We start from the raw sequence: 144,179 nt of genomic DNA, 5'->3' as shown, positions 1-144,179 counted from the left end.
TTAAATAATACATGAGCCCAAGAGTGTGAGATAAGAACCACACCATCCAAAACTCCCTGACATGCTCCTCCTTGCACATCATCACTACTAAGAGCATAGGCTTGACCAGAGGCTTTTTCCTTTGTTTTCCCTTTTCCTTGACCATACGGCTTATGCTTGCACTAGAGCCTCCTCCGGGATTGAACCCTCTCTAACTTTCAGCAGAAATAGGAGTTTGAAAACTCTGCGAGTACCCCTGGTTGAATCCTGAACCTTGGGGCTAGAACTGATGTTGATATTGGGATTGTTGCCCTGGTGTGGGTGTGAAACCATAAGATGAAGTCTCAGACTGGTTACTCTTAGGTTTTCCTATGAAAGGAGTAGACCTAGCATAACTCCTTATGGGTCCTCCAGGTGATGGTTGGAACCTCTGTTGTTGTGTGGGCAATTTTTTCTTCTTATGACCCTGTTGGCCACAACTGAAACACCCATACGGCCCAATTCGAGTCTTTCCTGAAGATTTGCTACTATTGCTACCCCCACTAAGTTGTTGTCCTTGGGATAACCATCGCCCTTGGTTCTTCTTGTTCATTTTCCTATCATTTCCTCTTTCTCAGTTCGTAAGACTACTGTCACACACTCTTTCAAATTTCCAAAGGTCATAGGGTAAGTGGACCCAGCATTGAAGGGAGTGAGGGACGGAGGAACTGCTCAATTAAAAGAGGTTGATCGACCGTACCAGCATAAACATAAGAAGATAACTCTACAAACTTCATGTAGAATTCATTCATTCATATCCATCATTATCTAGTCATTCTGTGATCTCATCAACCTATCATTGATCTTAAGCAATCAAATGATCCAATCAAATCCTCCTATGAGATGGGTTAAAATGTTGTTCTTCGAAAACCCATCTCAAAATTTCTTCAAGTCATCCCATCAGTTCCACTCATCCTACTTAAGGCTTCCTACCAATCCGGTGCGCTCCTTTCCGACTTGGGCACATTAATATTAACATGATACTCCTTAGGTGTTCCCATAATGTTTAAACTCTTCTTTATATGCCTCGACCATCTTTTAGCAACCATGGAATCCTTTCCACCTTTAGACTTAAGTATTTGAATCCGATGGAAAATCTAGAAGTGATTGCTCTGTCGGGCAGCTGGATCCATCTGTTGGGCAAGAATGCCTCTTAAAGCCTCAAGAATGGCGTTCACAGGGAATGCAACTGGCGAAGAAGGAACTTCAGCCACAAGGACATCATTTGCAGGCCTTCTCCTTGTTGTCCTTCATTTCGGAGGCATTTTCTTAGGTCAGTAAATCAAAAGCTAACTAGTTAGTGAGGAATTGATGCTATCTATATACATACACCTTTTATAGATCAAGATACTTTATTTTAAAATAAATTTAATCTATTTGGTGACACACTCCGAGATATTTGAACCCGGTGCTCTGATACCATTTTTCTGTCACGACCCGAGCCCTAGGCCGTGGCAGATTTGTAATATCCATAACTTGGGTGGTCAAAGGTCAAACTTTGACCCTCGTTGAAAAATAGTCCTTATAAATGATCATTTAATTTATATTAAATCGTACTATAATTATAAGTTAAAATAATGAAATAACTCTTATAATTATATATAAAAATATTAGTAATAAAAGTATGATCACTTATCATTATACATAAAACAATAATATTCCCACAGTTATGTAATCACCAAATAGTTAAATTTAATAAGTCATAAACACCCAAAATAATACTTAGCATCCACCATTTCTCATCCCTAACTATTTCATAGCTTATTCAGATATACTGATCATTAGATTCGAAGTCGAATACATATATAATGCTCAAAAGATAAGACAATGACACGAAATAGAAATAGGCTAAACACATTGGCTTCATCGATAATTCATATTTTCCACGTTCGCGTCACTAGGCTCCTGGAATGGGAGAGATAGGGGTGAGCTTATAAAGCCCAGTAGGAAAACAACTAATAACATAGGACCCAAAAGTTTAATACAACCCCTGCATGGTTAGCTTTGAAAACAAAACATACATCACCATGTATAAACCAAAATAGAGAAACCACAAATAATCATAAGAGCATAGCTACAAGTGCACATCACACCGTCCACTAGATCCCTAGTTCCCGTTACCCACCATAGAAAATCCGACATCCTAAACTGGGTAGCCGGACCTGATAACCACCACAAGGGGGAGTCTCAGAACACTTCCTGTATATAGATGTTAGGTCTTTACACCTACAGGTGAGTGGACACCTGATCTACCTATGATGACACAGAGACTAGGTCGTGAAACAACAACGTGCACCAATCATGATCACTATGGCTCTCATCGGTATAACCAAATGCAGGTAAACATGAAAAGAAAGAAACATATTCCCTTTATATTTTAGAAAATTGGACAGCATAACAGCTACATTTGAATAAACCCAAAAAATCATAACCTGCATAAATAAGTGAACAAAAATATTTATTTGGCACTCAGTGCCCTCAGAGCAGATCAGAAAACATGCAGGTTAAGTTTTTAATTTTTCAAACATTTTATAAATATCAAAATTGGAATATGTTGAATGCAATTTAATACGAGTAAAATGAGTCCAATAGTCTAGTTGAGTCCCTACCTTTTTAGAATTTAATCCGAGCCCAAAGCAACGCTTCTAAGCTTATCGATGATCTTAGAATGATTTAGTCCGATTTTAATATCACATTTTTTCTACGTGCACCAAATGAGCAAGCGATTATCATCATAGCTTTCCTTATTCAAAATTGTGTCCAATGACATATAATATGACCATATTTAAAATATCAAGTTCCGAACCTCACTCAAGCGGTGCACAATAGTGGTTGGTGGCGGTATCAAATAGCGGTACTGGAAACGTCGACGAATATATGCATGGCACATATCAAAACGATCCTCTTGATGAGTACATCACGAAAGTACAGCTCCTTCGCCCAAATGACCTCCGGTGTCGCCGAAAAATGCTTCCAAAGGGCGAAGATACCCAAAATCTCGCCGGAGAAAAATAGCAAGTTAACCGGAATGACTTAGTGGGCGACGATCCTCTCACGATGCTGATTCCAACGGTACCACCCACTCGGCGAACGGTGGTCGGAGTTCGCCGGAAACTCACCTCAAAGTTTCGACGGCGAAACTTCGGAGTGATTGCACATGCGCGTCCTTGCTCCGATGGTCACCAAATTTCGGGGTTGTCGTGGTGGCCAGTCAGGGAAGCTGCAGCTCCGACACCTGTTAGAAATGGTGCTCCGGTGGTGGCTGGTCTGAAGCTTGCCGTGGCTGGTTTGGAGAGAAAACAAAGGAAAGAAAAGAAAAAGAAAAAGAGAGAAGAAGAAGAAAGAGAAAGGTTCGGGAGGGAGGGAGAAGAAAAGGAAAAAAGATCAAATATATAATTTAAATTTATTTTTTTTTCAATTCATATTTGACTTTTTCAACCTGAAAAAGCCTCAGGTTTCACAAAAGATATTTGTAAAATTTTATCTGCTTTTCCTTGCACATTTTCCTTTTTGTGGGTTACATGATTTTGGCATGCAATCAGCCATAATTTACGTAACTACATATATTAGTCATGCATGTATAAGTTTTCTAGATTTACGTTAAGCTTGCCGTCAAACCTTACACCAATGAACTTGAAATACAGGTCAGATTAGGATAACAACTGAATCTTAAAAGAAAAACAAAACAACCAGATCAACAACACAAAAAGGAGGCCGTAGAGGGCGATGAGAGCGAGAGAGAGGGAAGAAGTAGAGGGAGAGTAGCCGTACGTGTAGAGAATTATAATTCATATAGTAAAAATGAGCACAAATGTTCACTAATCAAGATCAGCACATTTATAAGCTTAATTATTGGCCATTTAGAGTAAATAATATTCATTCATATAAAGATATATAAATATATATACTTTTCATCACTCTTACACCATAAACTCAGTTAGGTATTTAATTGTAGCCGGCGAAAGACAAACTTCAAAGTCAATACTTCCTTCTTCAGCCCCTGGAAACGGCGTCAACTTGCCGTCAATCTTATTCCCCGTGCCGCTTCGAACTGCCACCGGTCTTCCCCAACCAAAATCATTACCATAAACATTAAACCGAGGAGAACTGCCACTGATCACCGTGTTTGGCGGTAGTTTCTCGAATTCTAATGACATAGGACTCTCAACCCAAAGCTCCCATATCTTTTTTGCATTTGTGGCCGTCATAGAACTAATCTTTCGTTTAATCTGCCCCGCCACCCAGCCCAATCCACGATTTAATAGCTCCCTTGCTTTGCATTGTACGGTCACACCTTGAACCGCGGTTCCTAGGTACCCTTCTGGCAGTGGTGGCTCTAGTCTTGACCTCAGCCCCACTGCTACCATGTACCTGACATCCTCGTCGGCGTTCAGATTCCTGCCACGTGTCACCAATATCCAAAGATGAGCCATGAGCGCTTGAAGGGACGATATCTCGTTATTGGTGAACCCCATCTCGGAGTTGGCTTTTTTCTTGAGCTCAGCAATTCTTTCCTTGGAGAAACGGATCATCATTTGTTGTAGATCAGCTAATGATGATAATGATGAAGAGGTTGGTTGATGATGATCATGGAAGAAGGGGACTCGGATTGGGAGATCAAGGTAGTCAGGGCGATCTCTACTCAAAACGAAGTCGTAGTTGTTATTACCGTTGAATGAGATTTCCGACCAAACGTTGAAGAATTTCCAAAACAACGTGCCGTCACTGACGGCATGGTTTACACTGCACGCGACGAAGAAGCCATCGACGAGTTTAGTTACTTGGACAGCCACCAAAGGTAGATTCGAAATGGCAGCTTCGTAGTTCAAAACTCCGTTAAATAAAAAAAGAGAGTAAACGATGCCGTCTGGGACAATGACTGGGTCGAGAATATCAGCCACCGTGACACCGTCAATGAAGGCGTGGACAAAAAGGACTCCGGCCCCGTCACAGTCAACGTGAAAACAAGCGGTTTGGTCGTCGTTTTTAGTCATGACGAGTCGGCCGGCGAGAGGATAGACAATATCTAACGTACGAGATAGAGTTGCTTGTAACTGGCGTACGAAGTTGGTATCGGGCGGTGGCTTTTGATGAAAAAGAAGACCCTTTTGGATGTGATGAGCATTGAGGAGTTGAAGATCAGAAGGAGTCAACTCGAGTCGTTCATTGATTAACTCACGGTGATTATTATTATTAGGATTATCGTGGAGACTCGCTGGTTGAAGGAGGGTGGTTGAGATGAATTGGGTTTTCATGATTTTAAGAATGATGAATGATGATCAGTTAGATCATATAGACATTATAAGATTATTAATTTTGAACCAAATTTGTGAAGTTGGAAGCTATTTAATGATTTTGTTTCTAGGGTGTAACATTCAGCAAGATTTGAAACGATGGTGTTAGAAGTAATGAGAATTGGCGTGACGTTTTTAAAATGCTTATGTGCCTTATTTCTAGGCTATTACTGTAGTTCTTTTCCTTCACGTGTTTAGCAGTAAAGCAACAGTTCACTACACAATAAAAAAGATTATCCTTATTTTCAAATAAATTAATGAATGTTTTATTTATGACATAAGCCACATTAAATATTAAATATTGAGAAAGAAATATGTATGTACCAACAAGAATAATTCTTACTTAAAAAAAAAAAGCAGAATAATCCCATTAATTGGTGTTAAAGAACAACGTGCATCTATTATTATTTGATGACAGAAAGTTCAAATCAAGATAAGGCATTGAGTACAGGAATTTTAGGAGGGATTGAATACGGAACACATTCATTCCATACATATACAAATCCATTATCTAACCTAGAGCTAACTTACCCAATGAGTCAGCAATGATTGGATATATTATATAATCTTTTGGGAAAAGATATAGGCCAAATGATTTACCTAGGGAAACTTAACCACAATATTAATGAAGAAGTCCGTACGTAAAGAATAACCCCATTAATAGGCACAATTTTTTCTTTTTAGTACATACCGTATGTTTGATCATTCACAAACAGGCACCTGGAAACTACACCCACACAAAGAGGATAACAATTAACAAACATACCCAATCAGGCACAATATACAATATCGCATATATACACATATTTACCAGTAGTATAGAAGCATGGGATATATATATAAATAAATATATATACCAGTAGTCAAATTACATAAACTGCAATTAGAATTTAATTTATATAATAAAAAAAGTGTGATTGATAAAATCCAAATATTAAAATAATTGTATATTTTTTCTTTGTTAGTTATATACATTTTTTACAACATTATAAAATCATTAACAACTAAAATTGAATAAATTATCAAAAAGTTACATGTACGAGTAAAAATGAGTTTTATTATTTCATTTATGTTGGGTCTTTTTGGTAAAATTTTTGTTTTTGAATTTTTTAAACATAAAAATAGAAATATTATTTTATTTTTATTTCTTTATTTTTTTTAAAAAAAATATGTTTGGTAATTATTTTTGTTTTTTGTTTTTAAAAACAAAAAATAATAAACGCGTTTGATAATTTTTATTTTTATTTTTTGTTTAACAATATGAGGTGTTGATTTGAAGAAGTGAAGAAAAAAAAAATTGAAACTGAAAAAATTCTATTTTCAAAATTTAATAAATTTTAATTAAAATTTTAAAAAATAGAAAATACAATTAATATTACCTAACATAATTTTGGATTTTGTTTTCATATTTTTAATTAAATAAATAGAAAATTGTTTTATTAATAGTTGATGAACGCTACCGTTACTTTATCATTTTTTATTTAATTGCATAATTAAACTACTAAGTTACATAATTTATTTAATATTTTTAAATTATAAATTTTATACCAATTATAAATAAAATTTTACATGTATTTAGTTAACAATTTTTAAGTCTAAAATTAAGACAACTAAACAAAATATATAAAATAAATATTAAAAAAATAATTTGTTCACACCATTAATATTTATGAACTCATTTATATATATGTATTTTTTTTATTTTGCAAATTATATATATTTTAGGTTATTTGTATGCACTTAAAAAGTAAATTATTTTAGTGCAAATAAAGGAGAAGTAAATTATTTGAAGTTCTTTATTAGTTTTAAATTTAGCATTTTATAATAATTTAAATTTTGGAATTTTTATGTTTTGATTTATATATTATATATGGTGCATTCTAATTTTAAAAATAAATCACTACAAAAGACAATGTTTTTGCCAGCATGTTTTTGTGCCAACAAAATCCCTTTTGTCTTTGCCAACGCATTTTTGCGTCGGCAAAGGCTGACGGTGAAGGTCTATCGCTAAAATGGCTTTTCTAGGCGCAAAATGAACTACCCTGGCAAAAGTACCTTCTATAGACGCAAAATTGTGTTAGCAAAAGTACCTTTTATTAAGAAAGAATGTTTCCACAAAATAGTGGAAAACACTTTTGCCAACACAATTTTGCGGCGACAAAAGTCATAGCCTTTGTCGACGCAACATCACACTGGCAAAAGTCAACATTTTGGCTGCATAAAATTGCGCTGGCAAAAGTCTACATTTTCTCAATGTTATAGTGCGACGATGATAAGGTCATTTTTGTATTAATATTTGTTAAGTTTTTCTATGTTTTGATGGTATTATGATAGCATTTTTAGTAGTTTTAACTTAATTTCATGACTCTACAACATATTTTCTACATTGCATTTTATGATGATAAATCTGACATTTTGATGGCAAGTGTAGTTTATAAATCATAGGTTGGAAAAAAAAAAAGACTCATTGAGATGAGGTTAAAATGAAGTTTTAGGAGCATTCTAGGCTTTTGGGATTGAAATGTTGAAGTGGCGACAGCGTACAAGCTTTCTAAGGTCAAGAAATGAAGAAATTGAAGATAGGTCGTGACCTATAAAATTCAGGTCGCGACACTTTAATTGGAATTGATGTTTTAGATTTTATGTTCCAGACAAGCCGCTGCTTAGATTTTGTAGGCTGCTGCCTACTGTGAAGAAAAGTGAAGTTGGGCCACTGCCCAGTTTTTTCAGGCTGTTGCCTGCGTGGCCAGTTTTTCCTATATTCTGCTTTAGGCCGCGACATGCATTTTCCAGGCTGCGGCCTGCGACGTTGTTTTTATATTTTTAATTACATTTTAACTAGAATTTAAAGGAGACTATAAAAGATTTATTGAGGTTAATTTGAGATTAAGTTTTATTACGGTTTTTTAGAGAAAAAGACTCAGAAAGGGGTGGAAAGAAGACTATAACACTACAACACTATTGTTTATCAATCTAGTTTCTTTTCTTCCCTTAATCTCTTTAATCTTAATTATAATTATGTTTGTGATTATGATTACTGTTATGGAGTAGGTTCTTTTTAGGTTAAGGGTTAATTCAAAACCCAAGACATGAATTCTTGATTGTTGATAATGAGTATTATTCTTTAATTTCTCTCAATATTAAATTGTTTCTATTTTTCCAATTGAATGTTATGAATTTTGTGATATCTTGTTAGGTGGCCAACTAATTAAGGTTTTACATTATTCAATTGTCATCTTAGAATTACTACTCACCTAATAGTTTAGGATTCTAAGTGTAAGTGATAAATTGCAATTGATAGTGATGTCAAAAGAATTGTTGATTGTGTTGAAAAATAGAACATAGGTTAAATGAATTATATGCTTCATTAATTTATTGCCTAGATTAACTTGTCTCCATAGGACTTAATGCTTTACCTAAGTTAAATAGATTGTATGCTTCATAGATTTATTTCTTGGCTAAAAGAGTTAATGATTAAGCGATTCGCCTTGATTATTTGTAATAGGGATAATTTTCTGCTTCAGCGTTATCTGCGGGGCTAATAGTTTAATTGATAAATTGGAATAATATTTATTATTAGTGATTGGGAATAATTGTTGAGGGTGGAGATTAACCTTTAACTGTTTCTTAATATCATAATATCAATCCTTATTTGCTTTCTAGTTTATGTTATTTAATTTTAAGTTCAAAATCTAAATCCCCTTTTAAGTCTTAGTGCTAATTATTGAATAATAAATTGAACGATAGTCCTCGTGAGTTCGACTTGTACTTGCTATTATACTAAAATAATTTGAAGTATTGGAAGAAAAATAATTGTTTAATTTGTTGTGGTATACGACACACATCAAATTTGTGGCACCGTTGTCGGGGACTATTGTTATTCTCTTTATTATTCAAAGTTATTTGTTTGCGACTAATTAGTGTTTACTGTGGAATTGTCAGGTGTATATGTCTGGTGAGGACGATACACAAGATAGACTACAAAAGATTAAAGATTATCTTGAGGCATCGTTCGCGTCACACTCTTCCAGAACTATCACTGATAATCCACTCTTTCAGCGTCATTATCAACGTGCAGAGTATGTTAAAGAGCCATTACCGTATGACAATGACTTTGATTATGACGATTGAGTTCGATCCTATAGAACAATGGCCCAGCAAAGGACGTTGAAAGGGTTAGCAGTGCCAGATCTTGACCAATAACCGCGTTGCATCCAGTATCCACCTTTGGATGTTAACTTTGAGTTGAATTCGGGCCTCATCCACTTATTGCCTTCTTTCCATGGGTTGCCTGGTGAGGACCTGAATAAACATTTGAAGGAGTTTCATATTGTTTGTTCTAGTATGAAACCTGCTATAGTGACTGAAGAACAAAATAAGCTGCAAGCTTTTCCTTTCTCCCTGAATGATGCAGCTAAAGAGTGGTTGTACTATCTTCCACCTAATATTGTTGAAACCTGGAATGGTATGAAGACTACGTTCCTGGAACGATATTTTCCAGCATCTATAGTTGGAAGCATAAGAAAAGATATCTGCGGTATAAGGCAATATTCGAGGGAGTCATTGTATGAATATTGGGAGAGATTTAAGTGGTTGTGTGCTAGTTGCCCTCATCATCAGATAAGTGAACAACTCCTCATACAGTGATTTTATGAAGGATTACAATCGCTGGATAAGAGTATAATTGATGCAGCCAGTGGGGGTGCACTAGTTGATAAGACTCCTGCTGCAGCCAGGAGCTTGATTTCTAATATGGCTGCTAACTCACAACAATTTGGCATTCGCCAAGATCCTACTCTGCCACTCAAATCAGCTAATGAAGTGAGCACTCTAATGCTAATTAGCTTGGTCAACAATTGGCTCAATTAACTGCAGTGGTACAATAACTTGCTTTAGGCCAACAGGTGCGACCATGTGGAATCTGTCAGGTTGTGGGGCATGCTATTGATACTTGCCCTACTTTATTTGAGGGAGAGAATGAGGGTGTTAATGTTGTAGGTAATTTCCCAGGTCAATTATGTAACGACCCGGATTTTCAAGACTCGATAATGCGGAAATATAAATGTTTTCATTTAACAAAATGTCTCAAAAACCCATAGAAAAAAAACTTTTTAAAAAGTCGTATGGCCATACTTAACATTTAGTAACAAACATGTTTTATAAAGATTAGAGTGAGCCTAGTTTAGGAAAATTACACAATATTTCCAAAAATAAAAAGGCTTCCCAAAAGGTCGGTCCACATGTACATTTGCAAGGAAGACTCCAGCGCTCACTGCTCTGCCCTGCCCTTGCCCTTACCTACAACATGAAACAACTAGGTTAGCGAAAACGCTTAGTAAGATCAACTTTCAAACAAAGCAGATAGAGAAATAGGGATCCGGACCCATCCGGACCCTACACAATCAATTTCAAGAACGCTAAAGCGTCCTGGCAAACTTATGGTCATGCCTGATAACCAAGGATAAATTAATTCATATCTAGATAAAAATCCTGCACTCAGAAAAATCCCAGAACAAGCAGATATATTATATCACAACTATATCTTATCAACAATTATATCCCTGCACTCAGAAAATCCCAGAGCAAGCAGATATATTATATCACAACATAATTCGAGACCAACGCTCGACAATTTCTAACAATTCATGCGTAACGCGCCCTCCAACATAATTGCTAATCTGTAAAAGAGAACCGAGTCTCCACACTAAGATCTAGCCAATAAATATTCTCATCAAGGGTAACTATCGTGTTACCTAGGGCATCGCTACTTATCCAAGAGCGTAATCCAATTTACACAGTTTTACGGAGACTTCTATGTTAATCAGTGGTGCTGGTGAGCAGCTGCCCCTAGGGTGTTCAACCTCACTCTATCTTGGCAACCCCTAGTATCTCTAGGCACTCTCACGGAATGGCCAATATTCACGGCTGCTATCCGGGAATAACTTATCAGAGCACTTGCTCGGATTCTAACCGTCCAATGATTAAGTAAGCATGAGGGCCCCTAGGTCCCATTTATCTTGGAGCCCCTAGGTTTAACCAGCTTATCCTCATCTCATGGCCACTCGTCGCGGTAATGAACCGGACATAAATAAAATCAAGCAGTGTGACGGGGATCAACCGTCTAGGATATGACGGACTTCTACCGTTCATATTTTCTAAATCAGCACTCACTAGACTAACGTCTCTAAGAAACTTTCTATGACAGCCTATATATGTGCATGTATCCCTATACTAACATACAAGACAATAATCATTTCATGTTGCAGCCATACAATATAAGTTGACTTACTTGGAGTCCTTAGCGCTCAGCAAGTTTTCACCCTCCAACGTTCAGTCCAGTTACGCTTAGCCAATACTGTAGTTATCCATACAGTATACTCGGATTAATTATGGCACTAATAATTCGTTATTATTATTTTGGGCAGTTTGGTCATTTTAATAAAAGTCATTTGTAAGGATTTATAATCCTTATTTGGGTTTTAAACCTATTAAGGAAAGTTATACAAAATATTCAAGACTAAACCCTAAGTCTCGGGGAGACCTATCCTAAGGTCTCGATACCTAGGCTCGGGTATCACAATGGTATTTCCCCACAACCCGCTAAAAATCTTACTCTTTCAAGGTATCGCTATTAACCCGCACTTTCGACTAGTCGGTTAAAATATGTAAGATTTTAGCCGGTATTATATCCAGAAAATACAAATAAATTCCTTAATTATTTTTAAAGAAAATAAACTCTTTAAATTTTCCTTTTATTTTTCTTAAGGTTTTAATATCTAAAAACCGTTTTAAGAAAATTGCCTAATTTGTCTTAATTAGGAAAACCGTTATAAATTTCTCATATTGACTAATTAATTTTCTAAAAGAAATTAATCAATTTTACTTACTAGAAAAATCATTCATTTAATTATTTTCTCAAAATATAGGGTTTTAAACCCTCTTTTAATTTATTAACTATTAATAAATTAAATCTCTTATTTTTAGAAAGAATAAAAACTCTTTAATAAAAATAATTCATTTAAACTCAAAGGGTAAATTTTAGTGAAAATATGATTTCAAGACTTACCATTTTATATCTTGAAATAAACAAAATTTTACTTTTTTTTACCTTATGTTCCAAAATATCATTTTTACACTAAGTGTGAAAAACCTATTTTTCACATTTTTAACTACATACTTCGTTAGTTCATATCTTGAAATTTACTTACCCAATTGTTACCAAAATTTCCCAATTCCATTTTTGTTATGCCATTTAGGTCTTTGTAAAATCTTAGGTCAAAATGAGCATTTTTGATTGGTGAAATCATTTTCCAACAATGAGGTAAAAATTACCTTATTTTCAAGTCCTTATTTTTTCCAAACTTTGACAGCTAATAACTTTCAAACCGTTTAATATTTTCTTACCAAATTTTACAGTGGACTAATAGGTTATTCCAGAAATGTGTCCACAAAATTTTAGAAAAAACTGGGTTCATTTGCCCTATACAGTGGCTGTCCAAACTTGGTTCCGAAAATGAGAATACGAAAAAACAGTTTTTTACCTAAACTTTGAAATAGCATAACTTACTCATTTCTAAACATTTTTTAGTGTTTCAAAAGCTCAATTTTATGTACTCAATCTCAACAACATAACAGTACAATTTAATTTTACAAAAACAATATACAGTGGCTGCTTGACCCCTTGGAAGTCACAGCTTAAAACATGTTTTGTTTTAGGGTATCCTACAAAACCCTTGGGGGTTTTGGTTCCCATTTTCAAAAATCAATACACATGCATCATAAAAATTATTAAACAACTACCATAACCTTATTACATCATCAACAAGAAACTCTAAGCATTAGATATACAAAAAAATGCTTAAAACTAAAAACCCTACAACAAACTCATCAAAAGTAAACTTTTTACCTCTTTGGTGTTCTTGCTTAAGGTTTGGACCTTCCTATAAGCTTTGACTCCTTCAAAACCTTTCAAAAACCCTAACAAACTTCCCCCAACAACATAGTCAATTAGCTATTTGAAACTCTATGCTTAAAACTTTACAAAAACCTAGATTAGTGAAAGTTTACCTTAGGGAAAATACTTCCTAGACCAAGACTTAGCCTCAAAGTTTCCTTGGTGTTCTTGGGCTTGAAAAATGGAGAGAACACTTTGAGAGGTCTTCAAAAATCAGATGATTGAATGTGAGAGAGTGGTGTGGTCGGTTGGGGAGGGATGGAAGAGATATATACTATCTAATTTACCCTAAAAACACTCAAGTGTTTTGCCCACTTGCTTTTATCCCTAACCTTTAATTAAATGGGATTTAAATCTTATAAAAGTGGGTTCACACAACTCTAAAAGACCACATGGCCGGCCACCCTTTGCCATATATGATCATTTCATATTTTTTTTTTTTTTTTTTTAAGGGTTAATAAATGTTTCATAAGAAGAAAAGTCCAAATTGACTTTTGACACCTTTTTCACTCTTATTAAGTTTTAATTACCAAACTTAACATTAATTAATTAAATTAAATGTCTCTCACATTTAATTTAATTAATCACATAATAAAATTTAACCTAAGGTCCATTCATGGAATAAAATTCCCCATTTCGGCAAAATTAGGCATTTAGCACAAAATGCCTTAAAATTTCCATTTTCTTTTAGGTTTATTATTTTTGACCAAACTTTAACTTTTATGAATGTATTTTATGCCCAAAATATAATTGCCATGATTTTTCGTTTTATTTTCCGAGATTTTTACCCGATCAGGGTTTTTGTGTCGGTCCAGGAGCGAAAGTCTTATCTTGACTTTTAAAATCACAAAATTCATATTTTGGCTAGCAATAACTCATGGAATACTTACAAACAAAATATAATATTATTTAAAATAATATTCTTAACCCGGGGGAAAAATCCCGACCCGATTCGTTTAAAGGTACCCAAAAACATAGGACGTTACAAATTACGCCAGATGTACTATGAACCTTTTTCACAAACTTATAATCCTGGCTAGCGTGATCATCCAAATCTTCGTTATGGGAATCAACCACAAGTTACTCCACAGTCTACATTTGTGAGACCACTTGGTTTCACTTTTCAACAGTGGTCTCAACAGAAATTTGTACCCTGACCATCGCAAGCACCGCAAGATCCTCCACCACCAAGTGTCAAACCTTCCACTGAAGATTTAATCAATGCAATTGCTACAAATATGCTTCAGTTTCATCAAACTACCCAAGCTTCCATCAAAAGTTTGGAGAATCAAGTGGGACAACTAGCGGCATCATCATAACAGGTTGGAAGCTCATCTTTCTAATAAATTTCCTTCACAACCTGAGAGGAATCCCAAGGAGAATATAAGTGCGCTAACACTGCAAAGTGGTATACAATATGAGCCACCCACACAATCTTCATCGCCAACTCCATTGAAAAATCAAGTAGTAGACAACTCCATCCATGATGAATCATCAATGCAAAAAAAGTCACATAAACCAATTATGCCAACCTATGTCCCTCGTCCGCCTTTTCCAAGCAGATTGAAAAAGTTTAAGAAAGAGGAAGCTGACAAGGAAATTCTGGAGACTTTTCGCAAAGTTGAGGTAAACATTCCATTACTTGATGCTATTAAAAGAGTGCCACGTTATGCCAAATTTTTGAAGGAGTTGTGCATGAATAAGAAGAAATTGAAGGCTGATGACAATATAAGTGTGGGGGAGAACGTCTCTGCTATTCTCCAAAAGAAGTTGCCACCAAAATGCAAGGATCCTGGAACCTTTACAATTCCTTGTATGATTGGGAATAAAAGGATTGAGCAGTGTATGATAGATTTAGGAGCATCGATTAATGTCATGTCATATTCATCATATGCTTCTTTAAATCTTGGGCCACTAAAGGAGACAAAAGTTATTGTTCAGCTGATTGATCGCACTAATGTTTATCCTATAGGGGTAGTTGAAGATGTGTTGGTAAAAGTTGATGGACTTGTCTTTCTAGCAGATTTCTATATACTTGAAATGAGGGATGCATCAATACCCAATCCGACACCATTTTTATTTTGGAGGCCATTAATGATGACAACAGATACAAAGATGGATATTAGAACAGGAATGCGGATAATGTAATTTGATGGTGAAGTTATCAAATTCAATGTGTTTGATTCTCCTGGTAAGATCAAAGGGAAGGAGACTTCATTGATATACCCAACATAAAGATCTTGACAACAACATTCAGTCGAGCTAACGACATTAAACAAAGCGTACTTGAGGGAGTTTTCTTTTCCTTATTTTTTGTTTTATTTTCATTGAGGACAATGTACTGCTTAAGTGTAGGGGAAGGGAACAATTTCATTTTTTTTATTGTTGGGTTTATTTTTTCTGTTTTTGTTTTTTTTTCTTTTGTGTGTTTTTGTAATGACCCAACTACTCTACACTTTTGGACCATTAACGAAAACTATACATAAACACTAATTCTTAATAACACATACAAGTGATAAGATCATAACTTTATTACAACTTTTAAAAAAAAAAAAGGTCAAACTTACATAAAATTTAAGTTAGGATATGGGATCCCATTGTTTTAAAACCAAAACATGACATAATGATAATTTAAATAGAGATTACATAATAAAATGTGGAAAAATACATATAAAAACCATAAGAACAAAAACTACATCCTCGAATCAAAACTCTCAGTTCTTTGAATCCATTCCGCCTCAATACACATTCCCCCAAGCTTCCAAGAACCTTTCCCGCCTCTAGAACTATTTTCCTGCACATATAAACAAAAAGGAGTGAGCCTAATGCCCAGCAAGGAAAATCTAACATATAGCCATATACATAAAAATTCATAATGCAACATAAAAACATACCATAACACTTATGTCACATACATACTATAATGGCCATTATTACTTGGGGTCCCATAAACTAAACAAGTCATATGCCCATTAGATTAGTGGGGTCTTGCTAGCTATGCAAGTCATATGCCCATAATCTATTTGGGGCTTGTTAGTCATATGGGTCATATGCCCAAGTCTACAATCATACTTATCATAACATAATGCATAACATAAAATCATAAGATAACATATAAAAGCATATAACACATAAATCCTATCCTATTTTCCTTACCAAAATAACCGGGATATGGGAACTGATTTGGGACCTTGGAACACTCCTAAAAACCATTTATAATATGGTGAGTATATTTGAAGAAAAGGGATGAAAAGAATGGAAGAACTATACCATTGAGAATATACTTACCAAAAACTTATGTGCTTAAGAACTTGGATTTCCTAACCAAGAATAAGAATAAGGTTCGAATGAGTAGAAGACTTATGAGAACTTAAAGAACATAATACAGAAATGGACTAGAATTTGGAAATACCTTGAAGACTTATATGATCAATCTAAACCTTTCACCGAAATGTGTATAGAACCTTACTTCCCCAAGTGTTTGATAGGCTTATAATGATCAAGCTTATAATTCCCAACCCAAGTGTTTACACTCTCACACTCACCTAGCAACTTGCAGCCTCTGAACTTAGAGTAATAGATGAATAAATGGCTGGGTACTAGGTCCTATTTATAGAGTTTAGGAATGAAAAGATCTTCATTTAACTTGAATAAAAATAATGGCTTTTTAAGTGAAAATAATTTGAATTATTGTTCAGCAGAGGCTGAAGACTCGTTCAGAAAGGTGCTGGACTTATCAAGAGGTTGAAGGTTTGAATGGAGAACGTTTTTGAAAACTTTCAAAATATGTTGAGAGGGGCGATATATCGCCCCCTGTAGGCGATATATCGCCTGGGCCAGTATGCCCGAGGCAATCGTGCAACGTTTCGTGTTTTTCGTATCTTCGTGCTGCGATATATCGCCCCCTATAGCTGCGATATATCGGCATACGCTGATTATTTAAACACGAAATTACACATTTTTAGCTTAATTTAAATTGAGTAAACAGCCTTGACTAAGCCCTCTAACGTTTTCAAAGCTGCTGACTGACCTTTGAGTATTCAAATTTTAACCTTAATAAATTTAATCCTCAAAATACTTAATCATAATAATCCTATACATAACATGTGCTATTATCTTATTGGTTCCTATCTAAACCTTATAGTATAATAAATATTATCCTCAATATCAGTCATATTAATCAAACCTTAGGTTAAAATTAATATTCCTAAACTATAGGTTAAACTTAGAAAATCTACAAGTACTACTATGAGTGTCCAAATAAATCTCGGTCTGAACCAAAAATCCACAGTTATAAAGATAATACTATTATTACTATTATACTGCTATCTAACTTAGCTAAGTAAAGTTCTTGAACTCTACATTTTTCTTGTGTTGGTCTTTTTGAAAGCATTGGTCGATGATGAAACTTTGAATTGTGCTTAAAGTGATGTTAGACAATGAGGATTTTTGTATGATTTGTGTGCTTCACTCCTATGTGAATTGCTATTTTGATTTATGTTATTTTTCACTCTATCCACAATTGAATTCACCACTTAAATGTATTGGAAAAGATTTATGCTTCTTTTAAAAAAAAATATTTGAAGTCCCAACCACTCTAGAAATCATTGATCAATTGTTTGAGGTGAAATCATAAGTACACATGATTTGGAAGATGATTAAGGCAGTTCTTTGGATCGTTTGAGCCATTCAAGCCAACATATTATATGATAATCCTTAGTTTCCCATGTTTGAGCCATGACGACTGTTACTTCTATGAATCAAAAATTTTGACCCTATACTTCATTGAAAAAAATATTTCTTTTTGTAACCCATTGCACCATATGGTTATATATATGATTTTTTATTTTGTGGGATGATTTGAAAAAAAAAAAAATACTTATGCGTTATTTGTTTGGTTTTAATTTGTGTATGATCTCTATTTCTCTCCTTGAAATATTATGAAAAAAAAAAGAAAAGAAAAAAAAGTGATTTGCAATGAAAAAAATTCATATATGAAAATTTTGCAAAAGTATAAGTGTGGGGGAATAGTGAGATCATTAGGGAAAGAAGAGTAAGAAAAAATAGGTATTTCTTGAATTGTATGAGAAAATTTGGGGCAAGTTCATAGAATGGAATTGATGTATGCTATGGTGTGATTTGAGCTTAAATGTATCTTTCTCAACTACCCTTAACCTTAGCCTTACATTACAAGCCTATAAAGACTTTTTTATTTTTGATCATTGTGTGTTTATATTAGTGGAGAATGATTGGTTAATGTCTATGCAGTGGATGCTTTTCATTGAAAAATATTTTGGTATATAGGGACTAATTTAAAAGAAAATGATTTGGAAAGTATGGATTAAATTTGATGCATTTGAGTTGGTATTGTGATAAAGTGCTTAGTAAATTATTTTTGAAAATCAAATGGTGAATTACATATGAAGTTGAAATTCTAAATAGTATGAAAATCTTATTTGTTTTGGCATTACTTATTAGTGTGATTTTTAGAGACATTCAAGCTTTTGATAAGACCTTCGTTTAGTGAGTCTATATTAGTTTGTATTATTTTTAATTTTAGTTTTGTTATTTTAGTGTTTTGCTAAGGGACTAACAAAATTCAAGTGTGGAGGAATTTGATAAGGTCATTTTGTATTAATATTTGTTAAGTTTTTCCATGCTTTGAGTGTTATGATAGCATTTTTAGTAGTTTAACTTAATTTCATGACTTTACAACATATTTTCTACGTTGCATTTTATGATGATAAATCTGACATTTTGATAGCAAGTGTAGTTTATAAATCATAGGTTGAAAAAAAAAGACTCACTGAGATGAGGTTAAAATGAAGTTTTGGGAGCATTCTAGGCTTTCAGAATTGAAATGTTGAAGTGGCAGCAGTGTACAAGCTTTCTAAGGTCGAGAAATGAAGAAATTGAAGATAGGCCGCGGCCTATAAAATTCAAGTCGCAGCACTTTAATTGGAATTGACGTTTCAGATTTCCAGACAGGCCGCTGCCTACTGTGAAGAAAAGTGAAGTTGGGTCGCTAACCAATTTTTTCAAGTCGCTGCTTGCGTGGCCAGTTTTGCCTATATTCTGCTTTAGGCCGCAGCCTGCGATGTTGTTTTTAGATTTTTAATTATATTTTAACTAGAATTTAAAGGAGACTATAAAAGGTTTATTGGGGTTAATTTGAAATAAAGTTTTTATTACGGTTTTTGAGAGAAAAAGACTCAGAAAGGGCTTGAGAGAAGACTACAACACTAAGGTTTATCAATCTAGTTTCATTTCTTCCATTAATCTCTTTAATCTTAATTATAATTATATTTGTGATTATGATTACTATTATGGAGTAGGTTCTTTTTAGGTTAAGGGTTAATTCAAAACACAAGACATGAATTCTTGATTGTTGATAATGAGTATTATTCTTTAATTTCTCTCAATATTAATTGTTTCTATTTTTCCAATTGAATGTTATGAATTTTGTGATTTCTTGTTAGGTGGCCAACTAATTAAGGTTTTACATTATTCAATTGTCATCTTAGAATTACTACTCACCTAATAGTTTAGGACTCTAAGTGTTAGTAATAAATTGCAATTGATAATGATGTAAAAGAATTATTGATTGTGATGAAAAATAGAACATAGGTTAAATGAATTATATGCTTCATTAATTTATTGCCTAGATTAAATTGTCTCCATAGGACTTAATGCTTTACCTAAGTTAAATAGATTGTAGACTTCATTGATTTATTGCTTAGCTAAAAGAGTTAATTATTGAGCGCTTCGCCTTGATTACTTGTAATAGGAAGACTGGGATAATTGTCTGCTTCAACGTTATCTGCGGGGTTAATAGTTTAATTGAAATTGAAATAATATTTATTATTAGTGATTGAGAATAATTGTTGAGAGTGGAGATTAACCTTTAACTGTTTCTCAATATCATAATATCAATCTTTATTTTCTTTCTAGTTTATGTTATTTAATTTTAAGTTCAAAATCTAAATCCCCTTTTAAGTCTTAGTGCTAATTTTTGAATAATAAATTGAACGATAGTCCTCGTGGGTTCGACCTGTGTTTGCTATTATACTAAAATAATTGGAAGTATTGAAAGAAAAATAATTGTTAAATTTGTTGTGGTATACGACACACATCAACTAACAAATGTTGGTTCATTTTACCGACTTGGTGTTTTGCTAGTGCAATTTTGCACTAGGGAAAGTGATATATATACTTTTATTAAAATTAAAACAAGTTATAAATATTAACTTATTTTATATTTAATAATTTTTAAATTAAATATATAATTTATATTAAATTAATTAATTTAATAATTACTTAATTATTTAAAAATAAAAGAAAATTCCATTTTTACTAAATTAGAACTAATAATGTTAACTGTCTTCACTAAACATGAAAAACAAAAGTAAACTACTAAATTAAAACATGCATTGTCTCAAATAATATAAACTAGAAATAAAGAAAAAAAAAGTCTACAAATGGGTACTGGTGTCCTCATCCCCGCCCCCGTTGCTGCACCATCATCATGGTCATTGTCATGATCCTTTTCTGGTAAGTCCACAATAAAATTATGAGCCATAGTGCCTATCTGCTTTAACAAAGCATTGATCAAGGCCTCCTCACGCTGCTGACAACTCTCAAGTCTCTGATTATGCTTGAGTCACTACAAGAAAAAGACTCTACAACTACGACTTTTTTCGTTGCTGTAGATCAAGAAGTCATCGGTGTAGACTGTAGATACGTATATGTAGCAACATACAGTGACGATAAAATGCAGTCGTCATAGTAAAGTTTTACTACAACGACGACATGTCGATCGCAATAGGGACTCCTTTTTTTCAATTAGACTGGGATATTGTGATGACATGACGTCGCTGTAGATGGTTGCGAAATTTGAAAATTTGAATTTTAAAAACTCATACAGCGATGACATGTGGTCGCTATAGGTCTATCGACCACCCCATGTACAGCGACGATATATCATCGCTGGAGAGTGTGTGGGTTATATGCCTTTAGCAAAAACATGTCGTCACCGTAGTGTCACAAAATCTCTGATTTTCATGTTTAGCAAGCACCCTATGGCGACGACATGTTGTTGCTATAGGTATACATTTAAAAAAATAGTTATATCGATTAAAATTTATTTAATTAAATAATATAACCAATTTATTAATTAAATAATAAAAGCAATTTAACAATATCCATAGTCTCCAAAATGTAAAAAACAAAACATAAATTGTATTGTCTCCAAAATTAAAAAAAAACACAAAATATTAATAAGTTCAAAATAATAATATAATAAAACTAAATGTAATCAATTCCAAAGTCATTATCGTTGAGCTGTTGTGGTGGCTGCTATTATGGTGGCTGTGGTGGTTGTGGCTGATGTGGTTGTTATGGTTGAAAGTTTTCCATCATGGACTGTATCATATTCATGTCCAAGTTGACAGGCTGAGATTGTGGAGCTTGGATGTTAGGATTTGTTTCTTGCAAAAATTGTTGCATTTGCAGGAAGTTGTTCTTCTGGGTCATAAAGGCTTGACTGAAGTGTTGAATCATGGACTGGAAAACCTCAGGTGGTATCGTTGGAAGGCTGACTATGGTGGACGAAAATGGTGATGCCTCTGATTGTGAAGAGGATCTGGTGGTGTTTGAGGCAAAGGAACTAGTGCCCTTCAACTTGCGTCCAATACCTTGGTTATGGCCACGACGTTGACCAAGTACCTTTGAGATAACTTGTGACTCATTGACAGTGGCACTTCCTATTGAAGATTCAGAATGAGATTGGGATTGGGATTGAGATTGTGTTTGGACTTCTTGCTGCAAGGTATCCTGAAGTTTATAAACAAGACAATTAATACATAAAATAATTGAATAATACACATATATACAAAACTTAGAAAGTTACTTACATATGCATCCTTAGTGTAACGCCCCAACTCCAGGGACCGCTACAGTGCACATTGCAAACAGTGCTAAACTCGCTAATCGAGTCGTTTGGCCATAAACGTGTAACTAAGCATGATTAGCGGTTTAGGGGTTAAAAACTTTGGTTAAGATATAACGTTTCACTAGAACGTTTACTGTATACATTGGGATCCCAAAAATATAATTTCAGAGTCTATTACAAGAACGTGTTTACAACAGGCCGTTCTAAGCGGCAAAACAGGGTTCAGCCCTAGTTCCACTTTCAAACCTCGCCCAAGTATTGGTCGAGCAGCTGCATATGTACACTTCATCACCTAAGCTCTCCAACTCAAGGATGGTCCAGTTTCCTTTTTCCTTTACCTGCACCACAAAGCACCCGTGAGCCGAAGCCCAACAAGAAAACTCATATGCTTATAAACAGTCATATCTTGATATCAAATCATATCTGGCATGCCTAGCAGTCATAGCTCTACTCAGCATGCAAATGAATTCAAACAAATGCTGGGGTATCCAGGACAAGAAGTCCTGGCCTTCTGATTGGAGGACTATCAAGTCAATCCTAATCAGATGAGTGTCGTAACACTAGAGGTTCCGATAAACCATGCTGAGTAACCAACAAGCAAGTCACTAGGGGCCTCAGTGCCCAAGCCATGCATATGATGATCAAAATGATCATACAGAGCTCATAGCCCTGATCAGACGAGTGAATATCACTTGAGGTTCTAATAAACCATACTGAGTGACTGACAACCAAGTCACTAGGGGCCCAGTGCCCATTTCCCGCAATGGCTCTACATGGCTAGCCCTTGGCTAGATAAATGCTTGTTTATATTCATCGAACTTGAGGTCGGTCCTGCATTAATGCTCTTTGAGTCATTCAATGCAGAGGGTCGATTAGGTCCAATCGACATAGCTTGCACTACACACTAGGGTTGTCATGACTAGTGAGTTAGCACAATGTGACCAGTGCCCAGCACCACTGTCGAACATGACTAGTGAGTCACGGCTTCACAGTTGATACTAACACCTTTTCCAAATCTGACTAATTAGTCAGTGCGTGACCAGTGCCCAGCACCACTGCCGAACCTGACTAGTGAGTCACAGCTTCACAGTTGATACTAACACCTTTGCCAAATATGACTAATCAGTCAGTGCGTGACCAGTACCCAGCACCACTGCCAAACCTGACTAGTGAGTCACGGCTTCACAGTTGATGCTAGCACCTTTGCCAAATCTGACTAATTAGTCAGTACCATGCACAAGTAAGCAATGCTATCAATGTGTATCATATGACAATTATCCAAGAACAGGGCATTCAGCATGCTTACTAAACAGTTTCTAGCATAATTATGAACATGCACAAGCACAGAGACACAAGCTCTGACCAATCCCATATTCATCATTCATGGCATGCCCTAATCACATGTTTCTCGTGCATCACATGCATAACACTTAACCATCCAGCATGCCTCAACAATAATCATATGCAAATGGGCAAGATTGCCAAGCATTCATTATGCTATCCATGTTTACATTTGAACATCCAACATGCATCAATCATAACCATGCATGTCACATATGGGGTGCAGTTCTCTTACCTTGGGTTCGAGCGAGAATTAATAAAAGAAACGACCTTTGAGAATGATCAGCTTTTAGTCCTTTAGCAGTCACCTAGTCATAACCAAACATATAGGATACCATTAATAAAAATGACCAACATAGGTTCCCAAACCAATATCTAGCCTCCGGGACATCAATCCCCACTTAACCGGGTACTAGGATCAACCCCGAGGCCTATGGCAAGCATCCCTAAGTCAAAAACCCCATTTTGGCCAAATCTGCCTTGATGGGCCGCGGCTCACCATAGCCATGCCGCGGCTCATCCCCCTGACAGAGGCATAATTGCCTCAGAAACACACTTAGGTCGCGGCACGCCATAGCCAGGCCGCGGCACATTACCCTGATCAGCCCAAAAACTAGCAACGCACCAGCAAACTCCCCTGCGTTTTTCCCTTGGAACCATCCCTTCAAACCAACTCAAAACATCTCCCAAACACTCATTTAAACCTCCAAACATCACCCATAACTCACCCACATCAAAACCCAAGTTTCCAAACTCAAGAACTCCCATTAATTCACAACTAACACATCAAAATCACAAGCTGAAACTTAAAAGAAAACAGAGTATAACCAAACTTTTATGGCTGAGTTTCCTTACCTCAAGCTCAGTTTTCAAACCCCCTTCAATGGCTGAATCAAGTCCCTAAGCCCAAACCTTGATTTTCCTAGCTTGTTCCTTCAAATTGGCTTCAAAATTCCAAAAGGAGAAAGAAGAGAAATGGTGTACGGGTGAGGAGAGAGAGAAGGTTGATGTCTCTGTTTCGGCTCTGTTTCTACAGCCTTCCAAACCCCAAAGCTGATATAAATCCTTAAGGTCAAAAGACCATAATGCCCCTAGGCCAATTTAAAGCTTCTAAACACTCCCAAGGGTAAATTCGTCATTTCCAACCTATACCGTTAATTATAATTAACACTCTCTAATTCCCGCTATTCTCAATATTCTCAAATGCCAATAAATCATACCCCATTACCCTTTAATTCCCGGTAATGTTCTAATCATCAAAATGACCCCGAGACTCTCCCCGAGCCTCGAACTAAAACCTGTTATGACTAGACCGAAAACTTGCATTCCCATGATCGTCTCATGTCGAATGGCTCGAACCAATCCACATATAATGTGGTAAAATTATAATTCACCCATATGCATAAAATTACACAATCACACCCCCAACGACCAAATTACAAAAATGCCCTTGCATTTAGAATATGAGCCCACATGCATGCATTCACCATCATATAATAATATAATTCACATAAACATGCATATAATCATTAAATACCATAATAAATCAATTATGGCCCTCCCGGCCTCCTAATCAAGGTCCTAAACCTTATTAGGAAATTTGGGGCATTACACTTAGCATTCGTGTTCACCCATCCACATGTCGGATGATTGTGCATGTCATGGAACGTATCGATAATGTTGGGCAGTTCCTTAGTCTGAAGATTCATCTTTAGAAAACAAAATTTAACAAAATGTGAGTTAAATATTGAAATTATTATTAAGATAACTTAAAATATTTCAAATTATCTATATATTTTTATTTACCTTCTTAAATCGAGCAGAAGCATAAGAAGTTGATCCATAGAGACTTGTATACTTCTGTTTTTCTTTGTTGACAGTATTTGCCTTTGAGCGTGCCATGAACTGTGGAGTGGTGAAAAGGTCAACCAACTTCTGCCAACTCTCGTTGTCCATATCCTTCGGTGGATTCTTTCTGGCTGTCTCGATATCATCATACCCTCCATGTTCATCAAAGTGTCTTTTCTTGCGACCTTTTCTATCATTGTAGCGATCCTGAAACTCTCGCTCAATCACAGTCTCTATCAATCGCCACTCGGAGAGAGCTCAGGGAAGAATGAAAAATTCCTTAAAAAAATGGTTAGATTTTTTAAATTATAAAAAAAAAACATTACATGTGAATAAGTTGATAAATTTACCTCAAGCTTTTGCATCAATCCTATCTTGTGCTCATCCAGAACACTCTGTCACGAGTCATAATATAACGGGACATGGTGACCAATAAGGTTACCAATAAGTCTCGTGAACAATGTCCCAAAATCACCAAATTCTTTGTAGGTTCCCTCCTTCAGATCAAATTGTAGAGCTAACAAACCTTTATAGTCGTTGGCGAGCTGCTGCATATTTTTGGATCGAGGTCGATCTCTTTTTTTTTTTGCGGTAGCCACTGCATATGTTCATTAAAAAATAAAATAAAATTGAATAAAATAATAAATATTTTCCATTTATTGATAAAAGATAGAATAATTATAGTATATTACTTGTCTCACAAAAAGTAGGAACTTGCGTGGGATCTGGAGGAGGTTCACCCGCTCCATCACCGCCATGAGAACGAGCAACAGTAGCAGACATATCTTTGCAGTTTAAATAATTATCAACTTAAAATCAGTTATGGTTGGAGGTTAATTACATAACTTAAATAATTTCGGTAATACATTTGAAACTATTGAAAAACAAACATTGTTGAGAAAAGTCATATATTGATTGAAAAGTCTTGAAATTAAAACATACACATTAAACATACAAATATGAATATCCATAAGAAAATATTATTCCTCATCAATGTCGATTCCTAAATCATCATCCGTAATTTCTAAATCATCTTCACTAATTTCGTCATCATTATCGTCATTGATGAAATAATCATCCACGTTTAGAACAGATCGAGACTATACGCCCTAAATATCCACGGGTTATTAGCGAGCTGGAAAAGGGCATAATTCTATCTGCCACGTGGAAGCCTCCTACCCGAAGCTGTTGTTACGAGTCTCCACCTCTTTAGCCCGAGCTAGTCAAAGAGTTAGTAAGAATACTCTAAGGCATCGGGTCAGTAGTGTGGACACCACGAGCTGGAACTACATTGAGCTCGAGGTGCGGCATAGAACTGACACCCCCGACCATTTATGAAGTCAACCACGCAATGTAAATGTGCGCATATCAGACATCACGTGTCTACTCCATTCCTGAATTCTCGAACACGCAACATAAACGTGCGTGTTCAGGCACCCCACAACTGGTTTGGGCCATGCAGCCCATTATCCCCCTTACCTATTGATTAGACAACACTTCATTGTCAGGTTTTAGGAATTAATCATAAGTGTCACAGAGGTGACATGATGGGTAAGAAGGTCACGGGATGACCCCCTTTACCAACACCCAGGTATCATCTCCCTATTAATATGGAGACCCTGGGCGTTGCAAGGGGTTGGCGTCTAGTTTGTAAAGAAACACCCTCTAAGGAATACTAGAGATATACCAATAATATTGACTGGTGGACTAGAGGGATTTTAACCTTCGAACCACCTATAAGGAAAGGAGTTATAACCTTCCCCCTATACTATTTTCGCTAGTTTGGAATATAAATATTTACATATTACGGTTCATTATCTAGCACTAATCCATCTCGTTTATTCGTATAATTATCTGTTGCCGAAGAACCGCGTCAACAGTTTGGTGCTTTCATTGAGAGAATTTAGATTGGTGCTATTGCAGAAACCCAGCCATGGTGGTTACTCGCTCGAGGCATGGTAATGAAGCGGATCAACGTGATGGGCAGGAGGCCCACCATGCCGCCGTATCCGATGAGCGAAACCCCGAGGTTCAGCAGCGACTGGGAAAGCAGCCAATGGGCCAGGGTGACACTGGAAGTTCGGCTCCCCGGCCACCAAATTCGAACCCGGATTTCTACACGGCGATAGAAATGGAAAATGCACAGTTGAGAAGTCAATTATTGAAAGCAAACAAGCAAATCGAAGAGGTCTTGGCTCGATTACCCCCTCTTACAACCGACGCTAACGTCGGAAAGAGGCATAGTGGGACTCATAAGTCCCGCCGGGGTAATCGGTCCAGGCCCAGTCGGTCAGTCAGAACCTCGACTCCGAATTCTACTCCCACGTCATACCACCAGGAAACTGTGTTTGAGGAACTTCCTAGGGCCGATCAGCAATTCAGCTGATCAGTCCGGACCTCAACTCCTAGCTCGATTCCACCCTCTATTGCACCCAGGAGGGCCCAAGGCAGCTTGCGAAGGAGATCCGGGGAGGGCTCGCGACAATAGCCCGCCCCGGCCAACCGTCCTGCACCACCGTCAGACCGCTGAGCGCAGGACGCGAGGGACGGTAGAGCGGAGCAGCCGCGACCTAGCTTAATCCGCCCTGACGGGACTAGGATCGTGTCACCAGTTAGGCATCCCCCGTCACCGATAAGATACCCATCTCATCCCCGTCCAGTCCGAGACATTCTGGCTCATGGGAGCAGCAGGAGAAATCATCCTTCCGTCGGACCTTCCCATCGTAGCCGAGCGCATGGGGAAATCCCAAATCCTCACCCTCAGCGGCGGGCTCCGAGTTTTTCAAACGAGAGTTACTGGACCGGGAGTCATCAAAGTGACATGTCCAGCGAAGACCTGCGCCATCGTTTGAGTTCGGCTCAAAGCCCTCGGGCCACCCCGAGGGTCGACCTTCGAGATTTCCTAAACTCTCAGAGAGGAGATCCAGCTAGAAATGGTAGTTGTGCTCACCAAGGGGAGGGTCTGTTGGAAGTACGTGACAACGAGAATGTCCCACATAACCTAGCTCAAGCTAGGAGGGACGATAACCCGCCTAACGCGTACAATGGAACTGGAGCTGTTGAGCAGCCCCAGAACAACCAAGGAAGTAAGGACCAAACCCTGGAGCGTCTAGCTCAGATGGAGGAGCTGATGAGATAGCTCTTATAGGAAAAAAAAAAAAGATAAGTACAACTCGGGGGACGAAATCGAGCTCTTCGCCCCCAGCATAGCAGCCACGGCGTATCCACCTGGTTTCCGCCCTCTGGTTATTTAGCTCATCTTGACTCGCTTAGGCCGAGCAGCGTTCAGTACGCTCAACATCAGCCTCGGCTCCCTTAGGTTGTATATTTGTAGAGTACCAGAACTTTACTTAGCTAATTAGTAGTAGTAGCAGCAGCAGCAGTAGTAGAAGTAGTAGTAGTAGTAGGAGGTAGTAGTAGCAGTAGTAGTAGCAGTAGCAGTACTAGCAGTAGTAGTAGTAGTAGTAGAAGTAGCAGCAGCAATAGAAGTAGTAGCAGCAGCAGCAGCAGTAGCAGCAGTAGTAGGTGATAGTAGTAGTAGAAGTAGTAGTAGAAGTAGTAGTAGCAGTAGCAGTAGCATTAGTAGTAGTAGTAGTAGCAGCAGCAGTAGTAGCAGTAGCAGTAGCAGTAGCAACATCAGTAGTAGTAGTAGTAGTAGTAGTAGTAGTAGCAGCAGTAACAGCAGCAGCAACAGCAGTAGCAGCAGTAGTAGCAGCAGCAGCAGTAGTAGTAGTAGCAGCACCAGCAGTAGTAGTAGCAGCAGTAGCAGCAGCAGTAGAAGTAGTAGTAGAAGCAGTAGTAGAAGCAGCAGTAGCAGCAGTAGCAATAGTAGTAGTAGTAGTAGTAGTAGAAGCAGCAGTAGCAGCAGTAGCAATAGTAGTAGTAGTAGTAGCAGTAGCAGTAGCAGTAGTAGTAATAGTAGTAATAGTAGTAGTAGAAGAAGTAGCAGCAGGAGCAGTAGCAACAGTAGCAGCAGTAGCAGCAGTAGAAGGTGGTAGTAGTAGCAGTAGAAAAAGCAGAAACAGTAGTAGTAGAAGGAGTAGCAGCAGTAGAAGAAGAAGCAGTAGCAGTAGCAGTAGCAATAGCAGAAGTAGTAGTAGTAGTAGAAGTAGTAGCAGCAGTAGCAGCAGTAGTAGATGGTAGTAGTAGAAGTAGTAGTAGTAGCAGTAGTAGCTGTAGAAGCAGCAACAGTAGTAGTAGTAGCAGCAGCAGCAGTAGCAGCAGTAGTAGTAGAAGAAGCAGCAATAGCAGTAGTAGTAGTGGGTAGTAGTAGTAGTAGTAGTAGCAGCAGCAGAAGTAGCAGCAGTAGCAGTGGAAGTAGCAGCAGGAGTAGCAGCAGCAGCAACAGCAGCAGTAGTAGTAATAATAGAAGAAGTAGCAGCAGTAGCAGCAGTAGTAGGTGGTAGTAGTAGCAGTAGTAGCAGTAGTAGTAGAAGTAGTAGCAGCAGTAGAAGTAGTAGCAGCAGCAGCAGTAGAACCAATAGTAGGTGGTAGTAGTAGTCGTAGTAGCAGTAGCAATAGTAGTGGTAGCAGTAGTACTAGCAATAGTAGCATCAGTAGCAGCAGTAGCAGTATCAGTAGTAATAGCAGTAATAGAAGTAGCAGCAGCAGCAGTAGAAGTAGCAGAAGCAGTAGTAGTAGAAATAGCAGCAGTAGCAGTAGGTGGTAAAAGTAGTAGTAATAGTAGTAGTAGCAGTAGCAGTAGCAGAAGCAGTAGCAGTAGCAGCAGTAGAAGTAGTAGTAGTAGTAGCAGTAGTAGCAGTAGTAGCAGCAGTAGAAGCAAAAGCAGTAGCAGTAGCAGCAGCATTAGCAGTAGCAGTAGCAGTAGTAGAAGTAGCGGCAGCAGCAGTAGTAGAAGTAGCAGCAGCAGTAGTAGTAGAAGTAGCAGCAGTAGAAGTAGTAGTAGGTGGTAGTAGTAGTAGTAGTAGTAGTAGTAGTAGTAGTAGTAGTAGTAGTAGTAGCAGTAGCAGTAGCAGTAGTAGTAGAAGAAGTAGTAGTAGAAGAAGTAGCAACAGCAGCAGTAGCAGCAGCAGTAGTAGTAGTAGTAGTAGTAGTAGTAGTAGTAGTAGTAGGTGGTAGTAGCAGTAGAAGTAGCAGTAGCAGAAGAAGTAGCAGTAGCAGTAGCAGTAGTAGAAGTAGCGGTAGCAGCAGAAGTAGAAGTAGCAGCAGCAGTAGTAGTAGAAGTAGCAGCAGTAGCAGTAGTAGTAGATGGTAGTGGTAGTAGTAGTAGTAGTAGTAGTAGTAGTAGTAGTAATAGTAGTAGTAGTAATAGTAGTAGTAGTAGAAGTAGTATTAGCAGTAGAAGTAGCAGAAGCAGCAGTAGCAGCAATAGCAGCAGTAGCAGTAGAAGTAACAGTAACAGTAGCAGTAGAAGTAGCAGTAGCCGCAACAGTAGCAGAAGCATTAGCAGTTGCAGTAGCAGTAGTAGGAGGTAGTAGTAGTAGTAGAAGTAGTAGCAGCAGCAGAAGTAGCAGCAGCAGCAGTAGCAGCACTAGCAGCAGTAGTAGTAGAAGTATCAGTCACAGTAGCAGTAGTAGTAGCAGTAGCAGTAGAAGTAACGGTAGCAGCAGCAGTAGCATTTGTAGTAGTAGGAGGTAGTAGCGGTAGTAGTAGCAGTAGCAGTAGTAGCAGTAGAAGTAGAAGCAACAGTAGAAGTTTTAGCATCAGCAGCAGTAGCAGCAATAGTAGGTGGTATTATTAGTCGTAGTAGCAGTAGTAGTAGCAGTAGTAGAAGTTGCAGCAACAGCAGCAGTATAAGTAGCAGCAGCAGTAGTAGTAGAAGTAGCAGCAGTAGCAGTAGTAGTTGGTGGTAGTAATAGTAGTAGTAGCAGTAGTAGTAGCAATTGGAGTAGCAGTAGCAGCATTAGCAGCAGTAGTAGCAGCAGCATTAGCAGTAGCAGTAGTAGTAGCAGTAGTAGAAGTAGCAGCAGTAGCAGCAGTAGAAATAGCAGCAGCTGTAGAAGTAGAAGTAGCAGCAGTAGCAGAAGTAGTAGGTGGTAGTAGTTGTAGTAGTAATAGTAGTAGTTGCAGTAGTAGTAACAGTAGCAGTAGTAGTACAAGCAGTAGTAGTAATAGTAGTAGTAGTAGTAGCAGTAGCTATAGCAGTAGCAGCAGAAGCAACTGCAGTAATAGTAGTAATAGTAGCAGTAGTAGTAGCAGAAGCAGTAGAAGTAGCTGTAGCAGTAGCAGTAGATGTAGTAGTAGCAGCAGCAGCAGCACTAGTAGTAGTAGTAGCAGCAGTAGTAGTAGTAGGTGGTAGTAGCAGTATAAGAAGCAGTAGCAGTAACAGTAGCAACAGCAGTAGTAGTAGTAGTCGTTGTAGTAGTAGTAGTAGCAGCAGCAGCAGGAACAGCAGCAGTAGAAGTAGCAGCAGCAGTAGTAGAAGTATCAGAGCAGCAACAGCATTAGCAGTAGCAATAGTAATAGTCGTAGCGGTAGTAGAAGCAGTAGTCGTAGCGGTAGTAGAAGTAGCAGCAGCAGCAGCAGTAGAATTAGCAGCAGTAGTAGTAGTGGAAGTAGCAGCAGTAGCAGTAGTAGTAGGTAGTAGTAATAGTAGTTATAGTAGTAGCAGTAGCAGAAGCAGTAGCAGTAGCAGTAGCAGTACTTGCAGTAGTATTAGTAGAAGTAGTAGCAGCAGTAGAAGTAGTAGCAGCTGCAGCCGCAGCATTAGTAGCAGCAGTAGTATGTGGTAGTAGTAGTAGCAGTAGTAGTAGCTGTAGCAGCAGCAAGAACAGCATCAGCAGTAGTAGTAGAAGTAGTAGTAGTAGATGAAGAAATAGAAGCAGCAGCAGTAGCAGTAGGAGCAGCAGCAGTACTTGTAGAAGTAGTAGCAGTAGTAGTATTAGTAGTAGTAGTAGTAGTAGTAGAAGAAATAGCAGTAGCAGCAGTAGTAGTAGTAGTAGCAGCAGCAACAACAGTAGGAGTTGCCGCAACAGTAGGAGCAGCAGCAGCAGCAGCAGCAGAAGTAGCAATACCAGAAATAGCAGCAACAGCAGAAGCAGTAGAAGTAGTTGAAGTAGTAGAAGTAGCAGTAGCAGGAACAATAGTAGTAGAAGTAGCAGTAGTAGCAGTAGTAGTAGGTGGATGTAGTAGTAGTAGTAGTAGTAGTAGTAGCAGCAGCAGCAGCAGAAGTAGCAGTAGCAGTAGCAGTAGCAGCAGTAGCAGCAGAAGTAGCAGTAGCCGAAGCAGAAGCAGCAACAGTAGCAGCAGTAGAAAGTGGTAGTAGTAGTAGTAGCAGTAACTATAGTAGTAGTAGAAGTAGTAGCAGCAGTAGAAGTAGTAGCAGTAGTAGTAGCAATGGCTGTAGTAGAAGTAGTAGCAGCAGTAGATGTAGTAGAAGCAGCAGCAACAGTAGCAGCAGTAGTAGGTGGTAATAGTAGTAGTAATAGAAGTAGTAGTAGTAGTAGTATTAGTAGTAGCGGTAGTAGCCGCAGAAGCAACAGCAGTAGTAGTAGCAGCAGCAGCAGCAGTAGAAGTAGAAGAAGTAGCAGTAGTAGTAGCAGTAGTAGTAGTAGTAGAAGTAGAAGTAGTAGCAGTAGTAGTAGGTGGTAGTAGTAGTAGTAGTAGGAGCAGCTGCAGAAGCAGCAGCAGTAGCAGTAACAGTAGCAGTAGCAGTAGCAGCAGTAGTAGGAGCAGCTGCAGAAGCAGCAGCAGTAGCAGTAACAGTAGCAGTAGCAGTAGCAGCAGCAGCAGCAGTAGCAGTAGCCGCAGCAGCAGCAGTAGCAGCGGCACCAGTAGCAATAGCCGCAGCAACAGTAGCAGCAATAACAGTAGTAGAAGCAGTAGTTGTAGCAGCAGTAGCAGCCCTAGCAAAAGCAGTAGCAGTAGTAGAAGAAGTAGTAGCAGTAGTAGTAGTAGCAGCAGCAGCAGTGGCAGCAGTAGTAGCAGCAGTAGCAGTAGCAGAAGCAGTAGCAGTTGCAGTCGCAGCAGCAGTAGCAGTTGCAGTAGCAGCAGCAGTAGCAGTAGCAGCAACAGCAGTACTAGCAGTAGCAGTAGCAGCAACTGCAGTAGTAATAGTAACAGCAGCTGCAACAGTAGTAGGTGGTAGCAGTAGCAGTAGGAGTAATAAAAGGAGGAGCAGCAGTAGAAGTAGTTTTAGCAGCAGCAGTAGCAGCAATAGTAGGTGCTAGTAGTAGTAGTAATAGCAGCAATAGCAGTAACAGTAGCAGTTGCAGTAGAAGTAGTTTTAGTAGCAATAGCAGTAGCTGTAGCAGTAGTAGTAGTAGACGAAGCTGCAGCGGCAGCAGTAGCAACTGTAGCAGCAGTAGAAGGTGGTAGTAGTAGCAGTAGCAGTAGCAGTAGCAGTAGATGTACTAGTAGCAGTAGCAGTTGTAATAGTAGTAGTAGAAGTAGTAGCAGCAGTAGAAGTAGTAGCAGTAGTAGCAGCAGTAGTAGGTGGTAGTAGTAGTAGTAGTCGTAGTAGTAGTAGTAGTAGTAGTAGAAGTTGTTGCAGCAATAGCAACAGCAGCAGTAGCAGAAGCAGCTGTAGCAGTAGCAGCAGTAGTAGCAGTAGTAGAAGTAGCAGCGGCATCAGCAGTAGCAGCAGCAGCACCAGTAGTAGCAGCTACAACAGTAGTAGTAGAAGTAGCAGTAGTTGTAGGTGGGAGTAGTAGTAGTATTAGTAATAGTAGTAGTAGTAGTAGTAGTACTAGAAGAAGTAGCAGTAGCAGTAGCAGTAGGAGCAGCAGTAGCAGTAGCAGTTGCAGTAGGAGCAACAGTAGCAGTAGCAGTAGCAGTAGCAGTAGCAGTAGCAGTAGTAGTAGCAGTAGTAATTATAGTTGTAGTAGTATTATTAGTAGTAGAAGAAGTAGCAGTAGTAGTAGAAGTAGCAGTTGCAGTTGCAGTAGGAGCAGCAGTAGCAGTAGCAGCAGTAGTAGTAGTAGTAGTAATTGTAGTAGTAGTAATAGTAGTAGAAGAAGTATCAGTAGCAGTAGAAGTAGCAGTAGCAGTTGCAGTTGCAGCAGCAGTAGCAGTAGCTGTAGAAGTCGTAGTAGCAGTAGTAGTACAGTAGCAGTATCTGTAGTAGGTGGTCGTAGCAACAGTAGTAGTAGTAGGAGGTGGTAGTAGGAGTAGTAGTAGTAGTAGCAGCAGCAGCAGTAGTAGTAGCAGTAGTAGTAGCAGTAGCAGTAGCAGTAGCAATAGTAGTAGTAGTAGTAGTAGAAGTAGCAGCAGCAGCAGTAGCAGTAGTTGTAGTAGTAACAACTGCAGCAGTAGTAGTAGTAGAAGTAGTAGCAGCAGTAGCAGCAGTTGTAGCAGCAGCAGCAGTAGCAGCAGTAGTAGTAGGAGCAGCAGCAGTAGCAGCAGCAGTAGTAGCAGTAGTAGTAGTAGTAGTAGAAGTAGTAGTAGTAGCAGCAGTAGCAGTAGTAGCAGTAGTAGAAGCGGTAGTAGCAGTAGTAGCAGTAATAGTAGTAGTAGTAGTAGTAGTAGTAGTAGAAGTAGTAGCAGCAGTAGAAGTAGTAGCAGCAACTGCAGTAGTAGCAGTAGTAGGTGGTAGAAGTAGTAGTAGTTGTAGTAGTAAAAGTAGTATTAGTAGGAGTAGTAGTAGTAGCAGCAGCAGCAGTAGTAGCAGTAGTAGAAGCGGTAGTAGCAGTAGTAGCAGTAGTAGATGCGGTAGTAGCAGTAGTAGCAGTAATAGTAGTAGTAGTAGTAGTAGTAGTAGTAGAAGTAGTAGCAGCAGTAGAAGTAGTAGCAGCAACTGCAGTAGTAGCAGTAGTAGGTGGTAGAAGTAGTAGTAGTTGTAGTTGTAAAAGTAGTATTAGTAGGAGTAGTAGTAGTAGCAGCAGCAGCAGTTGTAGTAGTAGTAGCAGTAGTAGTAGCAGTAGATGTGGTAGTAGTAGTAGTAGAAGTAGAAGTAGCAGTAGCAGCAGCAGAAGGTGGTAGTAGTAGAAGTAGCTGTAGCAGCAGCAGAAGGTGGTAGTAGTAGAAGTAGAAGTAGCAGTAGCAGTTGCAGTAGAAGTAGATGTAGTAGTAGTAGTAGTAGCTGTAGTAATAGTTGTAGTTGAAGTAGTAGCAGTAGTAGAATTTTTAGCAGCAGCAGCAGCAGTAGCAGCAGTAGTAGGTGGTAGTAGTAGTAGTAGTCGTAGTAGTAGTAGTAGTAGTAGTTGTAGTAGTAGTAGTAGTAGTAGTAGTAATATTACCAGTAGTAGCAGCAGCAGCAGTAGTAGCAGCAGCAGTAGGAGCAGTAGCAGTAGCAGTAACAGTAGCAGTAGCAGTAGTAGTAGCAGTACGAGAAGTAGCAGCGGCAGCAGCAGCAGCATCAACAGCAGTAGTAGCAGCAGCAGTAGAAGTAGAAGTAGCAGCAGTAGCAGTAGTAGTAGGTGGTAGTAGTAGTAGTAGTATTAGTAGTAGTAGTAGAAGAAGTAACATCAGCAGCAACAGTAACAGTAGCAGTAGCAGTAGAATTAGCAGTAGCAGTTGCAGTGGCAGCAGTAGTAGTAGTAGCAGTAGCAGTAGTAGTGGCAGTAGAAGTCGCAGTAGCAGTAGTAGTTGTAGTAGCAGTAGCAGTAGTAGGTGGTCGTAGCAGCAGTAGCAGTAGTAGTAGTAGTAGTAGTTGTAGTAGTAGTAGTAGTTGTAGTAGTAGTAGTAGTAGTAGCAGTAGAAGCAGCAGTAGCAGCAGCAGCAGCTGCAGTAGTAGGTGGTAGTAGCAGTAGCAGCAGCAGCTGCAATTTTAGTAGTAGTCGTAGTAGTCATAGTGGAAGTAGTAGTAGTAGTAGTAGTAGCAGTAGCAGCAGCAGCTGCAATTTTAGTAGTAGTCGTAGTAGTCATAGTAGAAGTAGTAGTAGTAGTAGTAGCAGTAGTAGCAGTAGTAGCAGCAGCAGTAGTAGCAGCTGTAGCAGCAGCAGCAGCAGGAGCAGTAGTAGTAGTAGTAGAAGTAGTAGTAGTAGTAGTAGTAGTAGTAGTAGTAGTAGTAGTAGTAGTAGTAGAAGTAGCAGCAGTTGCAGCAGTAGTAGTAGTAGGTGGTAGTAGCAGTAGTTGTAGCTGTAGCAGGAGCAGTAGCAGTAGCGCAATAGTAGCTGTAGTGGTAGTTGTAGCACAGAAGTAGCAGAAACAGTAGTAGTAGCACAGAAGTTGCAGTAGTAGTAGCACAGAAGTAGTAGTAGCAGCAGTAGCAGTAGCAGTAGCAGTAGCAGCAGCAGCAGCAGTAGCAGCAGCAGCAGTAGCAGCAGCAGCAGTAGCAGTTGCAGTTGGAACAGTAGCAGTAGGAGCAGTAGCTGTAGCAGTAGTAGTTGTAGTAGTAGTAGTAGGAGTAGTAGGAGTAGTAGTATTAGTAGGAGTAGTAGCAGGAGTAGTAGGAGTAGTAGTAGTAGAAGTAGTAGTAGTAGCAGCAGCAGCAGCAGTAGCAGTTGCAGTTGGAACAGTAGCAGTAGGAGCAGTAGCTGTAGCAGTAGTAATAGTAGTAGTAGTAGTAGTAGTAGTAGGAGTAGTAGGAGGTGTAGTAGTAGTAGTAGGAGTAGTAGGAGTAGTAGGAGTAGTAGTATTAGTAGGAGTAGTAGTATTAGTATGAGTAGTAGTAGGAGTAGTAGGAGTAGTAGTAGTAACAGTAGTAGTAGTAGAAGTAGTAGTAGCAGTAGCAGCAGTGGCAGCAGTAGCAGTAGTAGTAGTAGTAGCAGAAGTAGCAGCAGTAGCAGCAGTAGTAGCGCAGTAGTAGCAGTTGTAGCACAGAAGTAGCAGCAACAGTAGTAGTGGCACAGAAGTAGTAGCACAGAAGTAGCAGTAGCAGTAGAAGTTGCAGTAGCAGTAGCAGTAGTAGTAGCAATAGTAGTAGTAGTGGTAGTAGTAGCAGTAGTAGTAGCAATAGTAGTAGTAGTAATAGTAGTAGTAGTAGTAGGAGTAGTAGTAGTAGCAGTAGTAGTAGGAGTAGTAGTAGGAGTAGTAGCAGTAGTAGTAGTAGTAGTAGTAGCAGTAGCAGCAGTAGCAGTTGCAGCAGCAGTAGTAGCAGCAGCAGTAGTAGTAGTATCAGTAGTAGTAGTTGTAGCAGAAGTAGCAGTAGCAGCAGTAGGAGCAGTAGTAGCGCAGTAGTAGCAGTAGTAGCACAGAAGTAGCAGCAACAGTAGTAGTAGCACAGAAGTAGCAGCAACAGTAGTAGTAGCACAGAAGTAGCAGTAGCAGTAGCAGTAGAAGTAGCCGTAGTAGTAGCAGTAGTAGCAGTAGCAGCAGTAGGAGCAGTAGTAGTAGTAGTAGCACAGAAGTAGCAGCAACAGTAGCTATAGCAGTAGCAGTAGTAGTAGCAGTAGTAGTAGTATGATAGTTACTGTGGATTTTGGTTCAAGCCGGGACTTAGTTGAACACAACACTTATAGATTTTATAAGTTTAACCTATATGTTAAGAATATTAATTATAAAATAAGTTTTGATTAATATAGCTGATTATAAAGATGTTTTTTATTATACTATATGGTTTAGATAGAATTAATATGATCATGACACTTGTCGTGTGTATGTTTATTTAAGTATTTAATTATAGTTTAAATAAAAGAAAACTCTAGAATATTCCAAGACCATTAAGAGCATGGCATTTGTCACATTTGTTTATTTGAGGATTTAAGCATTTTAAGTGGATAATTCAAATATAGAAGTTTCTAGATGCTTTAGACTCTTCTAGAAGTTGTTGGAATCTCGTATTACTCAGTCAAACCTGATTAATCAATTTAAATTATGCTGAAAAGTGCAATTACGTGTTTAATATATTCACGTATGCCGATATATCGCAACATAGGAGCCGATGTTTGAATCTCGTATTACTCAGTCAAACCTGATTAATCAATTCAAATTATGCTGAAAAGTGCAATTACGTGTTTAATATATTCACGTATGCCGATATATCGCAGCATAGGAGTCGATGTATCACCACACGGGGAATATGAAAAACACGTCAACTTCGTCCAAACGAAACGTCGAACATTTGGGACATAGGGCTAGGCGATATATCGGCCTTAGGGCCATATTTTCAAACGATGTTGAAACCGAGATTGACTCATTCCCTAACCTCTTGACTAGCCTCTGAACATTTTGATTGAGTCTTCGGCACCTGTTGAACAAATATTCAAATATTTTTCAATACATACTCATTATTTTTATTCAAGCTAAAAGGAGATAGTTCACTCCTTGAACTCTATAAATAGGACCTAGTACCCAATCATTATTCTCATTCTTCAAGCTGTGTTCAGAGCCTTCAAGCTGCTAGGGTTGCTATAGAGTGATAAACACTTGGGTTGGGATAAAAGCTTTATCATCTTAAGCTTTATAAACACTTGGGAAGTGAGAGTTATAGTGTGTTTTCAATATCAAGGTGTAGTTTGGTTCTAGTAAATTTAAAGGTATTCCTAATCTTTAGTTCATTTCTGTATGGTTCTTTAGTTTCCTTTAGTTATCTTTACTCAAATCCTAACTCGTTGTTTCCATTCTTGGTTAGGTATTTAAGTTCTTTGAACTTAAGGGTTCTTTTCGGTAAGTCTCCTCTTGGTGGTTTAGTTCATTTCTTTATCATCTCTTTCTTTAGAAATACTCACATTCTTATTGTTGGTTTTAGGAGTGTTCCAAATCTCGTCCTTGTTCTCATAAATCCTAGTATTGGTAAGGAAAATAGGATAGATCTTGTATGTTTTTATGTTTCGATATGTTTATGCTATATGTATGGTATGTTTCTAGCTATTTTAGTATATGAATTGTTTAGATAACAATCACATAATTTGTTTAGATAACAAATATATAACTTGTTTAGATAACAAGTCCCAATAATATATTTCTTGGGCATATGATTATTTAGATAACGAGCCCCATAAATTTATATGACTTGTTTAGATAACTAAGCCCCGTAAATTTATGGGCATATGATTGCTTAGCTAGCAAGCCCTAAGAAGTATGATGGCCATTATAATGCATGTTTTATAGTGATATGTTTTGTAGTCTTATGTTTATGTTTTATGATATATGTGCTAGTAGATTTTCCTTGCTGGGCATTAGGCTCATTCCTTTATTTTTTTATGTATGGAAGAAAATAGTTATGTCGACGGAAGGATTCTTGACAGCTTGGTTTGTGTATTAAGGATGAAGGGATTCGATGGACTGCATGAACGATTCAAGGACGACGTTATTTTAGTCTCTTTAAATTATGTTTTATATATTTTCCGCATTTATTTTGTAAACAATTTCCTTTAGTTTAAACTTATGTTTTATTTTAAAACAATGGGATCCCATACCCCGCATTTATGTATTTCAATATTTACTTTGGAGTTTTTAATAAAGATGTGAATATTTCTTATGTATGTTTTTTTTTAAATAGTAGCTAAGTCTACTAGTTTTAATGGTCCAAGGTATTAGAATTAGTTGGGTCATTATAGTTGGTATCAGAGCAACGGTTCATTCGCATGAAGTTCTCCTTGATACACACGCTCAAGCTCTGAATCTAACCGCCAATGTAAGTTTTTATGTGATAATTATTATGTTTATGTGTTTAACTAACATTTTAGCCTTAGGTTTTCAGTTAAGAATGAATGGATCATTAACTTATGAGGATATCCGAGCCATTAAGACCTTGAAAAGAATTAGAGATCCAACAAACACCGTAGGAGTGCTAGAAAGAATCACTTGGAGACTACTCTTATTCCACAGGGAGATAGGTCACCTCCAAGAAACTAAGCAAATCATGATGAGAGCTACGAAGCAATATGTTTTAGTGATTAGACTTTTTAAAGATTATCCTACTCTAATTGCAGCCTTAGAAGACATATGGGAGATGATTTATGATGAAGATGAATTACCAGTAGCCATAAGATATTATTTTCTCATACTTAGGTTCACCTCTAAGATGGAGTTCCAATTCACAAATGAGCAAAAACATAGAATTTTTATGAATCTTTCTCGAGGGCATTTTGAGGCTCAAGATAATGATGACTATGAAGAAATAGACGATGATATGTTAGATGAAGGATCAGATGTAGAAGATCCTGATTTTTAGAATAGATTAGTTTATTTATTTATTTTATTTATTATTTGTTTTATTTTATGATTGTATTTAGTGAAAACTGTTTTTCCAAATAAATATCAATGATATTTTGATGACATGTATGAGTTCGATTTTTTTTGCAATCATAATAAATAATAAATTTAATAAATACTGACCAAGTTCGGTGAGGGTGGATACAAATCAATGAACTGGGTTCTATATTGAGAGTTAGGGGGTCATAGTAGTGGGAACGATTTTACTGATCCCAACCCTCCCTCAATATGGTTAACTTTGGAACAACGATGAGTTTCGAGCCTGGAATTAAGTCATATAGGATGATTAGAAACAAACTTAGAAATAAAGATGACTTATTTTTCTAAGTATATAAACACACTCTAATAATAAAAGAAGGCTTATATAATTATTTTCATAAGAAATAATAAATTAATAGGTTTGAGTTATGTTTGCTTAGATTAAGTTTTTTGCCTTAGAGCCTATTAGGGTAAGTTCTAACATGTTTTTCTCAACTGTTAGAACTCCGCTAAAGATGTGGCTTAGAAGGTCTGCTCGCACCAATGCCAATGCCTCCAACGTTGCTCCTAAGAGCAATGAAGCCCCTCCAATTCGTAGAAAGGGAGTGCGTGCTACTGCCTACCGAAGTGCGCCGCCGCCGGTTGAAAACACTGCAGAAATTGCCAGACTACGACAACAAGTTGAGGAATTATTGCAGCAATAGCGACAGCAGGCTTAGCCTTAGACTCAGCCTCCACCGCAACCATAGCCACATCAAATGATTCATGCACCCCAGCAAGTTGGTCCATATGGGGGATGGCCAATGGAGAACGATGCACCATACCCAGCTCAGCACATGGAGCCAACTTATGAGCGGTTTCGTAAGCAACACGCTCTGAACTTTGAAGGGACAACAGACCCCTTCGAGGCGGAAGAATGGCTCAGAAATGTGAAGTCGATCCTAGCGCACATGAATCTCGGCAATACAGACCGCATATCCTGCGTTTTGTCTCTGCTCAAGAAAGATTCTAGAATATGGTGGGTCTTAGTTCAGCAGACTCACGATGTTGCCACAATGACTTGGACCAGATTTGTGGAGCTGTTCCACAAAAAGTACTACAATTCGGCAGTCATCGCTTCAAGGGTCGAGGAGTTCGCTGGTCTGAAGCAAGGGAGTTTATCAGTAGCAGAGTATGCTCGAAAGTTTGACCGATTAGCCAAGTTTGCACTAGAAATGGTTCAAACTGACTTTCGGAGGGTGACTAAGTTCGTTAGAGGACTTCGACCAAAGATTGAGCTAGGGGTTAAGCTAGCAAACCCAGGAAATACTACCTATGCCGATGTTCTAGAAACGGAAATAGAAGTAGAAAGGCTTCAGGCAAACGTTAGTAAAGAGGATGTCAGTAAGCCTGAGCCTAAACAACCAAGTCAACCTCAGAATGGTCGGAACAACCACAACAACAACACCAATCAGTCCAGCAATAATAATGGTTAGAAAAGAAAGCATCCTGACAACAAGTAATCCGACAACGATAAAAGGGCACAAACAAACAATGGAGGTAATAGTCCAGGTTATGTAGAATACCCTCAATGCTTTAAGTGCCAAAAGAAACATCCTGGTGAGTGCCGTGCAGACACCAAGGGATGCTTTAACTGTGGTCAGGAAGGTCACCAAAAGAGGCAGTGTCCCCAGCTCAAGCCAGAGGGAAAAAGGGAAGACCAGATGGGACCTGCCAGGGTATTTGCCTTAACCCAAGGAGAAGCTGACGCTAGCAATAAAGTACTTACAGGTCAGGTTTCTATCCTCAATAATGTATGTTTTGTATTATTTGATTCGGGAGCCACTCACTCGTATATCTCGTTAGGAATGATAGAGAAATTAGACTAACCTTGTGTAAGAGAAATTATATCTCGTATATCTCAACCTCAGACTAGTTAGAATAACAGCCACCACAACAACAGCAATCAGTCCAGCAACAACAATAATGGTCAGAAAAGAAGGCATCCTGACAATAAGCAGTCCAACAACGATAAATGGGCACGGACAAACAATTGAAGTAGTAGATCGGGTTATGTAGAGTACCCGCAGTGTACTAAGTGCTAGAAGAAACATCCTAGCGAATACCAGGCAAACACCAAGGGATGATACAACTGTGGTCAAGAAGGACACCGGAAGAAAGAATGTCCTCTTCTCAAGATAGAAGGGAAAAAGGAAGATAAGATGGTTCCTGCCAGGGTATTTGCCTTAACCCAAGGAGAGGCTCATGCTAGCAATAAGGTGGTCACAGGTCAGGTTTCTATCCTCAATAATATATGTTCTGTATTATTTTATTCGGGAGCCACTCATTCGTATATCTCGTTAGGAATGATAGAAAAACTAGACAAACCTTGTGAAAGATTTAGAACTAGGTTTGTAACCGAGTTGCCTTCGGGCGAAGTAGTTTTATCATCATGGATAGTACAAGGCATACCGATCAAGATTGAGGATGTAGAACTAGAAGGAGACCTGATAGAACTGGAGATCAAGGACTTCAACGCGAAACTAGGCATGGACTGGCTAGCACGGCATGGTGCAACCATCGACTGTAAACGCAAGAAAGTGACATTCGAGACTCCTGACGGCCAGAGACTATGCTTCATGGGGCAAGTTTTAGGACTACGCACACCGCTAATATCATCCCTCAAAGCTCAAAGGATGATAGAAAAAGGATGTCAAGCGTTCTTAGCCAGCATCACAGACATAGTAAAGGAAACACCGCTTAAGGTTGGAGACGTCCGTATTGTAAGGGAATTCACAGAAGTATTTCTCGATGGCTTGCTAGGGTTGCCACCGACTCGAGAAATTGACTTCACGATAGAATTAGTATCGGGCACCGAGTCTATCTCCAAGGCACCATACCGGATGGCACCTACCGAACTTAAGGAGTTAAAGACACAGCTACAAGAACTCCTAGACTTGGGTTTCATTAGACCAAGCCATTCTCCATGGGGAACAAAAAGGACGAAAGCATGCAGATGTGCATAGACTACCGTGAGCTAAATAAGGTAACGATTAAGAATAAGTACCCGCTACCCCGGATTGATGACTTATTTGATCAACTCCGAGGCGCGACTGTATTTTCAAAGATTGATTTATGGTCCGGGTACCATCAACTAAAGGTGTAGGGAGAGGATATTCCTAATACACCTTCTAGAACTTGTTATGGGCATTACAAGTTCTTAGTTATGTCTTTTGGTCTTACCAACACTCCAGACGCGTTTATGGACTTAATGAATAGGGTCTTCAAGGACTACTTGGATAAATTCATCGTAGTATTCATCGACGACATCTTAGTATACTTGAAGGACGAAGTCGAGCATGAGGAATATTTGAGGTTAATCCTATCACGACTAAAGGAGCATCAACTCTACGCCAAGTTCAAGAAATGTGAGTTTTGGCTTTCGCAAATGGCGTTCCTCGAGCACATTATATCCAAGGACGGAGTTGCAGTAGACCCATCAAAGGTAGAGGTTGTGAAGGATTGACCAAGACCAAAGAATGCATCTGAAGTAAGGAGCTTTCTAGGATTAGCAGGTTATTATAGGAGGTTCATAGAGGGCTTTTCCAAGATAGCCACTCCACTCACCAACCTGACCCAGAAACAGCAAAGATTCAACTAGAATGATAGATGTGAAGAAAGCTTCCAGTTACTTGAGGACAAGTTGTGCTCAGCACCACTACTCTGTGTACCGACACCCAATGACAAGTTTGTAGTCTACTGCGATGCGTCAAAGCAAGGGTTGGGTTGCGTGATGATGCAGAATGATAAGGTGATAGCCTACGCCTCATGGCAGCTGAAGGAGTACGAACAACGCTACCCAACTCACGATATGGAGTTGACAATGGTGGTCTTTGCGTTGAAAATCTGGCGCCATTATCTTTACAGAGAACGGTGCAAGATTTATACGGACCACAAAAGTTTAAAGTACTTCTTCATTCAGAAGGAGCTCAACATGAGGCAGCACAGGTGGTTAGAGTTAGTAAAGGATTACGACTGCGAAATCCTATACCACCCGGGAAAGGCAAACGTAGTTGCCGATGCGCTAAGTAGGAAGAATTATGGAAGTTTAGCAGTACTAGCCGAAATAGAAAAGCCGCTGCAGCAGGAGCTGATCAATGCCAAAATAGAAGTAGTTGTCGGCAAGCTGGCTAACTTGTCTATCCAGTCAAATCTGCTAGAAGATATACGGATTGGGCAAGGGCGTGACGACACACTAGTGGCACATATGGATGCAGTCAGAGAAGGCAAGGCCACATATTTCTCAATATCAGGTCAAGGGTTATTGAGATATAAGGATCGGGTATGTGTGCCGAATGATCAAAGGATTAAGATGAGGATTTTAGAGGAAGTACACAGTACCCCGTACTCATCAAGGCAATGTATTGGTGGCCAGGAATGAAGAAGGACATAGAGGAATTTGTGTCTAAGTGTTTAATATGCCAGCAAGTGAAAGCAGAGCATCAGCGGCCTGCAGGCTTATTGTAACCACTTAGTGTACCAGAATGGAAATGGGAAGATATAGCTATGGATTTCATGATAGGTTTTCCACGAACAAGTAGGCAGCATGATTTAGCTTGGGTAGTAATAGATAGATTAACCAAGTCAGCTCATTTCCTGCCTATTAAGACTTCATACACAATGGACCAATACGCATACATCTATGTCCAAGAGATAGTAAGGTTGCATGGAATCCCCAAGAAAATAGTGTCTGATAGAGGATCGGTGTTTACATCGAGATTTTGGGAAAGTTTACAGCAAGCCATGGGTACTAAGTTAAGTCTTAGTACAACTTTTCATTCTCAAACAGACGGTCAGTCCGAGCGTACGATACATATTTTAGAGGATATGCTACGCGCTTGTGTACTTGATTTCAGATGATCATGGAATAAGTACTTGCCGCTGATAGAGTTCTCCTAGAACAATAGGTACTAGTCAACGATCGGGATAGCACCTTATGAGTTACTTTACGGAAAATGGTGTCGATCGCCGCTACACTGGGACGAGGTAGGAGAAAGGCAGCTTCTCGGTCCCGAAGATGTTAGAAAAGCCCAAGAAGCAATAGTGTTGATTAGACAACGTATGCTTGCTGCTCAAAGCCGTCAGAAAAACTATGTGGATACCAAGCGACGCGATGTGGAATTCAAGATCAGAGATCAAGTCTTCCTAAAGATTTCTCCTATGAAAGGTGTGAAGCAGTTTGGGAAGAAAGGCAAGCTTAGTCCCCAATTTTTAGGTCCTTTTGAGATATTGGACAAAGTGGGAGCAGTTGCATATAGATTATCCCTACCGCCAGCCCTAGCAGATAGCCACAATGTGTTCCACATCTCAATGCTACGCAAGTATGTGTCAGACCCATCTCACGTCCTCAATTACGATACGATAGCACTCTAGAAAGACTTGAGTTACGAGGAACGACCGGTTAGCATCCTAGATAGAGGTATGAAGTAGTTACGGTCCAAGAGTATTCTAATAGTCAAAGTCTTATGGAGTAATAATTTTGAACGGGAGGCGACGTGGGAGTTGGAGGAGGACATGATAGCCCGGTATCCAGAATTTTTTGGTAAGCAAATTTCGAGGACGGAATTCTTTTTAGTAGAGGAGAATTGTAGAGTCCAAGAACTTTACTTAGCTGGTTAGATAGTAGTAGTAGTAGTAATAGCTATTAGTAGTTGTAGTATGTTTATTACTGTGGATTTTGGTTCAAGCCGGGACTTAGTTGAACACTCGTAGCAACACTTATAGATTTTATAAGTTTAACCTATAGTTTAAGAATATTAATTATAACATAAGGGTTGATTAATATAGCTGATTATGAAGATGATATTTATTATACAATAACGTTTAGATAGAACCAATAAGATCATGACACTTGTCATGTGCATGTTTATTGATAAATTAAGTATTTTTGAGGAATAGTTTATTAAGAGTAATATTTGAAAATCCCAGAGTCTGCCAGCAGCTTTGAAGTCATTATAGGACTCAGTCAAAGCTGTTTACTCAATTCAAATTAGGCTGAAAAAGTGCAATTACATGTATAATATTTCATCGTATGCCGATATATTGCAGCTCTAGGGGCGATATATCGCCACTCGGGGGATACAAAAACACGTGAACTTCGCACGAACACTTCGATGAGCCTCAGGAATATCAGCTCAGGTGATATATCGCCTATCATGGGCAATATATTAGCTCTAGGGCATGAATTTTGAATAATTTTGAAACCGAGCTCATTTTAATCCTTATCCTCTTGATAAGCCCAGAATCTTTTTGACCGAGTCTTTAGCTTCTGCTAAACGATTATTCAAATTTTTTTCAATTAAAAAGTCATTATTTTTATTCAAGCTAAAAGTATATATTTTCATTCTTGAACTCTATAAATAGGACCAGTACCCAGCCATTTCTTTCATTCTTCAAGCTGTGTTCAGAGCCTTCAAGCTGCTATGTTTACTTTGGAGTGTTAAACACTTGGGTTGGGGTTATAAGTTTTATCATTCTAAGCTTATTAAACACTCGGGAAGTAAGGATAATAGTGTGTATTCTGATATCGAGGTGTAGTTCGGTTATAGTGCATTCAAGGTATTCCTATTTCTAGTTCCTTTCTGTATTGTTTCATAGTTTTTATAGTTTTTCTCTACTCAATTCCTAACTCGCTGTTTTCATTCGTTGTTAGGCATCTAAGTTCTTTGAACTTGAGGTTTCTTGTCAGTACCTTCTCGGTGGTTTAGTTCATTCCTTTTCATCTCTTTCTTTTAGAATACTCACCTTTCTATTAATGGTTTTTAGGAGTGTTCCAAAATACCGTCCTTGTTCTCACATCCCGATATTTGGTAAGGAAAATAGGATAGTATTATATGCTTATATGATTATGCTATAGTATGTTTTTATTTGTTATGATATATGTTTTGGGGGTTATAGTTGCTTAAATAGCAAACCCCAACACTTTTATGTTTTTGGAGCTTATAGTTGCTTAGCTAGCAAACCTCATTGTATTTTGAGGCTTATAGTTGCTTAGTTAGCAAACCCCAATAGCTACCATGTACATGGGTTAGAATTATGATATATGTTTATAAAATATGTTATATGTTTATAGCTTATGTTTATGTATATGTTTCATGCTTGTAGTAGATTTTCCTTGTTGTGCATTAGGCTCATTCTTTTGTTTTATATGTGCAGGAAAATAGTTATGGCGGCGGGAAGATTCTTGGCAGCTTGGGATTGTGTATTGAGGAAGGATGGATTCAGTGGACTGGGTGAATGATTCGAGGACGAAGTTGTTTTTAGTCATTTTATTATGTTTCTGTGTATTTTCCACACTTTGTTTTGTAATGAATTTTAAGATTTAAGTTATGCTTATTTTATTTTCAAACAATGGGATCCCATATCTTACCCCGAATTTTATGTATTTTGACCTTTGTTTTATAGTTTTAATAAAGTTATGACTATTTCATTTGTAAGTTTTCTTAAGAATAATGTTTATATATAAGTAGTTTTAATGGTCCAAGGTCTAGAATTAGTTGGATCATTACAACTATTGATTGCAGGAAGAAGATGGTGACTTTTGAACCTGAGGGAGAAGATCCCTTTGTTTTCGTGGGTGTGGTATATGAACCCCGCATACACATGACATAAGAATTGAGAGCTAGAGACCTATTACAGGGAGGTTGTATAGCTTTCCTGGCTAGTGTGGTGGATACTACCAGAGTTTTGCCAGTAGGGCTGAGAAAGACCAGATTAGTTCGTGAGTTCTTAGACATGTTTCCTAAGGATTTATGAGGGTTTCCGCCGCACAGGGAGATTCATTTTGTCATCGAGTTAGTGTCGGGGATAGAGCCAGTGTCGAGGGCACCATATAGGATGGCTCCGTCGGAACTGAAAGAATTGAAGATAAAATTGCAAGAGCTTCTTGATTTGGGGTTTATCAGGCCTAGCTACTCGCCATGGGGTCCTCTGGTTTTGTTTGTTTAGAAGAAGGACGGGATTCTGAGGATGTGTATAGACTACAGGGAGTTGAACAAGTTGACCATCAAGAATAAATACCCCTTACCAAGGATCGATGACTTGTTTGATCAACTTCAGGGAAAGACGGTGTTCTCGAAGATTGATCTTCAATTTGGTTATCACCAGTTGAGGATCAAGGACGAGGATATACCAAAGATGGCCTTACGAATGAGGTATGGGTATTATGAGTTCCTGGTCATGTCGATGTGTTTGACCAATGCCCTAGCAGCATTTATGGACTTGATGAATAGGGTGTTCAAGGACTTCTTGGATCAATTTGTGATTTTCTTCATTGACGACATCCTAGTGTACTCTAGTTCAGAGACAGAGCATGAACAACATCTCCAACAGGTCTTGCAAATATTGAGAGAGCATCGGTTGTACGCCAAGTTTAAGAAGTGTGAGTATTGGCTACCAGAAGTGACATTCCTTGGACATATTGTTGGTGAGGATGGGATTAAGGTTGATCCATCTAAGGTGAAGGCAGTGAGAGATTGGCTAAAGCCAAGGAATGCCTCAGAGGTTAGGAGCTTCCTCGGGTTAGCAGGATATTACAGGCAGTTTGTGGAAGGGTTCTCGAAGATTGCTGCACCGATGATAGAATTGACATGGAATAATTTGAAGTTCGTCTGGTCAGATAAGTGTGAGAACAACTTTCAGGAATTGAAGCGACGACTTATTACGACACCTGTGTTGAGTCTCCCTTTGGATGGAGGAAAGTTTGTGGTATATTATGATGCAACGAGGTTGGGTTTAGGATGCAGGTTGATGCAGAATGAAAGAGTTATTACTTATGCATCATGACAGCTGAAGGAATATGAACAGCAGTACCCTACGCATGATCTGGAATTGGCAGCAGTGGTATTCGCACTGAAGGTGTGGTGACATTATTTGTATGGAGAGAAGTGTGAGATATACACCGATCACAAGAGTTTGAAGTATTTCTTCACCCAGAAGGATATTAACATGAGGCAGAGGCGTTGGATGTAATTGGTGAAGGACTATGATTGTGATATCCTTTACCACCCAGGGAAAGCCAATGTAGTGGCAGATGCGTTGAGCCGGAGGGACTCGAGGAAGTTATTTAGCTCTGCTCAGATATCGAGAGAGTTGCCAGAGGAGATGTCTAGAGCGAAGATAGAACTAGTTGCGAGCCGATTGGCAAATATTACCTTACATTCGACCTTGTTAGAACATATTAAAAAGGGTTAGATGGTTGATGCACAATTGGAGGAGGTTAGGGGGAATGTCTTAGCGGGAGTGGCTAAGGACTATTCCATTTCCGAGATTGGTTTGCTATGGTACAAGGATCGAATTTGTGTTCCATACTACATCGTACTCACTCCATCCAGGCACCACAAAGATGTATCAGGATCTACAGACATTGTATTGGTGGCCTAAGATGAAGAAGAATGTCGTGGAGTACGTGGCCAAGTGTTTGACCTATCAGCAGGTGAATGCTGAGCATCAATGCACAGCGGGGTTGCTACAGCCTTTGGGTATTCCTGAGTGGAAATGGGAAGACATTATGATGGATTTTGTGGGAGGTTTACCAAGGATAGTGGGGCTGCATGACTCAGTGTGGGTGATAGCGAACAGATACACCAAGTAAGCTCACTTTCTGCCAATGAAGATGACTTATACTATGGATCAGTATGTGGAGCTGTATATGAGGGAGATTGTATGTCTCCATGGGGTTCCCAAGTCTATAGTATCAGACCGAGATCCTATCTTTACCTCCAAGTTTTGGGGTGGATTATAGAAGGCTATGGGGACTCAGTTGAAGTTCGGTACGACTTTTCATCCTCAGACTGACGGATAGTCTGAGAGGACGATTCAGGTAGTGTAGGACATGCTCAGGGCATGTGTGATAAACGTTGAGGGGTCTTGGAGTAAGTATCTCCCGTTGATTGAGTTTTCGTACAACAACAGTTATCAATCAATGATTGGAGTAGCTCCATACAAGATGATATATGGGAGGAGATGTAGATTGCCCATCAATTGGGATGAGATGGGTGAGAGGAAGTATTTAGGACTGGACATGTTCAAAAGACTAATGAGGCTATCGAGAAGATTCGAGCTCAAATGACCGCTTTATAGAGCAGATAGAAAAGCTACGCTAATCCTAAGCGTAGGGACGTGGAGATCCAGATAGGGGACCACATGTTTCTACAAGTCTCACCACTTCGAGGGGTGAGAAGGTTTGGGAAAAAGGGTAAGCTGAGCCCTAGATTTATTGGACCTCTTGAGATCCTGGAGAGGATCGGGTAGGTGGCCTATAGATTGGCATTGCCACCTTCGTTGTCGGGAGTTCATGACGTATTCCACATTTCTATGCTTCGGAAGTACGTCTCAAATACAACTCACGTGTTGAAGTATGAGGACTTAGAACTGCAGATAGATTTGTCTTATGAGGAGCGACCGGTTCAGGTCTTAGACAGAAAAGACAAGGTTCTACGGAACAAGACAATTCCTCTAGTTAAAGTATTGTGGAGGAATAGCAGGGTCGATGAAATGACCTGGGAGCTTGAGTCAGCGATGCGGGAGCAGTATCCTGAGTTATTCAGGTAAATTTTGAGGATGAAATTCTCAGTAGGAAGGGATAGTTGTAACGACCCAAAATCACTAATAAGGCTTAAGGTCCTTGATTAGCGTGCCGAGAGGGCATAACTGGTATATGTGTGATTAAATGATTATATGATTATGTGGCATGCATGTTTGTGAGTATTAGATATGCACGTGGGCCCTTTACAGCTTAAAGGGCATATTTGTAATCTTGGCCCGTGGAGGGCATAAATGTGATTATATGTGATAAATTATTCAGACCACATTATTATGTGGATATATTTGCAGCGTATGGCTCGAGACTGTCCTAGTGAGCAGATTAACAAAATAGTCACAGCAAGGACTAATACCCGGTTCGGGAAGGGCCTAGGGGTATTTTTGGGAATTTAGAGAAAATCTTGGGAATTATTAGATACTGAATAAATAAATGGTAATTAATTGGATGACAAGATTGATTGGTAAATATTAGGAACATTTGAGGAATTAGAGGGAACTGGGAGAAAATGACTATTTTACCCCTAGGGACAACTTAAGGACTAGTAAACTTAGAAGGGAAAATAGGTCTTTTGCTTAAAATTAGAGATATACTCAAGTGTTAGAAGTCAATTGAAGCTTAGGGAAACATCACAAACTCTCCTTTTTCTTTCTCATGTATTCTCTCTCTCATTTTCTCTCTTTGTGCATTGGAAGTTAAGGAAGAAAAAGGGGCAGAACCTAGGCCTTAAGCTGGGAGTTTATGCTGGGAAAACAGAGGAGAATTCAAGGAATTAAGTTGAATTTGTGCAAGAATTCTGCTGGGAAACTGGGCTACAATTGGAGGTAAGAACTTTAGTTTTAAGCTCTGAATTATGCTAAAACTATGTTTAGGATTAAGCTTTCTTAAGGTCTGGATTTGTTAGTTGGTTCTGAGTTGAATTTGGGTGCTAGTGAGAGTCTGAATTGCTACTGAATTGGGGTATTGATTCTAGTATAATTGTTAGGAATTTTATGTTTAAAGTATGTGATTTAATCTTGAACCCATGGTTGGGTTTGGTTCTAATTGGAAGGCTTATTGGATTTGAGTTTTGAGGGAAATTGGCTAGAAAAGAGTGGAGATAACCCAAAATTTCTAGGTTCGAAGAGAGCGCATCATGACCTAGCTCTGGGCGTTGCGGCGCATGTGCCCAGAAGGACCTGGGTTGACCTCTGACTTGGGGGCATGGTGCAACCCTAGGGGGCAAGTCGCGGCCCGCCTCCCCTTTGGCTTGGGTCCTTGCTCTCTGACTTGGGGGTAAGTCACGACCCACTAAGCCAAGTTGAGACCCACCTATGGATTTTAGCCTTAGAATGGTTTCTAGAATTGGTAAGGCTCAGGGGTTCGAACCTAGGCGCTCAGCCCCGTTTGGTAGAAATTGAGGTCCCGAAGGCTAGTTTCTATCTCCTAAGTATTTATTTTGGATTGGAAGTTAACAATTACCCATTGGACATTGTGACTAGGTTTATCACCTAGGCTCGGGGTTAAGGATCGTGCTCAGAACCATTTCATTTTCTTAGTTCAGAATTAAAGGTAAGAAAACTGCACCCTTGAGTGGTTGTAACGGGACTAAGTTTCCCAATACTTGAACATGTTTATTATATGGCTAAATGAATGATTTGGCATATGAAAATGAACGGCCTAAGAGAGCCAGGGGTTGATAATTTGCACAAAGGATGTGACTTGGGCAATGTGAGCCGGGGTCAGCTAGATAAATGCTGGACTCAACCTAAGCGAGCTGGAGTCAGTGGATCAAACAGAGGGTGTGGCCTAAGGGCGTTGACCCTTAGTATTGCTTGTTAATTGAGATGAATTGTTGAATATATATGTTTACTGTTGATAGTTTAATGTTATGGCTTACTAAATATTTGGTTATCTGTCTTGCGATTGGTTAATTATCATCATTGATTATGCTATACTGTTATGGTTTTCTTGCTGGGCCTTGGCTCACGGGTGCTATGTGGTGTAGGTAAAGGCAAGGGTAAGATGGATCAACCATGAGTTGGAGAGCTCTAGGGGCGAGGTGTACATTGTCAGCTGCTCATCCACCACGGCCGAGGAAAAGTATAGGGACAAAAGCCTAAAACTTGTATTTTGCCATTACAGTGGCCATTGATTGTATATAACTTTTGAGAGTTTGTAAATTTTCTTTTAATCCCTGTTTTTGGGATCCCATGTACCAAACATCTATTTTAATGAAAATTAATTGTTTATGATCCAAAATATTTTAACCCTAACCTGACTATGCCTTTAGGATCACATTTTTATTCAAATGACTTGATTAGCAAGTCTTGCACTATTTCAAATACACAGTGTAATGATCTTGGTTATCCAGGGCATTACATTGTTACATGGGATCCCAAAAATAAGATTTACATGGCGGATACAACCCTCAAAAGTTAATACAACAATAGCCAGTCTAAATGGAAAAATACAGGTTTGAGCTCTAGCCCTGTAATACCGTCGGCCGTGGCGGTCGAGCAGCTGTCGATGTACACTTTGCCCCCAAAGCTCTCCAACTCATGGTTGGTCCAGTTTTCCCTTACCTTTACCTGCACCATGTAGCACCCGTGAGCTAAGGCTCAGCAAGAAAACCCTAATCAAGAAGCATAGACAACAACATGTTATACATAACAAACTTTAGATCCATCAGCTCAATTAATCAGCAGAATACAAGTTCTAAACTAGGAAGCGATAATAGTACAATCCAAACATATAAATCAACCTTATATAGTTAAATAGGGGTTGGAATCTTTAGGCTGAGCCCTCTGGTTATTTAGCTGATCCCAGCTCGCTTAAGCCGAGTTGTGTTCAGTACGCACAACATCAGCCTTGACTCTCTTAGGTCGTATTATCACATCACATATAATAGATATACAACTTACAGAACACATATGTTCATTTATAGGGAATCTCAATTCCAATCACAACTTGTGTGCAGTTTTCTTTCCTCGAATCCTGAGCACAGGATGCAGAGCGGTCCCAAGCACGATCCTCAATCCCGAGCCTTAATGGTAACCCTAGTCAAAAGCGACAATGGATAACTATCAAAATCTAATCCAATTAAATGCTTTGGAATAAAATACTAACCTTTAGGACCTCGAATTCTACTAAACCGAGTAGTAGAATTCATCCCGAGCACTTAGGTTAAAATCCCCGAGCCTAAAAACCAACCTAGGCTATGGCTGCCTATGCAGGCCGCGACCTGGCCCTAAGGGTCGCAGTGCACCTCAAGTTAGAGGCACTAGCCTCTTACTCCAAGGGGAAGGCAGGCTGCAACTCGCCCTTTAGGGCCGCGACGCGCCTACAAGTAAGCAAGCCCCCCAGGGCCTCCTGTGGCACGCTGGATGTCACGGGCCGGCTATTTGGGTACTCCAACTAGACGGAACGTGCGGCACTTGCAGACTCTTCAAGCTAGCAAGTCAGCCTAAAACACACACCTACAGGCAAACAAACTCATCGGTTAGCCACATACACATCTCGGACATGCAACGGGCAATAACGAAGTATGAGCAAGCACAAAGCAAGTCATTCCTAGGAACGTCCACACAACAAGGCAAATGGCACGCAGTGGCCCAACGAAGCTAACAAACAAGCAACACATAAGCAACAAGGAGGCACACAGGGGCAAGTATGGATAAATGTTATTTCATTAATATATAGCCTTGATAGGGCAAGGGAGTACACAACTTTGGCCCCTATCTTCTGATGGCCATGGTGCTTCCCTAAGTCACCAGGTCACCTCCCCCTAAGGAGCCTTCTAAGGAAATAAAGTCTTCCCAGGAATATATATGATTTTTGTCTGGGAGACATATGCAATATTTCAAAAATGCCACTACCCTATCCCACGAGGTTGCTTGGTGCAAGACTTGACTAATGATCAATCACCAAGGCATGCTCATTAAAAAATGGCCCCATGTGGGTGTGCCAAAGGGGCAGCACGCCACACTCTCCCCCACTTAATCTTTCGGCGCCCTCGACGAAGTAGCTTGTAGATCTTCAATCTTCTGCGTGAGCTTCTTCAAGTCTTCCACCCTTTCCCAGCTGATCTCGTCATCAGCGAGCCCCTTCCATTTTACCAGATATTCTTTATGCTTTTTACGGTCAGTGGTGACCGTTCTTTCCGCCAGGATTTCTTCAGGTTGACGCTTGCTCCTTGGCTGAACACTGACTCCTCCTCTGGTTGACTGGTTGCACTCTGGATTGGCTGGATCTTCATGATACGGCTTCAAGTTGCTGACGTGAAGGACCGGGTGTATCTTCATCCAAGCGGGTTGGTCGACTTTGTATGAATTTAGGCCAACTTTTGAGATGACTGAGACCGGACCCTCGTACTTGCGAACGAGTCTGATGTCTTTGTCCCCTCGGAATCTCAACTGTTCGGGCCTCAGCTTGATTAACACTAAGTCACCTGCTTTGAACTCCAGTGGTCTGCGCTTCTGATCTGCCCACTTCTTCATTCTTCTTGAGGCTTTTTCTAGATAAGCTCGGGCAATCTCTGTTGTTTTCTTCCAGTCTTTTGTGAAGTGAAAGGCTCGCGGGTTCCGACAGCGATATTCGTCCACTGTGTGGGGTAACAGTGGTTGCTGTCCATTAACAACTTCAAAAGGGCTCTTATTCGACGAAGAACTCTTTTGAGAGTTGAAACAAAATTGAGCTACATCGAGTAGTTGCGGCCAATTCTTCTGATTGGCATTCACAAAGTGGTGCAAGTACTCCTCCAACATCCCATTGAATCTTTCTGTCTGCCCATCTGTCTGCGGATGGTAGCTCGAGGAAATATTCAGTTGTGACCCCAAGAGATTGAATAATTCGGACCAAAACGTCCCCGTGAATCTTCCATCTCGGTCACTGACGATGTTCTGGGGCACTCCCCAATATTTGACAATATGTTTGAAAAATTGTCTGGCTGTCTCTTCTGCCGAACAGTACTTCGACACTGGGATGAATGTTGCATACTTCGAGAATCTATCCACGACCACCAAGATCGCACTTAAATCTCCTGTCTTCGGAAGACTGGTGATAAAGTCAAGCGACATGCTCTCCCACGGTCGGCTTGGGACTCGCAAGGGCTCCAACAACCCAGGTGTCTTGTTCCTATCGACCTTGTCTTGCTGGCAGACCAGACAGGTTTTGGTGTACTCCACTACATTGTCTCGCATTTGTGGCCAGTAATATCCCTGCTTCAAGAGGGCATGGGTTCTCTGCCACCCTGGATGACCTGCCCACAGAGTGTCATGACACTCGCTTAGTAATGTCCTTCGCAAATCTCCAGCTTTTGGAACATACAAGCGCCCCCCTTTGGCCCACAGAAGATCATCCTCCACCCAGAACTGGCGAGTCTTGCCTTCTTTTACGAGCTTCAGGATGGTCCTGACAACTGGGTCTTTCTCCAGGTTTTCTTTAATGCGTTCCTTGAGTGGAGTGTTCACCACGCTAGCCGACAAGCTAGCCATGATCTTTAGAGTCGCCAACTCCGCTTTGCGACTCAAGGCGTCAGCTGCCTGGTTTAAGCGTCCTGCCCTGTGCTCAAAATGGAAGTCGAATTCTGCCACAAACTCCTGCCATCAAGCCTGCTTAGGGGTCAGTTTCGGCTGAGTAAGGAAATGACTCACAGCTGCATTATCCGTCTTCACTACGAACTTTGACCCCAGCAAGTAATGCCTCCACACTCGCAAGCAATGTATAACTGCGAGGAGCTCCTTCTCCTGGGCAGTATACCTCCTCTCAGCTTTAGAAAACTTGCGACTTTCGTATGCGACTGGGTGGTCCTCTTGTACTAGTACCCCTCCCAGAGCATAATCTGATGCATCTGTCTGTACTTCGAAGGGCTTGCTAATAGTTGGCAAGGCAAGAACAGGATCCTTCATCATGGCTTCTTTCAAACTCCTGAACGCTTCAGCACACTTGTCAGTCCACGCCCAAGTCACACCCTTTTTCAGAAGCTCAGTCAAGGGTGTCGCCCTTCTTGAGTAGCCGTCCACAAATCGCTTGTAGTAGTTGGCTAGGCCCAAAAAGGAGCGGAGTTCTTTCACATTTGTGGGGGCTTTCCATTCCTGGAGTGCCCTCACCTTCTCCAGATCCATATGAATACGGCCACGTTGCACCACGTGGCCTAAGAACTTGATGCTCTCCTGTGCAAACGAGCATTTCTCTCGCTTCACATATAGCTGGTTCTCTCTCAACTTCTGAAACACTTGAGCCAAGTGTTCTTGATGCTCTTCGATCGTGGCGCTATAAACCACGATATCATCCAAGTACACCACCACGAACTTATCTAGATACTCGTGGAATACTTGGTTCATTAGTGTACAGAAGGTAGCAGGTGCATTTGTCAACCCAAACGGCATTACTCAAAACTCAAATGCTCCTTATCGAGTAACACATGTAGTCTTTGGTTCATCCCCATCTGCAATCCTCACCTGATAGTAGCCCGATCTCAAGTCCAACTTTGTGAAGTATTTGGCTCCACTTAGCTGGTCGAACAAATCAGCGATCAGAGGGATGGGGTAGGTGTTGCGAACTGTCTCCTTATTGAGAGCCCTATAGTCGATGCACAGTCTCAAGCTCCCATCGTGCTTCTTCTGGAATAGCACCGGTGCGCCATATGGTGCCTTCGACAGTCTGATGAAGCTTGCCTCCAATAGCTCTTTTAATTGCTTCCTCAATTCTTCTAGCTCAGGGGGTGCCATTCTGTATGGCGCTTTTGTTGGAGGTTTCGCTCCGGGCACCAGCTCTATCTGGTGATCAATCCCCCTCTTTGGTGGCAAGGCTTTGGGGAGTTTATCTGGCATCACATCCCCATACACCTTTAAGACCCTCGTAATTTATAGTGGAACAATTTCTTCCACTACTTCTTCGAACACGGTGGGTACAACTACATAAGTGGGCTCCTGCTTCCTCACACCCTTCTTGAACTATAAAGTTGAGAGAAGCTTCACACCAGGGGGTGGTTTCACCTTTGCAGGTACCATTGAAGGAGTCTCTCCCATTATGAGTAAGCTTCCAGTGGCAGGAATTGGAATGGCACCTTTCTCGGTTAGAAAGTCCATTCCCAAAACCACATCGAAGTCGTCCATGTGGACGACCACCAAGTCAGTCTGCCCCTCCCACGTGTCGATTTTCACTTTTACCCCTTTAGCCACGCCAGTTGTGGCCAAGGCTTTGGAGTTGACCGCTTTCATGCGGCCTGCATCTTTCTCCAGCTTTAGTCCCAGTCGCTTTGCTTCGACTTCAGAGATGAAGTTGTGGGTGGCGCCAGTATCAATCATCACGCTTTTGGCAGGCTTGCCATTGATAGCGGCATCCACGAACATTAGCCCTTTCCCCAGGGTCTTCTTCCCTTTCTCGCCATGCTTCTTGAGAGCGTTCAACAGGCGGACAGCGCCCATGTGCGCGTACTCTTCTTCTTCCTCTTCTCCTTCACCTTGCTGTTCTTGGCAGATGAGGGCATTCAGCTTGCCCCGAAATTGGAAAACTGCCGACTTGTGTGGGCCTTTGAAAATCCAACAACCTAGCGGCTTCTTCCCTGCAACAGCATCTGTCCCACTGGATGAATTGGACTCAGCTGTCCTCTTCTCTCCCCCACTCTTACCCTGCCAGGACTTCCCAGACTTCTTACTCCCGGCGCTACTCGAGCTGGCTGGAGGAGTAGCCCTTTTCGGCAGGCTGCTCTCCGAAGTGTAGTATGTTAAGCGTTCGGCAGCAGCTTGAGCGGTGGCCAGGTCAGACACCCGCTGTCTTTGAAGTTCTTGCTTGGCCCACGGTTTCAATCCCTCGAGGAAGCAGAAGAGCCTGTCCACTTCAGACATGTCTTTAATATCGAGCATCAGTCCTGAAAATCTCTTTACATATTCTCGGACTCTCCCGACTTGTTTAAGCTCTTGTAACTGGTGACGAGCTATGTAAGCTACATTTTCTGGCAGAAATTGCGTCTTTAATTCCCTCTTCAGGTCCGCCCAAGATGTGATGGTACACCTGCCATTCTCTATGTCATCATACTTGGTCCTCCACCACACCTTGGCATCTCCCGACAAATACATGGTAGCCATGGCAACCTTTCCGTCTTTTGAATTGGCCCGCACGACTCTAAAGTAATGTTCCATGTCAAAGAGGAAATTCTCCAAATCCTTTGCATCTCTGGCCCCATTATAGGGTCTCGGCTCGGGTACTTTGGCTCGGCCATATTCCATACCTATCGGCCCTGTTGCAGGGGCATTCCCAACCGCTCGCATGGTCAGGTTTACCTTGGCAGATAGCTCAACCATTTCTTCTCTGAGCACACCGACTGCCTCCCTGCAATCTTCCGTCGTGTCATTTATTGAAACTTCTTGTTCCTTTAGCATGCGCTCCACCACCGCGATGCGTTCCTCCCACCGAGGGGAAACAGAAGTACTTGTTGGAGTGTTTCTTTTCTCCAACGCGATAATTCTGGATAGAAGAACATCATTCTCCTTCTCCAACGCAGCTATGCGATTGTTTGCATCAGACGATCCCGAGTCCTGACTTGCAGAGGAAAGATCCCTGACCCTCTCGTCCAGGCCATCTAGTTCCCCTACTCGCTTCTCAAGAGCTTCGATCCTCAGAGTGTTGCTCACCATAGTGTGTCTTTTGCCAAGCGCTTTCTAACTTGGCTCTGATACCAACTGTCACGGGCCGGCTATTTGGGTACTCCAACTAGACGGAACGTGCGGCACTTGCAGACTCTTCAAGCTAGCAAGTAAGCCTACAACACACACCTACAGGCAAACAAACTCATCGGTTAGCCACATACACATCTCGGACATGCAACGGGCAATAACGAAGTATGAGCAAGCACAAAGCAAGTCATTCCTAGGAACGTCCACACAACACAAAGCACACAACAAGGCAAATGGCACGCAGTGGCCCAACGAAGCTAACAAACAAGCAACACATAAGCAACAAGGAGGCACATAGGGGCAAGTATGGATAAATGTTATTTCATTAATATATAGCCTTGATAGGGCAAGGGAGTACACAGCTTTGGCCCCTATCTGCTGATGGCCATGGTGCTTCCCTAAGTCACCAGGTCACCTCCCCCTAAGGAGCCTTCTAAGGAAATAAAGTCTTCCCAGGAACATATATGATTTTTGTCTGGGAGACATATGCAATATTACAAAACTGCCACTACCCTATCCCATGAGGTTGCTTGGTGCAAGACTTGACTAATGATCAAGCACCAAGGCATGCTCATTACAAAATGGCCCCATGTGGGTGTGCCAAAGGGGCAGCACGCCACACTAGACGCAGCGCCCATGAACTAGGTCACGGCGCACCCCCGTGAACCCAGAAATCCCTGGGTTTTTTGCATATTTCTCCAACTCATTGTCATAGAATTCGACCCCAAGCATGTACTCAATTCAAACTAGGTCCAGAAATCCCAATATTACCTCATAAACAATACACAAACAACCTATAACACTAGTTCAATTCTCCCTTAAACCCCAAATTCATAAACCAACCCAAGCAGCCCTAAACAAGTTCAAACCCAACCAGAATTCAGTAATTAGAATCTAAATTCTTACCTCAGTTGATAGCTTAACTCCTCAGCAATTCCTTGACTGTTCCTAGCTTAGTTTTCCCTATATTTCCAGCTCAATTCTTTAATCCCTAAGCTTCAATTCCCAGACTTTTCCCATGTTAAACCAAGCTTTCCCTTCAACACTTCAAAACCTTCAAGCCTAAGAGAGGGAGAGAGAGAGAGAGAGAGAATGTGTAAGAGAGAGGGAGAGAGTGTTTGAGAATAATCCTAATGGTTCTAGTTATTTCCTAAAGTATCAGCTGAGTTTACCCTTTTAACCAAAAGACCAAAATACCCTTCAAGACAACTCAGCCCTCTAATTGCTCTTAAGGGTAAAACGGTCCTTTTCCCCATTTCACGCTAATTCTTGAATCATCCTACATATTCCCAATTAATCCTGTTATGCCCAACTAACTACAAAATACTTACCCATCACTCAATAAATTCCAAATATACATTAATCTTCCCGAAATACCCCTAAGCTCACCCTGAGCCGGGTATTAAACCCCTCTGTGACTATGCCGCTAATCCGCTCACTAGGATCGCCTCGAGCCGTATACTATAAATATGTCCACTTAATAATGTGGTCTAAATCATTTAACCCATATAATCACATTTATGCCCGCAACAGACCAACATTACAAATATGCCCTTATAAATAAGAACGGGCCCACATGTATATTTAATGGTCATAAACATGCATATAAATATATTCATATTATTATATAAATCATGCATGGCACATAGTCACGCATTTAATCAATAAATCACACATATATCCAATTATGCTCTCCTGGAATGCTAATCAAGGCACTAACCCTATTAGCATTTTTGGGACGTTACATGTAAGGGAAGAGGGTAGTTGGAACAGCCATGAGTTAAAGAGATTTAGGGGCGGCGTGTACATTTGCAGCTGCTCGATTGCCACGGCCAAGGATTCAAGAGGGACTAGAGTCAAACCCTAATTTTTCTGCTTAGGCCGACTTATGTTGTAATTACCCTTGGAGTTGTAAATGACTTGTAAATATTTATTTTGGGATCTCATGTACAGACTTAAACTTTTAATTGAAAGTAACTGTTCCTATGATAAAAAAAATTAAACCCTAATTTGTTAATTACTTTTAGTTACATGTTTATATCCAAATGACTTGATTAGCAAGTCCAACACTATTTAAAATACACAGTGTAATGGTCTTAGCTATCCTGGGTGTTACATTATGCCAATGGTATTTTGTTGCTCTTGGATATATAATATGATATGCTATGAAATTAGAAGTTAGATTCAATTTAATCTATATCAATTAATTTTTGCTTTTAACATATATATCTTCCAGATGCAATTAATGGTGTGGAATTGCAATCGTGTTTTGAATTAATATTAATGTTAGAATAGAGTTTATAGTACTGCTTCTCTACCTTGTTGTAATATTTGGACACACACAATTTTAATTTAATTATTTATTGTTATAATTACAATATTGGTTATTTTTTTATTTTTTATTTATTTATTTTACTTACTTATACTTGGAATTAATGTGATAAATTTGTGCCATGTGTGTCTATGGTAATACCCTTGGGCGTGTAAGAGAGGAGAAGGAAAGAATGAATGGTCATGTTTTGCTATTTATGGAAAAGATTTTAAGAGATGATGTTGAATAAATGAGGTTGATTTATTGCTTTCTTGATAAGTTGGACAATAATAAAAGGGTATCTTATCACTATCATGGATACAGTTTTGAAAATATAAAGGGTAAGTATTTTTGAAATCTTGTGGTGCATATAGTAAGGGTGAATCATGATAACAAGACGACTAAGAGGTGACTAGATAATGAGTGTGAAATTATCTAGTAATTACCTATGATTTTTTAAAATTGGTGTGCAACTATCCATTAGGGATTTAGATGATTTATTCATGGAAATAAGATAATGTAGATTTGATCTAGTGAGTAGATGATTGAGAGAATTGAGGAACAAGGATGTGTAAATTTTGAAATTAAATGGAAGCTAAGGCCTTTCACACATGAGTGACTTGGTTGGATTATTTTATTAGGAAATTAGGAATTAGTTAGGTTATTTGATGGAAGATTTGAATCAATCAAAATTTATTGAGAGGATTTGATGAAAGTGTAAATTGGTGGCCTTGGGGCCTATAAATAGAGACATGAATCTCTCATTTTCACACAACACAAGAAAGAAAGAAAGAGAGGTGGGCATGAGGAGAAGAGAGAAAGAAAGAGAGGTGAGTGTGAGAGAAAGAAAGAGAAGAGAGAGTGGGAGCCGAGAGTAGGAGCTCAAGGATCTAGAGCTCGAGTTTTGACGCATGGTTTAAGGTAAAATATTAATTTTATGGTTTAGTCTTCAAGTTCATTCTCTTCTTGCTCTTTTGATGGTTATTGGAGAGACATGGTGCTTCATAGTGGTTCGGCCTACACATCAACTTAAAGTATTTTTTGTTATTTTTGAAGATTGTTTAGTGTTGGTATTATGTTAAGTTTGATTTATGGAAATGGTATACTATTGATTTATGGAATAAATCCACGTGTTGCATACCCCATGCAAAGAGGTTTGGGTGTGTGGCTTAGATGTTTGGGTATGATGTTGTCTTTACAATAAGGTTCTTATTTTATGATTATGTTTTGTTCATTAAAGCATGATCTTTTCCTTGTCAAGACTTCACACCCATGCCAAGGTAAGGAGGTTAAACATGTTTGCTTGATTGGTAATATTTATGGAATTCATGTTGTAAGCTAAATGTTTCAGGGCATGTACTTGGGAAGGGAAAAGGTGGACAAAGGTTGCCACAGTTTTGACCATTGTGGTCGCAGAGAGTACCCAATGCTTCCTCGTAGTTATCTCTCCCATTTATGTGTGTAGTGCACACATAGGTTTCTATATGATGATTCTATGTTTTGTTATGATATGATCTTATGGTTTGCTAAATAACGTTTGCTTGCATGTTGCTTGTTTGGTTTAATTCTCCTTAGTGGGCTGTTAGCTCACCCCCTTACCTTTCCCCTACATGAAATTAGTGAATGTCTTATATGTTGTGTGGTGAGTTGAGATCGATCCAGAACAGAAGTGTGTATCCTGTGGGGAGCCAGATGAACGAACAAAGAACGAGAACACCATAGAGTTATAAGCTATTTTTATCATGATTGTAATTTTGTAATGAAAGACCAGTGGATGTCATTTACTTTAAAGTTCACAAACTAAATTTTTGTTTTAAACTCGGATTCGACCTTGTGCATGTTTTGATTAAAAGATCCACTCAATATTTTTATCATATTATTGTAAATTTGTCAGCTTTATCTAAATATTTTTCATATTTAAAAGTTTGTCGATTTAGGGCATTACACTTGCCATATATGTTCTTTATTTGATCAATTTCTTAAATCGTTCATTTCAATTTCACAAAATTCATCTATTCAATTTACTCTATTTTTATCTTTAACTTTACTATTCTAATGTTTAGTTGTGTTTTGCCTCTTTGTGGATACGACAAAGCCTGTCTACTACTACAACCGCAAGGTGAATTATTGGACAATATTAGGTCATTTAAAAAAAATCATAGACTAAATTTGAGTTTGGAGTACTATTTTATACTGGTTTTGTAAATACAGGATACCTAATGATAATTATTGGGAATAGATGGTACAAAAACTATACTTTGCAAAAATATAGGGTACCAAATGGGTTCCTACCCTATTTTTAATAACAATAAATTACACCATTGTATGTATCTATCTCTTCTATATAAAAATTATGTATTTAACATTTTTTTTCTTTTGTTAACTTTAACGAATTATAATTTTAAAACCAATTATAAAATACGACAGAATAAATTTTAGTAATTATATTAATATAAATTCAAATATTATTATTATAATAATATATAATACATAATTCTATTTTTTTAATAAAATTTTAGTAAAATAAATATTTAGTAATTAGATAAATATAAATTCAAATATTATAAATATGGTTATTATAACAATTGTTGACTGCCTTTTTTTCTATCAACTAATTAACATAATTGAAAGAAACTGCGATAAGAAGACAGATATTTTACATGGCTCAGGTTATTAGGATGTGAGGAAGCTTGGAGGTTTCAAGCTTTTATGGAGTTCAGGCAACTCTTGGCAATGCTCTGAAATACAAAAGTTGTGGATCCTTTACAATGGGTGCCCTAGCCCTATTTATAGAGGTTTTAAACAATTAATTCCCTTAATGGGGGGTTATTACAAATATTCCCAATTAACTGGGATATAAATGCTAATTAATACATGTTCTCGTAATTGAAGAGGTGGTGGGCTTGTGCTTATCACGAGACCCATTTACGAGGTTACAACCCATAACTTTTTGGGTAACACGTCCCTAACAATGTCAGAGGGTAGTTGCACGATTTCCCATGTCAAGCGGCGCATTGGGACATGATGTTTGTCGCTTATACGCTCTCGACACCACAACTTAAGGGAACAGTAACATGTCAAACGACTGCTTGTGGTCCAGGGTCATTGTGCTTGACACTTGGCACTATGCTCCAGGTTCGAGGAATGCTTCTCGCAGACTTGGATGGAGAAGACGGAGGATATCATAACTGTGGTCCTCTAGGCGTATCTCACGTGATGACAACCTTCTCTGGGAGAGGTGAACGAAGATGGGAAATGACTATAATGATCCAATTTTTTTTAATTTTATTTATTTAATTGTTATGTTTTAGTTTAATTTTTTTATTTTTGGAAAATATTTGAATTATTGTTTTGTATGAATTAGGATTTATTGATTTATTGTGTAATGTTGTTTAATTATTAGTGTTACATATTATTAGGTGTGAAAAATTATATGATTAGGATTTGTTACATTTTTTATTAAATGTGTGTGTGTGGATATTTGTTTTATTTTTTTAATTAAGAAATTAAAAAGGGAAAAGAATGTTAGTTGTCATCTTTTGGGAAAAGATGACAAGACTTATCTATTGGATTATGTTCACATTTGGGTAGGGTTTAAGTGAGGTTTAAAGAGAGGAAATGGTGGAATTATGCTTATTTGGTGGGATAGGATTGGAGCTTTCACACTTGGTTTCTTTTCTTAGGGTTAGGTCACTATGGGTTATAAATAGAACAGAATGTTACCCTTGGAGATCCATTTTGTTGGATGTCGAGACTTGGAGAGAAAGAGAGGGAGAAGGGCATGAAAAATAGAAAGAAAAAGAGAGAAAGAAAGAGGGGAAGGAGAATGAGGAGGCTAGGTTTTCGAACTCCGAGGTATGCTTTAATCTTTGTGGTTTTTTATTCTCTAAGAATAGCTCTTTCCCTCCATTCTAAATGTTCTTCTCTTGTCTTGTCTTGTTGGGTTCGAAAATCATAGGTGCCCAAAGGCGTGCTCTTCCTTTTGTGTTTTTTATCGTAGAAAAGGAGGTAATAAGAATCCTATCTTTGTTATCATGATGATGATCTATTGTTGTTGTGGTTATGGTTCTAATTATTAGTTGTTGTTTGGATAGCTTGCCTCTATGCATTTTGCTTAATTCTCCATGATTCTATTTTGTTAACATTCATCGAAACATGCTAAGGGTCATTGTCTTTGGATTTTGAAATGATGATAATTGTTTTTAAGCCTATAAATTTCGGCCAAGCCTTGGTTGCATGATCTAATGATATTATTTTTGTCATTTTTTTCATGTTTCTATTATGAATACATGTGTTGTTTTGGTATTTGGAAAATTATTTTGGAAAAATGACATATTGTTTCAGCCTAGGGTATTTTAAAAGGGTTATGCGTTGTGTTTTGTTTCTTTATTTGTATTTAAAACATTGAGTAATGAGCACGTTGATAGTAAGCCTAGTATGGATGCTCAAAGGAGGCTCAATCCTTCAATGAAAGAAGTGTTATAAGGAAAGAAATCCTTAAATGGTTGGATGCAGGGGTAATTTACCCAATATCTGATAGTGCTTGGGTTAGTCCTGTTCAGGTAGTTCCAAAGAAAGGTGGCATGATGGTGGTTAAAAATAATAATAATGAACTTATTCCAACTCGTACAGTGACGGGGTGGAGAATTTGTATTGATTATTATAAGCTGAATAAGGCCACCAGGAAAGACCATTTTCCTTTATCTTTTGTAGATCAGATGCTAGATAGATTGGCAGACCATCCTTATTACTATTTTTTGGATGGATATTCGAGATATCATCAAATTCCTATAGTACCGGAGGATCAAGAAAAGACTACCTTCAAATGCCCTTATGGAACATTTTCCTTTTGGAGTATGCCATTTGGGTTATGCAATGCTCCTACCACCTTTCAAAGATGTATGATGTCAATCTTTTTAGATATGGTGGAAAAATGTATTGAAATTTTTATGGATGACGTTTTAGTCTTTGGACCCTCTTTTGATGAATGTTTAGCTAATTTGGAAAGGGTTCTAAAAATATGTGAGGAGTCAAATTTAATATTAAACTGGGAGAAATGTCCTTTTTATGGTGACAAAAGGAATAGTCTTGGGCCACAAGATTTTATGCCATGCAATTGAAGTAGACAGGTGCAAGATTTCAACAATAGAAAATTTACCTCCTCCAGTATCTGTTAAAGGGGTTCGAAGTTTTCTGGGCCATGCTGGATTTTATACGAGGTTCATAAAGGACTTTTCAAAAATTTTGAAGCCCTTATCTACTTTGCTTATGATTGGTGTGGTATTCAACATTGATTCTAATTGTTTAAGGGCGTTTAACACACCGAAGGAGAAATTGGTATCTGCGCCGATTGTTGTATCACCAAATTGGAAAATTCATTTTGAATTAATGTGTGATGCTAGTGATTATGCAGTAGGAGCAGTTCTTGGACAGCGAGTTGACAAGGTATTCAAAACGATTTATTATGCTAGTCAAACCTTGAATGATGCTCAATTAAATTATGCAACTACTGAGAAGGAATTACTTGCAATAGTCTTTGCATTTGACAAGTTTAGGCCATATTTAATTGGTAATAAAGTGATTGTTTACATATATCATTCAGCAATTAAGTACCTTATGAATAAAAAGGATGCTAAACCTCGCTTGATTCAATGAGTTTTATTATTACAAGTGTTTGATATGGAAATTTGTGATAAGAATGGGACAGAAAATCAAGTTGCTGATCATTTATTTAGATTGGAAAAAGAAAATGATCATAATGTTAAAGAGGAGTCAATTGATGAAAATTTTCCGGATGAACAATTATTTTCGATTGAATGCGAAGAGAAGATACCATGGTTTGCAGAATATGTCAACTATTTGGTAGCTAAAGTTGTGCCTCTAGACATGTCAAGGCAGCAACTAAAAAAGTTCTATTCGGAAATGAAGCATTATTATTGGGATGAACCCATTATTTTTCATCATTGTGCTGATCAAGTGATTAGAAGATGTGTCCCAGAAGAGGAAATGATTTCCATACATACTCACTGCCATACTTTACATTGTTGTGGTCACTTTGGAGGAACAAGGACAACAACAAAAGTTTTGCAATGTGGGTTTTATTGGCCTACATTATTAAAAGATGCTAATGCCTTTGTTAAGAGTTTTGATTGTTGCCAAAGGACTGGTAATATATCCAGAAGATATCAAATGCCAATGACTAGAATTCTGGAGGTTGAGTTATTTGATGTGTGGGGAATAGATTTTATGGGACCTTTTCCATCATCCTATAATAATAAGTACATTTTGCTGGCAGTAGATTATGTTTCTAAATGGGTGGAAGCTACATCAAATCCTACTCGTGATGGAAAGGAGGTACTGAAATTTCTGCTTAAGAATATTGTTACTCGATTTGGTACTCCAAGAGCTATTATTGGTGATAGATGTAGTCATTTTTGCAATAAATCATTCACAACTCTATGTGCTCATTATGAAGTTCATCACAGAAAGGCCCTATTTTATCATCCACGTGCTAATGGTCAAGCTGAAGTCTCAAACCGAGAAATTAAAAGTATTTTAGAGAAAACTGTAAACACATCAAGGAAGGATTGGTCGAAAAAGCTTGATGATTCACTATGGGCTTATCGCACATCTTTTAAGACTCCGATTGGTAAGTCACCATATCGGTTGGTATTCGGGAATCCATGTCATTTACCAGTTGAACTTGAGCATCGAGCTTATTGGGAAGTGAAAAAGTTGAATGTTGATTTATTTATGGGGGGGGGGGGGGGGGGGGGGGGCAGAATAGGCTTCTAGAGTTGAATGAGCTTGATGAATATAGAAACGAAGCTTATGAAAACGTAAAGATTTATAAAGAACTGTCTAAGGATTTTCATGATAAAAGGATCATTAGAAATGATTTCCAACCGGGAGATAAAATTCTGTTATTTAATTCTAGATGAAGCTGTTTCCAGGAAAACTAAAGTCTAGATGGTCGGGACCTTTCACAGTTGTGGTCTCATTACCTTATGGAGCGGTACAGATTCATAGCGAGAAAACATGACATTTTAAAGTAAATTGTCAGAGGTTAAACATTATTTAAAAAGGACCAGTGGAAAAGTGCAAAACATTGATGGTTTTGGAACCCCTTCAAATGGGGTAGTCAGCGTCCGACTAAATGATGTTAACGATAGCGCTATAGAAGGCATTCCTATATTTAATTTTAGTTTTAGTTTCTATTTTTTATTAGTGGATACTTTTATTTAGGATTTATAAATTTTATTTATTTTTAGTAAAAGTTGTCTTAAAAATTCGTGCAAATCGTGAAAAAAGTTGTTTTTCAATTAGTCTTTGGGCCAAGTCGCGGCTTGAACTAGAAAGTCGCGACATTAAACAAGTCAGAGAGCAATTAAAATTTGAAGGAGGGGCGGGTCACGAATTGGGCTTATAAGTCGTGACCCTTGGCCAAACAGAGAGCAAGGAACTTTTAAAATTAGAGGCGGGCCGCGACTTGGAGAAGCTGAGTTACAGCGCCTGGGCAAGAGCAATCTGGGTATTTTTTATGCGGGCCACGACTTGCCATAACTTGGTCGCGGGGCGCCTATGTCAGATAGAGGAGATGTGGTTTTAAACTCATTTATTTTAGCATATCTCTCATTTTTTTCATTTACTTTCAATCCCAAATTAGTTTTTCTTAAGAAAAATCTCTCAATTTTTTCCTTTTATCCTTCTATATCAAATACCCTTCAACCATCTTCTTAAATTCTAATCCCTAATTCATAATAATTTCTTTCTTCTTTCTTTTGCCCTAACCCTAATTTTTGTTTCTATTGGTGCTAATTGAAGATTGAAGGAGAATTCAAGAGTGGGCAGTTTTTCAGATTTTAAGGCTTGTAAGTTTTCTCTTTTTACAGTTTTCATTGAAGTGATTTTTACTAAGGGATTGTATTGGATTGTTGAACTGCTTGTTAGTATATTTGGTGGTTTTGAGTGAAATTTTTGGAAGTATTCAGTGAGGAAATTTTAGAAATTTAGGGAAGTGCTGCCAAAAATTTTGTGTGACATTTTTTAGCAATTGTGTAAGTATGGGTCCAAGGAAACAACCTACTAGGGCTGCATCTTCTAAGAACACTAATCGACCCTCAACATTCCGAACCCAACCACCCCAAACTCAGCCAATCCCGCCAACACCTCAACCAATTTTAGAATTCGATTTGACGCTTTTATAACACTATTTGGAATGAGATTCTACACCAAGGTTGGCAACTTTTTGTGGATGATAAGATGTCGAAGGCCAATTTTTCACTGGTTTATGAGTTTTACACCAACTTTCCTAGGGGCCGTTAATAAAAATGTGATGGTTAGAGGGGTTTCGGTTGAGTGTGCCATTGATAATATTGATGCCCTATATAGATTACCAATGTTATCTCAAGAAAAAGATGAATACTATCCATTGGCGTATCATAGTGAAGTTGATTGGATTGAGGTGGCAGAAACTTTGGGATTTCCTAGTGCTTCTTTAGTTATGCAGAATGGGGAGCCGAAACATTTTATGAAGATATCAAATGAATTGTGTGGCCAAAGCCTAGACACTTTTGTGAGTGTGATTGACCCAAAACGGGTATGTTTTAAATATTAATATGGCAAGCGCATGAATCGTTCATATAGAATAGTGATCGTGTAAGCAAGGATGTCGAACCCAAAGGAGTTGTCTAAAATAAAAAAGAAAACTCTTTTAAACCAAAATTAATATATTATAACCTAGCTCCAAAGATTGATGAGATTTAATGTCATGAACATAAAATAAAAGACTTAAAATAAAGCTATTTTAAAGAATAAAAGTAAATCAATTATGATTTGAAACTAAGTGGTAAAAAGAAATATTATTAAGATACTAGAATCCACAAAATGTAAGTTTTATAATATTTATTAGTATATTGATTCCCAAGTTTGAGTGATAGTTAAAATAATTCAAACTATCATTTTCCAAATAGATTTATAATTTTAAGCACAAATTACTTCTAAAAATATAGGATTTTTCTTCACTTTTCAAAAAGTATAATTTCAAAGTATTTAATGTGAATCAATCTAATGAAACAACAAAAAATCAAATAATATTATTTATAAGGCAAAACATAATATTTTTGTTCTAAGCATTGAATGTGGACAATTTAATGACACATTTTACACAAAGAATATTATATTTTGCAAAGTGAAGAACAAAGTGCATATTATCTAACAATCCAAAATATGGGATATTGAAGATGAAAGACAAATATGAAGAAGAAAAATCCATAAACTTTGTTGCATTACAAGAGAAATCAACATACAACATAAATAATATCTAGTTACAAGTTGCTTCATCATGATCTTAATAATCTTATGAAAAAGATTAGAATCACATAACTAGAATAGAAATTACAAAATAAATGAAATACATACTTGAAAATGCTCTTGAAAAACCCAAAATGGAAGAGAGAAAATGGTAGAGAGAAGATGGTAGATAGAAGATGGTAACCAAAAATTAAGCACCCCAAATGGTCTTGAAATTCCATATTTATAGCCAAAATGAGATTATTAAAATAATCAATTTAAATTAAATAAATTGATTAGATTAATTAAATAAAATAAATATGGTATGTAGAGGTAAATTATAGGTGTAATGATGATGTTGTGGTGAAAATGTGTAGAAAAATGGGTAAAAAGTTGGCATTTTGGACATAGGGGACAAAGGGTACACTTAGGCAATTTATGGGCTCAAGAGAGAAAATTGTTGGTGGCTTGGTGGGTGTGGCAGTCGACTGGCCAGGTGGGCTGGTTGGGCTGACGGCTTGGCAGGAGATGTTGGCATTGGGCCTGGTTGGGCAGAACTGGGATGAGGCCCGTGTTGGTTGGAGGTGCACGTGAAGAGCTGGGTAGGAGGAGGCATCTGGGAAGGTGAGGTGAGCCAGGCGGAGCTACTAGGAGCTGGCCGGATTGGGCCGGTTTGGAGGCTGGTCCACGGTTTGGAGGTAGGGCTGTGAGGAGAGTAGCTACTGAAGGTCACGTGGGGACTGTAGGTGCAACTGGGCTGAGGCAGCTGGGAGGATTCTTGGGCCACGGTTGGCTGGTTGGAGAGATTGCTGGGAAATGGCCAGGCGGGCCTAGGTGCAGCTGGGAAGTGACCAGGCGGGCCTGGACTGGGACAAGGTAGGTGAGTTTTTCATAAATTCCATATTTCTTTTTCCAAAACTACACCTTTCTCTCTTCAAGCATACAAAAAAAAAAATGCAAAGTTCATCCTACAAAATAAGTAAACATTAAATTATAAGCAAATATTTTCAATTAAAAAATAAGCCATATTAAATCTATGAAAACATTAATTAAAATTTAATTTACTTTGGCAATTAAGTTCAATAAAATTACATTTTTTTAACTTTTAATTTAAAAATACTAATTTCAAATAATTAAACTACAACATATTATAATTAAATAACTATAAAAGTACACAAAAATATATAAAAATCATGATAAGACTAATAAGTTCAAAATTACTTAAAAACTTAATAAATTAATTAAGAACTCAAGAACTAAGCAACAATTAGCAAATAAAATATGGTAAAATAACTCTATTTTGTAGATTATCACACCCCCAAACTTAAAGTTTTGCTAGTCCTTAAGCAAAAGAAAAATTAAAACACACATTTTTATTTATCGGTGATATAAAAAGGATTTTCTCAAAAATTGCACAATGAAAATAATTCTAAAAAATTATTATGAATAAAAGTTAAGCTTATGGAAGTAATAAAATTGTCAATTTTTCTTTAAAAAGAGGTTTTCATTAAAATTATTTTTCACTTAAACTTATAGGAAATAAGAGTGTTCTTGTTATGAAAAAATGTAATATTTGTTATAAGCAAAATTGACCCTGTAATTAAAAACAAAGCTTAAAAATTATTCATATTTTTAAGAGAACTAAACTCAAACTCAATCAAGATTTTTATCATTGAAAATGAAAAATATCACCAATTTTTTTTTTTTTTTGAATTTTTAGGAAAATGAACAATTTAAAATTTATATTTTTTATTTTTTAACAAGACAACAAAATAAATAAATATCTATAAATATCCTTTTTTTTCAACAAACACAAAAATTAATAAAGTTTTTTTTTTCAAACAAACATAAATAAAAATAAAAATTAACACAAAACATAAACAACGCAAAACATAAACACAATACATCATACTCTCCTTAATGATAATAACCATATAAACTCGATACCCCCAAAGTTAATTTAAGCATTGTCCTCAATGTATCAAAATATAAATAGAAATTAAAATTGACAAGAGTTTAGAGTTTAGAATGGTCGTACCTCGATATGGTGCATCGCTAAGAGAGTAAAAGATACAACAAACAAAAATTAAATCACACATAAAACAAACAAAGCAAATAAAACACCAGTTATCAGGATCAAATAGGAATCAAAGAGCATGGTAAACAGGGTCCTCAAGGAGGATCTCATCCACTTCATCAGTTTTCAATTCTAAAAATGGTTTTAATTTTTGTCCATTCACTTTAAATATATCACCATTTTTAGGATTTTCAACTTCAATAGCTCCATGTGGAAAAACAATACGAATAATGTAAGGGCCAGACCACCTAGAGCGTAACTTTCCCAGGAATAAATACAAACGAGAGTTGTATAAAATGACTTTTTGACCTGGAGAAAAATATTTTCTCAAAATATTTTTGTCATGGTAAAATTTCATGCGATCCTTATACTTTTTTGAATAGTCATATGCATCATTCCTAATTTCGTCTAGCTCATTTAGTTGAAGCTTTCGCTTCTCACCTGCCTTGTCTAAAGAAAAGTTTAACTACTTAATTGCCCAAAAGGCTTTATGTTCTAACTCAATAGGTAAATGGCATGTCTTCCCACACACAAGTCTGTAGGGTGACATGCCAATGGGTGTTTTGTACGCAATACGATACGCCCATAATGCATCAGTGAGTCTTAAGGACCAATCTTTCCTAGTTGGATTCATAGTTTTTTCTAAAATTTGCTTAACTTCCCTATTAGACACTTCAACTTGACCACTAGTTTGTGGGTGATATGGTGTTGAGACTTTATGCGTAATGCCATATTGTTTCATCAAATGTTCAAATGGCTTATTACAAAAGTGTGTACCGTTATCACTAATGATAGCACGTGGTGAACCAAAACAAGAAAATATATCTTCTTTCAAAAACTGAAGCACAACTTTGTGGTCATTAGTGTGGCATGCAATAGCTTCAACCCATTTAGATACATAATCAACTCCAATAAGAATATAAATATTACCAAAAGAGTTAGGAAACGGTCCCATAAAATCAATGCCCCAAACATCAAATATGTAAATAATAAGAATAGGATTTAAAGGCATCATGTTTCTTTTAGTTAAACTTCCTAACTTTTGGCAACGTTCACAAGCTTTACAATAAACATATGTATCATGAAAGATAGTAGGCCAATAAAAACCACATTGTAAAACTTTAGCAGCTGTTTTCTTACCACTAAAATGTCCTCCACATGCATGATCGTGACAAAAATATATGATTTTAGATTGGTCACAATTTGGAATGCATCTTCTAATTATTTGATCAGGGCAGTATTTAAACAAGTAAGGATCATCCCAAATAAAACTTTCACCTCATAATAAAATATAGATTTATCATGCTTAGACCAATGAGATGGTATTTCTTTAGTGACCAAATAATTAACAATATCAGCATACCAATGCAAGGAAGAAACATGCATCAATTGTTCATCAGGAAAAGTTTCGGTGATCGAAGTGGAGTCATGTATAGTTTCAACAACTAGTCTAGATAAATGATCAGTAACAACATTTTCAGATCCTTTTTTATTACGTATTTCTAAAATCAGGATTCAACGGATCAAACGATACTTAGCATCTTTTTTCGATAAGATATATTTTAATGCATCATGATCAGAATAAACAATAATTTTAGTCCCTAATAAATAAGATCTAAATTTCTCCAATGCAAAAACAACAACAAGCAATTCTCTTTTGGTTGTGGAATAATTTAATTGAGCATCATTTAAAGTTTTGCTAGCATAGTAAATTACATGAGGTATTTTTGCAAGTCTTTGTCCTAAGACAACACCTATAGCATAATCAGAAGCATCACACATTATTTCAAAAAGTATTTTCCAATCAGAGGTCGAATAATGGGTGCAGTAGTCAACAAATTTTTCAATTTTTCAAATGCAACATGGCAATTATTATCAAAGACGAAAGCATTTTCTTTTCCAAGTAAATGGCATAAAGGCCGAGAAATTTTGCTAAAGTCTTTTATAAATCTTCTATAGAATCCGGCATGGCCTAGGAATGATCTAATTTCTTTCACAGTTTTAGGTTGGGGAAGTTTTGAAATAAGATCAATTTTAGCTTTATCAACTTCTATTCCCTCATATGAGATTACATGACCTAAAACAATTCCTTTTTTAACCATAAAATGACATTTTTCCCAGTTGAGCACAAGGTTTTTCTCTTTGCAACGAATTAAAACAAGTGACAGATGGTGCAAACATTCATCAAAGAAAGAACCAAACACAGAAAATCATCCATAAACACTTCAAGAAATCTTTCAACCATGTCCGAAAAAATCGAAATCATACACCTTTGAAAAGTCGCAGGTGCGTTGCCTAATCCAAAAGGCATGCGACGATAGGCAAAAGTCCCAAAAGGGCATGTAAATGTAGTCTTTTCTTGATCTTATGGGGCAATGGGGATTTGGTTATATCCCGAATACCCATCAAGAAAGCAATAATATGCATGGCTAGCTAAGCGTTCAAGCATTTGATCAATAAAGGGCAATGGAAAATGGTCTTTTCTAGCAACATTATTTAGCTTTCTATAGTCTATGCACACTCTCCACCCCATTTGTACTCTAGTAGGGATTAATTCATTTTTTTTGTTTTCAACAACTGTGATCCCAGACTTCTTAGGTACAACTTGAACTGGACTAACTCATTGACTATCAGAAATAGGGTAAATGATACCTACGTCTAATAATTTTATGACCTCTTCTCTAACCACTTCTTTCATATTTGGATTTAACCTTCTTTGACATTCCCGAGAGGTTTTAGCATTCTCTTCTAGATGGATTCTATGCATACATCCAACGTATGGCTTCTTTATGTTTTCTAAGGACATCTAACAATTTATCTTCTTGTTCTTTATCTAAGGCAGATGCACAGGCAAGGTTTCAGACTCTCCTAGAAAAGCATATTTTAAATTTTCTGGCAAAGGTTTAAGGTCTAACTTTGGAGACTCGAAAATTGATTGAACATGATCTAAGGGTGAAAAAAGTTTAACTTTGGTCTCATCTAAGTTTATAGACTCTAGCAAAGAATTCTCATCATCATTAGAATCGTTAACATGCAAGTTCATACCAAAGTATTTTTCACAAAAGTCAACTAAGTCATTTCCATCATTTTCACAGATACTATCTATCATGTTAACTTCATGCACTTCTCACACTCAACAGATTTAACAACATTCAATACATTCAATTCAACAGTCATATTTCCAAAAGATAATTTCAAAACACCATTACAACAATTTATGATTGCATTAGATGTAGCTAAGAATGGTCTACCTAAAATGATAGGAATTTGAGCATGCATATTTTCCACAGGTTGAGTATCAAGAACAATGAAGTCAACAGGAAAATAAAATTTATCAACTTTTATCAAAACATCCTCTATAATGCCTCTAGGAATTTTCACAGAACGATCGGCTTATTGACGAGTTATAGAGGTAGGTTTTAGTTCACCAAGACCAAGTTGCTTATAAATAGAATAAGGCAATAAATTCACACTAGCACCCAAATCAACTAAAGCCTTGTTAATAAAATGATCACCAATAATGCATGAAATTATGGGACACCCAGGATCTTTATATTTAACAAGACTCTTATTTGAATGATGGAACTAACTTGTTCAGTTAGAAACGCCTTTTTAGGAACATTATTGTTTCTTTTAACAGTACAAAGATCCATTAAAAATTTAGAGTAGGCAGGAATTTGTTTAATAGCATCTAAGAAAGGGATATTGATACTAACTTGTTTAAAACTTCTAAGATGTCATTATATTGGCCACCTTTTTTAATTGGAAGTAATCTTTGTGGGAATGGGGCTTTTGGAATGAAAGGATGGATTGGAGTTTCCTTGTTTGAAGAGTCATTGGCATTGGAACTAGAAGGCTGACTCTTTTCTTTTTCTTTTTCTTTTTCAACCTCGGGTATGTAATCGGGTTCGACAATGTTCTTTCCGGACCTAAGAGTTGAAATTGATTTGACTTCTCCATTATGACTAGACTTTCCTATCTCATATTGACCTTTTGGATTAGGGATAGGTTGACTAGGGAATGTTCCTTTTTCTCTATCAGCTAAAGCAGTGGCGAGTTGTCCTTCTTGTGTCTCAAGTTTGGTAATTGATTGAGATTGATTTTGTAGGATTTGTTGAGTGGATTGCATAAATTGTTGTAAAGTATCTTCTAAGGAAGGTTTCCCTTGTTGAGGATATGATTGATTTTGTGGGGCATGAGTTTGGTTTTGTGTGTTGTATTGGTGCCCTTGATTCATTTAAGGTTGGTTTTGTCTCCATGAAAAGTTCGGATGGTTTCTCCAATTTGATTTGCAGGTGGATGAAAATGGGCTATCATTTGGTTTCCCATAAGAATGAAGAGCATTGGCATCCTCAGAAAAGGCTTCCTGGTAGGAAGGACATGATTGGGCATTATGGCAAGGACTAGAACATATAGAACAAACATTTTTTCTTGGTTGTATTGGAGAATTTATAGTTTGGCTTATGGCTAAAGCTTCTACTTTTCTCGCTAATTTGTCTAAGGATGTTCTTAAGTCTAATTCATCTTTTACTTCATACCTTCCTCCTCTTTTTGGTGAATTAGTTGACCTAGACCTAGGATCAAAATAATTCCATTGTTGTGAATTGATAGACAAATCTTCAAGGGCGTCCCAAGCCTCTTCTCCTTGAAATTTAAAAAAACAAAATCGGTATGCATAGATTGAATCATTTGATGATTAGAGGGAGTCAAACCATCATAAAAATATTTTACAAGTCCCATTTTTCAAAACCATGATGAGGACATTTTAATAATAAATCTTTAAACCTTTCCCAACATTCATAAAACTCTTCATTATCTTTTTGCAAAAACTCAGAGATTTTTCTCCTTAGACTATTAGTTTTAGACGTAGGAAAAAATTTCAGCAAGAATTTATTATAAAGTTGATCCCATGTAGTTATAGACCCCATGGGAAGGGAATTTAACCAAGCTTTTGATTTTTCTTTTAATGAAAAAGGAAATCATAAAAAATTTGAAATTTAAATGTTGAGCAAATTTCTAAGAAATCTTTGACATACATGTAAGGATCCTCTCTATCTAACCCATAAAAAGATGGTAACAATTGAATGATTGCTGGTTTAAGTTCAAAATGAGTAGCAGAAGTTGTAGGAAAAACAATGCATGAAGGAGCATTAGATGAAATAGGTGCAAAATATTCAAGCAATATTTTTTTAGGCACAACATTTTCATCAACAGGATTAGCAATTGGTTCCATGATGCTCAAATTCTTACTAACACTTTCAATTTCAAACAAAGATAGACGTCTTTTTACTAATCGATTTTTAGAGTTACGTTCCCAATGATGCATACAATTTTCACAAAGCAACAAAGATAATCTCAAACAAACAATTTTCTGATGTGGAAGATCAGTTAAAACCGCAAACACATAGCAAACATAGGATTTTTAGAGATTTCACAACAATATAATTCTTATGGTTGACTTGTCCCCATGCCTATTTGATTCCACTTACTCGCGCACTACTAACAACTCCCCGAGGTTAATTAGTAGAGGCGGATTGGGAATTTTGTTCAAAATTCCTTTAAGAAAAAATTGCTTATGGTGAAAGGACAAGATTTAGGTTTCTCTTTTTTTTTTTCAATTATTTTTCACAATTACACTAAAACATGATAAAAGACAAAGAAAAATAAGTTAAAATTAAATGAGACTATAAAAATTAGGCAAGAGTAGGGAGGCATAGCATGCCATCAACCATAACAAAAATAAGGTAAAAATTAAGAGGCACAAGTGCCATCAACTAAAACATAAGATAAAAGACTAGGAGGCAAAATTGCCATCAACTAGCTAGGAGGCAAAATTGCCATCAACTAGTAACTTGCAAAAATAAAATGAAATAAAAACTACACAAGATAAATAAAGAAAATTACAACAAAAGTTAGGAGGCACAAGTGCTGTCAACTAACAAATAAATACAAGGAATACAAACTATAACAAAATTACAACAAAATTAGGAGGCACAAGTGCCATCAACTATAAAAATTAAAAAGAAAATTAGGAGGCACACGTGCCGTCAACTAGAAAAACAATAAATATAAAAATATAAGTTTTTTTATGGGTGGTAGAATCGTCCAAAATTTTCTTTTTATCCTTTTTTTTAGTTTTTTTTATAGATATATCCTTTTTTATATTTTTGTATATATAGTTTTTTTCTTTTTTTTTAAGTGCAAAAATTAAAATAACTAGTAGAAGAATTTATTAACATTGAGATAAATTTCGTGTCTTTTCTCTTGCAACTCCACGGCAATAGCGCCAAAAACTTGATTGACCCAAAATGGGTATGTTTTAAATATTAATATCGCAAGCACACGAATCGTTCATATAGAATAGTAATTGTGTAAGCAAGGATGTCGAACCCAAAGGAGTTGGCTAAAATAAAAAAGAAAACTCTTTTAAACCAAAATTAATAAATTCGAACCCAGCTCCAAAGATTGAAGAGATTTAATGTCATGAACATAAAATAAAAAGACTTAAAATAAAGCTATTTTAAAGAATAAAAGTAAATCAATCACGATTTGTGTAGTGCACCAAAATTTTTCTTTTTTAGTTATTAAAATTTTTGGTGTTTTATTTTATTTAAGTGTTAAGTGTGGTGAATTGTTTTACTTAAATGTTGTTTATTTTATTTAGTTGTTGTTTGTTTTATTTAATTGTTTGTTATTTTATTTAATTGTTAGAATTGTTTGTGGAATATTTTTGTGAAATTATTTGTTTAGTGATAGTTATTTATTTTTATTTTAAAAATGTGATTATGTGAGATTTGATTGAATGCACTAAGGTGCATGGTAGATAGTGATGTACCCTAGTGATTTAGTGTGTGCTAGTGCATGGTAGCATGATGCACATGTGTAGAATTTCCTACACATTATATAGTTTCCATATATTAGATTTAATTGTTTTATTTACAAAAAAATAAATAAATGAAAAGGGAATGGGAAACCATGTGTTGGACGTGTGGGTGTAATGGGAAAGGAAGTCAAATTTTTCCATTTATTTTCTAAGGCAAATAAAGTCAAAATTTGAAGAAGATAGCCATTTTGGGAAAGGAATGTGATCACCCTTTTATCTTCAATCAATTGTGATAAAAGAAAATAATAAGAAATTAAGAGAAAATAAAAGGCGAAAGGAAACTTACCATTTTATTTGATTAGGCTTTATTGAGAGAATTAAGATAAAGGGGGAAGGAAAATTTGGGAAGGGTCATTTTGCTCTTGGTCGTGTGTTGAAGAGAGGAAGAGAGAGAGAGGGTGGCGAGCTAGAGAGAGAAAGGGGAAGGGGCTGCCATTTTCTAGAGAGAAGGTGGAGGAGAAAGGAAGAAGAATAAGAAGAAGATCCTAGGTATGGTTTTCTTATGGTTCCTTGTTATTTATTTATTTTTATTAAGGTTTATCTTCCCCATCATCTTAAGACTTTTCCTCTTCATGGGTTTCAAAAACCCTAGGGTATTCAAAGGTGATTATCACTTGGGTGTTGATCAAGTTGTGTTCTTGATTTACAATCAAGAGAGGTATTGAATTTTCCCCCTCAATCTTTTGGTTATTGGTATTTGATGATTGATGTTTTTGAGAGACTATGGCTGAAAGTGGGTTTGTTTGTAATAGGATAATATGTTGTGTTGATGGAATGTTTTTCTTATATTTTGATGCATGGGAAAATAGACCTAGGCGTGGGCATGGGTTTATGTTGTTTGGGTTTGATTTTTATGGGTGTGTATTAAAAATATGTGTAGTGAGATGATTATTGAAATATGGTGATTATGATATGTTGTTCAAAGCTTTTCTATGGTTAAATGATAGGTACGTTTTGGCTTAAAGAATTTATGTGAAATTGTACAAGGGTTTAAATTTGTGATCTATGAAAAGTGAAGATGAATATTTAAAATACATGAAAAGAATAAGTTATTTTTTATTAAATGTGTTTCGTCCTAGGGTAATGCTCAAGTATGATGGTTTTTTTTTTTTTTTTGTGTTTAATGTCAATTTAATCTTAGAATTCATGATAGGTTGTGATCTTGTATGAGGTTATGATGGTTGTGATCTTTGGAATAATTGCATGGTAATAATATATTGAGAGTATATTTAACACGAGATCAAGGGTGGTTATTTGTTCATGACTTGTAAATAAGTTCTAAAATGATTGATGAATTATTGTATACTCATGGTGTGATTAAAATGGTTAAAGAGGTTAGAAGCATGCTAGGGTTTATGATGAAATATTGTGCATAAATAAGCATGAATTTTGTGAATATAATGAAAAGAATGAATTTTATGATTTAATGTGCTTGCTGATTTTTGTGCAAAAATGATGTTGTTTATGATGAGAATAATGTTTTGAATGCTTAAATGAAGTTTGCAAATGTTTTGATGTTTTAAAAAATTTAATGGGAAATTTAATTATGCTTTGAGATGATATTTTGAGTAAATAAATACCTACAGATTTTTTTTTTATATTTTGATGAAAATATGAGTTTTGTAAAAAAATGGAAATGGTGATTTTAGTGATAATTTGATTGCTAGAATTTTTGTAAAAAAAAAAATGTGATGTGTGTTTTAATAAGAGGAATTTTATTAGTATTTGAAATAAATTAAAAATCCTAAACTATGGTAATATTACAAATGGTATTTTTAATATGGTATGAGTGTTTATTTTAATAGTTATGATTTTCTTTATTTTGATTAAGAAAAATATTGAATTTAATTTATTTGTGATTTTTAAAGAAATTAAATGGTGGCTAAAAATTTAGTTTAAAAAGTTTAAAATAATTATTTAATTGTCACTTATGAATTTATGTTAATTAAAATTAAGCCTTAAAATAATTCAAGTAAAAATATATTTTTCCACACTTAGAATTATTATTTTTATGACATCAAATTATGAAATTCTATTAACTTAAATTAAATTATTATTTTCTAAAGGGACATGACAATCATAGGTATTTTCTTTTCTTTTATAATAATTTCCAATGCCCTTGCTTTTCTTTGTAATTTAAAAAAATAATAAATGGGTCTTTTATATATTCTTAATGGCTAAATAAAAATGTTTTTATGAAATAAAAAGAATGTCTTGGGAGATTTAATCAATCTATTAATTTTAAGAAGAATGGTAAACAAAACATGCTACATGTCTGTTATTTTAAAACGATAGAAGTAAGACGCATGGAATTATCGTTTTAAATGCCACATTTATGCAATATTCACATGTATGCATGTTACATGCGAATTCACTTTTACGTCCAAAATAATGTCTATTATGCAACCATGTAGTTTTTATAGAAAGATCATGCATGCAATATAGGTAGAATGAGCATTATTCTTTTTATGACCTTATGTGTAATTAAGCATATGTGTACGTTGTGTGTAACTCCTACCATGTGTGCATGGCCCATGCACATATGAGTTATATGAGAGGGAAAAATAGTAATTATATGAAGCTAGGAAATGTCGTTTTGATTATGGTATAGGATCGTTGAGAAGTTGTGGTTTTACTTAGCTTGGACCTGAGGTAAGGAAGTTAGATAGCAGAATTTATGAATGGTAAGACTGTTGTGTGAATGAAATGTTATGAATTATGAATGTCATAATGTGATGATATGTTGGCTTGTATGAATATTGTATTATATGAATGGATGTTAGCGTGATGAACGCGACACATCAAAATGGGTTGCTAAGGATAAAGAAGACGTAACTCGAGTTACTAAGGATATGAAGACGTAACTCCATGGGCAGACGCGCCGAGGTTATTCAAGGACCAGAGACTCTTGTTTACCTCAAAGGGTGGCATGGACAAGTTAGCGGGCCATGTTCACAAGGATTTGTTCATGATCATGTTATGATGTTTGGTGATGCTTCTGATTATGTTATGATGTTTGGTGATGTTTATGATTTTGTTATGATATTATGATGTTTATGATACGATGGTGGTGTTATGTTTATGTTTATGATATTGATGCGAATTTTATGATGATGCTATGATGTATAAAGATGAATGATGGTGTTTGTAAATTGTTGTATCTTACTTGCTTGTTGTTTGTACTTCCTTACTGGGCTTTTAGCTCACCCCCTTACTTTCCATTCCAGGTAGCAAATAGGTTTCTCTATGGCACGCGTGGTGATGTGGGGAGTTCTGTCGTCCTGGTGTGTATGGTGTGGGGCATCCTATGGACGAAAAACGATCAATTCTAAACGCCATTTTCTTTTAATGATGTTACTTTTAATGAGACTTTTCAAACTTGTCAGTGGGACTTAAACTTTTTGTTTGTTTTAGAACTTTGCATAAAACTGATATTTTCTTTTAAAACTTTTGGGTCCAATTTGCATGTTTTAAGCGAGACCCCACTGAAACCTTTATAATAAGTGGCTTTCTATTATAAACCATTGAAAATGTGAATGTTTTATTAAGTACTAGTTAAGGGTGTTTTTTTTACAATTTGAAACTAAGTGGTAAAAGGAAAGATTATTAAGATACTAGAATCCACAAAATGTAAGTTGAATAATATTTATTAGTATATTGATTCCCAAGTTTTAGTGATAGTTAAAATAATTCAAACGATCGTTTTCCAAATAAATTTATGATTTTAAGCACAAATTACTTCTAAAAATATAGGATTTTTCTTCACTTTTCAAAAAGTATAATTTCAAAGTATTTAATGTGAATCAATCTAATGAAACAACAAAAAATCAAATAACATTATTTATAAGGCAAAACATAATATTTTTGTTCTAAGCATTGAATGTGAACAATTTAATGACACATTTTACACAAAGAATATTATGTTTTACAAAGTGAAGAACAAAGTGCATATTATCTAACAATCCAAAATGCGGGATATTGAAGATGAAAGACAAATATGAAGAAGAAAAATCCATAAACTTTGTTGCATTACAAGGGAAATCAACATACAACATAAATATTATCTAGTTACAAGTTGCTTCATCATGATCTTAATAATCTTATGAAAAAGATTAGAAGCACATAACTAGAATAGAAATTACAAAATAAATGAAATACATACTTGAAAATGCTCTTGAAAAACCCAAAATGGAAGAGAGAAGATGGTAACAAAAAATTAAGCACCCCAAATGGTCTTGAAATTCAATATTTATAGCCAAAATGATATTATTAAAATAATCAATTTAAATTAATTAAATTGATTAGATTAATTAAATAAAATAAATATGATATGTAGAGGTAAATTATAGGGTGTAATGATGATGTTGTGGTGAAAATGTGTAGAAAAATAGGTAAAAAGTTGGCATTTTGGACATAGGGGACAAAGGGTACACTTAGGCAATTTATGGGCTCAAGAAGGAAAATTGTTGGTGGCTTGGTGGGTGTGGCAGTCGGCTAGCCAGGTGGGCTGGTTAGGCTGAAGGCTTGGCAGGAGATGTTGGCATTGGGCCTGGCTGGGCCGAACTAGGATGAGGCCCGTGTTGCCTGGAGGTGCACGTGAAGAGCTGGGCAGGAGGAGGCATTTGGGAAGGTGAGGTGAGACAGGCGGAGCTGCTGGGAGCTGGCCGGATTGGGCCGGTTTTGAGGCTGGGCCACGGTTTGGAGGCAGGGCTGTGAGGAGAGCAGCTGCTGAAGGTCACGGGGGGACTGTAGGTGTAACTGGGCTGAAGCAGCTGGGAGGATTCTTGGGTCACGGATGGCTGGTTGGAGATATTGCTGTGAAATGGCCAGGCGGGCCTGGGTGCAGCTGGGAAGTGGCCAGGCGGGCTTGGGCTGGGACAAGGCAGGTGAGTTTTTCATAAATGCCATATTTCTTTTGTTATTTTCTTTTTCCAAAACTACACCTTTCTCTCTTCAAGCATACAAAAAAAATGCAAAGTTCATCCTACAAAATAAGTAAACATTAAATTATAATCAAATATTTTCAATTAAAAATTAAGCCATATTAAATCCATGAAGATATTAATTAAAATTTAATTTACTTTGGCAATTAAGTTCAATAAAATTACATTTTTTTTTAACTTTTAATCTAAAAATACTAACTTCAAATAATTAAACTACAACATATTATAATAAAATAACTATAAAAATACACAAAAGTATATAAAATCATGATAAGACTAATAAATTCAAAATTACTTAAAAACTTAATAAATTAATTAAAAACTCAAGAATGAAGCAACAATTAACAAATAAAATATGGTAAAATAACTCTATTTTGTAGAGTTATCAGAGTGCGCGACTTATGCCAAACACTCATTTGTCTGAGGTGGGGACTGATAGGTTTCTTCTGGTGTATGCAATTATGAAGGGACTCTCAATTGATATTGGTCAAGTTATTCGCCAAAGCATCATGGATTTATGTAGATTCACTGCTACTGCCGGGTTGGGACACGGTTCCATGATTACTGATTTGTGTGAAGTCTGGGAGGTACCTATGTAACGACCCAAAATCACTAATATGGCTTAAGGGCCTTGAGTAGTGTGCTGGGAGGGCATGATTGGTTTATGTGCGAAAGTTATTAAATTAACATGTGCCTATTTGATAAACATGTTTGTATGGCGATATGAATATAAATGTGGTTGTATGTTATATTTGTGAGAACCACATTATCATGTGGGTAAATCTGCAGCGTGCAACTCGAGGCGTTCCTAGGGAGCTAGTTAGCGGGAAGTCACAACGGGGCTTGATATTTTACTTGGAGCAAGTCAAGGGGTATTTCAAGTATTAGGTGATTATTTGGGTTATCGAGTTGTGGAAATAAATATATGGAGATATATTTGAGGTTAGGAAGCTGAGGCGGGAATACTGGGGAATCTTACCATTTTGCCCTCGGGGACGTTTTCCGTACCCCGAGCCTCGGGATTGATTTAATTAATTAAGATTATACTAAGTAAAATAGAAGTAAATGGAACAAAAGACACAAATTGACCCTTTAGCATTTCTTCTCCTCCTTCTTTTCTCTCTCTTTTCTCTCTTAAGAAAACTACAGAAATCTAAGGAAAACTCAACTGGAAATTCTGAGTTTGAGCTGAATTTGTGAAGGATTAGCCTAGCTTTGACTAATGGACACTCAACCAGGATCAAGGTAAGAATTGAATCTCATTTTTGAGAACTAGAATTCTGAGTTTTGGATGAATATTAAAAGTGTTTATGGTTTTGATGTTAAGGATTCAATTAAAGCTAAGAAGCTTGGATTTTAGCTCAGGAATCTGTTAAGGAAGTGGTTCATCAAAGGAGGTAAGATTCAATTCGTAGTTTAGAACTTAAATTCTAAGTTTGCATGACTGGTTTTTGAGTTCTTTAGTTGCTGGGTTTTAGAAATCAAAATGGGATTTTGATGAGTTTTTAAGCTGGATTTCTGTTGGATTATGTTGTTAGAATCATATTAAAAGTCTTGTGATTAATGGGTTTTGGAACTAGGGAGCTTTGGGGTGGTTTTGAATAAGGTTAGGATGTTAGAAATGGTAGATTTTCTGGGCACGAAGGGTTGGGCCGTGGCTCTGTTCTAGAGCGTTGCGACCCTGCAAAGCAAGGAAGAGCCAAAGGGCTCTGCAGTGGGGAAGCACCGCGGCGCCTCAGGGCAGGGCCGCGGCACGTGTCTGTCTTCAAAGAGGCTTGGCCTCTGTTTCAGGGGCGGGCCGTGGCTAGGTTTCAAGGGCCGCAACCCTTAAGAGCATTTTTTATCTTTTGGGAGTTTTAAGAGCAGGAACCTAACCTAGGGTGCTCGGGATCAATTCCACCACCGTGATTGGTGGAATTCGATGTCCCGGAAGCTAGAACTCCACCCGGAAATATTAACATGATTATTAATGGTGCTCCCTATCTTGGTTGTGACTAGGTGTTAAGCTAGAGCTCGGGAAACGGATCGTGCTTGAGAGGCGTCACTCGTAATCAGTGAACTTGGAAATTAAAGGTAAGAAAATTGAACCCAGTTGTGGTATTATAATGGGACTAAGGGTTCCCTATTTTGTATGCTTTGTCAAGGATGGTATTATGCCATGTAAATAATAAACTAACTGCCTAAGAGTGCCAAAGTTTACACTAGCGCATAGGGCGCGGCTCGGCCACTGGTCGGCGAGGATAGCTTATTATGCACTGACCTCAGTTTAAGCGAGTCAGAGTCAGTGGGGGTAAATAGAGGGTACGACCTTAAGTATCGACCCTGATTATAATATGATTTGTTTGTTATTATTGTTTGGTGGGTTGTTATGCCGAATAGTTGGGTGACGATTAGCTGACTCGTTGGTTAAATATCCATGCTTTGTGAATATTGTGGTATGTTAAGTGTATGAACGTGCTTAAAGGGATATCCAAATATTGTTTTTGCTTGACATGTAATATGGTATGTTTTCTTGCTGGCCGTGGCTCACGGGTGCTACGTGGTGTAGGTAAAGGCAAGGGCAAGCTTGATCAGCCCTGATTTGGAGAACTCTGGGAGCCGAATGTACATGAACAGCTGCTCAGTCACCACGGTTGAGAGTGAGACGGGAACAGGAGAGCCAAAAATGTCTGTTTTGCCTTAGAGTGGCTAAGGATTATTTAAACTTTGGAAATTTTGTAAACTGACTTTGAACATTGTTCCTTTTTGGGATCCCATTTGTAAAAATGCTTAAATTCTATGAAATGTACCTTTTCGAGACCAAACTCTCTTAGCCCTAGCGCATTAATGGTTTTAGTGACACGTTTTAACTAAATGACTTGATTAGAAAGTCCTCCACCTTTATAAGCACACAGTGTAGCGGTCTTGGCTATCCAGGGCGTTACAACTTGGTATCAGAGCATCCTAGGTTTAAGGGTTCCTGAAGACCGGCTGGACATGTACATTCGCTGCTAGAGACAAGCTCGATTCAGGGTTTGGTAATGTTTATGTATGCTTATATGCTTGTATGCTTGCAATGAATTATGAATGTTGTTATTTATTGGATTAATAGGAAGCATGAGATACTGATAGGGCCTGGGCCTTGACCGCTGTATGAAAATATTAAGTCATGCTTATTAGCATTGTTGTGCATGTAAATGAATATTTGGATGATTAACTGCATATTGTGTATGGGTGAATGCTTTTACCTTAGCTGTTGTGTGGTAATGTTGGGGCATGCTTATCAGCAGCCGGTGCATGTGGGTAAATGCCTATATTTTGATTGTTTGTGATTGGTTATATTCCTTTGGTGGATTTTGGAGAAGCTTTTACCCTGTCATCATGGTCTGATTGTTGAGTCGTTGATTGCATATTGACTTGGATAACTATGTGTCCAAGAAAATCTACACGACTAGCCGGCACTAGGTCTGAGATCGAGGGTGATGACCAGGGCTAGATTCCTCCACCAGTTCCTGAGAACTGGCAGCAACTTATGGCAGATATGCAAGCGCGATTGCAGAGTCAAGATGAGCATATTCGCTTGTTGCGACAGCAGGCTCCATCAGGGAGTGCTGCCCCTATTGTACCACTTGCAGTGGTACCAGTTGTACAGTCTAGGGAGGTTGGGAACAGGTGGGAGCCGTTATATGAGCGGTTCAGGAAGCAGCAACCCCCAATCTTTGAGGGAGGACCTGACCCACTGAAGGCCGAGCAATGGCTGACTATGATTACTACTATCCTGGATTTCATGAGGATAGAGGGACATGACAGAGTGGCCTGTGCCACGTATATGTTGAGAGAGGATGCCCGCATCTGGTGGGAAGTGGCCTCACATGCCAGGGATGTTACCGCATTGAGCTGGGAAGGATTTAAAGATTTGTTTGGTCAAAAGTACTATAATGTTGCCATCAGGGCAGCAAAGATTAATGAGTTCGTTGGGTTGGTTCAGGGCAGCATGACAGTTACAAAATATGCCCTGAAGTTTGATAGACTCGAGAAGTTTGCACCAGATCTTGTGCCTACGGATGCAACTAGGCAAGAAAGGTTCATTAGGGGGCTTAATGCTATGATAGCCAGGGATGTTAGAATTACAACAGTACCTAGAGGGACAACTTATGCCCAGACTGTTGAGAAGGATCTTACCGCTGAGGAAGCGGAGAAAAAAATTTGGAAGGAAAGTGCAGTGAGGTGCGAGGGCCGCAGAGTGGTGCCTCCTTATTCTGTATCAGGTAGGGGCAGAGGCCTCGGTGATTTCGAAAGAAAGACCTCTGACACCTCAACCGCTGCTGGTCCTGATAAGAGGGGTCGGGGTGGTCAAAGCGGTCGTCAGGGCGGCAGTGAACCATGGAGGAGTTATCCAGAGTGCCTGAGGTGTAGAAGATGCCATCAGGGAAAATGTCGGGCCAAGGCTTGCTATGTATGTGGCACGGTGGGGCACCTCAAGAAGGATTTCCCAACAGTGAAGAAAGGGGAAGCAGGAAAGGTGGACAGCTTGACTCCAGCTCAAGTGTTCACCTTGACGCAGGCAGAGGCCGAGGCTAGTCCCTCGGTAGTGATAGGTCAGCTTTCTAGTGCTGGCTTTCCTTTTTCTGTATTGATTGATTCTGGTGCTACACATTCTTTTGTTTCCAGTAAAGTGATTGATAGACTGTGTAGACCTAGTGAGTATCGGACTGCGGGGTTTGGGACTTTATTGCCTACTGGGGAACTGGTAGTCTCTAGGAGATGGATTAGGGCACTGCCAGTGATGGTTGATAGTAGGGAGCATTCAGTTGACTTGATTGAGCTAGATATGGAAGATTTCGATATGATCCTAGGGATGGATTGGTTGGTCAGATATGGGGCTACTATCGATTGCAGGAAGAAGATGGTGACCTTTGAGCCTGAGGGCGAGGATCCTTTTGCCTTTGTGGGTGCGGTGTGTGGTATAAAAATTTTGAGAATTCTAGAATGAATTCTGGTGAATTCTGAGAATTATGATAAAAATTCTAGAATGAATAAACCTTTGAGTAGTTTTCTGAGAATTATATGATTAACATTCATGATTTTGAGGCATAATTGTTGTTGTTGGTATAATTCATGTTGTTAGAGTCTAGGTATGTTTGAGTCCTTTGTTCGAGGGCGAACAAAGAGTAAGTTTGGGGGAGTTTGATAACTTCATTTTAATGTCATTTTAGAATGTGTTTTTGTGGTAATCTTGAGTCTTTTATGTGTGTTGTATGCAAGATTACGCTTTTGTTTGTCTTTGTTGTAGGTTGGTGCGATGAATCACGAGAAAAATGCAAAAAGAAGTGAAAATGGTGCAAAAACAATGCTTTTGGCAGTTGTTGACTTAAAATGACGCTAAGGGTGATTAAAAGTTAGTTTTGGATGAAGAGACGAGTTGAAAGAAGTAATGTGAGAAAAAAATGGAATTAGAGCCGCGACTTGGGCTTATAAGTCGCGACTCAAGGCAAAGTCAGAGACGCATGGTTGCAGAAGGCAATTAGTGTCGCGACTTGGACTTACAAGTCGCGACTCAAGAGGAAATCAGAGGCTCATTAAAGGGGAAAAATAGACACGGGCCGCGACTTGATGATGCTTGAGTCGTGACGCCTGAGGACTTATACGGAAGCAAAATGGCTCAAAAATAGACACGGGCCACGACCCAAAGAAGGCCAAGTCGCGGCCTGCATGTGAAAAATACAGCTGTTATAGTCTTTGTGGGAACGATACTCTACTTATCATATATATTACTTGAATCGATTATGTGCACTTGCGCATATATATTTTTGCGATCAGCAACCTTATTTTAGGTTGTGGTCTGGGGGACAAAACGCAGTGGCCACGACCGTTAAAAACCTCAGGCCGCAGCCCGATAAATGCACCAAATCGACTCATGTGGCCGAGGCCACCAAGAAAAACTGGCAGCAACCGGTGATTAAAATTTTCTTTAGAATAAGTTTGGATTGCAAATTTTAGAGTCTAGAGCGCCAGAGGAGAAAAAAATACATTGTCGTCTTTATTCTTCAATCTGTTGGGAAAACTTATATAGGATATTTATTTATTTTCTAAAATTAATATGAGATAAACTAGAACGTGTTTCTAAAATTGAATTCAAAGAGAAATAATGATAATAATACTTACAGTATACGCAGCGGAATGAGTGAGTCATTCCTTTAGTTTCTCTAACCCTTGTATCCTCTCTATCGCAGAGTATTATCAAGAAACTGAACTGTTCTTCTATAATCTTCATAATCTTCCAAAGTATCCTTAGAATCACCTAGACTAGAGTAGGCGATTCTCAACACATGAGATGGATACAGAGAGAAGAATATAAAATAACAAAGAGGCTTAGAAAATGACTTGTGTTTAGAGAGAATCTAAAAACTATAAGAAAATCTTACTTGTGACTTGTGAACTTCTCAGAACTTGTGTTTTGACTTCTCTCTAAGCACTCCTTTTATAGACTTAATTAGGCCATTTGATTTAATTAAAAAATCAATAAAATAATAGCCAATTTGAAGCACAAGGTCGAAATTATAAGCCTATTGGACTTAAAATCAAGGCCTGTATTATTGTCTATTGATTTAATTATTTAAATATGTTATCAAATTAATTATTTATAATTTGAACTTTGAGTTAAACTTATTTATTAATTTAGATACCAATTTATCTTAATTAATAAATCTGCCATAATTTCTCTTTTTTTTCTTTAAATTACATAACTCTGTGAAACTATCCAAAATTAACCTGGTCAACTTTGATAATTCTAATTGATAATTAAATCAATTAATTGAGACTATATAGATGATTTTATCCAATGTACAATGGGGACCATGGGCCTATGAAATCAAGCTCCAATAAGTTATCATAAATCTAACAAATAAATTTGCTAACTTATTAATTCCTTGTGACTCCACTATAAACTCGGAATTGCACTCTTGAATTCATAGAACACTCTATAAAAAATATAGATACGCTATTAATTATCCATTGTTACAACCATAATTGTCAATCAATCCTCTATAGACGGTCTACAATGAGACATGACTAAAATACTGTTTTACCCATCTTTGTATTTTATCCTTAAAACACTTAGTTCCTTGTAAATGATATTTTAGTAAACTAATTTAATTACTGAAATGAGATCTCTATTATTTAACACCTTGAACCAAACTAAAAGGAAACCATCGTTTCACTTCTTCATCAGAAGCTATAGATGTTCATATCTATGATTAACACTCTCACTCAATTATACTACCGAGTTTCCAAGATGTAAGTACGGGCTAGTTTGTAGGGTAAGCTCGTAATGAACAAGTTAAAGAACTCAAATAATACAATTAGTTAGAATACTAACCACTCAGAATTTAGATTGAATTGACCTATGGTCAACTATATGAAATGACTAGAATAGATAATAACGGTATGTTTACTTATCTTATCAACTGTCAATATTAGTCTTGTCCGATGTAACAAATGCATCTAATCTTATCTACTTTGCTAATGTTCTGGAAAGAACATAACACTGTGATGTGTAGATCATATCATAGATTAGCAAGTCAATGTAAATTATGTGCACTGACTAATCTTAGGACTAACTTATTTTTGAACATATAATCATATTTATACTCCACTGTGATTACGTCACTATAAATACGATCAACTATATGCTCGGGATTTAATAAAAGTTTATATTAAACAAATAATTATGAAAATAAAATATGTGAGCAAAGTGATTGACCGAGTCAAAAAATGATTCCTATTCTTTTATTGATAATTAATGAGATTACAAAGAAATTAGTTTTTAATTAGGGCATAAAACCCCAACAAACTCCCACTTGCACTAATTGAAACTAATGCCTTAATTCTACTAATCCCATTTCCTTGATATTCTTATCAAATGTAGCTTCTGGTAGTGTCTTTGTAAATGGATGTGCAATTGTCTTCAGTTTCAATCTTCATAAGCTTCACATCTCCCCTGGCCACATATTCTTGAATAATGTGATACTTCCTTTCTATATGTTTACTCCTCTTATGACTTCGAGGTTCTTTCGAGTTGGCTATCGCTCCAGTATTGTCACAAAACAACACAAGTGGTTTATCCATGTCTGGAATAACACCAAGATTTTAATAGAACTTCTTTAACTAGACTATTTCCTTAGCTGCTTCTAACGCGGCTATGTACTCAGCCTCCATGGTTGAATCTGAGATTGCATACTGCTCTACGCTTCTCCAAATCACAACTCCACCCCCAAGAGTAAACACCATTCCAGAAGTAGACTTCCTGTCATCGACATCAGTTTGAAAATCTGAATCGGTGTAGCCTACAGGGTTCAGAACACCACCCTTGTAGACTAACATATAATCCCTAGTCCGTCTCAAATACTTTAGGATATGCTTAACTGCTATCCCATGTTCCGGTCCTGAGTTTGATTGATACCTGCTCACTACTCCCACTACATAGCAGATATCTAGTCTAGTACACAACATGGCATACATCAGACCTCCAACTGCAAATGCGTAAGGAACTTTTCTCATTGCATCTTCATCTTCAAGAGTCTGGGGAGACTGCTTCTTTGAAAGATGAATTCCATGGCGGGATGAGAGACGCCCTTTCTAGGAATTTGTCATTGAGAAACGTTCAAGCACTTTAGCAATGTAAGCTCCTTGAGATATAGCTAAGAGTTTGTTCTTTCTATCCCTGATGATCTGGATACCTAGAACATAACCTGCTTCACCCAAATCCTTCATCTAGAATTAAGTGCTCAGCCAATTCTTCACATCTGATAATTTCTTAACATTGTTTCCAATGAGTAAGATATCATCTACATATAGAACCAGGAATACCACTATTTGATTTGCCTTCAGTTGGTAAACACAAGGCTCATCGATATTTTGTTCAAAGCCATAGGTTTTTATTATTTCATCAAACCTAAGATTCCAGGAACGAGAAGCTTGCTTAAGTCCATAGATGGACCTATTAAACTTGCAAAACTTTTCCTTCTTGTCCATCTACTTTAAATCCTTTTGGATGATCCATACAAATGACTTCGTCAAGCTTTCCATTAAGAAAAGATGTCTTGACGTCCATTTTCTAGATCTCGTAGTCGAGAGCGGTTGCTATGGATAGGAGGATGCGAATGGACTTGAGCATGGCTACCGGACTAAAAGTTTCCTCATAGTCCACGCCTTCTCTTTGGGTATAACCCTTTGCCACTAATCGAGCTTTATAAGTCTTGATATTTCCATCAACACCTCGTTTCTTCTTGTAGATCCACTTGCACCCAATGGCCCTAAAGTCACTAGGTGCTTCCACAAGATCCCAGACAGAATTTGAGTACATGGACTCCATTTCCTGTTTCATGGCTTCGAGCCATAGTTCTGTAATGACCCAACTATTTTTAAGACCTTGGACCATTAAAACTACTAGACATAGCTACTACTTTGAATAGAACATACATAAGAAATATTCATAACTTTATTAAAAACTTCCAATTAAATATTTGAAATACATAAATGTGCGGTATGGGATCCCATTGTTTTAAAATAAAACATAACTTTAAATTAAATGAAATCGTTTACAAAGCTAAATGCAGAAAAATACATAAAAACATAATTAAAAGAAACTAAAAATAATGTCATCCGCGAATTGACACGCAGCCCATCCAATCCATCCATCCTCAATACACAAACCAAGCTACCAAGAATCCTTCCGCCGGCATAACTATTTTCCTGCATACATAAAAATAAAGGAATGAGCCTAATGCCCAGCAAGGAAAAATCTACTAGCACATACAACATAAACATAAACATAAGACTATATCAAAATCATATACTAATAAACATATGACTATAAAACATCTATTACAGCTCTAACCCATGATCATGGTAAACATTTGGGGTTTGATAGCTAACAACTATAAGCCTCAAAATACATTGAGGTTTGCTAGCTAAGCAACTATAAGCCCCTAAGCAACATAAAGACATTTGGGGTTTGCTAGCTAACAACTATAAGCCTCAAAATACATTGAGGTTTGCTAGCTAAGCAGCAATGAGCCTCAAGGACTACAAGACATAATCATATATTATAACATATAACATATTATAACATAAGCATATCATAACATATAAGCATATAAACACTATCCTATTTTCCTTACCAACACCAGGATATTTCAGAACAAAGACGGGACTTGGAACACTCCTAAAACAAACAATAAGAATGGTGAGTATTTTTAAAGAAAAGAGATAAAAAGAATATAACTAAACCACCAAGAAGAAACTTACCAAAAAGACACCTTAAGTTCAAAGAACTTAAATACCTAACCAATAATTGAAACAACGAGTTAGGATCTGAATGAAAACTATAGAAAACTAAAGAATCATATAGAAATGAACTTAAGAATAAGAATACCTTTGAATGTACTAGAACCGATCTACACCTCGATATTGAAAACACACTATATCTCACTTCCCCAAGTGTTTATAAAGCTTAAGATGATAAAGTTTTTATCCCAAACCCAAGTGTATCTCTCTATACTAACACTAGCACCTTGGAGGCTCTGATCAAGTACTTGAAGAATGAAGAAAATGGCTGAGCACTAGGTCCTATTTATAGAGTTTGAGGAGTGAAATTATCCTATTAAAAAAAATACTTAAATCCTTAAATAAACATGATTATGACAAGTGTCATGCTCTTAGTGGTTCTGGAAGATTCTAGAGTTTCTAGAACTTTCTTTTATAATTAAATCCTTAAATAAACATGATTATGACAAGTGTCATGCTCTTTATGGTTCTTGGAAGGTTCTAGAGTTTCTAGATCTTTCTTTTATTAAAAAAGATACTTAATTTCATTCTAACTATAATCCAAATTTAAATTTAAATAAAATAGAATCTTAACTTCTAACTCCCTAAATCTCGTAATTCTATACTCATCTGTAGTAAAATAAACATAACTAAGCTGTAGGATTCTGATTTAGACCATCTTGATACTGTTAGAAAGCTAATTCAATTATCTACAACTTTCTAGAAATACTATTTTTCCAAATTCATAATATAACTGGGTCAAAAATAGGTCAGAAGTTACAATACCCTAAAGTTACGGAAAATCTATTTACTTATCTAAATAACAACCTAATCCACAAATATCGTAACTGACCATAAAATAACAAACTCTAATTCCCTAGGCTGATTTTGAATTTACTAAGCCCAAAATATTATTGGGCTTTTGGGCTTTATTTTAGGCTTGATCCATAACACTTTTTACTGCTGCTGCTGCTGACTCTACAAGTTCCTTTTTAGGGCTAGTCATTGCCTGTTTGAAAGACAATGGATCATCATCACTAGTGTCACCAACAACCATATTGGTTTCACCATCCAAACCATAACGAACTGGGTTCCTAGAAACCCTCCCACTACGACGAGCCTCTGTGACTGTTTGCTCAAGAACAGTGTTACTTTATTCATTTAAATCGACTTGCGTCAGTTGGACATGAAGAGTGGGAATTTCATCATCAACTCGCATTGATGATGATGGAACATTGGTTGGAGTCAATTGTTTAACCATCTCCTCTAAAACTACTTTGATGCGAGGTTTGAAGTTTTGGACATAGTCATTTTCCAGAAAAGTAGCATTCGTAGAAGTAAACACTTTCTTTTCTGAATGACTATAGAAAATTACACCCCGAGTACCTTTAGGATAGCCAACAAACATGCAAACTTCAGTTCACGGTTCTAGCTTTCCCTCCTTTTCCCTCAAGACGTGGGCAGGACACCCCCAGATTCTATAATGGTGTAAACTAGGTTCACGACCATTCCAGATTCTATAATAGTTTCAATTGCATGTCCCCAGAATGAAGTTTTGGTAGAGTTGAGTAACTAAGCATGCATCTAACCATTTCCAATAAATTTCTGTTCCAGAGTTCTGCTACACCATTTTGTTGCGAAGTACCTGGGGCAGTAAGTTGTGATAAAATCCCAAGTTCAGTTAAATGATCTCAGAACTGCATATCCAAATATTCTCCGCCCCTATCAGAACGTAAGATCTTTAACGTTTTACCTAATTGGTTTTGAGCCATTACTAGAAATTCCTGAAACTTTGAAAATGTTTCTAATTTCCTATGCATTAGGTAAAGACATGAGTATCTAGAGTAATCATCAATGAAAGTGACGAAATACTCAAAACCACCTCTGGCTTGTACATTCAAAGGTCCACAAACATCTGAATGGACAAGATCAAGTGGTTCTTTGGCCCTATCACCCTTTGTAGAGAATGGACGCTTGGTCAATTTGCCTTCTAGACAAGATTCACAGACAGGTAATTCACCTAAGGTGAGTTCCCTCAAAGGTCCATCCTTTGTAAGTCTTTGAATCCTATCATAGCCAATGTGACCTAGTCTCAAGTGCCATAAATACATCATATTATCGTTATTGGTCTTTTGACATTTATTGGTCCTAGGTTTAGCTACTTTGAATAAATCATTGTTAAGAGGGAGGGGTTCGTTAGGTCACAGAATATAAAGCCCGTTTTCCAAACATGCAATACACAATTGGGATCCATTGAAAGAAATAGATATATTAGAACTTGTGAAAGTCATAATAAATCATTCTAATTGCAACATGGAAACAGAAATTAAATTTCTACTAAAATCCAGAATAAAAAATACATCATTTAAAATTAAAAATTTATTTTCGAACATCAGACGAGCTCTTCCTCTAGCTTGGACCGCAATGAACGACCCGTTCCCAACTCTAAGCTTTAAGCCGCCTTCATCCACTTCCTCCCACGATTCAAGAAGCTGTAAAGAGTTGCAAACATGGTTGGTAGATCCAGAATCAATAATCCAAACTGATCAAGAATCAATAATCCAAACTGATTTATCATTCTCTAAAACACACGTTTCTAAGATAAATGAACTATAATCATTACCTTTGTTTTTAGCTGCTAGAAACTTGGGGAAATCCTGTTTCCAATGCCCCTTCTCTTTGTAGTGAAAACACTTACCTTTACCTTTCTTGTTTTTCTTGTTCTTCCCCTTAGGCTTCTGTGCACTTGGTTGTGCACTCGTCTTTGCAGGCTTGGGGTTGTTGTTTTTTCTACCTTTCCTCTTGTTTCCAGCTTTCGAAGACGAAGCTTGGTTTGCTTCAGCCTTAGCTGGATCAGCAGCAGTAGTAGTAGTTTTCTTCTTTTCTCCTCCCTTACTTGGTCCACCCATGATAGACTCAAAAGTCTGAAGCTCGTTCATGAGTTGCGTCAGACCATAATTGAGTTTATTCAACACATAGTTGGTGGTGAATGGTAAGAAAGCTGGAGAGAGACTGTTGATAATTAAGCCAACTTGAGTTTCCTCATCTATTATGGATCCATGCAGTTCAGCTTCTTGAAAGTAGTTTGTCATCTTGATCAGGTGATCGCGAACATGTTAAGAAGGAGCCATCTGAGCATTGGCATATTTCTTAGTGGCCTCAAAACGAGTCTGCGCTGACTTGGCACCAAACATGTCTTGGAGCTGATCCATGATTTCGTAGGCTGTCTCAACATTCTCCATCTTAGTCTTGAGAGTGTCAACCATACTAGTCAACATGTAATATCGCGCCTTGTTATTAGCCGTCTGCCAACACTCATACTTGTCCCTTACAGACTTGGTAGCTCCTTTAGCTAGAACTTCTAGGGATTCCTCGATCATGACGAACTTGGAGTTGTCACCAATCAACACAATGTTGATGTTTTGCTTCCATTTAAGGAAGTTTTCTCCAGTGAGTTTCTCCATCAAAAGTTGAGAAAGGATGGGAGTAGACACAGCCATAATTATACTACAAATTATCAACAAAATAGAAATCAATTACATTTGCTCAATAAAACTCCTATTCACACAAATTTCAAGAAATAGCATAACATATACCAAAAATATGAAAGATATGAGAAAAAAATACCAAAAACAATCATATCTCTATTTCTTTAGGTTTTTAACTAATCTATGAAATCCTTGTCCCGGTTGACGAAAGTAAAAAATATCACTAGTTAAGTAAAGTTGTAAACTTATTTAATAATGGATGCCATTATTAACAACCTACTATTTGATTAAAATAAGAAAACAAAATCTCTTATTTTATGAGCTAGACCCACGGTTTCGATAATCATAGATTTAGTTCTAGTAGTCACCGTTGGGGTGAGTCTAGTAGAATTTTGACCTACAATTATCTATCTTTCGAAATCTAACCTTGTAAAAATAACTAATGAACACCTTCCATAGGGGGATGAATCAAAGTGCATCGAGACCCCATTAAGCTATTGACTATGTTAAACCAATGGTGGAGATCGAATAAAATTCTTAAAATAAGCTTATTATAAAATTAAAAATAGTATTTTTATTATTTATTTTTAGAAAATTAATGACTATGGTTTTCCAAAAAAAAAAAAGTTAAACAGATTAAATTTTTTAAAATCAAAGTCCTATAATTTCCTATTAATTATAAAGTGTCACATTGAAACAAATTTAATTAATTTAGAATTAATTTGTTGCTAATCAATATTTAGGTTTAACTAATATAATGAACCTATACAATTAAATTCAACTCAGGTAAATGAGCCTTAACAATTGGGCTTGTATGGAGAAGGACTGGGTCTAGTATGTCGTTCTCACTACAAAGGCCCCCAATCTTCCATACAAGGTCCATAAGACAGGATTTTAAACCTTCGTTTTATTAATTGTTATTAATTGATTTGACCCACTATAGTCATGCAAAGCAAATGAGCATTCACAAGTGGAATCACCCACAATAGAGGAATTTCAACTTTACATTTTCAAATGGGCCCAAATAAAACCTATAATTTTATGAATATTTTATTTTGCAAAAAACATATATCTAACAAAGATATGGGCCACTATATGCATCTAAGCCCAATTGCAAAAATACCACATATAGTGCAAACAGACATGTTATAATTGGATGGGCCTAATCATGTTACTATATGAGCAATTCTATGAATTTATGCAAAAATACCACATTTTTTTCATTTGCAAAAATACCATAATTAATTATCTAGAATTTATCAAAAAAAAAATCAAATTAATTAAATTTTTACAAAAATAAGTCAATTTAAATGAAATTTATCAACAATTAACAATGGTTAATATAAATATCATTTATCAACAATTAACTTGGTTTTAGGTTAATTTGAAAAATATTAATTTAAATTAAATAGGATTTATAAAAAATTAACCAAAGTTAATTTAAATCCCATTTATTAAAAAAAATATGTTATTAATTGGCTGAAAAAATGATATTTTTCAAAATTTAACCAATTTTAAATTTTAAAATCAATATCTTAACTGTTTTTCAAAAATATCTTGTGCTGTTATAATTATAAGCTAATATTTTAACCAAAAAATTAAAATATTAATAGTTATAACAACCCTAAAATATTTTAAAACAGTTAAAAAAATTCAAATATCCATGAAAATATCTAACTAACAAATTTCAAATTTCAAATAATTTAAATATTAAAAACTATAGAATAAAAAAATATTTATATTTTCAAATAAATATTTGATAAAAATATCAAGAATTTAAAAGAAAATATCTTAAATATCTGATATCTTAATTCTAATAATATATTAAAAGATTTAAAATTAGGTTGTTAGTCTATTTTTAAATTTGAATTTGAATCTTTGTAGAAAATATCTAATTATTTAAATCTCAACTAACAAAAATACTTGTTTTTAAAAATTAATTTTAAAGATAAAACAAATTTGATATTTTTGGTATTGATTATAAATAATTTATTTTCACAATTTTTGTTTTTCTTTAATTTTTAAAAAAATAATTAAATTTTCTTTTTTGATGAACAGTACCCGTGACAGGTACTGTCTGGGCGTGCGCGCGTAGAGGCAAGCAGGCGCGCGGGTGTGCACCAAAATAAGAGGCTTAGAAAAGGACATGTTGTAGTGCACCAAAAAATATTTTTTTTTAGTTATTAGAATTTTGTTGTTTTATTTTATTTAATTGTTAAGTGTGGTGAATTATTTTTATTGTTTGTTTGTTTGTTTAAATTAATTGTTTGTTTATTTAAATTAATTGTTAGAATTGTTTGGTAGAATTTTTGTGAAATTATTTGTTAAATGTTATTTATTAATTTATTTTTAAAATGTGATTATTTGAGTTTTGGTTGAATGCATTAAGGTGCATGGTAGGTAATGATGCACCCTAAAGTTTGAGTGTGTGCAAGTGCATGGTAGTATGATGCACATGTGTAGAATTTTCTACACACTTTGAAGCTGTCTTTTATTGGATTTATTGAATTAATTAGAAAAATCAAATAAAATAAAAACAATAATGGGAAATGGGGTATTGGCCGTGTATGGTGTAGTGGGAAAGGAAGAGGATTATTCTATTTATTTTTTTTAAGAAAATAAATGAAAATTGGAAGACAAAGGTTATTTTTGGTAAGGATGTTATCATCTTTTATTTTCTACCAATTATGATAAAAACAAAATAAATAAAAATTAAGACAAATAAACACAGATAGGAAACTTACCTTTTCTTTTTATTGGACCATTATGAGAGGATTAGGATAAAGGGGGAATGAATTGGAGAAGAGAGCAGATGCTCTTGGGCTGCTGAATTTTAGAGAGAGAGAGAGAGGCGTGATCTAGAGAGAGAAGGAGAAGAAGAAAGAAAGGAAGAAGAAGAAGAAGAGATCAAGCTAGGGTATGACTCTTGTTTTTGCTTTATGATTTCTTCCTTTTAATTCTAGTATGTTGACTGGGTTGTTTCTAATTGTTGGTGTTCATCTTCTTCTCCATCTTGATTTTCAAAAAAAAAAACCCTAGGGTATTCAAGAGAGGTTGCCTTTTGGGTGTTTGTTCTTGTGTTCTCTCAATGAAGGTATTGGATTCCTCCCTCTATCTATGTGTTAATGTTGTTTTCTTGGGGGGATTAAGGATTTATGAATATTGTAATAATATGTTGATTGTGCTCCTATTATTTTGATGGTGGTATTTTTTTTTGATCATGCATGAAGGAGTTTTGGTGTTGATTTGCTATGTATGATTATTGATGATATTTTATGATTTTATACATGTATGTTTCGGCCTATGCATGTCTGGAAACCCCATTTATGTTTTGTTATTGTTATTGTGATTTGTATGATAGATCCGTGCTCTAGGACCCCATATGAATTTTTGGTATAATAATAATTTGGACTCTTGATGATTGAATCCATGAAATTTGATAAGTATGTTTATGAGATTATGTATCAATAAATTATTGTATGCATGAATAATGATAGTAACATGCTAGGATGCATGTGGAAGAATTTGGTTCAATAGTTAATTCATGAGGGTTTGGTTAAAAGGGTATAATGCATGATGAAGTTGTTGATTTTGTGTTACCCATGCATATTAGGAACATGCTAGGGTTTGTGAATTAATTTAATAGATTTAAACATGTATGGTAATGATGTAAATTTCGCGAAAGCATGATGTAAAGATGGACTTTTGTTTTGTTAAGCTTGCTGATTTTTGGTGTTTAAGTGGTTAGTATATGATGAAAATAATGTTTTGGATGTTTAAATAATTTTGCTAATGTTTTGATGTTTCAAGAAATTAAATGGAAGGTTTTAAGATGCATTGAAATGATATTTTTGCACAATTAATTTCCTACATATTTTTTTCTTTATTTTTGAGAAAATATTGAGTTTTAAACATAAAAATGGTGATATGGAGAATGTAGTTAGTTGCTGGAATTTTAATAAAAATGTGAAGTTGTGTTTTAAAATATGATTTATACCTTTTTGGACCCTGTGTTTTGTCCCATTACCTGTTTGGACCCTATGTTTTGACAAATTACTTTATGGACCCTATGTTTTGTAAAATGGTTAAAATAGAAACCTTAACTCAATTTTGATAAAGAAAAAATTGAATATAACAACACTGTTATACCCAGATTTCGAGCCATAGTAAATATGACCTCGAAAGCTGAGTTCGCAACAAGTGGTCTCGTGAGGATTAGAGTGATCTAGGATCGTAAGTCGAACCTGCAAGGTATGATGTATGATCTCGAATGCGGTGATCTCGAAATGACCTCGATCTCGAAAGGTAGCTCTGAGAACACCTTCATCTTCAGGAACTTCGGAGCATGGTTCTTGAGCTCGATATCCCATCTCGAAAGAAACGTTAGCTCGAGAGATGTCAGTGGCTCGCACAATGACATGAGACCAGAAATGCTGGAGCCTTGAAGATATGCTATAACCACCTTGAATATCTACAAGTATTATAACTATGAGATGTAATCCTCATTAATTGATGTAAATCCCCAAGAATCGTGGGATATTATTTAGTCAGTTATGCGTTCCCTGGTCATCAGGGACGTTTCCTTTTTTATCTGATTAAAAGCATTTAAAGCCATTTATTTTTATTGACAAAAGAGTAACTACCCAAAATATGTGGGATAGTATTCTGCATCCTTCTCTATAAATAGAGAAGCCATGCACCATTGTAAAGACCGAAAATCTGATCCTGGAGAGAAAACTCTGTAGAATTCTTGCTAAAGAATTGTTCAGAGATAATCTTGAGGTTAATAACAGAGACTCGTGGACTAGGCAGATTTAACTGCTGAACCACGTAAAAAACCATGTGTTTGATTCGTTTGTTTCTTTTGGCCATTGTCTTTAATTGTTTGCGTGCTCTCTTCTTTTATCTGTTGACGAAAAACGGCGTCAACAAACACAGTTTTTAAGCAGAATGATTTTAATTTTGTTCTGAATTGCTAGTTTGGTAAATTATTTGTGATTTTAGTTGAGAAATCATTGACCAAAATCGAGTTTAGGGTTCTATTTTAACCATTTTACAAAATATAGGATCTAAAAAGTAATTTGTCAAAATAGAGGGTGTTGGGTTTTTATGCCCTAATTAAAACCCAAATTCTTTGTAATCTCATTTTATTATCAATAAAATAATAGAAATCATTTTTTGACTTGGTCAATCACTTTGCTCGCATGTTTTATTTTCATGATTATTTTTTTAATATAAACTTCTATTAAATCCCGAGCATATAGCTAATCTTATTTATAGTGACGTAATCACAGTGGGATATAAATATGATTCTATTTTCAAAAATAAGTTAGTCATAAGATTAGTCAGTGTACCGGATTTACACTGACTTGCCAATCTACGATATGATCTACTTACACATTACAGTGTTATGTTCTTTCCAGAACATTAGCAAAGTAGATAAGATCGGATGTATTTGTTACATCGGACAGGACCGATATTGACAGTTGATAAGATAAGTAAACATACCGTTATTATCTATTCTAGTCATATCATATAGTTTGCCATAGGTCAATTCAATCTCAATTCTGAGTGGTTAGTATTCTAACTGATTGTATTATTTGAGTTCCTTGACTTTTTCGTTACCAGCTTACCCTACGGACTAGCCCATACTTACATCTTGGGAACTCGGTAGTATAATTGAGTGGGAGTGTTAATCATAGATATGAACATCTATAGCTTCTGATGAAGAAGTGAAATGATGATTTCCTTTTAGTTTGGTTCAAGGTGATAAATGATAGAGATCTCATTTCAGTAATTAAATTAGTTTACTAAAATATCATTTACAAGGAACTAAGTGTTTTAAGGATAAAATACAATGAGGGGTAAAGCGGTATTTTAGTCCTATCTCATTGTAGACCGTCTATAGAGGATTGAGTGAAAATTATGGTTGTAACAATGGATAATTAATAGCGTATCTATATTTGTTATAGAGCGTTCTATGAATTCAAGAGTGCAATTCCAAGTCTATAGTGGAGTCACGAGGAATTAATAAGTTAGTAAATTTATTTGTTAGATTTATGATAACTTATTGGAGCTTGATTTCATAGGCCCATGGTCCCCATTGTACCTTGGATAAAATCATCTAGATAGTCTCAATTAATTGATTTAATTATCAATTAGAATTATCAAAGTTGACCAGGTCAATTTTGGATAGTTTCACAGAGTTGTGTAATTTTGAGAAGAAAAGAGAAATTAGGGCAGATTTATTAATTAAGATAAATTGGTATCTAAATTAATAAATAAATTTAAATCAAGGTTCAAATTATAAATAATTAATTTGATAAAGGATTTAAATAATTATTTAATTAATTAAATCAATAGAAAATAATACAGACATTGATTTTAAGTCCAATGGGCTTATAATCAAATGAGAAATTTCACGGGCCTATAGCCCATGATAATTTCGACCTAGGGCTTCAAAATGACTGTTATTTTATTGATTTTTTAATTAAATTAAATGGCCTAATTGAGTCTATAAAAGGAGTGCTTAGAGAGAAGATTTCAGTGACGACAGATAAGTCTCAAGTCAGATTTTCTGATAGTTTTATATTCTCTCTAAACACAAGTCATTTTCTAAACCTCTTTGTTATTTTCTTTTCTTCTCTCTATATCTATCTCATGTGTTGAGAATTGCCCAGACTAGTCTAGGTGGTTCTAAGGATACATTGGAAGATTGTGAAGAAAATGGAAGATCGGTTCAGTTTCTTGATAATACTCTGCGTCAGAGAGGATACAAGAGTTAGAGAAACTGAAGGAAGGACTCTTAATTCCGCTGCGTATACTGTAAGTATTCTATTATTTGTTTCTCTTTGAATTCAATTTTAGAAACATGTTTTAGGCTATCTCGTATTAATTTGTTTAATATTAGATATACATGAAAATAAATAAAGATCATGTATAAGCTTTTCCAATAGAGGGTCCAAACAGGTAATGGGACAAAACACAGAGTCCAAAAAAGTATAAACCCTTTAAAATAAAAGGAGTTTTGTGTATATGATGAAATAAATCAACACCCTAACCCATGAAAATATTAAAAGTGGTATTTTTATTATGACTATGAGAGTTTATATTAATAGTTATGTCTTCTTTAATTTTAATTGAGAGAAATGGTGCTTGTGATTTTTTAAATAAATTTAATCATAGCTGAAAGTTTTGTTAAATATTTATAAAAATAATCATTGGATTTTCACATATGAATTTATTCTATTTTAAATTAAGTCTTTAAAAAATAACACAAGTAAAAATATATTCTTACACATCTAAACTAAAATTTTCTCACATTAAATTTATAAATTTGGTAATTGAATTATAATATTATTTTCTAAGTAAACATGTTAAACTATAAGGGGTCGTTTGGTATGCAGGAATCTGGACACGGGAATGAGAATTTGAACACTTTCCCATGTTTTGTACTGGATTTGAGTTTTTCTAACCTGGGAATCTGCACTCCAGGGGTTTTAACTTTTCATGATTCTAGGTTCAAGTGAAACCCATCTGACAAGTGGTTTTCAAATACCCAGGAATGTAAAACACTTCAAAATTATTATTATTTTTTTAAAAAAAAAAATCTTAAACCAATAATTTTTTAGTTAATGACTTATTTTATTTTTGAAGCTTATAATATAAAAACAAATATACATATCAAACTATAAAATGATAAATAATATTTGTTTATTTAAAGAAATTGATTTGTAAAACCTTTATATCATTACTTTAGTTTAAAATAACAAATAAAATATTATTAAAAATAAAATAAGGGTATTTTTGTAATTTTAAAAATTATACTTGATTCTAGTATTCAATAGATGTATCTTTTTTTAATTCTGTTAAAAAATATTTCATGAGTAAAATTGTTTTTAAATTATTTTGATGAAATATATTAATATATTAATTTTTTGAATATATGAAAACTTAACAGATTCCTATGCACAACTAAACACAGAAAGTGATATTCTCAGGAATCATAGATAAGATTACAGTGCACAACCAAACACAATGATGTAAATTTCTAAACTATCAGATTACCATCTTCAACTTTCCCAGTAATATGAAAACTGTGAACTCCTCATACCAAACCGCCCTTAAGTATTTTACATAATTGTTAGTCTTTGTTATTTTATGAAAATTAAAAGTGATTAATGGAATAATTATATATATATTTTAAATGGTTGATTAAATTATTTTATAAAATAAAATAATGCTTTGGAGGATTAATCAACTTGAGAATTTTAAAGAGATAAATAATGGTAATCAAAGCATGTTACAATTTTGTTATTTTCATAACGATAGAAGTAAAACGCGTAGAATTATCATTTTTAATGCCACTTTTACACAATGTTCCCACGTATGCATGTCACATGCAATTTCACTTTTACGTTAAAAATTATGTCTATTATGCAACCATATAATCTTTATAGCAAAACCATGCATGTAATATAGGATAGAATGTGCATTATTCTTTTATGACCTTATATGTAAATATGTCTTGTTGTGAATAACCTTCACCATGTGTGCATGGCCCATGCACACATGGGATTGTATGAGTGGGCAAAATAGAGTTTATGTGATGCTAAAGAAGGTTATTTTGATTATGGTATAGGCTCATTGTGAAGTTGTCATTTTACCTTGCTTGGACCTGAGGCAAGGAGGTTAGATAGAATTTTGTTTGTTTATGTTGTGAATGGTAAGATCGTTTGTATGAATGAGAATGTAATGATTTATGTTTTATGAATTATGAAATGTTTTGTTATGATGACGTGACTGGATTGTATGTCATTTTGAATGCTGTATGACATGAATGGATGTTAGCGTGATGAGCGCGACACATCAAAAAGGGGTTGCTAAGGATATGAAGACGTAACCCGAGTTACTAAGGATATGAAAATGTAACTCGAGTTACTAAGGATATGAAGACGTAGCTCAAAGGGCAGACGCGCTGAGGTTATTCAAGGACCAGAGATCATGTTTACCTCCAAGGGTGACATGGACAAGTTAGCGTGCCATTTTCACAAGGATATGATGTTATGTAATGATGATGATGATGGTGATGTTAATGTTGATGTGATTATGTTTATGTTTATGTTTACGATATTGACGCTATTATGACAATGATGCTATGATGTATGAATGTGAATGTGTTTGGTTGTGATTTACTTGTTTGTTGTTTGTACTTCCTTACTGGGCTTTTAGCTCACCCCCTTACTTTCCCTTCCAGGTAGCAAATAGGTTTCTCTATGGCACACGCGGTGATGTGGGGAGTTCTATCATCGTGGCATGTATGGCGTGGGGGCATCATATGGACGAGAAACGATCAATTTAAACGCCATTTTCTTTTAATAATGTTGTGTTAATTTGGAATTTCTAAACTGATCAGTGGGACTTGAACTTTGGTTGTTTTAAGAACTTTGCATGAAAACTTCTATTTTTCTTTTTAAACTATTGTGCCCAACTTGCATGTTTTTAGCAAGACCCCACCGTGATTTTTATAATAAGTGACTTTTCTCTTATGAACCTATGAATATGTGAATTTTTTATAAAGCACTAGATTAGGACGTTTTTTTGCACTTGTGTTTAGAGAGAATCTAAAACTTTCAGATTACCATTGATTAAACTTATTTGTCGTATGTCTGGACTTCTCTCTAAGCACTCATTTTATAGACTCAATTGTGCCATTTAATTTAATTAAAAAATAAATAAAATAATAGCCAATTTGAAGCCCTGGGTCGAAATTATCATGAGCTTTAGGCCTGTGAAATTTCCCATTTGACAATAAACCAATTGGACTTAAAATCAAGGCATGTATTATTTTCTATTGATTTAATTAATTAAATAATTATTTAAATCCTTTATCAAATTAATTATTTATAATTTGAACATTGATTTAAACTTATTTATTAATTTAGATACCAATTTATCTTAATTAATAAATCTGCCCTAATTTCTCTTTTTTTCTCTAAAGTACATAACTCTGTGAAACTATCCAAAATTGACCTGGTCAACTTTGATAATTCTAATTGATAATTAAATCAATTAATTGAGACTATCTAGATGATTTTATCCAAGGTACAATGGGGACCATGGGCCTATAAAATCAAGCTCCAATAAGTTATCATATATCTAACAAATAAATTTACTAACTTATTAATTCATCGTGACTCCACTATAGACTCAGAATTGCACTCTTGAATTCATAGAATGCTCTATAACAAATATAGATACGCTATTAATTATCCATTGTTACAACCATAATTATCATTCAATTCTCTATAGACGGTCTACAATGAGATAGGACTAAAATACAGTTTTACCCCTCATTGTATTTTATCCTTAAAACACTTAGTTCCTTGTAAATGATATTTCAGTAAACTAATTTAATTACTGAAATGAGATCTCTATCATTTAACACCTCAAACCAAACTAAAAGGAAATCATAGTTTCACTTCTTCATCAGAAGCTATAGACGTTAATATCTATGATTAACACTCCCACTCAATTATATTATCGAGTTCCCAAGATGTAAGTATGGGCTAGTTCGTAGGGTAAGCTGGTAACGAACAAGTCAAAGAACTCAAATAATACAATCAGTTAGAATACTATCCACTCAGAATTGAGATTGAATTGACCTATGGTCAACTATATGATATGACTAGAATAGATAATAACAGTATGTTTACTTATCTTATCAATTGTCAATATCGGTCATGTCCGATGTAACAAATACATCTAATCTTATCTACTTTGCTAATGTTATGGAAAGAACATAGCATTGTGATGTGTAAGTAGATCATATCGTAGATTAGCAAGTCAGTGTAAATCCTATGCACTGACTAATCTTAGGACTAACTTATTTTTGAACATATAGTCATATTTATATTTCACTGTAATTACGCCACTATAAATACGATTAGTTATATGCTCAGGATTTAATAGAAGTTTATATTAAACAAATAATCATGAAAATAAAATATGTGAGCAAAGTGATTGACCAAGTCAAAAAATGATTTCTATTCTTTTATGGATAATAAATGAGATTACAAAGAAATTGAGTTTTAATTAGGGCATAAAACCCCAACACAATCTTGTTTTTCTTTCTTCTCAAAACTTTTTTATTTTCATTGAATATTTATTTTTGTGAATATGAATTAGATTATGGAGTAGTTTTCTTTTTAGTTATGGGTTATTTCAAAACCCTAAACATTAGATCTTGAATGCATTGATAAATTTTATTCCTTCTATTCCCTTGTATTAAATTGCTTCTTATTTTCTAATTACATGCTATGAATCTTGTGAGATCTTGTTAGGTGGCCAACTAATTAGGGTTTTACATTATTCTACTATCATCTTAGGATTGTTATTTACTTGATAGCTTAGTATTCTAAGTATAGTGATAAATTTCTATTAAGGTATTGTGACATGTATCTTAATTGTGATAAAAAAAAATAGAACCTAGGTTAAATGAATTGCGTGCTTGATGAATTTGTTGCCTAGATTAACCTGTTTTCACATAGTGTAATGCTTTTCTTAGGTTAAATAGATCGCCTGCTTAATGAGTTTATTGCTTGGTAAAAAAGATAAAGTAAGAACGCTTAGCTTTAATTAATTATAATAGGGAAACTAGGATAATTGTCTGCTTTAGTGTTATCTGCGGGGTTAATAGTTTAATTTAGATTTGATTTTGTTTTCACATCTGAATAAGTAACCAGGTAACATAGCAATTGGTTCTTTTTTTAGATTTGATTTCTTTTTCAAACCTCGCTGTAACTAGTTACGATTATGATTAGTTTAGATTTTTTTTTTAATCTTATTTTTTTCCAAGTCTGGCTAAGTAACCGGTTACCATTGCAACTGTCTCTGTTTTTTTTTTCATTTTTTTTTCAGACCTGATTGTAACCAGTTACCTGCAAGATCAATTTAGTTTATTTTTTTCATATCAAATTTTTTTCTTCCACATCTCACTAAGTAACCAGTTACAATTCAGTTGATATTTTGATAATGGTACATTACTTAAAAAAATAAAAATTATTTTTATAGTTGTAACCAGTTACTACAACACCTCTTAAATAATAAAATTGATTTTTATAGTTGTAACTGGTTACCACACATCATTAAAAAAATGGACAGTGGCATATGATTATTATCACAAAAAAAAAAATCAAAATTGTTTTGATAATGGTAACCAGTTACTGTGGATAAAATGTTGATTGAACAAGATAAAAAATGAAAGATAAGAAAAAGAAATGAGAATAAAAAATATGGTGATGAATATGTCTTAGTTTTTTCTCTCAAAGAATTATGTAAAAAAATATTTTATCAAATATAAATGATAAAAATGAACACAAATAGATTAAAATTATTAAAATAATATCAAAATATAAATGATACTTGTTTGATGATGATTGATTTCTTCTCTTCTTTGGAGGAACAGTGGTGGAAGCAATTGATGATGATGATTGATTTCTATTGGTATAGACTGTTGTTACTTGGTTGCTAAGTACTCTGGTTCGGATAGTTTGTGGGCTTCGTTCATTTGAACTAACTTTGTTTTGTATCCAATTTGAGCTCTACTCATTAATAGTTGAACTTGGACTATTTTTTGCTTACTATTTCATTTCATTGTTCGGCATACAATTGAGAATCTTGAGCATAGAGAACAGAAATGAGAAAAAACCACAGAGTTTGGTGGTCATGGACGAAGCAGAACTTGAAAATGAAAGATATTGATATGAAAATTCGTGCTCCGAATTTTTCTCTTGGATGATTTTCTCTTTTTCAACTGATTTGCAACACCACTTTTTCTTTTAAATAAAAAAATATTTTATCAAATATAAATGATAAAAATGAACACAAATAGATTAAAATTATTAAAATAATCTCATAATATATAAAAAATAGGTACTAAAAATGTATAAAAGATAAAATATGGTATACAAATAAAGTTTTACAAATATATGGGAAAAAAACTCTCATAAAAATGTAAAAAAAAAAAATATGCCATAAAAATCTTTAAAAAAAAACTACCATATTTTTTCAAAGTTTATAAAAAAAATCTCATATTTGGTGTAATTTCCTCAATATATATATACAAAAAAACATTTTCCATTTTTAAAAATTAAATATATATTTTATTATCACTACCAATAATACTTGTAATTTCAATACCCAGCCTTGCAAAGCCTCGAGCAAGATTTTCCCACGAGGCTTTTGCATGTTTATTTCTTAGGAGAATAACACAACATTAGAAAAATTCAGAGATTTAAATAACATATATGAATTATTATAAATAAAGTAATAAAAAATAGCAATATAATTACTGTTCCTTATCTTCTCTGTCCTCTATGTACAAAATTGCCTTTTCTTGCCGAGGCCATGTCCCGACCTTGGTACCTGGAAGTAGTAGTACTCCCAAACTTGAGAGGTACAATTTGCTCAATGTATGATTTTCCAGGGAAGTTTCTTTTATCTTTTGGGAGTGTTCGCAATTGTGGCAACCAATATGCTACATACTCCCCTTCAGAATCATATGTCTGCGCCTGAAACATAAAATTAAGAGTAAAAGTTGTTTTAATCCCCTATAAGCCACAAAATCCATTTACTAACTTATCTTTGCAAATGCTAAAAGCACCTTAATTATTAAATCTTACCTTCTATTAAACGGGCTCCAAACAAAAATCACTTGAAAAGTCTAGCTTAAATTTTATATTACCTTGTCTTGTTTTGATTTCCCCGGTTTATATGGTAAAAAAAAGGACGAGAATTTTAAATTGCAAAATACAATCAGCCATCAAGTGATATATATTTATTGACTTTGAGCTGTTTTCAGTTTATCTGAGTGCCTAAGAAAAGAAACTATGTTTCCTATCATGGAAAAATATGTAGTATTAGTTAAGACTCAAGAAACTATATCCAATCTTCCCCAGTCAATTGAATATTAGAAATTTGGGTCTTATTTTGTTCAAATCTTTATACTTGAAAAAAATTCTTAAAACAATAAATTAAAATAATAAGAGATATGAACGGTCTTACTTGTTTGGGGATGCTGAAGTAACGATCTTCTCTGGGGTCATTTCCAACTCCTAAATAGAAAACACATGCTTTAGAATGTGTATTCAATTTATGCTATTAAAGTGTAGCATCAGAAAAGGCAGTAGTACAGTATATGTTTGGAAATTTCCAAGGTTATATTTTGGATTTCACTTGATAATTAAGTATGACAATTATCTCTATAAAAAAATATATGAAGTAGAAAGATTCTGAGTTTCTCAACAATAATTTAGACTTATAAGTATTCCACCACAACAATTTAATGGGGAGCTATGTTGACATTTTAGTATGGCTCTAAACCAAAAAAAAGAGGTTTGTATATAATATGGGTGTTCTTTGGAATAAAAAGTGTAAACATTTTCAACCAGGATTGTATAATATACATATACATGTCATCCTGCCATGCTGTTTGGTGGCATTCACAAACGACATATTCAAGAAATCTCCTATATATTCAGGAACTCAATCTAGTCCTTTCACAGACACGTGGATGATACAAAGGTATGGACAAAGCATTTTCTCAACAGAAATTATGTGTAAATTGTAGGTACGTACCTGCCCCATAGGTCCAATTTCCATAATTAGAGCATGGATCATAATCCAAAAGGCATGTCTCAAACCATTCAGCTCCCATTCGCCAGTCAATTCCCATATCTCGAACAAGAAAGGAACACACAATCTGCAGAAAATTAGACAATATCCATCATGTCAATAGGGAACAGGCTTTATAAATGGATATTTAGGAACTTTTATCATTTAATTGCTCATCAGGGTATATAAAGCTTTGCACTATCAGTCTTCTTGTTGGAATCTTGCAAACCATCAAGATTACCTGTCGTCCCCGATTCGACATAAATCCACTTGTTGCCAGTTCTTTCATGTTGGCATCTATGAGAGGGTACCTAGAGATTTAGCAATCTTATGTTCAGTACATTAGCAAGAAGCTTTAGTAAAGGTAGTATAAATACCAAAACATATGTATATATAATCACAAAAAAAAGACCTAAAATATATCTGTTGTGATTTGACATGCATATATATTATCTAAATGGGCATTCACTTTTGTCTTCTTCTTTTTTTTTTTTAAAAAAAATAATAATAATTGGTAGGGATAACACGTTGTTTGGAAAATCATCATCCTTTTCACCCACCAATTTTTATTTTTTTTAAAAAAAACACATCAGCTTGCAATTAAGAGTAGAATTAAAAACTAGGACTTTATCTATGGTCATGCAATTTAATATAAATGCCCATGCTTTGATGAAAATCAGAGGAAAGCAATATACACAGTAGTGTGGAGCATAGACTAAAAAACAAGGAACTACCCTGTAGTGCCATCTCTCCAGGATTCAAACAATTTGTTGTCTTGACTCCATCTTTTCTCCACATTCCTTGGTCCTCCTGAGAGAGAAGACGAGAGAGTTGACGTGAAATAAAATCTAAATGTTTTCACTTGAATGAGAAATTGATTTTATGGCCATCAAGCACTAAAATGCTGTTCAAACAGTTAGCAAACAAATTTTTAACACAGTAAACACTGGATAAATCAAATGGTAACAATATATACCTAAATGGAACAGAGCATCGCCGAATTTGACAGATAGAAACCTGAAGTAGTCCCTCCATATTAGCTCAAACAAAACCCTGTTCATGTTAAAATATCAATTAAACATCAATGTACGATAAGGTACTTCAGTCCATGTCAAATATTGTTTGTAAGTTTAAAAGTTTTCATTTCAGTTTTGGCCTGAAATAAATATATTGACGGTTCAAAATGTCCAAACTAATTTAAGCTACTAAACTAATTGTCAATATTTTAAGTGGGATAGAGAAACTATCACCAGTATGTAGAGTCATTTGCTAGCCTCTCCTTTTCATATCTTTTAACCTGGGGACATTAATTGAAACCCAATAAAAAACTTGTCCCATTTTTCAGTATTCTAAGTCATAATGCAAAAATCTGTAAGCATATAAAGAAAAATGAACAAGGCCTGACCTCATCATGAATTAAGCGAGGGGAGAGACTTCCTGAAGCAAGCCATGGAGAAAATTTAGTTGAATAGTCAGGACCTAACATCCCGTTTCTGGTCTCTTTGTATTTCTTGACCAAATCCTGGGAATACATGGAGAAGATAATACCTTATTGCTACAACTAATGTTCCACTGAATCTAGTTTCTAGAATCTAAAGTTGTTAAAATATCCTAAAGTTTACATATAATTATGCTTTATTTGTAAACTCTCTCTTTGGCTTGTATATGTTTCCAATGACAGCATCAGGTAAGTATCATTTTATTTTATCATATCGTATTTTTTTTTCAATTGCAATGTCTTATAAAGCAACCTCACCATTCTGTCCATATCAAAAGACAAACTAAAAGTCTATTAATAAAACCAAGTATTATAAGAAATATAGTGTAATATATTTCTCTACCTTCTTCCAGAAGTACTCATAAACTCGGCTCAGTGCAGCACTTTCACCCCCGACAAACTTCATTCCCTTACTGACCTGCATCAAGCGGGAAAAAGTTCAGCAATTTGGTATTTTTTATTAATCTAATTTATGTTACCAAGGCTTTTCAAACTTTTTAAACAGACTAATTCTGGACGAATGTTTAAGCAATAAAATGGCTTTGTGTATAAGCTTACATCTTGTGAGCTTAATTCAAGGCTCTCTAATGACGGAATACTCCCCCAATCGCCGATGCTGGGTGGTGGTGGCCCAAGAGATGTTGGAATTTTTATGCAGCTACGAATACAGCATTTTGATTCGACTGCCTGCATTTACTTCCAATGAACAAGATTAGACATAACTACAACACCTGCTCTGTTAATTCAGGAAGGAGTGCAAATGATTCAAAAGCAAAATAAGAAAAATAATTGTCATGCCTTACGAAACTGAGTATAAACATCTGGTAAACTACTGGTGGAAAATGGAAGATCGTCAATGTGGTACATAGTGGCACCCCAAACAAGTTGTAACTTGGGATTCATCGTAGAACCACCAGGCTTGTTGGATCGTTCTGAAGATGATTGCAAGACAACTTTCTGCAGACCTTTGCATACCAACCTTTCAACAATCAGCTCCTCACTGCAAGTTTCTTTTTGGGCATATACCTGACTCGATCAGATAAAATACACACATTCTAACGCTTCGAAAATTATCACAAAAATAGCATCAGATCAGAGCTTATAAAACCAATTTAAGTCGAAAATCACTTAACAATATGTGCTCCATAGGTTTTGGCAAGACTGGGTAGAATGTCCTCGGGCTTTCCATGTTTTATCATCAAGTTAAGTCCCCGCTTGTTTAAATTCTTTCTCAAATCGGCCAAGCATTCTATGAGAAATTGTGCTCTCAAAGCTGCCAAAACAACCACAAGACATTTCATTTTAATATTTTGAAAATACCGATTTGTAAACTACGGATTCAAGTACACTTGTATAAGCAACCAAACATCAACATAACATTCCATTTCTTTATCATAATTTTCTCAATTAAAGATTATGGAGGAAATAAGAACAAATTAGAAAACACAGAAACGGTGATGCACGTACCCCCAGTTTTAGGGAACCCAAAGTAATGAGTTGCACCAAAAATCCGAGGATCGACACAGAAAACGGGCAAAACCGACTCAGACGATACCCATGCTTTATACAAAGCCTCGTTGTCTAAAACTCTCAGATCATTTCTGAACCACACAATGGCGACTCCATTGCCGCTCCTCCTCCTTGTAGATGAAGACAAAAAGTACCTCTGAAAATTCTGGTCCGCGATTAGGTCTATTTGTTCGGTTTCCAGGTCCGGAACCTTGAAAATTTTAGCAGAGCTAGTCCTCACCGGACCGGGATTGGAGCCGGAACTCATCATATTCGATTTGGCGAAGTGTACGAGTATCGAAGTCGTAGAGTCTAGTTTTGGATGTGAATTTCTACAAAAATTCAGGGAAGAAGGCAAAGAGAGGGCAGTAAGTTGAAGCAGAGAGATGACCATTTTTTGCAGCTACTACTACTATGGAATATGTAGAGACGAGAGAGAAAGGATGGAACTTTTTTCTTGAATCAGTTAGAAATATGACACGTGGCAATAAGAAGTTCTATGCTACGTGGCTCTCTGCAAGCCGGATAAGAGACTCACTTAACTGCGATTTGTAAGAAGTTAGACCACACATTTTATGTCTTTTTTTAAGTTTCACTTTCTTTCTTTTTTTGAGTAAAAGTTTGATTTTTCATATTAGCGAAAATTTTAATTCTTATATCTTTATTAATTTTTAGCAGGAAATTTTATGGAAAAGCCATTAGATTATGAAGAAGTTCAATGTAGTACTTGTGAATGTTTTGTAATATTTTTTGTTTTGGTTTTACAAAGATTGTAGTGAATATATACAAAGTGATTATGGTTTTTCACGATTATGCAGAAGTTCAAGGATTTTTTTACAAAAAGAAAATCAAAGTAGTTCTAGATAAATTAGAAAATGCAATTGTTTTAGACTTTTGTCTATGCACAAGTACTTTAAAGAATATGGTAAGCATAATCAATTTGGAATTTAAAAATAAAATCTTAATTTCAATATAGATAAAGAGAAAAAATAGAGTAGAAGAAAAATAGAGCTAACTATTAAAGATAGAGATAGAGAAAAAGAGAAAAATGGGTCAAATATATATGAATTAAAAGTCGTAAATTTTGACAAAATTAAGAATAGAAAATTGAATATTCACACTTGCAATTGATGAAAAGTACCTCAACTGAGGATAATTGATGAATTTCCTAAAGTTTAGCTCCTTGACCACTGTATAGATATTCTAGTGAGCCAGTTTCAGCAGCATGTCAACCTCACTAATCTGGTGAGCCAATTTCAGCCCCTTTGGGTTTTTTTTTTCTTTTCTTTTTAATGCGATCATTTAGTTTCATACTGATTGAGAGCAGAGAAATGAGTAGTGATGAGTGGCAGAAAACGGAAAAAAAGTCGTTTTGATATTTGGAAAAAGTAACGTTATAAAAACAAAATAATAGCAAGTGGTTTTCTTTTCTTTTTTTTAAGAAAAGAAACAAATTAATCCCAATAAATACAATAAATAGTAACAAGTGGTCTAAACAAAAGAAGCAGTAATAGGTCGAATAAAAAATTAAATAAATGTCATGTGGCTAGTTAAAGAAATTACACATGGATCGGGATATAATTCTATGGAGCCGTATAGTATCTTTCAAATTAAATATACCAACAAATTTTATAAATTCTAAAAAATTATTTTAATTTTATATTTAAAAGTTAGATATAATATTTTAAATTAGTCTATTTTATAGAACAATTTCTATAGGTTTCTAAATAAAATTTGAAGGAAATCAAATGGTATCTTAAACATTATAAAATAAGTTATATATATTACAAAAAAAATTAACTATACTTATTTTTCTATATGACAACTTATTAACTTATTAATTTATGAAATAAGTTTGAAGGTTTACAAGATATATCTTAAATAATAAGATATCATAATATATCATAAAAATAACTAATTTGTATATTAAGATGTTTACAAATAAGATCTGGAGGTAACGGAAATTAGTTGAAATACATTGAAGGTTACCAAAATGTATTTTAAATAATAAGATATCATAACATAACTTAAAAATAACTAATTGGTATATCAAGATATCTACAAATAAGTTTTGGAGGTAGCCAAAAAGTATCTGAAATATACTTGAAGGTTACCAAAATATATTTTAAATAATAAGATACTATAATATAACATAAAAATAATTAATTGGTATATTAATATGTTTACAAATAAGTTTTGTAGGTAACTAAAATGTATCCAAAATATTGTCACATAAAAACGAAGTTTTTTATATATATATAAAAAAAGTAATCAATCAGTATCTTATCGATATCATAAGCAACTAAACGGTAACTTTTTACAACCCATGAAATCACCAAAACTTCGGGAAGCGGTGTTTCCTAATTTTTTTTTCAAATTCTAGTATACCATGCTGATGTTGCATGGAATATGTGTAAATAAGTTTTTTTTTAAGATATTTTTAAATTAATTTACATTATATATATATATAAACCCCTTTTTTTTTTGGGGAATTTTCATATATATGGTAAATAACAAAAATAATTTGAAATTTACGGTATTTCAATTTTCTTACAAATATACAGTAAATTTGAAGCCCACAAGCCCAAAACCCAATATCATGTATACGGTAACCCCTAACCCACAAACCTAACCTATTACAATCCTGCCCATACTTGTAGCATGTCTTCATCCTTGTTACAAAAATCTACAAAAGCATCTGAAAAAACATAAAAAATAAAAAACTAATTCAAGAGCTTACAAATTTGTGAAGTCTAGGCAAAATCAGAATTTTTCTACTACAACCTATTGCGAAATTTCCAAAATGATGTGTCTACAAAAATAACTTCACGACAAAATTAAAACATCTATTTTGTGGTAAGTTATCTTGTTCTTCTATTTTGTTCTTGGTATATTTTGCATCTAGAGTAGATAATTAGTTTAGAACTTTCGAAACTCACTAAAGCAATCTATCAAAATCATATATTTTGTCATAGATCTCCACAGAATCATAGACAAATCTTAACATGATATCAATTGTAAAACAGGAAATCTTTTTATAAAAAAAAATGTTACAGTATTATAATCATCTTTCTCATAATTTCTCCATTTTATTGTAAATATTTATTAATATATAAGTAATTTAAAATCAGACCAGGACATTAACAACCATATAACATATCTTTACAAAAACATAACACAAGTTAACAACATCTAAACAAATATAACCTGGTATGTGTATAACAAAACCATTATCTTGCAACTTAAACAAAAAAACATGATAGAGAACTTACGTGTTACAAACCTGTAACAAGCTTTTACAGTAACGATGAATTTACATGTTACGAACCTGTAACAAGTTTTTACAGACAACGACAACTATGAATTTACATGTTACAAACATGTAACATGCTTTTACAGACAACATAATACATAGGTTTGTAACATGCTTTTACAGACAACATAATTCATAGTATTATGTTTGCTACTACTACACAAACCTTGATCCTCAAAACTTTTGGAGACATAATTTGACCCATTTCCAACCCCCACCTGTTGAGCAAAACAGTGTAAAATAAAGGGTTATTGATAACCAACAACACTTCAACAAGTTCAAAACAAATTCCTCTTTATGCAGTAAAACTCCAAACTTTTTCCAGCCAAGGTTGTAATTCATAATTAAAAAAAAAAAATTTGAACCTAGTTATCATTCCTTGTCATCTTTTTTTCTTAAATCTCACAATTTTTTTAGTATTATAGAACCTAGTAATCTCTTTGACTGTTCTAATCAAATGAGCCAATGGAAATTCCAAGATTCCAATTTTTGATAACAATCACAGAAATTTCAAACCCATTAAACAAGTTCCTCAATTTTCTACATTTCCAAGGCAACCAAATTGGAGAAAGAGAAAAGAAACATTATATATATAAAAAAAAAAAAAAACCCTGATAGGTGTGGGTATAAATGCTAGGATTCAGAGAAGAAAGATCAAAGAAAAAGACTGAAAAATAATTTTATTTACCTGGTGGTGAAGGTGAAAAGTGAAAGGAGGAGACGAAGAAGAAAAAGATAGCGGCGTCGTAGCCATTAACATTTTTGCTGCCATTGAAGCTCTGGTCAGCTCGCACAGTGTAGCAATGACGGGAGAGGTCGCTAATGACTGTTCAATTTTCCTACCAAATCTTTTCAGCACAAAATAATTTTTAAAAAAATCTGTGAGAATGAGGAGTAAAAATGGTGAAAATCTGAAGAAAAAAAGAAAAGAAAAGTTGAGGGGACTGATAATGGAGGAGAGAGGTGAGTAAATATCCGTATATTTGATATTAAAAACCGTATTTTTAATATAAACCGTATATATCAATTTTTTTTAAAACTTACCGTGTACTGTGCAATTTTCCCTTTTTTTTTTCATATTGGGCCATAAACTTATAAAAGTTCAAATAGGAACATTATTTGATTTGTGAAGTTAAATATATATATATACATAAACTAGATACAAGCAACGTGCAATATATGTTTATTTGATTTTGTTTACAGAATTTATTAATTATATTTATTAAATTTGTATCATTGGCATATAAATTTTAAATAAATAAATAATATTATATAAAAAAAATGATATACACATATTAAATAAAAAATTTAACCAAAACATTGTTTATGATTTTTTTAAAATATATATATAATATGATATCATTTTTAAAGATAAATGATATTTTTTAATAATAATTAAGATTATATATTATTATAATGATATTTTATAATATTTAAATTTATATTAATATAAGTATTAAATATCTAGTATTGTATTAAATAATATTATAATAATAATATTTTATAATAGTTGAATTCATATTAACATAGTTAGTAAAAAATTAGGATTATATATTATTATTATTATAATAATATTTTATAACGTTTAAATTTATATTAATATAATTATTAAATATCTAGTCTTGTATTATATATTATTATAATAATGATATTTTATAACATTTAAATTTATATTAATATAATTATTACATATGTAGTTTTATATTAAATATTATTATAATAATGATAGTTTATAATTTTTGAATTTATATTAATATAATTGATAAATATCTATTTTTAAGTTAGTTTGAAAGGTATATTTTGTTAAACATTTAGAATATTCAGTTAAAGTTAACAAAACAAACCGTTAAAACCAATAATTTCCATTATCTACACATTTTTTTTTATATATATACTAGGTAGGAGCAACGTGCAATGCACGTTTGCTTAGTTTTAAAGTTGTAAACATTGTCTATAATTTTAATAAAAACGGGTTCACTATTATTTTTAAATATATATATATATGATAGAATGAATTATAGTTTTATAGTGTATATAAATATTTATATCAATAATCTCTACATATATGACATCTAAACACAACGTTGAAAAATATATATATATATATATTTACATGACTGCATTTATGGCTACATGACATATATATATAAAATACAATAATATTTAAAAAGAAATTAATAATAGAAATAAAATAAGAATAGAAAAAGTCATAGTGTAGACAATAGTATACAAGCATCAACTATTTTTAGTTTCTAATGTATCTTCCAATGTTCTTTGGTGAATTTGATGGAAAAAAAGCTCCATTCACTTGATAAAAACACAAACTGTAATCCCCTGGGTAACCAAGACTGTTACACTACATATTTAAAATAGTGTAAGACTTGTTAATCAAGTTGTTTGAACATAAACGTGTTTTCAAAGTCAACAGACAGGTTAGGGTTAAAAGATTTTGATCATAAAGTGGTTGACATTCATTAAAATAAGAGTTTGATACACAGGATCCCAAAAATAATATTTACAAGGCGGTTACAACCCTCAAAAGTAAATACAACTACAGCCAGCCTAAATGGAAAAATACAATTTTGGCTCTAGGCCCTGTAAATCTCTCGGCCGTGGTGGTCGAGCAGCTGCCGATGTACACACTGCCCTCAAAGCTCTCCAACTCATGGCTGGTCCAGCTTTCCCTTGCGTTTACTTGCACGAAGTAGCACCCGTGAGCCAAGGCTTAGCAAGAAATCTAAATTCAACAGGCATAGATAACATCAGAGTGTGCATAATAAACTTAGATCAACCAGTTCAATCAATAGCAGAATACAAGCAATAAGCTAGGCAATAGTAAATAATTTAATCCAAACATATAGTTCAATCTTAATACAATTAGTTAGGTGTCAGCGCCCTTAGGCCGAGCCCTTTAGTTATTTTGCTGACCCCGACTCCCTTAGGTCGAGCTGCGTTCAGTACGCTTAACATCAGCCTTGGCTCCCTTGGGCCGGACTTTCACATCAAACATAGCAGATATACATGTTGTGAAACACGCAATCGAAAGCAACACGAGCTAACATGCCTATCCAGATATTTCCAATCACAAATACATTTATAATCTCACATATGTTCATTTACAGGGGATCTCGGCCCCATTCACAACTCCAGTGCAGTTTTCTTACCTCGAGTCCTCAGCGGAGGATGTGGAGCGGTCCCGAGCATGATCCTCAATCCCGAGCCTTAACGGTAACCCTAGTCACAAGCGAAAATTGATAATTATTAAAATCTGATCCAATTAAGTGCTTCACAAATAACGTACCAACCTTCGGGACCTCGAATTCTACAAAAATGGATAGTAGAACCCTTCCCGAACACTTAGGTTTAGGTTCCCGAGCCCAAAAACCCAATTTGGCTAAGGCTGCCTGGCGGGCCACTACTTGCTCCTAAGGGTCGCGGCGCGCCCCCAAGTCAGAGGCGCCAGCCCCATATCCTAGGGGTAGGCGGGCTGCGACTTTCCCTTTAGGGCCACGACGCGCCTACGAGACAACAAGGCCCCCAAGGCTTTCGGGGTCACGCGGGCCACGGCGCCCAAGAACTGGGTCGTGGTGCGACCCCATGAACCCAGAAACCCTGGGGCTTTTCCTACAATTTCTCCTAACCTAATTCATCAAAAGTTCCTTGTAACCCTGAACTAAACCCAGAACTGTGTCTAGGACTCTTAACCACACAACCTAAGCTTTAAAATCACCAAAAAAACCAACCACAATTACCACCCCAATTCAGCAATCAAACAACATCCAAAAACCCAGCCAAAACCTATCTTAACAGTCAGAATTTCCAGAAGAGTCAAGACCTAAATCTTACCTCAGTTAATGTCTTTGATCCTCAACTATTCCTTTGCTTGCTCCTAGCTTAGTTCCCCAAATTCGCAGCTCAATTCCTAAGCTTTTCCTTCAAGAATTTCCCCAAGCATCCAAGCACACCAAAGGGAGAGAGAGAACGTGAGAGAGAGTGTGTGAGAGATATTCTAATGTATTCTGGTTATTTCCTGAAGCTTATTCTACTATATCCTTAATCATAAATACCAAAATGCCCCTAATAATAACATTAGCCCTTTATTGCCCATAAGGGCAAAACGGCCATTTGCTTCGTTTCTCACTAATTTCTCGTGTCGTCGTACAAATTTCCAATTAGTCCCGACATGTCCAACTAATTACCAAATACTTAGTCGTTACTCGATAAATCCCAAGTATATGTTAAATTTCCCAAAATACCCCTAGGCTCACCCCCAAGCCGGGTATTAAACCATGTTGTGACTATTATGCTAATCCACTCACTAGGATCGCCTCGAGCCGAACACTGCAAATATATCCATATAATAATGTGGTCTCAATCATTTAACGCATATAATCATATTTATGCCCTCAACGGGCCAAGATTACTAGTATGCCCTTATAAACAAAAACGAGCCCACATGCACATTTAATACACATAAACATGCATATATAAATAAATATATTTATATTATCATATAAACCATATATGCCATGTAGTCACCATTTAATCAATTAATCACACACATATATATAATTATAACCTCCTGGCACACTAATCAATGCACTAAACCTTGTTAGCATTTTTGGGACATTATAACTATCCACTCCTACTAAAAATTTCGTCCTCGAAATTTACCTAAATAACTCGGGATATTGATCCTGTATAGTCGACTCTAGCTCCTAGGTCGCGACCTCGACCTTGTTATTCCTCCATAAGACTTTGACTAGAGGAATCGTTTTGTTCACAGAACCTTATTGTAATGCCCCAAATTCTCTGATGAGGTTTAGTGGTGGTTTAGTAGGCCAGGAGGGCCGTAATTGTTTAATTACACCATTAAATGAATATATGCATGTTTGTGCGAATTATATTATGATATAATGATATATGCATGCATGTGGATCCACATTTGAAATATTATGCTGTTTTGATAATTTGGCCCATTGAGGGTAAATTTGTGTATTTGGGTGCATAATGTGATTTGTGAATGAGATTCCATTATTATGGAGATATATTCGAGCTATTCGGCATGAGACGGTCATTTTTAGTGGATTAGCGATTTTGTCATAACGGGGTCAATTTTGGAGTAGTAGAAATGTTTATTTGATGCTAAATTGGGAATATTTGAGATCAGGGTGAAATTATGGAGGTTTTGACGATAATGTCCCCGAGGGTGTTTTCGGGACCCCGAGCATTAGGTTTTATTTGAGGTTACTTAAGCTTGAAGTAGCTGTCAGATAGAACGTACGATTAGAAAACCTCTCGTTCTCCTTCGTTAGTTCATTTTTGCCACCCGAAGCATATGTGAAGAAATCTTGAGTTCTAGGAGTCGGAATCAAGTGAGGATTGAGGCATAGCGATCCTAGGAAGGATTAGAAGCTTCTTGACTGAAGGATTTGACAGAAAACAACCTAATCGAAGGTAATATAAGTTTAAAGTTTTGAGCTTTTAGAGTTTCTAAGCTTTGAATTGGACTTTGTGAATTGTTGTGTTTTTGATTCGTTTGAACCTTGGGTTTTGAGGGTTTTGGTGCATTGGGAAGCTTAGGAACTTTGATTTGATGATTGGGGAATGTTTAGGTATGATTTTGGAGGCTTTGGAGTGATAAAAACGTGTTTGGGAATGGCCTAGAGTTGAGGGCCGCGACCCTGTTCTTGGGGTGCTGCGGCCCTGCCTTGAAGAAGAAGGTGGAGTTTTTGTGATTGCTGGGCGCCGCGGCCCTTGCCTCAGGGAACTCTGGGGGCCGCGGCCCAAGGTGCTAGGGCCGCAGCCCTTGCCCAGTTTTCGCCCCGTTTGCTCGTTTTGACCCCGGGAACCTAGTTTTAGGCCTTGGGAGTGTCCTTACTACTTGGATTAGTTTGGATTGATCTCTCGGAGGCTAGATATTGGTTTGAGAACCTTTGATTATCATGTTATTGATGGTATCCTATAATGTGTTATGATTAGGTAACCGCTAAAGGACTAAAAGCCAAATCGTTCTCAAGGGTCATTCTTTTGTTCATTCTAGCTTGAATCAGAGGTAGGAAAACTGCACCCCAAATGTGACATGCATGGTTATTCATGAGGCATGTTGGATGTATAAATGTGGACATGAATTGATTATGGAATACTTAGCAAATGTAGCTCACTTGTGCATGGTACTGACTCATTAGTCAGATTTGGCAAAGGTGTTAGTATCAACTGTGAAGCTGTGACTTATTAGTCAGGTTCGGCAGTGGTACTGGGCACTGGTCACATTGCACTAAATCATTAGTCAGGATGGCCTTAGCGTGTTCAACGCAAGCCAATAAAGATTATATCTAATCGACTTTCTGCATTGAATGACTCAAAGAGCATTAATTCCGGACCGACCTCAAGTTCGATGAATATTATAAGCGCTTGTGTGGCTTACCCATCAGTCACTCACTTGATAAAGTAGAGACTTACCCATCAGTCTCTCATTTGTTGAAGGCTAGTGGCTTACCTAGAAGCCACTCTTCCACTTGAATTAGTGACCTGCTTGTCAGTCACTCAGTATGGTTTATCAGGACCTCAAGTGATATTCACTCATCTGTTTGAAAGCTATGAGCTATGTGTGATTATAATGATAATCATTTTATGATGTTTACATATAATACTGTGTTTTCTTGCTGGGCTTTGGCTCATGGGTGCTATGTGGTGCAAGTAAAGGAAAAGAAAAGCTCACCCAGCCTTGAGTGGAGAGCTTAGGTGGTGATGTGTACATATGTGGCCGCTTGACCACCACGGCCAAGGAGTTCTCAGGGGAACTAGGGGGTTTACCCTATTTTTGCCGCTTAGGTCGGCGGGGTTTGAAATTTTGGAACAGTAATGACCTTTTTGAGTTGTAAATAACTTGTAAATGTTCTTGTGGGCCCATGAACAGTTTTATGTATCAAATAAAACATATCCTTTCCTTTTTACTGGTTTTCACCTTAACCTGTTAATAACACTTAGATCACGTTTTTAACCAAAGAACTCAGGCAGTGAGTCAAATTTCCGGTTCACCGTAACTGTTCTGGGGTAACCAGGGCGTTACAACTTGGTATCAGAGCAATGCCAAGGTTAAGGTTCCTGTAGACTGGCTGGGCATGTACACACATCACTAAAGTCAAGCTTGACTCATGGTTTGGTAACTATTTATGTAGTTATGTGCATAACTGCCTAAATGTGGTGCATATGCTTTACCTGTATGCATGAGACACTGTGTTGAACTTGTGCCCCTGAAATGTTATGAATTGTTATGTGATACATGCTGAGTGCTGAGTGCCATAAACATGTATCTGCTTGTGAATGTTGAATGACTGTGGAATATGATAATTGTCTGCTTGTTCTTGGACCGTGAGGCGGCAAGAGGTTTAGTTATTACTACCTAACTGGCCGTATTTATCAATGTTTCAACAAGGTATCAGATAAGAATGAATCCAGAACAGACAGATACTACAGCTGGCCAGAGTGATCAGGGCCAGAATAACAATAACAGCCAGGGTCAGGAAAATGACCAGTCTCAGATTCCACAACCAGCTCCTGCAAACTGGCAGCAGTTGTTTAATGACTTTCAGGCTATAGTGTTGAAACAAGGAGAGGAGATTTGTCTCCTGAGACAGCAACAAGTGCCTGCAGTGGTTGGTGTATTAGAGGCACCTTCTGTGTCGGTGCCAGTGGTTGGACAGCCGCCTGAGGTAGGAAATAAATCGGAACCTCTTTATGAAAGGTTCAAAAAACAACAACCTCCTGTTTTTTAGGGTAGTGCAGATCCTGCCAAGGAAGAACAATGGATGAGCATGATTACCACTGTCCTTGACTTTATGAGGGTAGCTGGTAGTGAGAGGGTGGCCTGTGCTACCTATATGTTTCGGGATGATGCCCAGATTTGGTGGGAAGTGATTACCCAGACCAGGAATGTTAATGCTCTGAACTGGGAGGAGTTTCAGACTTTGTTTAATGAAAAGTATTACAATGATGCCATCAGGGTAGCTAAAGCTGAGGAATTCATCAGGCTAGTTCAGGGAAGCTCATCAGTTACTGAATATGCCTTAAAGTTTGACCATTTGGCAAAGTTTTCCAAGGAACTGGTGCCCACTGATGGGACCAGGAGAGAGAGATTCCTCCAGGGGCTACAGCCCAGACTAGCCCGTGATGTACGTATCACCATTGTGGCAGGGGTTACTACCTATGCGCAGGTGGTTGAGAAGGCACTCACAGCTGAGAGTGCATAGACCAAGATCTAGCATGACAGTGCAACCAGAAAGGATTTCAGGAGGACAGTTCCTCCATTTGTGGGTTCTGGTAGGGGTGTTGGCCCTAGTGATCAGAAGAGGAAGGTTCCTGATACCTTCCTAGTTCCAGGTCCTGACAGGAGACCCCGTGGTATTACAATGGGTCGTCCTGGGGGTAGTGAAGCCTGGAAGACTTGTCCTGAATGCCCTAGATGCAAGAGGCGCCATTTAGGAGAGTGTAGGGCAAAGGCCTGCTACTTGTGTGGAGCAGTGGGTCATCTTAAGAAAGATTGCCCTCAAGTAGGGGAAGAAGAACCCAGGAAGGTGGACAGCTCAGCCCCAGCTCGAGTGTTCACATTGACTCAAGCAGAAGCTGAGGCTTCCCCCTCAGTTGTTACAGGTCAGCTTTTTAGTGCTGGAATCCCTTATAGTGTGTTGATTGATTATGGTGCTACACATTATTTTGTTGCTAGTAGCATTATTGATAGACTGTGTAGACCTTGTGAATTCTATGCTGTGGGATTTGATACTTTGTTACCCACTGGGGAGTTAGTGGTATCCAGGAGATGGGTCAGATCTTTGCCAGTGACAGTAGAGGGCAGAGAGTTATCAGTGGACTTGATAGAGTTGGTTATGACTAACTTTGATATGATACTGGGTATGGATTGGTTGGCAAAGTATGGGGCAACTATTGATTGCAGCAGGAAGATGGTCACCTTTGAGCCTGAAGGTGAGGATCCTTTTGTGTTTGTTGGTGCTGTGCATGGACCTCGCATTCCTATGATTTTTGTGTTGAGGGCCAGAGATCTACTGCAAAGAGGTTGCATTGGGTTCCTAGCCAGTGTGGTTGATACCACCCATGTCATGCCAGTGAGACCAGAGGATACTAGACTTGTATGTGAATTCCTTGATGTGTTTCCAAAAGATTTGCCAGGATTGCCACCACACAGGGAAATTGAGTTCGTTATAGAACTGGCACCAGGGACGGAGCCAGTGTCTAGAGCACCATACAGAATGGCCCCAGCTGAGTTGAAAGAATTAACAGTACAGTTGCAAGAGCTGTTAGACTTGGGTTTTATTAGACCTAGTTTCTCACCTTGGGGTGCGCCAGTTCTGTTTGTGAAAAAGAAGGATGGTTCTCTGAGAATGTGTATAGATTACAGGGAACTAAATAAGTTGACAATTAGGAATAAGTATCCTTTGCCAAGGATAGATGATTTGTTCGATCAGTTGCAAGGTAAGAAGGTATTCTCAAAGATTGACCTTCGTTCTGGTTATCATCAGTTGAGGGTCAAGGAGGGAGACATACCGAAGACTGCCTTTCGTACCAGGTATGGGCATTATGAGTTTCTAGTTATGTCATTTGGATTGACTAATGCCCCTGCTGCTTTTATGGATTTAATGAACAGAGTGTTCAAGGATTATTTAGACCAGTTTGTGATCGTCTTCATTGATGATATTCTGGTATATTCTCAGACTGAGTTAGAGCATGAGCAGCATCTGATCTACAGAGACTGAGAGAACATAGGCTGTTTGCCAAATTCAAGAAATGTGAATTCTGGTTGTCTCAGGTATCCTTTCTTGGACATATTGTCAGTAAGGAGGGGATTAAGGTAGATCCAGCAAAGATCGAAGCGGTCAGAGATTGGCCAAGGCCAAAGAATGCTTCTAAGGTTAGAAGTTTCCTTGGATTGGTAGGTTATTACAGACGTTTCGTGGAAGGGTTTTCAAAGATAGCTGGTGCATTGACTGAGCTGACACGCAAGAGTCAGAAATTTGTGTGGTCAGATAAATGTGAGGACAGCTTCCAGGAACTGAAGCAAAGATTGATTACAGCTCCGATTCTGAGTCTTCCAACAGACCAGGAGAAGTTTGTGATTTACTGCGATGCTTCTCATCAGGGTTTGGGCTGTGTTTTGATGCAATCAGAGAAGGTAATAGGTTATGCTTCTCGTCAGTTGAAGGAGTATGAGAAAAGGTATCCCACTCATGATTTAGAGTTGGCGGCTGTGGTTTTTTCTTTGAAGATATGGAGGAATTATCTCTATGGAGAGAAGTGTGAGATTTATACAGACCACAAGAGCCTAAAATACTTCTTCACCCAGAAAGACCTGAACATGAGACAAAGGCGTTGGCTGGAGTTAGTAAAAGATTATGATTGTGAGATTCTGTATCATCCAGGAAAAGCCAACGTGGTAGCTGATGCTTTGAGCTAGAAGGGTCCGGGACAGATTCATGGTATGAGGCTGATAGCCAGAGAGTTGGCAGATGATATGACCAGAGCTGGTATTGAGTTGCTGGTGGGCCAGTTGACTAACATTACGCTACAGTCTACGCTATTGGAGAGAATCAAAGAAGGTCAGTTGAGTGATCCACAGCTGATCAAGATCAGAGAGGATGTTCTGGCTGGAGCGTCCAGAGATTATTCAGTGTCTGAGATAGGCTTGTTGAGATACAAAGGGCGGATATGTGTTCCGTTAGACACTGCACTGAGGTGAGAGATTCTGGACGAATCTCATACTACACCTTACTCTTTGCATCCAGACACCACAAAGATGTATCAGGATGTGAGATCGCTATATTGGTGGCCAGGGATGAAGAGAGATGTAGTAGAGTATGTGGCTAAGTGCTTGACATGTCAACAGGTCAAGGCTGAGCATCAGAGGCCGACAGGGTCATTGCAGCCTCTGGATATTCCAGAGTGGAAGTGGGAAGACATCTCAATGGATTTTGTGGTGGGCTTACCCAGGACTACTGGTCAGCATGATTCTATTTGGGTGATAGTGGATCGCTATACCAAGTCAGCTCACTTTCTGCCAGTGAGGACTACATATATAGTTGATGAGTATGCAGATCTCTATGTGAGAGAGATCGTGCGCTTCCATGGTGCACCAAGGTCGATCGTGTCAGATCGGGACCCCACTTTTACTTCCAAGTTTTGGGGGAGTTTGTAGAAAGCCATGGGGACACAATTGAAGTTTAGTATAGCTTATCATCCTCAGACAGATGGGCAATCTGAGAGGACGATTCAGATTCTGGAAGACATGCTGAGAGCATGTGTGCTGGACTTCGGTGGATCTTGGAGTAAGTATCTGCCTTTGATAGAATTCTCCTATAACAATAGTTATCAATCTACCATTGGAGTAGCATCTTATGAGATGCTGTATGGTAGGAAGTGCATATCTCCCATTCATTTGGATGAGACAGGTGAAATGAGATACTTAGGTCCTGATGCAGTTCAGAGGACCAGTGAGGCTATTGAGAAGATTAGAGCTCGGATGCTTGCTTCTCAGAGTAGACAGAAGAGCTATGCAGATCCCAAGCGCAGGAACATGGAGTTCCAGGTAGGAGACTATGTTTTCTTCAGAGTCTCACCATGGAAAGGGGTGAGAAGGTTTGGGAAGAAAGGCAAGCTGAGTCCTAGATTTTTAGGTTCATTTGAGATCTTGGAGAGGATTGGTCAGGTGACTTACAGATTGGCCTTGCCTCCGGCGTTGTCTGCCGTGCATAATGTGTTCCATGTATCAGCTCTTCGGAGGTATGTATCTGATGAGAGCCATATCTTGAGTTATGAAGATCTGGAGCTTGAACCAGATCTCTCCATTGAGGTGCAACCAGTTCAGATACTTGACAGAAAAGATAAGGTCCTCAGGAATAAGACGATACCTTTGGTTAAGGTATTGTGGAGGAACACCAAGGTCGAGGAAGCGACCTGGGAGCTAGAGTCAGACATGCAGAGTCAGTATCCTGAGCTGTTCAGGTAAATTTTGAGGACGAAATTTTAGTAAGGAGGGGATAGTTGTAATGCCCCGAATTCTCTGATGAGGTTTAGTGGCGGTTTAGTAGGCTGGGAGGGCCGTAATTGTTTAATTACGCCATTAAATGAATATATGCATGTTTATGCGAATTATATTATGATATAATGATATATGCATGCATGTGGGTCCACATTTGAAATATTATGCTATTTTGATAATTTGGCCCATTGAGGGTAAATTTGTGTATTTGGGTGCATAATGTGATTTGTGAATGAGATTCCATTATTATGGAGATATATTCAAGCTATTCGGCATGAGACGGTCATTTTTAGTGGATTAGCGGTTTTGTCATAACGGGGTCAATTTTGGAGTAGTAGAAATGTTTATTTGATGCTAAATTGGGAATATTTGAGATCAGGGTAAAATTATGGAGGTTTTGACGATAATGTCCCCGGGGGTGTTTTCGGGACCCCGAGCATTATGTTTTATTTGAGGTTACTTAAGCTTGAAGTAGCTGTCAGATAGAACGTACGATTAGAAAACCTCTCGTTCTCCTTCGTTAGTTCATTTTTGCCACCCGAAGCATATGTGAAGAAATCTTGAGTTCTAGGAGTCGGAATCAATTGAGGATTGAGGCATAGCAATCCTAGGAAGGATTAGAAGCTTCTTGACTGAAGGATTTGACAGAAAACAACCTAATTGAAGGTAATCTAAGTTTAAAGTTTTGAGTTTTTAGAGTTTCTAAGCTTTGAATTGGACTTTGTGAATTGTTGTGTTTTTGATTCGTTTGAACCTTGGGTTTTGAGGGTTTTGGTGCATTGGGAAGCTTGGGAACTTTGATTTGATGATTGGGGAATGTTTAGGTATGATTTTGGAGGCTTTGGAGTGATAAAAACGTGTTTGGGAATGGCCTAGAGTTGAGGGCCGCGACCCTGTTCTTGGGGTGCTGCGGCGCTGCCTTGAAGAAGAAGGTGGAGTTTTTGTGCTTGCTGGGCGCCGCGGCCCTTGCCTCAGGGAACTCTGGGGGCCGCGGCCCAAGGTGCTAGGGCCGCAGCCCTTGCCCAGTTTTCGCCCCGTTTGCTCGTTTTGACCCTGGGAACCTAGTTTTAGGCCTTGGGAGTGTCCTTACTACTTGGATTAGTTTGGATTGATCTCTCGGAGGCTAGATATTGGTTTGAGAACCTTTGATTATCATGTTATTGATGGTATCCTATAATGTGTTATGATTAGGTAACCGCTAAAGGACTAAAAGCCAAACCGTTCTCAAGGGTCATTCTTTTGTTCATTCTAGCTCGAATCAGAGGTAAGAAAACTGCACCCCAAATGTGACATGCATGGTTATTCATGAGGCATGTTGGATGTATAAATGTGGACATGAATTGATTATGGAATACTTAGCAAATGTAGCTCACTTGTGCATGGTACTGACTCATTAGTCAGATTTGGCAAAGGTGTTAGTATCAACTGTGAAGCTGTGACTTATTAGTCAGGTTCGGCAGTGGTACTGGGCACTGGTCACATTGCGCTGAATCATTAGTCAGGATGGCCTTAGCGTGTTCAACGCAAGCCAATAAAGATTAGATCTAATCGACTTTCTGCATTGAATGACTCAAAGAGCATTAATTCCGGACCGACCTCAAGTTCGATGAATATTATAAGCGCTTGTGTGGCTTACCCATCAGTCACTCACTTGATAAAGTAGAGACTTACCCATCAGTCTCTCATTTGTTGAAGGCTAGTGGCTTACCTAGAAGCCACTCTTCCACTTGAATTAGTGACCTGCTTGTCAGTCACTCAGTATGGTTTATCAGGACCTCAAGTGATATTCACTCATCTGTTTGAAAGCTATGAGCTATGTGTGATTATAATGATAATCATTTTATGATGTTTACATATAATACTGTGTTTTCTTGCTGGGCTTTGGCTCATGGGTGCTATGTGGTGCAGGTAAAGGAAAAGAAAAGCTCACCCCAGCCTTGAGTGGAGAGCTTAGGTGGTGATGTGTACATATGCGGCCGCTTGACCACCACGGCCAAGGAGTTCTCAGGGGAACTAGGGGGTTTACCCTATTTTTGCCGCTTAGGTCGGCGGGGTTTGAAATTTTGGAACAGTAATGACCTTTTTGAGTTGTAAATAACTTGTAAATGTTCTTGTGGGCCCATGAACATTTTTATGTATCAAATAAAACATATCCTTTCCTTTTTACTGGTTTTCACCTTAACCTGTTAATAACACTTAGATCACGTTTTTAACCAAAGAACTCAGGCAGTGAGTCAAATTTCCGGTTCACCGTAACTGTTCTGGGGTAACCAGGGCGTTACACTTATCCTTTCTGTCTAGGATCTGAACTGGTTGTTCCTCATACGACAAATATGTTTGTCACTCCATATCCTCATATCCTAATACATGAGTCGTATCTGAGACGTACTTCTGAAGCATTGAGATGTGGAACACATCATGAACTCCTGATAATGACGGTGGCAGAGCCAATCTGTAGGCTACTTGCTTGATCCTCTCCAAGATCTCAAAAGGTCCTACAAATCTAGGGCTCAGCTTGCCCTTTTTCCCAAATCTCCTTACCCCCTCGCAATGGCGAAACTCGCAGAAATATGTGGTCCCCTACCTGGAACTCCAAGTCCCTACATGTAACGATCCAAAAATGTTAATAGGGTTTGGTGCCTTGATTAGCGTGCCAGGAGGGCATAATTGGATATGTGTATGTGATTACATGATTTTAATGCATGACTATGTGGCATGCATGATATATATGATGATGTGAATATAGTATATGCATGTTTATGAGTATTAGATATGGATGTGAGCCCTTTATTGTTTATAAGGGCATATATGTAATTTTGGTCCGTTAAGGGCATAAATGTGGTTGCATGTGTTTAATGATTGAGATCACATTATTATGTGGATATATTTACAGTATACAGCTTGAGACGATCCTAGTGAGCGGATTAGTGAAATAGTCATAGTAGGGAATAATACCCAGCTCGGGGTGAGCTTAGGGGTATTTTGGGAAGTCTAATGTATATTTGGGGTTTATTGAGTAATGAGTAGGAATTTGGTAGTTAGTTGGAAATGTCGGGATTGATTGGGAATTTGTAGGATGACTTTGAGGATTTAGTGGGAATCGAGAAAATGACTGTTTTACCCTTGGAAGTAATTGGAGGGCTGGGTTAGTAATAAGTGGCAGTTTGGTCCTTTTTGATTAAGTAATATACTCAGTAAGCTTCTAGGGAATGACTAGAATGTAGTGGAATCTCTCAAAACACTCTCTCGCCCTCTCACTCACGTACACTCTCTCTCCTTCTCTTGTGTTTGAAATTGAAGAATTTTGAAGAGGAAAAAGCTAGGCTCAAGTTAGGAAAAAGGTATGGGAGCTGAAGCTTAAGAGTTGAAGAATCAGGCTAGGACAACCAAGAACTTGTTGAGAATTGAGGTTTCAACTGAGGTAAGGATCCTGTATTTTTTTTTCTGGGAATTTAGATTATTAGGGTAATTAGACTGGGTTTTGAGTGATGATTTGTGGTTGAATTGAGATGGTAGTTTCAGTAGAATTTTAGGTGTTTTATGTTTAAGATATATGATTGAGAGTCCTGGACTCGTATCTAAACCTTGTTTTGGCTAGGATGCATGTGTAAGGTTGGATTTTTGGGGCTGAAGGTTGGGTAAACACGCTGGAAACCCAGGGATTTCTGGGTACATAGGGGCGCGCCGCGGCCCATGTGCCCAAAAGGCCCTCCGAGGGCTTGCTGTTTTGAGGGCACGTCGCGACCCTAGGGGGCAAGTCGCAGCCCACCTCCCCCCCCCCCCCCCCCAAAAGCAAGAGGTTGCGCCTCTAACTTGAGGCGCGGTGCGAACCCCAAGGCCAAGTCGCGACCCGCCTAGAAAATTTTGGCCTAGGGTTGACTTTTAGGCTCGGGGAATGAAACCTAAGCACTCGGGATGAATTCTACTACCCGGTTTAGTAGAATTCGATGTCCCAGAGGCTAGTATTGGTTTCCAAAACATTTAATTGGATTATAATTTAATAGTTATCCATTGTTTCTTGTGACTATGATTACCGTTAAGGCTCAAGACTGAGGATCGTGTTCGGGACCGCTCTTTATCTATTGCTCGGGATTCGAGGTAAGAAAACTGCACCCATGTGGTTGTGAATGGGACTGAGATTCCATATAAGTGAATATATGTGTTCTGTGAGTTATATATTTGTTATGTGGGATATGAAAGTACAGCCTAAGGGTGTCAGAGCTGATGATAAGCGTACTGAATGCAGCTCGGCCTAAGCGAGCCGAGGTCAGCTAAATAATCAGAAGACTCGACCTAAGCGAGCTAGGGTCAGCTAAATAACCAGAGGGCTCGACCTAAGGGCACTGACACCTATGTATTCATACTATAGTTTGATTTATGTGTGAAAGTATATGTTAATCGTTGCCTAGCTTAATACTTGTATTCTGTTGATTAATTGAACTGATTGGATTGAAGTTGATTATATGCTCTTGTTGCTATTTATGCTTGTTGATTATAGTTTTCTTACTGGGCCTTGGTTCACGGGTGCTACGTGGTGCAGGTAAAGGCAAGAGAAAGCTGGACCAACCATGAGTTAAAGAGCTCTGGGGGCGGAGTGTACATTGTCAGCTGCTCGACTGCCACAGCCGAGGGAATTTTACAAGAATTAGAGCTCTAAACTGTATTTTGCCGTTAGACTAGCTTTTGTTGTATCATTCTTTGAGAGTTGTATTCACCATGTAAATCTTGTTTTTTTTTTTGGATCCCATGTATCAAACATTTGTTTTAATGAAAATTAACCGTTTACGATAAATTTTTTTTAATCCTAACCTCTCAGTTGACTTTAGAATCACATTTATGTTCAAACAACTTGATTAGCAAGTCCTGCACTATTTTAAACACACAGTGTAATGATCTTGGTTATCCAAGGCGTTACACTACACTTAGGATTAGCGTAGCTTTTCTGTCTACTTTGCGAAGTGAGCATTCAAGCTAGGATCTTCTCAATAGCTTCATTAGTCTTCTGAACCATCTCTGGTCCCAAATACTTCCTCTCCCCCATCTCATCCCAATGAATGGGCGATCTACACTTTCTTCCATACAACATCTCATATGGAGCTACTCTAATCGTTGACAGATAACTATTTTTTTACGAGAACTCAATCAACGGGAGGTACTTACTCCAAGACCCCTCGAAGTCTAGCACACATGCTCTAAGCATGTCCTCCAATATCTGAATTGTCCTCTCAGAATGCCCGTCTGTCTGAGGATGAAAGGTTGTACTGAACTTCAAATGAGTTCCCATAGCCTTCTGCAAACCACCCCAAAACTTGGAGGTGAATATGGGATCCTAGTCCGATACTACAAACTTAGGAACCCCATGAAGTCATACAATCTCCCTCACATATAACTCTCAATACTGATCCACATCATAGGTTGTCTTCACTGGCAGAAAGTGAGCTGACTTGGTGTACCTGTCTACTATCACCCACACTGAGTCATGTTGTCCCTCCGTCTGGGCAAACCTCCTACAAAATCCATGGTAATATCTTCCCACTTCCACTCGGGAATACCTAAAGGTTGTAACAACCCGGCTGGTTGCTGGTGTTCAACCTTTACCTGCTAATAGGTCAAACACTTTACTACGTACTCAACTATGTCCTTCTTCATCCAGAACACTAATACAAAGTCTGTAGATCCTGATACATCTTCGTGGTGCCTAGATGGAGTGAGTATGGTGTAGTATGGGATTCATCAAGAATCTCTCGTCTAATACCCATATCCATCGGAACACAGATATGATCCTTATACATCATCAAACTCATCTCTAAAATGAAATAATCCTTGGTCACTCCATCTAGGACATCCCTCCTAACCTCCTGGAACTGCGTATCACCCATCTGGCCCTCTCTTATCCTCTCCAATAGGGTAGATTGTAAAGTAATATTGGCCAACTGGCCCACTACCAATTCTATCCTCGCTCTAGTCATTTCCTCTGACAATTCCTTTGATATCTGCTTCGAGCTAAACAACTGTCCTGGGCCCCTCTGGCTCAAAGCATCTGCCACTACATTGACTTTTCCTGGGTGGTAAAGGATGTCACAGTCATAATCCTTCACCAATTCAATCCAATGTCTCTGTCTCATATTTAGGTCCTTCTGGGTGAAGAAATACTTCAAACTCTTATGATCGGTGTATATCTCGCACTTCTCTCCATACAAATAATGTCACCATACTTTCAGTGTGAATACCACTGTTGCTAGTTCCAAATCATGGGTAGAGTACCGTTGCTCATATTCCTTCAGTTGTCGCAACGCATAAGCAATAACCTTCCCACTATGCATCAGCACACATCCTAATCCCAGTCTTAATGTGTCGCAATACACTACAAACTTATCCCCATCCGAAGGAAGACTCAGCACCAGAGCAGTAATCAATCGTCGTTTCAATTCCTGAAAACTACCCTCACATTTTTCCAACCATGTGAACTTCAGATTCTTCTGCGTCAACTCAGTCAACGGTGTGGCAATCATCAAAAACCCTTCCACGAACCGTCTATAATATTCAACTAACCCAAGGAAACTCCAAACCTTCGAGGCATTCCTTGGCCTTGGCCAATCCCTAACTGCTTCTACCTTGGCTAGATCTGCCTTTTCCCGTCTCCACTGAAAATATGTCCAAGAAATGTTACCTCCGGTAGCCAGAACACACACTTCTTAAATTTAGCATACAACCGATGCTCCCTCAACCTCTGTAATACCAATTGAAGATGCTGCTCATGATCTGCTTATAAATGAGAGTAAACCATGATGTTGTCGATGAAGACAATCACAAACTGATATAAGAAATTCTTGAACATCCTGTTCATCAGATCCATAAACGCTGCTGGGGCATTGGTCAATCCAAATGATATGACTAAGAACTCATAATGCCCATACTTCGTACGGAAGGCCGTCTTTGGAATATCCTCGTCCTTGATCCTTAGCTAGTGATAACCAGATCAAAGATCAATCTTTGAAAATACTGCAGTACCCTGTAACTGGTCGAACATGTCATCTATCCTCGGTTGGGGGTACTTGTTCTTGATAGTCAACTTGTCCAACTCCCTGTAGTCTATACACATCCTCAGAGTCCCATCCTTCTTCTTCACAAATAAAACTGGAGCACCCCATGGCGAGAAGCTAGGTCTGATAAATCCCAAATATAGTAGCTCATGTATCTATATCTTCAACTTTTTCAACTCTGTCGGAGCCATCCTGTATGGTGCCCTCAACACTGGTTTTGTACTTGTTGCTAACTCAATGAAGAACTGAATCTCCCTGTGTGACGACAGTCCCGGTAAGTCCTCGGGAAACATATCCAAGAACTCACACACCAGTCTAGTCTCTTTTGGCCCCACTGGCATGACTTTAGTGGTATCCACCACACTGGCTAGAAAACATACACAACCTCCTTGTAATAGGTCTCTAGCCTTCAACGATGATATCAAAGGAATACGGGGTCCGTGCACGGTACCCTCAAAAACGAAGGGGTCCTCACCCTCAGGCTCAAAAGTCACCATCTTTTTCCTACAGTCTATGGTTCCCCCATATCTAACTAACCAATTCATCCCCAAAATCATGTCAAAACCATCCATACTAAACTCAATCAAGTCTACTGATAACTCTCTACTGTCCACCATCACTAGCAATGCTCTAATCCATCTCCTAGAAACTACCAGTTCCCTTGTAGGTCGAATAGTCCCAAACCCCGCAGTATAATACTCACTAGGCCTATACAATCTATCAATCACATTGCTAGAAACAAATGAATGCATAGCATCAAAGTTAATCAATACAATATATGAAGAGCTAGCGCTAGAAAGATGACTTGTCACTACCGAGGGACTAGCCTCAGCCTCTGCCTATGTCAAGGCGAACACTCGAGCTGGAGTCAAGCTGTTCGTCTTCCCTGGTTCCTCTTTCTTCAAAGTCGGGCAATCTTTCTTGAGGTGTCCAACCACCCCGCATAAGTAACAGGCCTTTGCCCGGCATTCGCCTAGATGGCGCTTCCTACATCTAGCACACTTCGGGTAGCTTCTCCATGTCTCACCGCCTCCTTGGCGGCCACCCTGGACACCATGGCCTCTTCTATCAGGACCAGCAGTGCTCAAAGTGTCAGGGGTCCTCCTCTTCTGATCACTGGGGACTCCGCCCCTACTAGACCTTATAAGTGGAGGCACTGCCCTACGAACATATCGTCTCGCAACGTTCTCCCTCCATATCTTGTTCTATGCCACCTCAGCAGCGAGGGCCTTCTCAAATGCTTGGGCATAAGTTGTCTCCCCAGGTACTGATGTGATCCTCACATCTCGGGCTATCATATCATTAGGCCCTCGAACAAACCTGTCCTGCCTGGCAGCATCTATAGGCACTAGATCAAGTGCAAATCTTGCTAGTCTGTCAAACTTCATGGCATACTCAGTTTTTGTCATGTTTCCGTGCACTACCCCAATGAATTCATTCAACTTTGTCGTCCTGACGACAATGCTGTAATATTTCTAGTTGAACAAGTCTCTAAACCCATCCCAACTCATAGTAAAAACATCTCGAGTCAGTGATGCTACCTCCCACCAGATGCGGGCATCATCTCAAAGCATATAGGTGGCGCAGGCCACCTTGTCGTTATCTTCCACCCTCATGAAGTACAGGATGGAGGATCAAACTCATCCATTGTTTAGCCTTAAGTTGATCTGGTCCTCCCTCAAAAGTTGGAGGGTGCTGCTTCCTAAATCTTTCATAAAGTGGCTCCCACCTGTTCCCAATCTTAGGCGACTGTACAACTGGTTCCACAACAGGTGGCAAGTCAGGTGCAACACTCCCTGGCGGAGCCTGCTGCCTCAGAAGTCGAATCTCTTCCTCTTGACTCTGGAGTCTAGCTTGCATGTCAGCAAGCAACTACTGCAAGTTCTCAGGGACAGGCGGAGGGTTCTGACCCTACTCATCATCTCTAAACCCTGATGCCGGCTAGTCGAATTGATCGCCTTGGAGGCATAACTCTGCAAGTTTATCTGCAATCAATCACTCGGCTGGTCAAGCAATGATAACAGGTTTATAATCACCCCATGGTCTAACGCCGAAATTCAACCAATAGCACATATTTATAATGCAAGCAAGCATGTCATCAATCATTCACATATAGTAGCAATGCTAATAAGCACGCCTTATCATATTCTCATAACAGTCAAGGGTCAGGTCTTATCAGTATATCTGATGCGTGTCGTATGCCATATCAAATTTAAATATATATATTTTATTCACTTACACCAGCTACTCCAGTATAGCGGTAAATAAGGGTCGAACCCACGAGGACTATGATCAAATTAATATTCAAAATAATATTAGACTGAAATTAAAAAGGGGTTTTAGTTTTAATAGCTGAAAACATAAAATGAAATAAATATCAATGATTGAATAACTAAGGATATAACGATATTAAAGAAATAGTCAAGAATTACTCTCCACCTTCAACAATCAATCTATCAACAATGATGAATAATATTCTCTATTCCCAATTAAACTATTAACCCCGCAGATAACACTTAAGCAGTCAATTATCCCAGTTTCCCTAATATAATTAATTAAAGCTAAGCGCTCTTAATTAACCCTTTTTACCCAGCAATAAACCCATTAAGCATGCAATCTATTTAACCTAGTAAAAGCATTACACTTTGTGGAAACAGGTTAATCTAGGCAACAAATTCATTAAGCATGCAATTCATTTAACCTAGGTTCTATTTCTCATCACAATTAAAATACGCGTCACAATACTTTAATTGCAATTTATCACTTTACTTAGAATCCTAAACTATTAGGTGAATAGAAACCCTAAGAGGATAGTAAAACAATGCAAAACCTTAATTAGTGGACATCTAAACAAGATTTCACAAGATCCATGACATTCAAATAGAAAAATTGAAGCAATTTAATATAAGGGAATAAAATGAATAAAATTCCTCAATGCATTCAAGATCTCATGTCTAGGGTTTTGAAATAACCCTTGACTATAAAGAAAACTACTCCATAATCATATTCATATTCATATTCATAAACATAAATATTCAATGAAAATAAAAGAGTTTTGAGAAGAAAGAAAAACTAGATTGAATAATATAGATGATGATGTTTTTTTCCTCCTCCTCTGCTGCTTTAGCCTCTAAAAATCGCAATCCAAAGTTATAATAAAAGTTAACCCTAATCACTTTTATAGCCCCCTAAAAATTACATTTAAAATTTGAAATTTAAGAAAAAATCGATCGCTGGCCGCGGCCACTAGAAAAATGTATTTTCCAGAAAATCGGGCTCTGGCCGCCGCCTGGAATAAGGCTGGCCGTGGCCGTAGCAAGTTTTTCCGTTTTTCCGTTTTCTTCTGCTATAGTGACCGAAAGTATTTTAAGCATACCTTCCTTGATATAACTCAGAATTGGACGATTCAAAAAGCTATAGAAAGATAAGAAAAATATATAAAACTTTTATTTCTAGGTATATTTCCAAAAATGTATTGAAAAATTATCAAAATCAAGTGTGAAGTTTCAGACTTGTAATTCTGAGCTTAACCATTGCTTGTAAAACATCCCAAATTCATTCACTTTCACCCAAATGTCTTGAAAATCCTAAAAACACAAAATAAACTAATTAAAAATATATAAAAAAATAATAAAGTGCATAATAATAGAAGAATAATGAATTAAAAATAGACAAATTCGGTACTTATCAAATTCCCCCACACTTGACATTTGTTCGTCCTTGAGCAAACAAAATAAAAACTAAACACATAAGAAATGGTTTTTTCGAAAGCGTTATTTGTCTCAAAAATTGATCAAACAAATACGTCATAAGAAAAATCTGAATTCCACATTCCTTAGTGTTGACCGCGTTTTTGGCCAACGACGCGTAGACGTCAAAACGACAAAAAACCTTCAAGAGAAAAATATGACACAGAAATTTTTTATAGTGGTTCAGCCCCAATGCGTTGGTAATAGCCTAGTCTACTTAGAGTTATGATTATGAATCTACACTCAAGATCATATGAACCTAAGTCAACTGAGTTTCTTCAGTGCAGATTAAAAGAATACAACATTTCTCTCAAGATACAAATATTCTCTCTCTGGAAAATTAGAACCCGAATACTCTCTATGATGCCATGAGCTTTGTATTTATAAGCCCAGGATCGTACAAATGCAGTCCCTCATAATCGAGATCTTTATGTTATTCTTTCAATATTTAATTAATAATAATATCTAAAATACAATAATATGCGATTCTTTGGGATAAAATGAGAGATTCCCGCGCAGGTATGACCGATTCTTGTTGAAGCCGTTACTGGGATCTTTTGCGTAGCACTGTTCTGTTTAGTCGGTCCACACCACGCCTAGAAGGAAAACTGAAGGGCCAAAACACTTCACTGGTCGGCCACATCCTCACTGGTCGGCCAAGACAAGTGACTGGTCGGCCAAACACATGTCCGGTCGACCAAACACTTGACTGGTCAGACAAGTACCTAACCGGTCGGACAAGCACCTGACTGGCCGGACAAGCACATGGCTAGTCGGACAAGCACATGATTGGTCGGTCATGCACATGACTGGTCGATCATGACACTTGAATGGTCGGTCAAGCACATGACTGGTCGGTAATGACACTTGACTGGTCGGTCAAAATCTTCATCGGTCTACCAGATCACTCCTAAGCCAGATCACCGAGTCGTTCCTTGCCATTTGTCACTTCTATTGCCATGTCATCATTTTCAAATTTTGGGGATAACATTTGCCCCCCAAGTTTATTATATGGTATTCTCACATAATAAACTTTTTTCTCCACTGCTGATGGCACAATAATAAAAAATCTAACTATACATTTTCCCGCCTATGCAACAAACCACGACGCCACAACATACCATGATCACTGTAATTAACTGCTCCAATCGTGAGGGAGAAAATATACCCAAGGGAATTCCAAGAGTCTAAGAATAAGTGACAATTTCCACTTTTCCCCTTTAAATAGGCCCATAAGTGCTCATAATCTCATAAGGAAAAAGAAGGCAAAAAAGCTCCCCATCTCCCTCATCTTTTTTTTTTCTTAGCTGTGCACTCCCAAAGACTCTTCTCTTGGCCGAAATGCTTCAAAGACTTCAAGAAAAAGCTCCAATTTCCTCAAGCAAATCCAAGGGTTCTTCAAGAAATCAAAACCTCTTCAAGATATATTT

General features: G+C 37.0%; 2 protein-coding genes, 2 long non-coding RNA genes and 2 other non-coding genes across 6 annotated transcripts; 3 read left to right on the top strand and 3 right to left on the bottom strand.

The window, feature by feature from the left end:
• Nucleotides 1-3,792: 3,792 nt before the first annotated feature.
• On the bottom strand, nt 3,793-5,360 carry LOC133831172 (uncharacterized acetyltransferase At3g50280-like). Its single transcript, XM_062261376.1, has one exon. The coding sequence runs from the start codon at nt 5,271-5,273 to the stop codon at nt 3,939-3,941; it is 1,335 nt and encodes a 444-aa protein (XP_062117360.1). The 5' UTR covers nt 5,274-5,360; the 3' UTR covers nt 3,793-3,938.
• A 4,467-nt stretch (nt 5,361-9,827) lies between these two features.
• Nucleotides 9,828-9,934, bottom strand: LOC133833218 (small nucleolar RNA R71). The gene has a single exon (XR_009892612.1). It is a non-coding gene; the product is annotated as a small nucleolar RNA R71 (small nucleolar RNA).
• A 68,108-nt stretch (nt 9,935-78,042) lies between these two features.
• Nucleotides 78,043-78,149, top strand: LOC133833416 (small nucleolar RNA R71). The gene has a single exon (XR_009892797.1). It is a non-coding gene; the product is annotated as a small nucleolar RNA R71 (small nucleolar RNA).
• Nucleotides 78,150-80,305: 2,156 nt separating this feature from the next.
• LOC133829383 (uncharacterized) lies at nt 80,306-83,685 on the top strand. Its single transcript, XR_009891729.1, has 3 exons — nt 80,306-80,668; nt 80,772-80,837; nt 83,407-83,685. It is a non-coding gene; the product is annotated as an uncharacterized LOC133829383 (long non-coding RNA).
• Nucleotides 83,686-101,654: 17,969 nt separating this feature from the next.
• Nucleotides 101,655-103,731, top strand: LOC133831171 (uncharacterized). The gene is made up of 3 exons (XR_009892427.1): nt 101,655-101,832; nt 101,955-102,009; nt 103,069-103,731. It is a non-coding gene; the product is annotated as an uncharacterized LOC133831171 (long non-coding RNA).
• An 8,345-nt stretch (nt 103,732-112,076) lies between these two features.
• Nucleotides 112,077-117,025, bottom strand: LOC133831169 (cryptochrome DASH, chloroplastic/mitochondrial). The gene is made up of 13 exons (XM_062261375.1): nt 116,554-117,025; nt 116,220-116,359; nt 115,885-116,112; nt 115,645-115,773; nt 115,430-115,504; nt 114,994-115,110; nt 114,839-114,885; nt 114,565-114,641; nt 114,323-114,398; nt 113,830-113,899; nt 113,553-113,676; nt 112,980-113,029; nt 112,077-112,486 (listed from the first exon to the last, which is right to left on the bottom strand). The coding sequence occupies exons 1-13, from the start codon at nt 116,987-116,989 to the stop codon at nt 112,274-112,276; spliced, it is 1,782 nt and encodes a 593-aa protein (XP_062117359.1). The 5' UTR covers nt 116,990-117,025; the 3' UTR covers nt 112,077-112,273.
• Between the last annotated feature and the right edge of the window lie 27,154 nt (nt 117,026-144,179).

This window comes from Humulus lupulus, chromosome 4 (genome assembly GCF_963169125.1).
Source record: "Humulus lupulus chromosome 4, drHumLupu1.1, whole genome shotgun sequence".
NCBI lineage: Eukaryota > Viridiplantae > Streptophyta > Magnoliopsida > Rosales > Cannabaceae > Humulus > Humulus lupulus.
The sequence above is the reverse complement of the archived record's forward strand: the minus strand, read 5'-3'. Positions and strand labels throughout refer to the sequence as shown.

Bases quoted from the DNA above. Each gene is read 5' to 3' on its own strand.
- LOC133831172 (XM_062261376.1), bottom strand. From the start codon at position 5,273: ATGAAAACCCAATTCATCTCAACCACCCTCCTTCAACCAGCGAGTCTC.
- LOC133831169 (XM_062261375.1), bottom strand. From the start codon at position 116,989: ATGGTCATCTCTCTGCTTCAACTTACTGCCCTCTCTTTGCCTTCTTCC. The intron at 116,360-116,553 runs GTACGTGCATCA...TTGTTTTGGCAG, and splicing joins TGGGTTCCCTAAAACTGGGG to CTTTGAGAGCACAATTTCTC. The intron at 114,642-114,838 runs GTGATAGTTTCT...TAACATGAACAG, and splicing joins GCAAATGACTCTACATACTG to GGTTTTGTTTGAGCTAATAT.